At 40.1% G+C, this 131,989-nt stretch overlaps 3 protein-coding genes across 8 annotated transcripts; all 3 read left to right on the top strand.

Annotated features, from left to right (window-relative positions):
• Nucleotides 1–11,425: 11,425 nt before the first annotated feature.
• Nucleotides 11,426–66,339, top strand: nab (NGFI-A-binding protein homolog). Of its 3 annotated transcripts, XM_089728870.1 has the most exons (8): nt 11,429–11,782; nt 49,805–49,906; nt 52,434–53,182; nt 54,070–54,197; nt 56,051–56,120; nt 58,397–58,452; nt 60,158–60,233; nt 61,251–66,339. In XM_089728870.1, the coding sequence occupies exons 1-8, from the start codon at nt 11,647–11,649 to the stop codon at nt 61,389–61,391; spliced, it is 1,458 nt and encodes a 485-aa protein (XP_089584996.1). In that variant the 5' UTR covers nt 11,429–11,646; the 3' UTR covers nt 61,392–66,339. The 3 variants fall into 3 exon arrangements, with proteins under 3 accessions (XP_089584997.1, XP_089584998.1, XP_089584996.1); XM_089728871.1 differs by lacking the exon at nt 60,158–60,233 and having other exon boundaries at nt 11,426–11,782; XM_089728872.1 differs by lacking the exon at nt 61,251–66,339 and having other exon boundaries at nt 11,427–11,782; nt 60,132–60,225.
• Nucleotides 66,340–82,756: 16,417 nt separating this feature from the next.
• CLIP4 (clip domain serine protease 4) lies at nt 82,757–108,050 on the top strand. Of its 3 annotated transcripts, none has more exons than XM_089728848.1 (9): nt 82,783–83,019; nt 89,963–90,580; nt 92,744–92,901; nt 93,636–93,855; nt 94,949–95,087; nt 103,107–103,270; nt 103,911–104,012; nt 104,476–104,660; nt 105,117–108,050. In XM_089728848.1, the coding sequence occupies exons 1-9, from the start codon at nt 82,956–82,958 to the stop codon at nt 105,264–105,266; spliced, it is 1,800 nt and encodes a 599-aa protein (XP_089584974.1). In that variant the 5' UTR covers nt 82,783–82,955; the 3' UTR covers nt 105,267–108,050. The 3 variants fall into 3 exon arrangements, with proteins under 3 accessions (XP_089584977.1, XP_089584974.1, XP_089584975.1); XM_089728849.1 differs by having other exon boundaries at nt 82,822–83,019; nt 89,963–90,376; nt 105,117–105,412; XM_089728851.1 differs by lacking the exon at nt 89,963–90,580 and having other exon boundaries at nt 82,757–83,019; nt 105,117–105,960.
• A 2,866-nt stretch (nt 108,051–110,916) lies between these two features.
• Nucleotides 110,917–130,168, top strand: LOC149502730 (solute carrier organic anion transporter family member 2A1). Of its 2 annotated transcripts, XM_089728846.1 has the most exons (12): nt 110,920–111,077; nt 116,874–117,038; nt 118,700–118,870; nt 119,338–119,517; nt 122,157–122,348; nt 122,453–122,574; nt 123,388–123,483; nt 124,077–124,267; nt 124,954–125,067; nt 125,527–125,648; nt 128,515–128,655; nt 129,432–130,168. In XM_089728846.1, exons 1-12 carry the CDS (start codon nt 111,056–111,058, stop codon nt 129,584–129,586), a joined length of 1,671 nt encoding a protein of 556 aa, XP_089584972.1. In that variant the 5' UTR covers nt 110,920–111,055; the 3' UTR covers nt 129,587–130,168. The 2 variants fall into 2 exon arrangements, with proteins under 2 accessions (XP_089584973.1, XP_089584972.1); XM_089728847.1 differs by lacking the exon at nt 118,700–118,870 and having other exon boundaries at nt 110,917–111,077.
• The last annotated feature ends 1,821 nt before the right edge of the window (nt 130,169–131,989 follow it).

Below are 131,989 nucleotides of genomic sequence, written 5' to 3'. Positions count from 1 at the left end.
AACTACTGATATGATCTTGCTTCACTTTTTTAAAAATAGCATCCATTTTATTCGTAATAGGGCGACCAGAGCGACGTGCATCTTTGACATCAAAATTTCCGGATTGAAAACGCTTAAACCATATTTGTGCTACTCTCACAGACACTGTACTAGGTCCATAAACATCGCAAATTGTTTTCGCGGCTTGCGTTGTATTTTTACCTTTTTTGTAGTAAAATTTTAAAATGTATCGAATTTCTTCATTAGATTCACTCATTTTGACAGTACGAAAAATAAATCACACATTTTCCTAATTTGAATTTGGAATTATCTTCTTTAAAATTTAAACTTTTAATTATACCAAAACCAGCTAGATACAAATACCTAGTATAGCCAAAGAGATTTTATTACAAATTCATACATACTATAATGCGAAAAGACTTTTTCCCCAACCTATTACAAAATGAGCTTTCTCCAATTAGGTACTTTAAGCCGTTCTATCGCTAAACTGGTTTACGGTCAAGAACGAATAAAGGTTTACTTTAACAATGCCTATTAGGAAGGTCGTAAAATTGCATCTATGCTTAGATTTCAAAGAGGGATTAGATACCTACTTAGATTTCATCCAGACTGGCCGTAAGCTTTCGAGACACTTGTCTCAATGATTCTTCTTGGCTCTAAAAAGATACTGGCGTTCCTAATTACTTTTTTATTTACTTTAAGCTTTTAATAACATAAATTCTCTAAACGAATTAATTTTTAACTCGGAGTCAGTCGGTCAGTTATAGTCATCCATTAGAACCGTTAAATCAAAATATAGAACATTTTTTGTAATATAGATAATTTCTGTACTTTTCTGTTGCAATTCAGTTAGCTCATCACACTTGTTGACTGCTTCAAAAAACAATTATGAGAAAAATAATTATTGAACATCAATAAAACGCAAATGTATGTACATTGGTTTTCGAATGTATATTTTTTTTACAGAATCCAATAAGTACAAGAAAAGCGGCCTGCATAAACGGGCGATGCGATTATACGAGACGGTTTTTACGTTCACCGACGCTCATTACGTACACCATTTCCTCCCGCGCTTTCTTCAAGAAAATTAAAGACTCGCCGCATTAATTCTATCCGTGTGTCCCGATGTTTTTGTGACGGTGGCGTTATGGCCGCCCGCGATCGGTTTTTGCAACCGCCGCCAGCCGCTTCCCAGACTCCGTCCGCCAGACAAAAACCAGACAAGCGACAAAGCGGGAATCTACACAAAAACACTAAGCCGCGCTCAATAACTGCTGATGTCCATGAAATACTACGAGTTCTTTCTTTTTACCTATCGTCGGCTTTTTCCTTGTGTAATTTGCATTAGACGGCGGCTATTTTGCAGTTTTTCGCGCGCTCTCGCACGATTTCGTTTCAAAATTATGATAAGCATTCTTGAAATTGTGTGTGTGTTGTAAAAAGTTGAAATGCATTCTCCTTAGTATTTGGAGATTATATTAGTATTTTATTTGTTTTTAGGTCTGTTTTGTCCGATTTATATACAGAGCAAGCAGTTATCAAGAAATCCTTTTGTTTTGTACTATTTTAAGTAATACATAATTAAAAACAGATTCAACCCACGAAAAGCATGTTTTCACTTTATTAATTTTTTTTCTATTCCGTTTTAATGAATAAAGCTGAGTAGTGGAATAATTAACGATTGATAACACGTATGGATTAGACCGGTGGCTTGTGGAAGCTAAGTCCGCCGTGAGAACATGGGTGCCCGAGAGAGTTAACTGAATATGTCGGGCTCCGAAATCAGAGGGTTTCTGCGTAAGAACTGAAATATAACATTTAAAGTTTTTCCTACTTCATGGTATTCGTCCATAAATTAGAGATAAGCAACGGTTGACTTTGAAGATTAGTTTAATGAAAGTCAACGCTTAGTGAGTGCTATCGGAATTATTGTGGATTTTGAAGTCATTATTTTCTGATATCATTGTTATTATGGTATCAATATACTCTCTCTGTTACAATTAACAGAGCGATCACTTTTGTCAGGATAGACTCTGAGTTTTACACATTATAATTTAGTTCGTAAATACAAAAATTTCCGAGGTTTTCGAAAAAAAAATTGAAGCTTTTAACAAAATACTAAAATATGTCTTTTGTTTGAAAAAAAAAAGGTTAAATATGTTACTACAGCAAATAACATCTAATATGCTAAATATGAAATGCTTTGAGAGCTATGAGAAAACACATACCTACCTACCATTTATCATGACCACTCAGAAGTAATTAAATCCACTGCCAATATTAACACTTTGTCTTTATCAGGCAAGGTTCAAGGATATGTCATTGTGATCTGCCTCAGAGTAAGACAAGCTATTTCGTATTGTGGGTATCATATAAGACGATTTATAAATCCATTATGGAAATAACAGTGGTGCTCTCTGAGTATTAAACTAGTATACTCATTCCGATAGAGGCACCCGTCACGTGCGGACGTGCTCATCGTCCACTCGATCGCCCGGTCCTTGTTTGCCCGGCTTTTGTTAGCCCGGCCATTGTTCGCGCGGCCTGTGTTCGTGATACATCTGCCGACCAAGTGTGTTTCCTGGAAGCTTTTATTTGTTTTGTTTTAGTTATTTTTGTGTTCGTGGAACATTTGCCGACAAAGTGTTTTCCTGCAAGTATTTATTTGTTTTGCTTCTTTTTGTAATTTCTGTTTTGTTGTGCTTTTTCTTTGTCCTGTAGTAATCGCGCCGCATTGCCACCTGTGTTCAATAGAACCGCTCAGGTCCGAGAAGTTGGGGCCTCGCCGCAAGGCGAGTGTTTTCATGACCCGGGGCCGCCCCACCTGGGTACTCAGCGATCATGGACGCTGTATTCGTGGAATTCCTCCGACTTCGTCACCCACAGCTCGCCTCAGAGTTTCTGGCTTTCAAGGCCAATCACACTGCGAGCTCTCTCGAAGACTCCGCCGTGCTCGCTGCTCCTGCGTCGCCTGTACCTGCGTGCAAAGCGTCTACATCGAGCACCGCAGCCTCCGTCGTGCCTGCCGTTCCCGCGTCGCCTATACTGGCGAGTAAAACTACTACGTCGTCCGCCGTGGCCACCGTTCCAGCAGCGCGATCATCCGCGGCCTCCGTCGCGCCCTCCAAAACTCCTGCTTGTAGGTCACCTGCGCCCGCCTCCTCGTCCTCCGACTCTGACTCGGAGATGGAGGTCGACCTCGCCCCCGCCTCATCGACGGATGGATTCACCCTGGTACAAAAGGGTAAGAAGCGTGCCGCGGAGTCTCGAGCTCTCGGGGCCGCTAAAATTAGCAAAGCCGCGAACGCGTCGCGCCCCCGCCCTCAGACTCCCGTTGCGCCTCCAGCCCGTGCCACTCCGTCGCCGCGACCGGTGGCGCAATCTAAAACTCAGACCCCTCCCCCGGTTATCCTTCAAGAGAAGGCAGCTTGGGACCGAGTTTCCCTAGCCCTTAAGGCCAAAAATATTAATTTTGCCAGCGCCCGTAATCTCGCCAACGGGATTCAAATAAAAGTAACGACACCCGACGACCATAGGGCCCTCTCAAGTTACCTCCGAAAGGAGCGTATAAGTTTCCACACTTATACGTTCCAGGAGGAGCGCGAACTCCGCGTTGTCATACGTGGAATCCCGAAGGAGCTAGATGCCGATCTCGTCAAGGCAGATCTGATAGAACAAGGCCTACCAGTAAATTCCGTGCACCGCATGCACACCGGCCGCGGTAGGGAGCCATACAAAATGGTTTTAGTCGCCCTCCAGCCTACCCCCGAGGGTAAGCAAATTTTTAACATTCGGACCGTCTGTAGGCTCTCCGGTATTGCCGTCGAAGTCCCCCATAAAAAAGGCACTCCTAGTCAGTGCCATAACTGCCAACTGTACGGGCACTCTTCCCGTAACTGTCACGCGCGCCCCCGATGTGTTAAGTGTTTGGGCGATCACGCCACGGCCCTCTGCGCTCGCGACCAAAAAACCGCGACGGAACCGCCTAGCTGTGTCCTGTGCCGAACACAAGGTCACCCCGCGAACTACCGTGGATGCCCCCGAGCTCCAAAAATAAATCGCCGCGTCGCCCGTCAAAACCGCCTCCGAGCTTCCGGCCCAGAAATCAAAGCCACGGTACCCTCTGTGCCGAAGGCTAAGCCTGCTTTCGTGCCGGCGTCGGTGCCCAGCGTCTCGGCTTGGGCTAAACCGTTGCCGTACACGAACACGGCTACAACTCTCTCCCCCGCGACTCGTCCCACCCCCGCGATACGTCCCTCCCCCACGACCTGCCCTCCGACCGCGTCCGAAAATCTCGCTCTAGCGATCGACTTTTTTCAGTCGATCAACTTTGAGCGTGTTAACGCTTTGGGTGACGCCATTCGCGCCGCCTCCACTGCACAACATTTCATCGCCGTTGTGCAAGAATACGCTGACGTATACGCGTCGTTAAATACGTACGTCCTCCCCTCACTCCGCCGGTAATCAATGGCGTACATTAGTAGAATAAAACCCTTATCCGTAACAATAGGATTTTTTAACGCTTACGGTCTCGCAAATCAACGTGATCAGGTTTGTGATTTTTTGCGTGACCATCAAATTGACATTTTCTTAGTGCAGGAGACCCTACTTAAGCCCGCGCGCCGTGACCCTAAAATCGCGAACTATAACATGGTCAGGAACGACAGGCTCTCTGCCCGTGGTGGTGGTACCGTTATTTACTATAGAAGAGCCCTGCATTGCGTCCCGCTCGATCCTCCCGTGCTCGCTAATATCGAAGCATCAGTGTGCCGAATCTCACTGACGGGACACGCGCCGATCGTTATCGCGTCCGTTTATCTTCCACCGGATAAGATCGTTCTAAGCAGTGATATTGAGGCGCTGCTCGGTATGGGGAGCTCTGTCATTCTGGCGGGCGACCTAAATTGTAAACACATCAGGTGGAACTCACACACCACAACCCCGAATGGCAGGCGGCTTGACGCGTTAGTCGATGTTCTCGCCTTCGATATCGTCGCTCCGTTAACCCCGACTCACTACCCGCTAAATATCGCGCATCGCCCGGATATACTCGACATAGCGTTATTAAAAAACGTAACTCTGCGCTTACACTCGATCGAAGTAGTTTCAGAGTTAGATTCAGACCACCGTCCCGTCGTCATGAAGCTCGGTCGCGCTCCCGATTCCGTTCCCGTCACGAGGACTGTGGTGGATTGGCACACGCTGGGCATCAGCCTGGCTGAATCTGATCCACCATCGCTCCCGTTTAACCCGGACTCTACCCCGTCTCCTCAGGATACCGCTGAAGCCATAGACATCTTAACATCACACATCACCTCGACATTAGATAGGTCATCGAAACAAGTTGTAGCGGAGGACTTCCTTTACCGCTTCAAATTGTCCGACGATATTAGGGAACTCCTTAGAGCTAAGAACGCCTCGATACGCGCCTACGACAGGTATCCTACCGCGGAAAATCGTATTCGAATGCGTGCCCTACAACGCGACGTAAAGTCTCGCATCGCCGAAGTCCGAGATGCCAGATGGTCTGATTTCTTAGAAGGACTCGCGCCCTCCCAAAGGTCTTACTACCGCTTAGCTCGTACTCTCAAATCGGATACGGTAGTAACTATGCCCCCCCTCGTAGGCCCCTCAGGCCGACTCGCGGCCTTTGATGATGACGAAAAAGCAGAGCTGCTGGCCGATACATTGCAAACCCAGTGCACGCCCAGCACTCAATCCGTGGACCCTGTTCATGTAGAATTAGTAGACAGTGAGGTAGAACGCAGAGCCTCCTTGCCACCCTCGGATGCGTTACCACCCGTCACCCCGATGGAAGTTAAAGAATTGATCAAAGACCTACGTCCTCGCAAGGCTCCCGGTTCCGACGGTATATCTAACCGCGTTATTAAACTTCTACCCGTCCAACTCATCGTGATGTTGGCATCTATTTTCAATGCCGCTATGGCGAACTGTATCTTTCCCGCGGTGTGGAAAGAAGCGGACGTTATCGGCATACATAAACCCGGTAAACCAAAAAATCATCCGACGAGCTACCGCCCGATTAGCCTCCTCATGTCTCTAGGCAAACTGTATGAGCGTCTGCTCTACAAGCGCCTCAGAGATTTCGTCTCATCCAAGGGCATTCTCATCGATGAACAATTCGGATTCCGTACAAATCACTCGTGCGTTCAACAGGTGCACCGCCTCACGGAGCACATTCTTGTGGGGCTTAATCGACCAAAACCGTTATACACGGGAGCTCTCTTCTTCGACGTCGCAAAAGCGTTCGACAAAGTCTGGCACAATGGTTTGATTTTCAAACTATTCAACATGGGCGTGCCGGATAGTCTCGTGCTCATCATACGGGACTTCTTGTCGAACCGCTCTTTTCGATATCGAGTCGAGGGAACCCGCTCCTCCCCACGACCTCTCACAGCTGGAGTCCCGCAAGGCTCTGTCCTCTCACCCCTCCTATTTAGCTTATTCGTCAACGATATTCCCCGGTCGCCGCCGACCCATTTAGCTTTATTCGCCGACGACACGACTGTTTACTATTCTAGTAGAAATAAGTCCCTAATCGCGAAGAAGCTTCAGAGCGCAGCCCTAGCCCTAGGACAGTGGTTCCGAAAATGGCGCATAGACATCAACCCAGCGAAAAGTACTGCGGTGCTATTTCAGAGGGGAAGCTCCACACGGATTTCCTCCCGGATTAGGAGGAGGAATCTCACACCCCCGATTACTCTCTTTAGACAACCCATACCCTGGGCCAGGAAGGTCAAGTACCTGGGCGTTACCCTGGATGCATCGATGACATTCCGCCCGCATATAAAATCAGTCCGTGACCGTGCCGCGTTTATTCTCGGTAGACTCTACCCCATGATCTGTAAGCGGAGTAAAATGTCCCTTCGGAACAAGGTGACACTTTACAAAACTTGCATAAGGCCCGTCATGACTTACGCGAGTGTGGTGTTCGCTCACGCGGCCCGCACACACATAGACACCCTCCAATCCCTACATTCCCGCTTTTGCAGGTTAGCTGTCGGCGCTCCGTGGTTCGTGAGGAACGTTGACCTACACGACGACCTGGGCCTCGAATCAATTCGGAAATACATGAAGTCAGCGTCGGAACGATACTTCGATAAGGCTATGCGTCATGATAATCGCCTTATCGTTGCCGCCGCTGACTACTCTCCGAATCCTGATCATGCAGGAGCCAGTCACCGTCGACGCCCTAGACACGTCCTTACGGATCCATCAGATCCAATAACCTTTGCATTAGATGCCTTCAGCTCTAATACTAGGGGCAGGCTTAGGGACCCCGGTAACCGTACTCGTCGAACTCGACAAAGAGGTCGACGTGCAACCTAACCCATGCATCAGCCCGCTGAGTTTCTCGCCGGATCTTCTCAGCGGGTCGCGATTCCGATCCGGTAGTAGATTCATTCGCGAAACAATTGCTCTTGAGTTGTTAGGTCTCCTTCGGAGGCGCTCGGGCAGTTGTTAGCAAATCCCACCCCTCTTGGCTGAGCCTTTGCTCGCCCACCTGTCCTGGTGAAACTGGAAAGGCCTTCGGGCCACCAGTAAACTTTCAACCATAAAAAAAAAAAAAAAAAACTAGTATACAACAACAAATATTATATTCAATTGTATGTCATATGAGAGAGACGTATATAGTTAAAGTAAAATAAAATTAGTGAAAAAAACTAACAAAATACGCTTTTATCGAAAATTCACCTAAAAAATAGAAAATACATTTTAATAAATTTGAATTAAAATTAGTGTAAGAAAAAATCATTTTATTGTAAATAAGCGTGGGGTAACATAACCATTCTACTCATATCTGTTCATAAAATATTTATATTTTTTTTAATATTGAATTATCATCGGTCCTTAATAAGTATACCAAATTTCGAGTTAATCCGACGTTTTGAAGGGGGTCAAAATCATGTTCAAAGATTCCGTTACATACTAACATACATACCTACGTCTGAAGCTAATAAAAGCGTATTAAAAAGGTACCGTTATAGCTCGCTCGCTTATTTAGCGGCCCGATTTTTTCTGTAAATAATATAGAAGCGACACTTATGGCAGTGTGGGTTTTTCTTTAGGTGAGTGAAAGCTCTACCTGGTAACATGGAGTTATGATGGAGTGGCTCCGCGGCGTGGGAACACGGCGTTTTTCTGCGCTGTGCAAAAACACACGGCTGGACAAATTCGGTGTGCTCAGAAGACAGTTTTATTTATTTAAATAATATATATGTAGGAGGGAGGGAAGTCGTCGTGGGCTAAAGGGTAAAACGTCAGGTGCATTAGCATGTAGCGATGCGACGGTGTTCGAATCCCGCTGGCAATTACATACCAATTTTTCTAATGAAATACGTACTTAATCAATATTCAGGATTGACTTCTGCGTTGAAGGAATAACATCGTGTAATAAAAATCCAACTCGCTAAATTATAATTTGCGTAATTACTGGTGGTAGGATCCCTTATGAGTCCGCACGGGTAGGTCACCACCCTGCCTATTCCTGTCGTGAAGCAGTAATGCGTTTCGGTTTGAAGGGTTGCGCACCCGTTGTACTGTAAAACTGAGACCCTAGAACTCATATCTCAAGTTAGGTGGCGGCATTTACGTTGTAGATGTCTATGGGCTCCGATAACCACTTAACACCAGGTGGGCCGTGAGCTCTTCCACCAACATATGGAATAAAATAAAATAAAAAAAGATGTGAGAAGAATTTTCTCAAGCACAATAAGGTTTGAGGGGAACTTTACTGTGTGTCTAAATAAAAAAATATGCTGGTTGAAAGGTACTGTTATATATGTACATGCCCCTCGATACCAACACACTATACATTGCAGACTAAGCAGTTTTTGAAGCAATGCGAATTATCATTTTAATTCGTTTAAAACTTTTTTTTATTGCCCTTGTAGGCAGACGAGCATACGGCCCACTTGATGGTGAGTGGTTACCGTCTCCCATGGACTTCAGTAATGCCAGGGGCAGAGCGAAGCTGCTGCCTACTGCAATTTTAGGTAGAACCTTTTAGGACGATCCGAGGGAAATTAGAGAAATTGCTTGAGGATTCGATTCACCACTCACTTAAAATGAATAAAATATGTATGATAAGGTATAGCTATGATATTATTAGGTGTTTGAAATCGTAATTATTTCTTCTCCTTCTTTTTTTCAGTACAACAAGTTGCCAAGGTCGAGTTTTCTTCTCAAAATCTTCATTCAATAAATACAGCTATGGAATGAGCTCCCCTCCACGGTGTTTCCCGAGCGCTGTGACATGTCCTTCTTTAAAAGAGGCTTGTGGAGATTATTAAGCGGTAGGCAGCGGCTTGGATCTGCCCCAGGCATTGCTGAAGTCCATGGGCGACGGTAACCACTCACCATCAGGTGGGCCGTATGCTCGTCTGTCTACAAGGGCAATAAAAAAAAACATAAAATGTAAATATACCTATTCTGTTATATGAAAGCTGAAGTTGATTTATTTGACACTGTAATCAAACGGTAGGAAGTGAAGGTTCAGTAGGTAAAATGGTGATTATTTACTGAGACTTCATTGGATGCTTTGAAAGGACCCAACAAGCCACGTCCAGCTAATTTGTTTCATTTCCCCACACTTGTGCACTTTCACAGACCCCTCCTGGCTGAACCCTTGCTCGCCCACATGCCCTGGTACAACTGGAAAGTCCTCCGGGACACGAGTAATCTATCAAATATTAAAGTTAAAATTTAAAATTAAAATATTAGTCTCTTGGAGCAGGAGAAGATGTTACCGTGGAACTTGGAATAGTAAGGTAAATAGCTTTTTGCATGAAACTAGATGTAACGATGAATTAATCTGCCAATACATTTATGAGAAATAAAAAACCTATTTATCTACAATCCTATCTAACCTATCTATAATGAAAATGCCGCCGCCCACCTTGAGATATAAGTTCTAAAGTCTCAGTATAGTTACAACGGCTGTCCCACCCTTCAAACCGAAACGCATTACTGCTTCACGGCAGAAATAGGCAGGGCGGTGGTACCTACCCGTGCGGACTCACAAGACGTATTACCACCAATAAAAATTTTCGTTTTGCTCACGGACGACTCAGTTGTTTTTCGTTAGCATGTTGGATATTGTGCTAACCTTAGAAACGACAGCAGAGAGCAATCAGGAGATGAAACCGTAAAACTACTTTTAATGAAATTTTCATTCATACGGTCAGCTTTTCTTATTGCCTTTGTAGGCAGACGAGCATGCGGCCCACCTGATGGTAAGTGGTCACCGTCGCTCATGGACGTCAGCAATGCCAGGGGCAGAGCCAAGCCACTGCCTACTATGAAGTACTCTCCGCAAGCCTCGTTTGAAGGAGGACATTTTAGGCAGCGGCTTGGCTCTGCCCTTGGCATTGCTGAAGTCCATGGGCGACGGTAACCACTCACCATCAGGTGGGCCGTATGCTCGTCTGCCTAAAAAGGTAAAAAAAAAAAAAACATGTCATAGCGCTCGGGAAACACCGTGGAGGGGAGCTCATTCTAAGGCCGGGTGGTATGTGGGAAAAATGATATCTGGAAACGCACTATCGATGAACGCAGCGGTTCCAGATAATATGGGTGAACTCTGCTCCGATGACGGGAGGGTCTAGAATATCACCACCGGATACCTTTTGCAAAGGTATCGTAAAAGGCTGTTAAGTGGGCCAAGAAGGATGAACAGTAGTATTCACTGAGTGATTACCAGTATACATCTTTTAGTAGTAATAAGGCGAACCCTGAAACTGCTCAGGTAGGGTATCTATCTCTTATCTCTTTCCGACTATTTTTACCTCGAAACCCTCATGACTTCTTCATTTAAATTAGCTGAATGATCCTATTCGATGCCTCCAATGAACACTACTCTAACTCAAAAATTTGAAATTTTCGATTTTCACGCAAATCGCTTCACAATTTTAAAAGTATTACAAATTCATTATTAATGGGGTTCGAAGCAAGAGTAAATCAGCTAGTTAAACAAGAAAAAACCATAAAATCTTTATTATTGCAGATATATTTATCAACTTTTTTCGTTTAAACTCTACTCCTGTAAACCTACGAATTTGGAGTTAGGGTAGTGTTCATTGGAGGCATCGCTATGAGTTAAAAATATGAACAAGATTAAACAGTTTAAAGCTATAAATGACGATTGCCCTTTTAAAAACAATAATAATTCATACTCGTAAGATTTTTGACCCAAAATAATTCTCGCCATGACCGACTGCGTAAATGGAATGATCGATAAGAACAAGACCGAATTAAAGTTAAATAAAAAACTATCGGCCCTCGGACCCTTTCAGACGCACACAAACACCAAATGGTTTTTATATACAGCGAGGGCAAGGAAAGTGCCGTGGGGCCACGTGGAGGGGTCGCGTGGGGTGCTGGGCGGGGCGTGCAGCTGCAATAGGGCTCCGCTGACGGATCGCAGTCGTGGCCCGAGCCTCAACAAGCGCACGTCACGGCTACCACGAAATTTAATGACCAAATTTTTACCGCCAAAATCGATTTGACATTAGAACTATTCTGGACTCAAATCTTAATTTTATGCAGCCAAAAATAATGATTCGGTGAATTTTAGATTTCGTTAGGTTTGGGTACTTTAGTGTCGTATTTTGAATTGGCGGGTTAATGTGTGTGAGCGAGAGGGGCGCCATGGAGAGTCCGGGCGAGGAAGCGGGACGGAGCGCTGCCCCTGCGTCCCACACCCCCGCCTTGCAACCCAACGGGTCCAATAAAATCATCGGACGCAATGTGAATGGAACCAGTAAGTTACAAGAAACTTTTTTCGTATTTATAACTTTTAATTATTCCCACAATACGCTATTGAAAAGTAAAGTGTGCACACACCATGCCGTATGCTCGTATGCTCGTCTGCCTACAAAGGCAATAAAAAAAAAAATAAAAAAAAAAAAACACCAACCATATTTATATTGATTTATTTATGAAAATTAATCGTCCATGACCACGAAAAATGTAAAGTATCAGAAACGTCGAAAACGTCAAAATAAAATTAAAATAACAGACACGTGATTAATCCGTAAAAGTAAAATAATTTTAACTGTCGGAAATCAGTTGAACTATAAAAACAAATAAATTGTTTTTTTTTTTTGTTTGTCTGAACGTTGAGATGACATAGATAATATATAATACCAATCTTAGAATAAAACTGGCGCATCTTACTTTACGTGTATTACGAAATCACATTTAGAAGATTTAACATTTCCATCACGTATTATAGTGAGATAGACTGACTGATAACTTATTTTCTTTTTGCATAGCCTTGAGAGGCTATATCAGCGTTACCATAGCGTGTAGGTGAGCTCTCGGGGCTCAAACCGGAGTGTTGCTAATACTGGCCCTAGCAAGAGCAGTGCTTCGCAGAATCTACCCCCGGATCGGAAACGTGACCCACTGAGAAGATCCGGCGAGAAACTCACTGGGCTGTGTCTATGGGTTAATTTACTCGCCGAGCCCTTCGTCATAAGCGCCGGGTTCGGCGAGGATGGTGACCGGGAACTTCTAGGATGTTAAGGATTGCAGTCAGCACGTGTAGGTTCAATACGCTCGGGTCATATAATTAAGCTCTTCGTATGTTAAGAAATGAACCCATATTTCGGCCCATGTTTTTTAGCTTTCACTTAAATAGCACAACTCGATTGTGCTTTGAGCATAAAATATACGATTATATTAAATTTTGCTTGTAAATACAGTGTGGGATTTTAATAAAAAATAAAAATCCATTTATTTCAATTGGAATGTCATATTAAGCTTATTAGAAGTCGAAATAGGCGTTAGCAACGGCTGCAAGAGTCATAGTTCTAAGAAAACTGGTGAGCTATACCCGACGCTTCCACTTTGAGACATGAGGTCAAAGACTGTTGCTCTTATTGAGGCAGACGATGGACGTGTCAACAAAATTAATAAAATCTGGCGAAAGCCTGAATCGCGCTAACTTCATTTCCAAGAAGATGTTGCATGTACACGAACACAGAAAAACAACTTATTCTATTTGAATCATTTGCTATACCTATTATCAGTTAAAGAGATCATAGGTATCAAGAATAGGAAGTTGTGTTATAATAGGTAGCGAGTGTACTAGGTCCTACTGGTCAAATCGAAGTGCTACCTAATTATTCCTTCGCGGCAGAAAATAAGAAAAACGGTGATCGTAAAGTTAATAATTCAATTAAGGTATGAAATTTATTAGTGATAAAACGTATTGTTAGTCCGCAAAAGAAGTAGGTACTTAAGTAAACATTACAGTTAAGGCTTTGACTTACGACCTAAAGACAGCATTTATTGTGATATCGATCAGCTCTGGTAAGCTCTTAACGTTAGGTTGGCTGTTTGCTCAACTTCTCACTTAGAAAAAAAAGGCATTTTTTTTTTTGTATTGCTTAGATGGGTGGACGAGCTCACAGCCCACCTGGTGTTAAGTGGTTACTGGAGCCCATAGACACCTACAACGTAAATGCGCCACCCACCTTGACATATAAGTTCGAAGGTCTCAAGTATAGTTACAACGGCTTACCTTTCAGACCGAAACGCATTACTGCTTCACGGCAGAAATAAGCAGGGCGGTGGTACCTACCCGCGCGTACTCACAAGAGGTCCTACCACCAGTAATTACCTTTCCAAATATACAAAGTATTATGTAAATATCATAAAAGTTTCTGCCTACCTTGAACAGCACAATTAAAGCGTAAACATACAGGGCACAATAAAAATAAAAAAAGACGTGATCAAACATGTCTGCCGGGCCCGGCTCCATAATTAAATTGAAAACGAACAAAAAATATTAAGTTCAAAGAAAAATCATGCATTCGCTGGGAATCGAACCCGCTAGCGAGCGGTACGCAATTTGCGTTTTTCTGCACCCCCTCGCTTTGTCTCAGGCCAGTGTTTTTGTATGCCCTGGATCTTGATGTGTATAGCGCGACTCAAATATTTTGATACTTCAGTTCAGTCAGATCAACATTAAAATATAATGAATATTCTTCGTTATATTTCTTTTACTTTGTTCTTTAATAACTGTAAATATGTTTAAAAATGAATTGAACACTACTGCATCAATTCAAATTGATTTTTTTTTTTCAAATTAAGTACCATTAAAACATACCTACCGGATGAATAATAAACAAAGTTTAATTAAAGTAAAATCGAAATAGTTATAATTTATGTATTCATTTTTTTTTATTGCTTAGATGGGTGGACGAGCTCACAGCCCACCTGGTGTTAAGTGGTTACTGGAGTCCATAGACATTTACAACGTAAATACGCCACCCTTGAGATATAAGTTCTAAGATCTCAATATAGTTACAACGGCTGCCCTACCCTTCAAACCGAAACGCATTACTGCTTCACGGCAGAAATAGGCAGGGCGGTTATATAACTGATTGGTCTTCTCGATACGTAGTCACAATTAAAGCTAATTTTACGATTTCATTTCGCATTTGTTATAAGCAATCTAGTTGTTTTTAATTAACATTACCCATTTTGTTGTCTTCACCTGACCTCGTAAAGCCGTATGTAAAATTTGTATGTAATTATTTTTTTAATGTTTATTTTTTAAATGGTCATGATTATTCATATTCCTAAACTATTTTGCATGGGATGCCTTTTTCCAAATTGAACTGAAACGTCCAGACCCGCGCAGCCAAATTACCTTAAAAGTCCCTATTTCTAGTGTTTTCCAATTGATATAAAAAAACTAGGTAACAGTTATCGTGTCTCTAAGTAGTCACTGTCGACTCCTTCGGGAATCTCTGATCTACATTGTAAAGCTTTTGCGGGTTCCTATCGCAATTATTAGTTTTAATAAGTTAGTTTTTAAACGGAAAATCATTAACTCACTAAATGCTATATTAGGAACCCGTCAAAGGAAATAGTTCATTACAAACGTATTTAATTTTTGGGATCGTTAACGACGAAGGGAAGATTCTCCACCGGGCGGGAGTTATTGCTCGGTAGACCGGCGACGCGACGGTCCGAATGTTGTTGTTTTTTTCCTACCTATGCTTATAGCCTTGAGAGGCTATACCAGCGTTACCTTGGCGTGTAGGTGAGCTCACGGGGGTCAAACTGGGTATGCTGCTAACACTGGCCCTAGCAAGAGCAGTGCTTCGCAGAATCTACCACCGGATCGGAAACGCGACCCACTGAGAAGATCCGGCGAGAAACTCAGTGGGCTGTGTCTGTGGGTTAATTTACTCGTCGAGCCCTTCGTCGTCCGACATTCCGTCGTTTGATGAGGCTCAAATCGGGAGTGTTGCTAACACTGGCCCTAGCAAGAGCAGTGCTTCGCAGAATCTACCACCGGATCGGAAACGCGACCTACTGAGAAGATCCGGCGAGAAACTCAGTAGGTTAAGAATATTGTTGTTCGGAACTGGTTTATAATTATGCAAGTTTTTCATGAAAATGTAAGCGAGATTCGAGCTGCCGCTACAAATAATAAACGAACTCTACTTAATAACAATCAAACTATACAAACTCAAGGATCAGATTAGAACAATTTAAATTTTGCATTTAAAATATTAATTAAATCAAGTATCAAACTGCATTGGTTTCGCGAACGAAACGGGACGTAACAAAAACTATTCTTTACGTGAGACGTGGAAAAACCGTGGAAATCGCTGAAAAAGCACACTCGCATTGTGCCAACATAAAAACTAGCTCAATTCTATTTTACCTAGCACATATACTATTATAGTTACCTTGTGTTGCACATAACTGTACCGCTCTGTAAACTTATTACATATTGAAATCTTGTATTTATAATTAAAATTATTTGTGAACCGACTTCAAAAAAAAGAAAGGAGAACTATATGAATTAGACTGTGTGCTTAATGCGTGTTACCTCCAAACGCCTTTTTTGGATAACGATTTCGATAATTCTTTATTTTAGGAAAATATTTAGTTTCGATTTTTACGCGTCGCGGACATAATTAGAACTCCTTTTACTGTTTACTACCGAGCTGGCGCTATGACCCCGAAGTGGGTCTTGGCCTCCGACAATAAACTTTGCCATTCATCCCGGCGCTGCGCAACACCTTGCCAGTCCGACACTTGGAGCTCCCGTAAATTTCCTTCCACAGCGTCACACCAGCGGTAGTTGGGCCTCCCTACGGGGCGGCGTCCCTCCGGTACACCCGTGTACACCCGTTTCACAGCCCGCTCCTGCTCCGTACGTACTACATGCCCGAGCCATCCGAGCCTCCGTGCCTTCATCTCCCCCAGAATATGTTTTACTGTTTAATCTGGCATTTTTTTTATGGGAAAATAGAAATTAAATTTGTATATATTCTTTCAAATGTCGAATAATATCTAAATCGTCCGTAACACGACATCAGTAAATTATTCGAAACATCCTAATTAATATAACAACAACAACTAGTGCCAGTGATATAATATAGTACGGTAAAAGTAATGTTAATTATTGTTCACGCTCGGGACAAAAAATAAGTCAATATATGGAAGTGATGTTATATATATTTTAGACCGCCAATAGATAAATATACTTTGATAAAAAAAATTTTTTTTTATGAAGATGGCGCCAAAGTCGTGAGTGAGTTAAAAATGCATAGATAATATAAAAAAATAGCATAAAAAGAGATCCGTTTCACGATGTGTAGGTATTTAGATCTTGAACGATTGTAATTACTTTTTTACTTGAAAGTTGGTACTACTTAAGTAATATTATTTAAATTTTATAAACTTCTGACCAGTACATTGTAGTTCTCGATTTATCCTTAACAAGCGGCCCGCTCCGGTTCCGCCCGGGTCTTTAACAAAAATTTCAAAGATATTTGACCTTGTTTTATTTTTTAAAATAAAAGAACACTTATTGCGTCATAACTATAATAGTCAGACATACGCTGTCGCGACACTCTTTGTAAATAATAATGTGTTCTACAAAGTCGTAGTACCTACATCATTTTATTCTATCATCAATAGTTTTCGCAGGGCACGCGATGTATAGGATATTTTAGGTAATTTTTTTACACCTTGAGTTACATTATTGAAGTTTTAGTAGGGATCCCTAATTTTTTTCAAAAAAGATTATATATAGCCTATGTCATTCGGGAATAGTGTGGCTTCCAAACAGTGAAAGATTTTTTTAAATCCGTACAGTAGTTTCGGAGCCTATTCAATACAAACAAACAAACAAATCTTTTCTCTTTATAATATCAGTATAAAGTATAATATTAGTATAGATAAATCATATTTGTCTTCGACTACATAGATGATGATTTGAATTTCTGGAAGTCGTATGTCGTATGTGCAATTGACAAGTGGCTCGTCAGGGTAGGTTTTTGTTATCGCGAAATCATAGGAAGACGACACATGAGTAGGTAATAGAAGTTTCACGAATAGTCCGCGAATCTTGTATAACCTAGCTATTTCTGCCGCGATTCTATGCTTGTTCTATGCGATGTTCTAGCTTAGAAATTGCGACTTTGATCTGAATCTCCAGGTGGACAGCAGCGTTTACGCGGTGATGTCCATGGGCCCTGACTCATATGACAAGAGATAAGTCCCGAGTCGTACAGGCAAAACTTTTATTTTATTTTTTATTGCTTAGATGGGTGGACGAGCTCACAGCCCACCTGGTGTTAAGTGATTACTGGAGCCCATACACATCTACAACGTAAATGCGCCACCCACCTTGAGATATAAGTTCTAAAATCTCAGTATAGTTACAACGGCTACCCCACCCTTGAAACCGAAACGCATTACTGCTTCACGGCAGAAATAGGCAGGGCGGTGGTACCTACCCGTGCGGACTCACAAGAGGTCCTACCGCCAGTAATTACGCAAATTATAATTTTGCGGGTTTGATTTTTATTACACGATATTATTCCTTCACCGTGGAAGTCAATCGTGAACATTCAATCAATTAACGTAGTATCTCCAAATCCTCGTCACACGCGAAAAAGTTAACTCAATTGCTTGAAAAAATGAAACATGTAGTTAATCCGTAATCGAAATAGGCACTAGGATAAGAATACCTTTGAATTTTGAAAAATAAACTAATAAAGAACTTTTAACTATGTACATACAAAATAATTCATATCAAAAAGTTCGCGTGACGAACAAGCTTTGTTATGATAATTTTGAAAGCTGCAGTGCCCCGTAAAAGTGTATTTTGAGTACATAAAAACTTTATTTAAACGCATAGCAAGACTGTTTTTTATTTTAGTACAGTAGTAAAATTATTAGCGTTGAATTTAATTAAAAATTAAATAGCCCGACTGTGAAGACGTTTAAAAAAGAGGAAGTTTTTTTTTTATTTTTTTATTGCCTTTGTAGGCAGACGGGCATACGGCCCACCTGATGGTGAGTGGTTACCGTCGCCCATGGACTTCAGCAATGCCAGGGGCAGAGCCAAGCCGCTGCCTACCAAGATGAAATGTATACGTGTCGTTTTTTTTATTAAATATTTGGATAACTATTTTTTTTAATTATTTTTGTTTTTTTATTACTATAGGAGCAAGACCTCACGGCCCACTTAGTATTAAGCGGTTACTGGAACCCATAGAATCACAAAGTTAATGCCGTTATCCACCTTAAGAAATTATATTCAAGTCACAAATCTATTGTGTCCTTTTAAACCTGGACACGTGATTGGTTCACGGTGAAATAGGAAGAATAATGGTACTTTGGCATACGATCTATAAAAACCACCAGGTTCTATGTGCTTAGTGAGAGTTTTTTTAACTTCTCGATCAAGTAAAAGTAAACTCAAATTTGTATGGAGTTGGAATAGCTTCCCGTCGTTTGCCGCTAGGGGCGCTGTTCCAACTCCATACAAAATTTGAGTTAACTTTTACGCGATCGAGACGTTAAAAAACTCGCGCTGAGCACACTGGTGCGAAGGATATTTAATATGCATGTCATGCGTCTTCTGACATCTTGCCTCACAATAATACGGCTTTTGAGCTGAAGACGCCGGTCTCTTGAAGCTTTCTTCTATGTCTTCCTAGTTATCAGTAACTTCTTTAATTTTTCTAACGATCCTTCCCCTCCACTCTCGTCTCAAAGATAGAGCTAAGTCCCTGCCATTATTACTATATCTGTTATTTCTGCCAAGCACTGGTGGTAGGACCTCTTGTGAGTCCGCACGGGTAGGTACCACCACCCCGCCTATTTCTGCCGTGAAGCAGTAATGCGTTTCGGTTTGAAGGGTGGGGCAGCCGTTGTAACTATACTGAAACCTTAGAACTTATATCTCAAGGTGGGTGGCGCATTTACGTCGTAGATGTCTATGGGCGCTAGTAAGCACTTAACACCAGGTGGGCTGTGAGCTCGTCCACCCATCTAAGAAAAAAAAAAGCAATACGAGCTGGTGAGGTTCCGAGGTGGGTTTTGAAATATTTATTTATTTATTTATTGTTTTGATGAGTGGACGAGCTCACAGCTCACCCGGTGTTAAGTGGTTATTGGAGCCCATAGACATCTACGACGTAAATGCGCCACCCACCTTAAGATATAAGTGATTTAGTGTCTATGGACTCCAGAATATATAAGTCCCACGTGAGCTTGTCAACCTAAGTCAATAAAAAGCACAGGCAGTAATATCTCACTTTCATGTGGTATTGCATTAACTTAAACTACACGTGTAATATTATGTCGGTAAAAAGTTTTTGTTTCAAGCTGCCATGTTCGTTGTCACGTAAAAATATCTAATTTATTCTCTCCGTCGGACTCGCGATGATGTATGAACTTAAAGCTTCCCTTTTGAGAAGTTCCTCAAGCTTTTTTGAACTTTGCGTGTGCATTTTTATGCATACAAACAAATGTATTATTCCTCAGTGTTTCCGCTGCGCAATGCCCTTCCATAAACAACTTTTAACTTTAGTATTATGGCGCATTACTATTGCCAATATTCATGGAGGATTGTAACCACTTAGATATTATAAAATAGGATTTGTAGTTAATGTGTCGCCATCTTGCCCATTTTTGGCGCCAAGTTTTGCCTACACAATGATTGCGTTTAAAGGGCTTCCTCAGACATGCTAATTGATAAAATAGCAATTCTAAAAAATATGTTGTATATCAATTATTCAAAAATTAGTTCTAGTCGTTTTTCTAGTCATTACTCTGATTTCGATGGCGTTCGATTTGCAATTTAGAAAAAAAAAAAGAACCACGTAGCGTTGTCCCATTATAGGAATAGGTCGTGTCATCTCCTAGTAAATTACCAGTCAATATGTTGATCCTTTGGTACGTAATATTCGAACCAATGAACAAACTTTCTTATTACAGCAGATTGACCTGGCGTTACCCGATTATGTCATTTACCACAATAAAAAAACCTGTTGTTCCTAAATACAATATCCGAATTTTTATCAATGCGGGCATTTTTCTGCGATCGAGTATCAAACATACAAAATTTCACATTGACAATATTAGTATGAGTTCAAATCACATATGATTTCGAATGAAATTGTAGTTTGAAGGATAATTTTTATTTTAAATAAAAATATGTTAATTTTCGTTAAGTATTTATGGTAAATTTTTTTATTGCCCTTGTAGGCAGACGAGCATACGGCCCACCTGATGGTGAGTGGTTACCGTCGCCCTTGGGCTTCAGCAATGCCAGGGGTAGAGCCAAGCCGCTGCCTACCGCTGAAAAAATGCTATGTGATTACTAATTATTCAACATCAAAACTCCACTAACAGAGTCGCGAAACTAGTTTTGTGGTTCCCAACTATTCTATTGTTCAGATACTGCTCGCGACCCACCTGGTAATAAGCGATAGTCCATAGACATTATGATTTGAATGCTGCCACCTACTACACCTACTACCCTCGGAGCAAGATTATTTGCTGCAATTTGTGGCTGTTAGTGCTAGATTCATCATCATCATCTAAGCAATAAAAAAAACAGTTTTTTTTTAATTCAACTGTTTGAAACCGGACAAAGGCACATCATACTTTGAATACGCTCCACCCTCACAATTTAAAAGCAAAACGAAAATGATTTACGCTGCGATGCGTTTGAAAAACGGCAAAACAATGAATTAAAAAGCAAAAAAAAACAAACCAAACATTTAACTACCATTTCTTTGAGTGTATGCAAATATTGTTTTTTTTTTAAATTCTTTTCTCGTACGAAGACAGTCTGTAGACGGTATTGCGCATCTGTCACTTATTACGCGGGAAACGGACAATGAAACTTTTTTTTTTAAAGTGTTGTAAAGGAGGCCTGATGATTATGCCGCTTTTTTACGATCATTTTACAATGTTCGGAAGTTAAATGAAATAAGTCGACTTTAAAATTATACGTGACTTGAACAGTCTTAACGAATGTTTAGTGATGGTGTTCTTGTAAGTGTACAGCAGACATTATTATTCATAATAAAATATAATTTTGGTTTTCCGTCAATATTCTTCTTCTTCTTAGTCGAATACTTCATTGCTGAAGGTCGTGTCCTTGAAAGCCCTTCGTGGCTCTTTGTACCCTCAGCTTCCATTTGCTTCGGTTTTCGGCTTCTCTCAGGGCGTTCGCAACAGAGAGTCCAGTGAGCGCAGTTATCTGATCCGACCAACGGTTTTTTATTAAAACTTAAAAAATATGGTATGCTAAATGCAAATATGCTTCGAAGCATGCGTTCTAGATAGCGTAAAAGTAACTAAAGTTTGTATGGAGTTGGAACGTTTGCCTACGTTTGCCGCTAGGGGCGGTGTTGAACTGCATATAAATTTGAGTTAACTTTTACGCTATCGAGAACGTTAAAAAACTCGCACTAAGTACACTGATCTATCAGATCAAAGGTGCTTTGCAGTTTGAAAGGTGGCATAGCCATAGATAAGTTGATAATTTTAACTCACGTCTCAAGGTGGACAGTGATATTCCCATTAAGATATCTCTGTGACTCCGGTAGACAGTCAACATCAGCCGGCTGATTAGCCCATTTAGCCATCGATGTCAAAAAATATAGGATTGAAAAAGGCTTATTTATAGCCGGTATTATCTAATAGATAGAGAAAACTGGTTAAACAGTCTAAGAGTTACATAGATGACGGTCTTTTAACACATTCGCCACAATTAAAAAATGTATTAATTACCATTCAATAATGTATCCAATAAATTCTGTTCTAAATCTTTGAAAATTGAAATAAATACCTAAGAATCGTGATATAGTTTTTATCCTAACTAATGTAACGTGAAATTGAATTTTCATGAGTGAAATCATTATGTTACTAAGATGCTGTGCCGAGTGAGGTGTAAAAAATAATCTCAAATATATTGAAGTTTGGATGTGGTTAGCCGAGAATGAGCAATTGAGTTAATTGTTGAGTTTTTATGTTTTATGATTTGGTTTATTGTTGGATAAAGTCGAATTAGCTCACTCATCTGGTGATTAGTGATACATTAAACTCATATGTATGTTATTAACATTAATTCGGTATAATCTAGGTATGGTTCCTTTGTGGTTAAAGCAAAGGGAACTTGTTACAATATTTCCTTATTTTTAACTAGATATTTTGTGAAGCCTATACTGATATACTAACTAATTACTGATTTCAATCATGCTCAAGAACGAAACCAATGTGCGTTTATCGTTTATGAGCTGTGAACTGTGAGCACTCTTGAACGTAGCTTCATGGTCGACAAATTACGCATATTAAACGACTTTTTGAATTTGACAGTCTGTCTAGGGTCTTGAAAGTCTGCAGGCCATCAGCGGATTCAATTAATGTTTTGTATTACTTTGCTGAAAGCGAGATGAGAACTGCCTGCGTGACCTGGAGTGATGTCAAGGAGCAAGGATTAAGTGGAGACAACTTGTGAAGGCCCTATATTATTATAAAATATATATCGATATTTATATTCGATGTCGAACATCGGATTCAAGCATCGATTTTTATCGATATATCTAGACTAGAAAATATCGATTTTTTTTACTATCGAATACTTTCACTAAAGTTTAATATTACCTCTTTCAAGGGAAAGGCAACGTTTGGTGGTCCTTGATTTTGTATGTGTGAATGCAGAATCAGAGGCTAGAGTAACATAGCTAAACTAGTAGGGTATATAGGGCCTATATACCAGCGGGGTACCCTAGGACAACAACAACCACAACAATGTTGTACTGTGTAGTCACTAGTTCATAGATTTACAAATGTCGTGTCTATGAAGTCTTTGCAGTGGCCATACTGACCGGCGTGTCCAGTATTGTTTTGAAATACGTTAAAATTTTAAACGTAAAAGGTGTTTTTCTCCCGTTAATTCCGCAGATAATGGTAGAGTCAAATGACGGGCCGCAAGAAATGGAATTTAAGAGATGGCCGCTCGGTCTTTTGAGTTTTTTCTCCCGGACTGGTTCCACTGATGGAGGTTCGCGTAATTTTTTGCAGAGCGAAAACCCATAATGGCTTTTATCTTGCATATAGTAGGAGTCGGAATCATTAATTATTTATAATAAGCGTGTAGCCGCTGCGAAATTTCGGGTGATCATTTTTTTTGCATTGGTGGTTTTTGGTGTTCGTGAGTCTGCCATATTTGTTGTTTGTTTGTTTGTTTGTTAGATTTTGTATTAGCGGTCAAGCGGTCGTCAATACAGGGTGCTGTTTTTGGCAGTATTTTTTGGAAATTTAAAGTATTGGCAACATTTTTTTTTATGTTTGAGAAGTTACTGTTGGCCCGAAGGCCTTTCTAGTTTTACCAGGGCAGATGGGCGAGCAAGGACTCAGCCAGGAGGGGTAAGATTTGCTAACAGCTATCCGAGCGCCTCCAAAGGAGACCTAACGACTCAAGAGTAGCTGTTTTGCGAATGGATCTACTACCGGATCGGAATCGCGACCCGCGGAGAAGATCTGGTGAGAAACTCAGCGGGCTGATGTATGAGTTAGGTTGCACGAGTACGCTTACCGGGGTCCCTGCTCCTAGTGTTAGAGCTAAAGGACTCTAATGCAAGGGTTATTGGATCTGATGGATCCGTAACGTGTCTAGGGCGTCGACGGTGACTGGGTCCTGCATGATCAGGATTCGGGGAGTAGTCAGCGGCGGCAACGATAAGGCGATTATCATGACGCATAGCCTAATCGAATACAGATTTATCTCCCAATTGGGTCTTCTACGTTCTTAACGCTAACTTTAATTTTATTATTTTCATTTTAAAAAGCTTAATCGCAAGCAAAACCGTCGATCAGGTCTAGTGAGTTATACGTCTAAAGTTTCAATACCGGCTTCGAAGTTGGAGTCCTTTTTTGTGCCTATAAGCCCTGTTGCAAGTTTAGTTTTTGCCTTTCGAAAGTGGGTTATGAGTCGTGTTCGTTATTATAAGCTCGCATTGTAACGTCACGACCGCTCTGTGCTCGCGGGGTGGACAGAAGCCTGAACGTGACGAATCATTCTCTTAATATCATTCATCTATATATTAATACGTGAAGCCAAAACTTTGTGCCCCTTTTTAAGAAAATGGCGCGGATGGAGGAGTGTGAAATTTTTCACACTGATAGAGAATATAGAGAAAGAGTACAGAAACTTAATTTTTTTTTTATTATACATAACAATAGTACAATGTGCACCAAGGGAGAAAAGTAGGACATCTCATCCCGCGTGTTTCTATTCTATGTGTTAATCTATTCTCAATTTGAGCACAGACTTTAAACAATAACAAATGTTTGACAAAAACAATCGAGTTTATATGCGTTTTGTGGGTCAAGTACATGGTAGTGTGTGTAATATTTTTTTTTATTGATTTAACGTATTTTTCTCCTGCCTACGCCGAAAGTTCGGTTTTCCTCCCGCTGTACAGGGAAGAAAGTGTAACTTTTTCTCCCTGGGTACTGACAAGTGTGAATGCGCGTTAGTGTCTACGTCTACTCGGTAATTTGCAATATTGTGTTTAGTGTAAAAGTGAAATAAGCAAAAGGCAATAAAATTTAATAGTGAAGTATTAAACAAAGATGAGTTCATCAGACAGTTCTTATTCAATTAGTAGTAGTTTATTTAAGAATAAAAACACAGTTAAATTGTTTTTTTTATGAGTATGGGGGGCCTCCGACCCCCCCACCTCCCGCCAGGGCTTAGCCCCTGGACCCCACCGGGGCTTCGCCCCTGGACCCCACCGGGGCTTCACCCCTGGACCCCGGCTCGGTACTCCACGCGAACTTTCAGCCTGGTAGGAGAAAAAATAGTATCTGCACCGCGGAAAAAAGGAGGAGATCTCATCCCGCGTGTTTGCCATTTTACACGCGGGAGGAAATGTCCAACTTTTCTCCCTTGGTACACAATGTACTATTCTACCCATTTTGGCTCAGAGCTCGCCCTATACATATCCCTTAAAATTATTTCACAGCCATCAGTCATACGTCACGTAAAGCATCCAGATCAAAGGTACCCAGAGACAAACAAACCGACAGAATTAATAAATTCATTTAATATCATATTTTTATTTTCCATTTTAATATTTAAAGTACACTTTAATATTTTCCCGTTGGTAATCTCGGAACGATCTGAGATGTACGACATTTCATTTCAAACAATTAAAAAAAAGTAAATCAAAGACGTCATTATTCTGTCTTAGATCAGTAGATAAAGGGTTAACCCTACAGTCATAGACGATTTGCCGGCTGACCGGCCAGCGACGGTCTGTGGACAGCTGCCGACAGATGTCTGTGTAATGTAACAGAGACGTAGTCAGGAAACGAGCGAGTATGACCCCCCACTTAGACCCACCGGAGGGGATTATAATATTATAAGATTGTAAGGATTTTTAGTACCGCAGGTGTAAGACTGTAGAGATTATTTTAACTTAGAGTAAGAATATAATCAATTAAACCGAAACTTGAGCTTATTATAACGATTTTTAGCACTGCTTGTTACAACCGTAGGAATGATATTAACTTAAATTAATATAATATCATGGATTAAACCGAATGCTTAGTTTTAATTATGCCTACAATTATGAGAACGTATTCTTTTAAATATCTTGTTTCTGAAGTTTATTTTAGTTTAATTTTATTCCTGCCTAAGCCTATGGGTCTATTCCAACTACGCGCGGACCGATAGTTGAGCTCACGGGCTCAATCTGAGAGAATTACTAACACTGACCCTAGCAAGAGCAGTGCTGCACCTATCACCAGATCAGAATCGCAAATTACAGGTAGTATGCTGACCTCATACGAGAAGGAGCTACTATCATAATATTTATTTCGACCACGAAGCTTAGTGTTACTATTGATACACAAAATATTTATTAGAGAAGAAGAGAAGAGCATCTTTATAAGAGAAACAAGTGGTTTGAAGGGTGGGACAGCCGTTGTAACTATACTTGAGACCTTAGAACTTATATCTCAAGGTGGGTGGCGCATTTACGTTGTGGATATCTATGGGCTCCAGTAACCACTTAACACCAGGTGGGCTGTGAGCTCGTCCACCCATCTAAGCAACAAAAAAAAACACGGAGTTTCTATTACTATGGGCTGATGACGGGGATCGAGGAGGCTGCTGTAAGATCCAAGTTATCTGCTTAACCGTTGAATCGGCTAGTTCCGGCGACACGGGGAGGATAAGCCTTTGACTATTTTTCTCTTTTATAGATATTTGCGTGCGTTAATAGCAAACGTCACTGACGTTTATGCAAGAATGACGTCATAAAATTAATATTTTAAGTATGATAAGGCTTAGCAACTACATACATAGTCTTCTTAATGATTTAGTTGTTAGTAACTCGGTGACCACATCCGATTTCCGGACAGAGTCCTTTAATCAGATATCTCCAGAGGTGCATCCAGAGCTCCCAGAGCAGATGATAATGATGATCAGAACTTCAAGTGTCGATTCTGTACGAAGACTTTCTTTTCGTTTTCAATTCACGACAAAGTATTAGAAAACAATCGTAATATATAAAATAAATAATATTCAATCAACTAATTCGACCCTGTATAAGGATGCGAGATACAAATGAATATCTTAAACAAAGTGAACTCAAACATTAGGCAATAGAGCTCTTTATTACACGATTGTATTTGTCAAGAGGTCAATGACACGATTTTGAATGTTTGACGTTTAAAAATTTAAATATGGCGACAGGTGATAGACCTGGATGTAAATAGCATTGTTAGATTTCGTTATCAAAGTATGAAAGTATGTAAAATTTAATTACAGGATTAAGTTGTCGAGGCGGGAGGAGTTCTAAGGAAAGAATAAACTCTATTTTAAACTTACGTCGTTCGTATAAGTACCGTAACTAATATTTATAGTTTATAAATGCTAAATTCACTTATCTACCGCTTTCTTAACCACTAATTTTGGAGAGAGATTTGTTGACAAAACAAACCGTATAGACAGGCTAACGATTCCGTTGTTTTTTTTACCTATTCTAGTAGCCTCGAGGGGTTATTCTGGATTCGCCTAATTAGTAGGTGAACTTACGGGCCTCAAACCTGATGACGTTGCTAACACGAACCCTAGCAAGAGCCGTGCTTCGCAGAATCTACCACCGGATCGAGAACGCGACCCACTGAGAAGATCCGGCGAGAAACTCAGTGGGCTGTCTGTGGGTTAGTTTACTCGCCGAGTCCTTCGTCGCAAGCGACGGGTTCGACGAGAACGATGACCGGTGCTTGAGATACCTAAAAGCACCGTTAATGGATCGGGAGGACCCGTTGTGATAATGCCATTACCGGAACCCATAGACATTATATCGCGAGTGTAGACATCTAAGGCCGAATTGTCAATTGTATAACTGTTGTACCAACAACCTTTTGTACCGCCATAATTATATCAGCGATGAGCGTGCTCAGATTCAAATGGTTGCATATTAAACAATGAATAAAATCATCGTCAAATAAAAACCAAACCCGCGAAAAGATTACTATACAATTGAGACATTATTGTATAGTAATATTTTAATTACCTCAGACTACGTCGGAAATACATGCTTCAATCTCTACGTACCAGGCCAAAGATCCCGCGGTAGGCCCAAGCAACCCGGGCTGGATGTGGTAAACGCGGATATGGAAGTGAATATCCCCACCCAGAAGGATGCCGAAGACCGGGCAAAGCTTACTTAGGAAAGCGGACCTTGACAATAGACCATAAAAACGCTAGGAAGAAAAAGAAGAATAATTTAACCACCTCAAGGTGTGTGGCGGGATTCGCGGTGTGATGTCTGTAAGCTCTAGTAACCACTTTGCACCAGTTAAGCCGTTAGTTCATTCTCTCGTCTACGTTATAAACAATATTGCATATGATATTAAGTTTTAATTATAATAAAACAAACAAGTCCACTATGAATCACGATCTACTTACGTTACATTTCAACTAACACCATTACGAAACATTCATACTTTTCAAGTAAAGTCAAACTTAATTCCATAGAAATAATGGTAAGAATATCGTAATGCGGCAGAAATAGGCGGGGAGATATACTGACGCCTAAGCAATCCGAAGTATCGAATCCTCTCGTATCTAAAAAAGATATTGCGTTAGATAAAACACACGTAGTAATCTAATTATAAAGTATATAGATAATTATATAGTAATGACTAAGCGCATGAAAGGATAACTGCTTGGATTTGGGTCACTCGCCAGTTGGCGCTGTTTTTATTTAATTTTGTAATTGATTCGACCTTTAGGCCGGCATTTGTGGGTTATTTTATATAGTTTACGAAACACGAGTCGTTTGATAGTACTGTACGTTTTTAATAATCTTCCACTAATTCTACAAGTGGTAGATAAAATTTGAGACTACATCTTCTTAAATTGAGATCACTTTCGCTTTTATACTTTCCCCCTTTGCGAAGAGACAAGTCGTAACCATAATTTTCTACCGCATATTTCATCTCTTATACAATTAAGTTTGCTTTGGGACACGAGACAAATCTCATCACTCATCAATTCTTTCCGTATTTGTAGCGTCCAGGTATATATTTTTCATTTTTTGAAAGTTTAAAGCAGCACTGCGTTTTATGGACATAACGCCATCTTTAAAACTTATTTTGACATTAGAATAATGTCATCGGTGTTTTTGGCGGGAGCCCGACGATTGAAGTTAATTTGTAAATTATTTTGTTTTGTAAGAGTGTAATTTTTTTATTGCCTAGTGAACAAACTCGCGGCGTCTTTATACATAGAGGAAAGTCATGGCTTGGTGTGTTGATATAAGCTTGCAATGGTAGTTCGAGTAAATAAACATTAACTGTGAAAATGAAAATCAGGCCCCAAAACAAAGTCAATTAATTTGGCTAATTCGGAAATTCTAAGCAATTAATAAATTATCATTCTTACAAATTGAAACCTGCAGAAAGACTAATTTGACAAAATAAAACAATTAATTCACACAACTTCGCTGCTCCGCTTCCCGCCAAAAAGCCACAGAAGCGCTCATCCACAAAAATGTAGGTATTAGTGGATGCACAGATAAAGTAAACTTAATTTATGTGAATGTAAAGTGAAAACTGACAGCCGTGGAAACTAAAATAGACTACAAAATGTATAACCCTTCGTCCGTTTCTTAACTATAAAAGCAAAGGGTTACTTTCAATTTCTCAATATAATTAATTAACGCTGGTAGCACATGCTCCAAAATGTCTTTCACGCTTTCACCGCGTACATTGAAATAAATTAGTAAAAACATCTTTAAACAGGCCGCGCCACCTGTTCTTCCCGAGGGACAGTTGTTATAAAGATTTGTTTTATATCATTTTAATTGTTTGATTCTGTCGGCCATTTTTTGGTTAGGTTCACGAAGGGTTAACTGATTTCGTTCCACAATCGGAAGTGACATGTGTCGATGCGTTCATTTATTTTTATTTTTACTGTGGACGCGTTTTGATTGCTTTTTAATTTATTTAATAACAGAACTGCTTGGTTGGACTTCCTGTCTAACAATGTTTACTTTTAGCGTCGTATTTTATTTCGGAGATATTAAATTCTTCCAAGCGACGAATCGTTTTGAAAGTATGTATGCGCTTGTTCAGCGTCAACATTTGCACTGTTTAAAATATACAAGTTTAATATAATACTTCAAATAAATCGAAAAATAAATTGTAAGTTCCTACGAGTATATGTATAATGTCAAGGTGCTTGTTTGGTGTGTCCTTATTATTCTGTTTGTACGATGAGGAAGACTTATTTTCGCACGTTTTGTAAATTTACATTTCAGTCATTGAATTATAAATGTAGGTGATGGAGAATTGGATCGAGTGACACTTAGTAGCTAGGCGGTTGGTTGGTTGCATTGTTTTGGATTAATCAATATTAATCCAGTCTCAATAGATTAGTAGGTACTTTGTTAATTTGTGGTTATTGTTTGTTACTGTTGTGATGTGTGTGATGTGTTGTGACACTGTACTGTGACAATTGTCACTATGTAAGACAAATGACCATTTTATTTAAATAAAATAATCTACTAATTAATAACACAGTTTTATTTAAATTACAATCTTATCGTAAAAAGGTAATTTTATTGTATCCTATGTTCAAATCAAAAAGCAATAACTCTTTTGATAAACACGACAACTGTCCACTCGCCCTCTTAATTTTTTTGGATGTTTGAAGTTCTCACGGAAGGAGTCTGAATGGACTTGTGTCTAAGGTCGAATAAAAAACCACGGAAGGGTTGCCAGTATTAAAAATTATTAGTTTGTTTTAGGATGGCCCGTAAGGTGCCCTCTGGGAATGAATGACCCCTTCATTTTGGGTTTTTTAACTTCCGGGAAGATGTGTTGGCTTAATGAGAATGTTTTGTTCAATAGAAAAAGTAATGTACGATGGACCACGAGTGTCGGGTTACTATTATTTAATGTGTATTTAAATTTGAAGGGGTGATATTATGAAGATCATCTTTAAATTTTTTCTAAAGTTCACACAAGAGAATGCGGTACTTACAGCTTTGCAAGAACAGGACGACGAATTGGTTTCAACGAGAAATACCTCTATTAGTCATATTAAATGACCTTTAAACTATTTATTGACCTCGGTAATTTCCGATTTGCCCGAAATTTAATATCTCAACTACCATTGACCCTCATATTGGACGATGTTAGATTAACTCCTTTTTGGCAGTAGACGAAGATAACTTCTATGTCGAGGTATCTTCTGTTCACATGGTTGCATGGTAAACTGCCCTAATGCTCCCAAACCACCTATTCAATCAGCTTAACGGGCTGACTATCCACCAGCTACGGAACGCATCACATGTCATCGTCAACTTTACTTCCACTAGGTGCTGAAACGATGGATGTTAATAGCACGACAGACTAGACACTTCTATGGCTATCTGAACCTTGCCTAGACGATGTCATTATTTCCGGGGACACCTTATTTCGGGGGACCTTAGAACTTATATCTTAAGGTGGGTGGCGCATTTACGTCGTAGATGTCTATGGGCTTCAGTAACCACTTAACACCAGGTGGGCTGTGAGCGCGTCCACCAATCTAAGCAATAAAAATAAAAAATCCTGGGACGTCCTAATGAGTCAATACGAGCGTGAGTCGCATCTATCAACCCGCTGCTTCTTCGGAAGACGCGTGTGGGGTGGCTTATAGGTGATAATCCTATCCTGGCTTTGGTGGTGATAGTGGGTGCGTAGGTAAAGGAGCGCTCATCGTCACCCTATACCGTCTTCTCCTGCGACATGGTAGACTCGCAGATGCTGTGCGTCATCAATGCTGAGGGTCCTATTAATACCAATCCGACGTCGAGGACACGTCTCTCCCGGCCGTATCCCGAGCTTGCCACTGTACTTAGCACCAATAATTACACAAATTCATATTTTGCTGATTCTTTATTCCTTCATCGGGGAAATAGCTTGAATTCGTGTGAAGTCTAATGATAACATTTTGAGATAGTTTAACAATTTGAAGTTTCTAATATTTAGGTATCTATTATGTTTCTTATTATTATTTAGAAGTAAAAGGTAAGAAGGTATTATCATCTCGTGACTTTTTTTCCATTATTGGGTGAAGGAGCTCACGGCCCATCTGTTCTTAAGCAGTTACCGGCAATAGATATCACAACTTAAATGCCTCAACCGACTTGAGGTATATATCTCAAAATCTGTGTATGTAAATCATTATATTATCTATGAGCGTCGGTAACTACTTAAGAAAAAGAGGTGCGAAAGCACTACCACATAGCTATAAATAGTTTTTTTTTTTATATCGATATAATTACTCAATTAATCTTAACTATAAACATCATAGCTTCGGGATAGTGAACCCCGATATACACCGCGTTCAATATTATTATTACATATATTATGATTTCGATAAAATTTGTTTCTCACGTCCGATCCAAGTTTTTTGGGCCCTCACACACCTCTCCCTCAATAATACAGGTGTCTTAACAAAAAAAACTCTGAACAAACTGACTTTGACTGAGTAATGCAGTATGAAGGTTCCCGCGTTTTTCTGACAGTTTTTTTTTTTCGTTAATACAAAGATTATTGTTCTTGCGGCTTTATGTATAGACTAGCGACCCGCCCTCGCTTCGCTTCGGAAACATTAAAACACACATGAATCCAAAAAAAAAAAATAAAAAAAATAAAAAAAAAGTAGCCTATGTTCATCAGGGACAATGTCGGCTTCTAATGGTAAAATATTTTTTCAAATCGGTCCAGTAGTTTCGGAGCCTATTCGAAACAAACAAACAAACAAATCTTTCCTCTTTATAATATTAGTATAGATATAGAAAATAAACCTTAAGCCAAGGAAACTCAATTCCAATACTATCTATCTTTGATATATCTTGGAAGGAACGAAACGCCTTTATAATATTTAAAATAATAAAAGAGTAATATTTAATAGTAAAAGTAATATTTAATAGTTAAAGTAATATTTAAAATAATAAAATAATAAGAGAATAAAAGAATTGTTCACGAGTGTATCTTAAAATCAAAATACCTGTAATTCAGTTGAAAAATGCATGGAAATTTCATTCTAAATTTTCAAAAACTTACCAATATTCACTGGTACGTCAAATGTAAGATTGTGTAGCCGTTTTGTGAGCCCAAAGGGTTATGTACAGCCATACTGCCTATTTTGACCGCGAAAGAGTCTTGACAGTTTGACAGTGGGTTTAAACTTTTATATTTACTGGCCTCGATATCCGCTTAACACGCTTATGCGGGCTTTGAATTCATCCGCTCATTTCGAGTAACAAAATAATAATACAATTTATATACATAATAAAAACATAACAAAAAACGTATTTAAAATATAGATTGTATACAAAATAAGCGTATTATAGAATACCAATAATTGTATTTTTGGAGATTGAGACGGTATCCTGTATCGCATTGCTATGTCACGAGTCGTATTGTGCTGCGTATTGCTATCGGAAACTTATCGTCTCATTGTACAAACCCCCACAGACACAGCCCACTGAGTTTCTCGTCGGATCTTCTCAGTGAGTCGCGTTTCCGATCCGGTGGTAGATTCTGCGAAGCACTGCTCTTGCTAGGGTCAGCGTTAGCATCACTCCGGCTTGAGCCCCGTGAGCTCACCTACTAGCTAAGGTTACGCTGAAATAGCCTCTAAGACTATTAGCTTAGGTAGGAAAAGAAAAACGTATGCTTTAGCACAACTTAAATATTGTTTTGAACTTTTCTAAGTTAATACATGCACCATTAAGTAACAGCGCTAACCCTTTGGATCGAACTGACAGATGGGTGCCCTAAAGCGATATGCGGTCCGGGTAATTAGGGTTGCCACAATCGCCCACTGAGTTTCTCGCCGGATCTTCTCAGTGGGTCGCGTTTCAAATCCAGTGGTAGATTCTGTGAAGCACTGCTCTTGCTAGGGCCAGTGTTAGCGACGACGTCAGGTCTGAGCCCCGTGAGCTCACATATTAGTTAAGGCTACGCTGAAATGGTCTCTAAAGATCATCAGTTTAGGTAGAAAAAAAACGGTTGCCCGTACTTTATGATATAAACTTTTAAGGTTTATTTAGGGATTGACTTCTTCTTTGTTTCAAACATTTCATAGCTTTTCGCTCGTCGCAACGAAAATTGTAAAATTACGTTCTACATAAACGTTATAAATCATAAAATCAATGAAACGAAAGCCTACATACCTACGAAAAAGAAGTCTACATACCGACGCTTGAAAGGCAAACGTGACTAAGCGACAATGCGTGAACTTTACAGGAGACCAATTTAAAGTTGAAATTCCTGAAAAAAAAAATATTTTAACGAATCTAGCTGTAGGATTGAAATGATTTTAATAGACCTAGAATATTTTTTTGTGCTCCGAATATGGTTGTTGCCTATCATTTATGTACAAAGCAGTTATTGTCGCTTAGTCACGTTTGCCTTTCAAGCGTCGATATATAATATATAGTTTTGTATTTTCCATCGTGAAAGATTTTTTACCACGTCTCGATTCAGTCCAAAGAGCATTTTAGTTTATAAAAGTGACGAATCAACATCGCATTTCTTCACAGTACTGCATTCATAAATTTTTTCTAAAATCGACAACCCTAATATTTCAATTTTGTAACCCGTCGCGACCGACAAAAATTATCGGTTTAAATTTTTTTTTTTTAAAGTTGTAAAATTGAAAAAAAGTGTTGCGTAGGTGAAGTGTTAACTAACCCTTCGGGGATCGAACGTGAGTACCAATTAGACGTTGGGCTGATAATAAGACATGTGGTGCGGGTTAAATGGCGCTTCGGGCTCTAGCGTGTGGCATTTCCAATTATATTTATACTCATTTAGGACTTACACGGTTTTGTCTGTGTAACGTTTTTTTATTTTTCAAATAGGTTGGCGAGCTCACGGCCCACCTGGTGTTAAGTGGTTACCGGAGCCCATAGATATCTACAATGTACATGCCGCCACCCACCTCGAGACATGAGTTCTTGACACCGGGTGGACCATGAGCTCGCCTTAAGAAATAAAAAATAAAATCCCTCAAAATGCTAATGTAATTGAATGAATATTTATGGAATTGTTTGTAGTGATTGATGTCAACGTATAAGTCATTGCTCACTTGGTGGTGCTAGTTAGCACACTTTAGATACTTGTGGACACAATATCGTGAGGCTTTCACCGATTTGATATGAGGTCGATGTCACAACCAAACCTATTGTGAGATCGATATTCACATTCTTCAACCCGGACCCATAACTCCTGCGCCCCCTAAACTGAGAGGATGGTGGTCCCCGTCATTGCGTGCTGACACTACCCTTACTAGTAACAGAATTAGGTAATAAATTCTGCGGAATTAATTATGATGGCAAAATGTTATTCTATCTTCATTCAAATTACTCGTGAACACGTGATCCCGTAAAAATCGGCACTAATTTGTAGGTTAGCCGTGAATTAAGTTGTTTTTTTTAATCATCTAGCATCATCGTCCTTATTCGCGTTTTCACTATTCGCGGTGTGGTACCAACTATGGTTTTGTTGCAGTAAAATGATACCACTAATTACAATTTTATATTTAATTAAATAGCGATCAAATAATACAAATGTTAATAGCGAAGCACCAGCGTATGTTTTGTCTCGAACTCAACCGAATGACCACCTTTTGCGAGTACCGACGAATATTATATAAAGTGCGATGCTCCAGCGCAGGGCCGTACTCAGCGCAGGGCCGCACTCAGACTCGCTACAGCACTCCCCTCCGAGATCGCTACGGCGATCGAAGCTCTGCTCTAGCTAACCCTGGTAGTAGTCCGGGAATCGCACTCGTCTTCCACTTCTTGTCTTCTTCTCGGACTCTGGTGCAGGTAACAAAGTGGCTGCTGGAGATGGAGTAGGAGGTGTATCTGCAACATTTATAGCTTCTCGAGTTATAAAAGCTGGCTTCAGCCGATCTAATGAAATATTGACCTTTCTACCGTGGACTTCTATCTTAAAAAAATTTTCGTGACGTTTCCACACTTTGTGTGGACCAGAATAGGGCGCTTCAAGGGGTCTGCGAACATGGTCCTGTCTCACGAAGACATGGGTACAAGTTTGCAGATCTCTTGGTACGTAAAATGGTCCTTTTCTATGCCATGCTGCTGGTGTAGGTGTAAGGCTAGACATCTGTTTAGCTAGGCGTACCGCGAAGGAAGTAACATCACTGGTAGTGTGATCTTCGTATGGAAATAGAAATTGCCCAGGTAAGCGTAAAGGTTCTCCATACACCAGCTCGGCAGCAGAAGATTGAATGTCTTCCTTCCAAGAAGTACGGATACCGAGCAGCACCAGTGGTAAAGCTTCGGTCCATTGGCTAGTACTGTGGCACATTATTGCTGCCTTCAGCTGGCGATGGAGTCTCTCAATCATCCCGTTAGAGCTTGGATGGTAAGATGTCGTACGGAAATGCCTAGCTCCCACCATGGACGTGATGGACTTGAAGAGAGCTGATTCGAACTGTCGACCCTGGTCGGTGGTAACTTGAGTGGGACAGCCGAACCTTGATATCCATCCTGATACGAGAGCAGTTGCGCAAGCTTCAGCAGTGATCTCCATCATCGGTATTGCCTCAGGCCATCGCGTAAAGCGGTCGATGACGGTAAGGCAATATCTGTAATTAGAAGAAGGGGTTAGTGGTCCTACAATGTCGAGATGGATACAGGAGAATCTCGACGTGGTCAAAGGAAAACGGGAAAGTGGGGCTGTTGTGTGACGGGTAACTTTGCATCGCTGGCAGTGCAAGCAATTCCTTGACCAATCTCTGCAGTCACGACGTATTCCAGGCCATACAAATCGTTCGGTCACAAGTCGGACTGTAGCAGCACCACCTGGATGGCTAAGACAGTGCAGTGAGTCGAAAACTTGCTTCCGAAAATCAGGTGTGACGTAGGGTCTTGGCGGTTGCACTGACATGTCACAGTACAGTTCCGTGTGTGATCCAGCTGGAGCTATCTTCCGTAGCTTTAGTGACGATCCCTTGCTGAGTAGGTTTTGTAGTTCGGGATCTGATTCCTGTGAGAGGGCTAACTGATGGAAGTCAATGGCTTGTACCTCCTCTATACGTGACAACGTGTCTGCCACAATATTCTGCGTACCAGGTATGTACCTTATATCAGTGGTGAACTGTGCGATAAAATCAAAATACCTGTACTGTCTTGGAGAACAATTATCTTTTGACCTAGAGAAAGCGTAAACGAGTGGTCGGTGGTCGGTGTATATACTAAAGTTTCTAGTTTTTTTTTTTTTTTTGTTTTTTTTATTGCTTAGATGGGTGGACGAGCTCACAGCCCACCTGGTGTTAAGTGGTTACTGGAGCCCATAGACATCTACAACGTAAATGCGCCACCCACCATGAGATATAAGTTCTAAGGTCTCAGTATAGTTACAACGGCTACCCCACCCTTCGAACCGAAACGCATTACTGCTTCACGGCGGAAATAAGCGGGGTGGTGGTACCTACCCGTGCGGACTCCCAAGAGGTCCTACCACCAGTGATTACGCAAATTATAATTTTGCGGGTTTGATTTTTATTACACGATGTTATTCCTTCACCGTGGAAGTCAATCGTGAACATTTCTTGAGTACGTATTTCATTAGAAAAATTGGTACCCGCCTGCGGGATTCGAACACCGGTGCATGTTCAGCTTCTACCATATGCCTAAAATATTTAATTGCTTCGTATATCGCTAGTAACTCCCTGTCATATGGACTGTACTTCCTCTGACTCTTTTACCTTCTCTCCTGCCAACATACTGTGTAGAGGTGCTTCAATAGTCGCTGCATCAGGAATGAACCTTCTATAGAAATTCAACATACCGAGAAACCTTCGGAGCTCCTTCACTGTTCGTGGTACAGGAAATTCCTGGATAACCTGGACTTTCTCTTGAAGAGGACGTGTACCTTCAGCAGAAACATGATATCCGAGGAAACTGACTTCATTTCTACCCCAAGAACATTTGGCTGGGTTGATTAGGACGCCATACTCTTTTAGTCTGGCAAGTACCTGTCGCACATGGGTCATGTGAAGATCACGTGACTCGGAAAAAATTAACAAATCGTCCATGAACCCATAGCAGAAGTCATTTAAGCCTGTGAGCACTTCATCAATAAACCGCTGAAAAGTTTGAGCTGCGTTTCTTAGACCAAATGTCATGTACGGGAACTCAAACATGCCAAAGGGTGTGGTGATCGCTGTCTTGGGTATGTCAGAGGGATTTACGGGAATCTGATTATAAGCTTTAATAAGATCAATTTTTGAAAAGATAGTACATCCAGAAAGCTGCTGACTAAAGTCCTGAATGTGGCGTACAGGATATTGATCGGGCACGGTACGAGCATTTAGTGCACGGTAATCACCACAGGGTCTCCAGCCATCATCCTTCTTTCTGACCAAGTGCAGCGGTGAGGACCATGGGCTTGACGAACGCCTTGCCGTGCCACATGCTAGCATGTCGTCAAATTCTTTCTTGGCGTGTCGCAAGCGTTCGGGATCCAACCGTCTAGGTCTACTCGTAACTGGTGATCCAGACGTAGTTTTAATAAAGTGCATAGTGTTATGCTTAGGTGTACTTACAGTACCCGCAGGTCGTGTAACTTCTGGGAACTCACGTAGAAGCTGGTGAAATACTGAATCACCGGAAATTGTCTTGACCGATGCCACGCTATCCGGAACTTTTTGATGAGATGCTGGCACAGCTAGTGAAGTAGTCCCATCTATAATTCTGTGATTACGGCAGTCAATTAGCAGGTTGTAAAAATTTAAAAAATCAATACCAATAATTGGCTTTGCAATGTCTGCAATGGTAAATTTCCAAGAGAAAGCACGGCGCAGTCCCAAATCTAATGTTATCTGTATCTGTCCATAGGTATGTATTACTGAACCATTTGCGGCAGTTAAGCTATACTTGGCTTGCGTACAGGGTGTTCTCATAGCTGATCTAGGATACACACTCCACTCTCGGATCGTTTGGAGCCTCTGGGTCTGCGGAGGGACTTCGGTTCCCTCTGTATTTTGTACCGTATGTTCCATGGGGAGTGCTCTGAGGAATTGTTCGAGATGATACCAGCATCTCGTTTTTACCATCGCACCGCCCGCCACCGGAGTAGAGTTCATCCATACTACCTGGAGCCACTGCGATCATCCACAGTGCGTTTCCAGAGATCTTTTTTGCCACGTACCATCCGGCTATGGAATGAGCTCCCCTCCACGGTGTTTCCCGAGCGCTATGACATGTCCTTCTTCAAACGAGGCTTGTGGAGAGTATTAAGCGGTAGGCAGCGGCTTGGCTCTGCCCCTGGCATTGCTGAAGTCCATGGGCGACGGTAACCACTCACCATCAGGTGGGCCGTATGCCCGTCTGCCTACAAAGGCAATAAAAAAAAAAAAAAAAAAAAAACACACACAGGTCCGACCCTGTATCAACCAAAAATTGTATTTTAGAATGTCGGTCAGATATGAAAAGTCGGCCTGAATTAGTTGGACAGTCATAGGCCGCTACTTCCGGCTGTCCATGGAGTTTTCCGACTGCCATTGACATGGTTTCCGACATTTTGTTGCTCGACCAGAGAAATTAAAATGGTACCAACAATGAGGGTGGTTTTCAGGTGGCTGACGTAATCGTGACCGTGACCTAGACCTGTCCCTTTTCTGCCTACTCCGTGACCGTTGGCGTGCCTGATGATAACCACGGTTCATGTTTGTAGTGAGCAATGCTACCTGCTTTGTTAATTCACTAATCTGGTTGGCCATAGTCTCAATAATTGTTGTGGGCATACCTTGAGCTGAAGTCGGCGCGGAGTGGGCTGTACTCGCTACCTGGTATGGTGCAGAGGGTGCAAGTTCGTGTATTTTATCCGCCAGGTCAGCTAACTTATCGAGTGGAAGATCCGACTGGGAAGCTACAATAGTCTGTATATTACTCGGCAATCGACTCGACCACAACGTTTTCACGAAATCGTCCGGCACTGAAGGTCCTGCCAGGTTACTCAAATGTCTCAAAAACTGAGACGGTTTGCGGTCCCCTAACTCTTCATGCATTAATAATTGTTTTACCTTCCGTTCTTGAGATGCAGATAACCGTTTAATTAATTCCGTTTTCAGTTTGTTATATTTTTCTTCGGTCGGGGGGTTGGTTATAATATCTTTTACCTCCGATATGTGTCTGTGCTCCAAAACGGCGATGACGGAATAAAACTTTGTGGAGTCCGTTTTGATATTCGCCAACACGAATTGGCCCTCCACCTGCGCGAACCATAGCTCTGGTTCCTCTGGCCAAAACGGGGGTGGACGGAAACCGATTCTCGACGTTTCTAGCGAGGCAGCATATGAGGTACCCTCCGTGTCCAAAAATTCGTCCGGCGTCGCTGCTGGCTGCTTTCTTTGTTGTGGCTCCATGTTCCGTGTTCGTATTCGGCGTCACCAATTGTGGTACCAACTATGGTTTTGTTGCAGTGAAATGATACCACTAATTACAATTTTATATTTAATTAAATAGCGATCAAATAATACAAATGTTAATAGCGAAGCACCAGCGTATGTTTTGTCTCGAACTCAACCGAATGACCACCTTTTGCGAGTACCGACGAATATTATATAAAGTGCGATGCTCCAGCGCAGGGCCGTACTCAGCGCAGGGCCGCACTCAGACTCGCTACAGCGGGTAAAAAAAATTCGAACCAATTCCTATATTCGCAGCTAAAGAATTCTTTATTCGCAAATCTAATCGATATATCGGTACAAACACGTTGATAAAAACTATTCCAATATCTACACGTATCCAACCGAATATCCTTCGTGAACGCATCGTCTAATGGACTTATTAAAAAGCGAACTAAATCTTATTACATCTATGCCTAAAGTACTTTTTTTATTATTTTTGTCACCTAGGAACGTCTCCCCTATAATCTCATTTAGTAAATTTAGATTTAGATTAGCTTAGACTATTATTATTATTATTTTATTGCTTAGATGGGTGGACGAGCTCACGGCCCACCTGGTGTTAAGTGGTTACTGGAGCCCATAGACACCTACAACGTAAATGCGCCACCCACCTTAAGATATAAGTTCTAAGGTCTCAGTATAGTTACAACGGCCGCCATTCCCTTCAAATCGAAACGCATTACTGCTTCACGGCAGAAATAGGCAGGGCGGTGGTACCTACCCGTGCATACTCACAAGAGGTCCTTCGCATCAGAATCGTGACCCACTGAGAAAATCCGGCGAGAAACTTAGTGGGCTTAGCGCTGCCTAAAAAGTCCCTAACACACCCAGTACCTACTAATAACGTTCAATATTCGATAGTAAGACCGAAGGCAGGTGATTTCGCTTCGACCACATTTTTTCTCTAACAATTAATCAGTGTAGCATCTGTTGTATAATTACCAGCCATTTTGAAGGGTTAATCAAATATAATAAAGAAATTAGAATACACCGGCGGACATGTGCATTCGTTTTTATCGGTTAATTACAATGGTTTTTTTTTTTTTGTGACCTAACCTAAATTCCTTTAGACTACACGGAAACGAAATAACTTTTCTTAATGCGCTACATAGATGGACGAGCCCATGGACCACATGTTGATAAGCAGGTACCGTAGCTAATACACATAAATTAAAACACCCGGGAACCCATGATTGTTTCACGAAAATAGGCAAAAAATTACATGTTGACTTGAAGCATACCCTGCCACAATTATCACCATGCTTAAGCGTAGAATGGAGTATCTGGATAGATCTAAAGGTTGTAAATACCAGGTCATAAAATCTCAAAAAAAAAGGAGTATCTGGTATTCGGTATCTCATATTCGGAAGTGGAAGATGGAAAGAAATTCACCGCACCTCTAAGTTCATCCCTAGTCACAGAACGTGTTACACCTACCCTTCAAGAACTATATATATATTTTTTAATATTCACACTACATCTTCTTCGTAAAATGTCCACTCATTCTGTTTTTTAGGACAGAAACGCCGCGGAAGTCGGTCGGGAGTAAGTTTTTTTTTTTTTGTTCTGACAACATTTTTTATTACATGTCATTACAATATCGGGCCAGAGACAATGAAAAAGTTTAGATTTTGATTTGATGTGATAGTGGCTGTGATGTTACGAACATCTGTCGGTCGTTTTAATAATCTTTAGTTCGCTCAGCTCTTTTTGTTATGACCACCATAGATTATACACTTAATATTTAAGAGTTATATTGTGGATTTTGGACTCGTTATTTAATTTTAGAAATAGACGAGCTATCGTCCTTTCTAGCGGACTCTAGTACTAAGTGGTAATAGCTAAATTTTTTACAAACGTAAATTGGAACGCTGGCTCACAACGCATCTATTATTAAGTGATTACCTTATTACCACAGTGTGAAAACTTTTACGCTCCTTAAGATGCGGTATTAAATACTCAATGGCATTAGATGAATGGTTCTCCTGCCCTTAAAACCGTATGCTTGATTTTAATATTATATAGGTTCTACTCGTCTATCTGAACTTAACTATTTACATCTAATGGCATTGAAACATAGATTAACAAATAGCAATGTGTAGCCTTTATTAAAGAACTAACAACGGTTACAAAACTTTTTAAACAAAAACTTTTTAGTAAAGAATTCGCACGGTGACATCCGTCTTAATCTTTACACGAAAAAAAAAAAAAAAAATACAACTCATCTCCAACCTGCATTCATATAACGTTAATGTTATTCAAAAGTACAGTATTACGCATATCAATCACGTTGCAAGTGTGGAAAGAAGCTAATCGAATGCGCGCACATCCGTCCGCCATTGTTTAGTCACCGAAGCACTGTCATTAGCGCCTTTTTTCAAAACCCCCAAACATTATTCAAATTAAGAACTGACAATACGAAATGTTTTTGTTTATCTCCTTCGAGAAGGAGAATTATGAAAGACCTTTTTTTGTATGAAGGGATTACGAGAGATATTACGGATACGTTTTTTTTTTGTTTTGTTTTGTTCGTAACGCGCCTAATTACTTTCATATTTGAATTTTGAATATCAGTTTACGTTTTCGCACGGTTGTGAAAAGACGTGTTTGTCCCGTTGCGGTAAGTGAGCGGATAATTACATAGCGTTGGATGCTAGTTATGTTAATTATACGAAGCAGTAGTTAAATTGTTCATATTATACAACTCATTTAGGAGCCGAAAGTCTAAAAAGATCATGTTATGACATTTGAAAATATTTAGAAATTCATAAGACATTATTTATTAGGCTTCGAAGTAGCTCTCAGTTTCTCGCCGGATCTTCTCAGTGGGTCGCTATTCCGATACGATGGTAGATTCTGCGAAGCACTGCTTTTGTTAGGGCTAGTGTAAGCAAATTCTCTCAGACCGAGCACGTCAGCTCACCCTCGCGTCCTGGCGTATGTGGAATAACCTCTTAGGCTACCAGCGATAAAGTAAGGAAGAAAAGATAAGAAGACATGATATGCCAATAGCGCAGTGACATGAAAAAAAAAATGTGTATTTTTTTTTCAAACAAAGACGGAGGTTATGCCTATAAAAATAAATTGTTATGGATATAAGGCGTTCTGATTTTTACGCATTTAAAACTAAAAGAAAGTTAGCATCGTGGTTCATTTACCACCACCTTGCCTGTTTCTGCCATGAAGCAGTAATGCCTTTCGGTTTGAAGGGTGGGGCAACCGTTGTACCTATCTACTTAACTCCAGGTGGGATGTGATCTCGTCCGCTAAGCAATAAAAAAATGGGAGTCATCCGGACATTCGTGGAATATCTATGGTTTATTGCTTAAGTCCACGGGCATCAACAACATAATTGACGCCGCCCGCCTCGAGATATGACATTTAAATCTCACAGCGTCTTCAAATTTAAGATTGGATATTGAAAGTCGTTGATTCGTATTCAACAGATATCAGAATTAGATCTCTAAGAAACTAGGCAGTTACAGGTTTTTTAAGCAATTACGCCTTTGACACGTGCTAAATTGCCATCTTGAAGACGAGACGCTGAGGAATTTCAAAATCTCTTTCAAATTTCGAAGTCGTCGTGGCCTAAAGGATAAGACGTCCGGTGCATTCGTGTTGAATGATGCACCGGTGTTCGAATCTCAGGCGGGGTACCAATTTTTCTAATGAAATACGAACTCAACAAATGTTCTCGATTGACTTCCGCGGTGAAGGAATAGCATCGTGTAATAAAAATCAAACCAGCAAATTTTAATTTGCGTAATTACTGGTGGTAGGACCTCTTGTGAGTCCGCGCGGTCAGGTACCATCACCGCGCCTATTTCTGCCGTGAAGCAGTAATGCGTTTCGGTTTGAAGGGTGGGACAGCCGTTGTGTTATGTTATGCCCCTCACACTAGTACCTAAGTCATATATCAATTCTCATAAACACATAATGTACTCTAACTCTTAGTTCTTAAGTTCTAAATCATTGTTACTATATAACATACTTATTTCCTCATGTTACTAAATCATATGTATATTGTTTACTTTACATCAGATCTTCATTTGGAATTAGAACATTAGTTAATATTGTATTCCTTTCACATTGGTAAAATTCCGTCATTTACTAATTATGTCCTTACGGATTCTAAATATGTTTACCAATAAGGTTCATAGTCTAAATCGTATAAATAATCGTATCGTATAATAAATAAATCGTATAATAAAATTATTACTAATTGTTTAGTAAATACTATTTATGTATAAATTATCTTTCTCCTTGAAACTGAGGAGTTCGTTATCAATCTTCAAGCTTCTAACATCGTAACTCTGTCCGTGTAACATCAGATTTTTGTAAAGGATAAATAAATTCAGTGTGTAGTATTAATATAACGTTTTTTTTAAAACTACAAAACCGCTCACCGCGTAACAGTTGTAACTATACTTTGAGACCATAGAACTTATATCTTAAGGTGGGTGGCGCATTTACGTCGTAGATGTCTATGGGCTCCAGTAACCACTTAACACCAGATGGGCTGTGAGCTCGTCCACCCATCTAAGCAATAAAAAAAAAACTACCAACGAAATTATAGGAAAGCGATTTTTGCAAAAATTAAATCACAAGTGGATGTTTCCGATATCGCAATTTTCATATCAACACGGCTGTTCATTATGAGCAGCAGGTGTCTGAACGCCCTATAAATATCTCTTTAGCTAAACCTTTTTATGAATAAATTAAAATATTACATATACAAGAGATAATTACTGTGCAGATATCGAAAGAAAAAAATATAGTACTGTATCTCACGAGAAATTTCCCGCGATCACTTTAAATGCAGAAAAAAAAAACAAAAGCCACAGACTAACCTACAAAGGATTAGTTTTTACTAGACCAAAAAAAATCACCTTCAAGACATCGTGAGACACGAATAAAATTAAACACACGCCATAATGTTCGTATGCAAATAAGTTACGTGACCACTTTTTAAAATAAAAAAAAGGTAAAACAAACAAAAAAGCTAGTAAAAACTCGATAAAAAAATCCGCAGTCCACGCGGCCATAACCCTTCCCTCTAAAATTTTTAATTTGCATACGTACTCTGTTTTTTTTATTACTGAAACAGATTATGCAAATTAGTTTTTTGGACATCATAAACGTGTGAGAGAAGATATCATGGATTTTTTTATTTTTGGAAAGAAAAAAAAAACTTGAGAAAGGGTTTAGTTTTTTAATGAGAGTATTCTCACGAGACTTCAGTTTTGCATAAATTAATACGTGAATTGTTTAATACATTCATAATGCTACTTTTATCTATTGGCTATTGGAAACAAAGTTATTAGTCCGCTTACTAGTTTGCTAACCTATTAGAATAAAAAATAAATTACGCTGTTTATTGTATCCAAACATTTCGCTGACATAGCCTCTCTCAAGGCTATCAGCTTAGGCATGAAAAAAAACTAGCATTTTAGTAAATTTACAGAAACCTACACGTATAAAACAGTGGGTCGAACTCCGCAATATCATTTTTATTCCTAATTATGAAATAGACCGCTTTTTTATTTGTCAATTTCGACATAAAATAGTTTTTATTTTGTGACGTCTGTACCTACATCTTTCAAAAAGTGGATCCTTTGATTATGTGTCTACCATACGACTGCTTACTGCTTACTGTTTTTTGTTCTTTCTTCCTTAGTATAGTCCATGTAGAATATTATAACACGAAAAAGTCTATGGATTTCATTCATTTGTAGCTGTTGTATATTCCAGAAACGCAAAGCAATATGAAAAATATCAACTTTTTTTTAAAATATGTATGTTGGGTAGGTACTCCTGAGATATATTTTTTTTTTATTGTGTCCCCTTTTTTTTCTACCTAAGCTTCTCAGCTCAAGGCTCTCGCCTTGAGAGGCTATTTCAGCGTGACCTTAACTAGTAGGTGAGCTCACGAGGCTCTAACCTGACGACGTTGCTAACACGAAGCTTAGCAAGAGCCGTACTTCGCAGAATCTACCACCGGATCGAAAACGTGACCCACTGAGAAGATCCGACGAGAAACTCAGTGGGCTGTGTCTGTGGGTTAATTTACTCGTCGAGCCCTTCGTCGCAAGCGACGGGTTCGACGAGAACGATGACCGGCGTGTCCCCAATAGCTCTACTATGAGGTGTTTCAGGATTATTTATTATTTTTGGGACACCCTGTATACGCGCATATAGGTACCTTATATAAAAATTTGCCCTTAAAACTAATTACACCAACGCTTCAGTATACAGTAGCAACCTTACAACATATAATTACATAAAAAAGAAACGTATTATAGAGTTTAAAAGAAACATTTCAACGCATAGTCTACATTTTATTTACGAAATTATTCAACACGCACTCATTCAAAAATACACAGAGTACATACAAACTACATAGAGTATAACTATCCATAAACAGCAGAGCCAATTCAAAAACTCCCTACATATAGAATATAATAAAAAAATAGACACAACCCATAATTTTTTCTATTATGTTTATTTTTTCTACCTGGGCTCGGGGTGGAGTTTACCACCCCGATATTTTTTTTACCCAATGCACTATTTCAAGGGTGGCAACAGTTTTTTTTTCTCTCCCAAACGGCAACCCCAATAGACGTAACTCGTTTTGAGAACAAAAGCTTTAACCCTTTATGTAAAATGCATTGAATTTATTTTTTTGTTGTAACGGTCGATCTTAACGAAGGGTTAACATCGAAGGGGGGCATAGTTTTTGCGCCCTACACGATGTTTTGGCGGCTAAAATTGTCGGCTGCACGCGAAGAAACGAAATAGTTCCGAGAAATCAGTAATTTGCCTTATTTAATCGGCTTTCGTCCGTAATTCGTATGTTTCGAACGGAAATCTGATCGAGTTTTTGTTACCCTGAATTTTAGTGATTTCGTTTTTATATTTCGACTTGACTATACGTCAAAACTATAGGTATATAATACAGTTGGTAACCAATAAATGTGGAATAATATACTCTTATTGGATTCAGAAAGTCAAGATACGTTTAATTTTATATCCAAATTTTAATAAGCTTTACTGATCTACGCTTTTTTTATTATTATTGCCCTTGTAGACAGACGAGCCTACGGCTCAGCTGATGGTGAGTGGTTACCGTCACCCATGGACTTCAACAATGCCAGGGGCAGAGCCAAGCCGCTGCCTACCGCTAGAAAGCTGCCTACTCTTTACAAAAGAACCACTGAATACTTATTTCCTCAAAGGGACTTTGTAATGCGTATTGGTAAATCGCTAAGCCCACAATCATGAGCTGCTGCAACTTGAAGGTCATCGTTCCTTCATTTACCAGTCAAGTCACTTGGTACCACTTTTCATACAGCAGCCACGTTTTTTGGCCTTTGTTAACATTGTCGTCAAACATCAAAGACACGTCCCTGAGGACGCCCCTCCCACGAGAAGGTCGGCCCTAATTCGATCTTGTCTGGTCATCAAACTCCACAAAGCCCTCCACCAATCCAAGGATCGTAGCTTATGGAGAACAATTGCGAATGAGAGACTGATGCCGCGGGAGAGTTACGACCCTTAGTAATGACGAGAGCGACGCAAGGACGAGGACGACGACACATTTAGCTTTACACCCTTTGTCTGTCTGACAAACAAAAAAAAGTGTGTGTGTCCGCTCCGACGCACGACTGGAGTTTACTCCTCAAGAACGATTATAAAATAAATATTCGTGCTATTCCATGGTCGTCAATATCCAAATAAAATAATGAGAGAAACGCGCGATCAGTACGAGGCTTTGTGGCGGACTGCCGGCGCAGCAGCCCGGCGTCACCTGCGATAACGCGGCCGCGCGTTGGCTCCTGATTGGCGCGCGCACGCATCACGCAATCAGGAGCCAATCAGGCGCATAACGCATTTCGTGTGACATGCTAGTACGATTTTGATTGGCGCGCGCACGCATCACGCAATCAGGAGCCAATCAGGCGCATAACGCATTTCGTGTGACATGCTAGTACGATTTTGATTGGCGCGCGCACGCATCACGCAATCAGGAGCCAATCAGGCGCATAACGCATTTCGTGTGACATGCTAGTACGATTTTGGTCCCCATAATTTTCATACCCCGGGCCTATATATGTAAATCGATTCTAAAGGAGTAAACTCCAATTAACGAGACACAAAACAAACGACTAACAAATATATGAAAATACAATAATGAGAGAAACGCGCGATCAGTACGAGGCTTTGTGGCGGACTGCCGGCGCAGCAGCCCGGCGTCACCTGCGATAACGCGGCCGCGCGTTGGCTCCTGATTGGCGCGCGCACGCATCACGCAATCAGGAGCCAATCAGGCGCATAACGCATTTCGTGTGACATGCTAGTACGATTTTGATTGGCGCGCGCACGCATCACGCAATCAGGAGCCAATCAGGCGCATAACGCATTTCGTGTGACATGCTAGTACGATTTTGATTGGCGCGCGCACGCATCACGCAATCAGGAGCCAATCAGGCGCATAACGCATTTCGTGTGACATGCTAGTACGATTTTGGTCCCCATAATTTTCATACCCCGGGCCTATATATGTAAATCGATTCTAAAGGAGTAAACTCCAAAAAAAGTGTGTGTGTCCGCTCCGACGCACGACTGGAGTTTACTGGATATAAAAAATTAAACGAAACAATACGAGAAATAGTTCTATATTACGACAACACGATACACTACAGATTATTAACAAATTAACGAGACACAAAACAAACGACTAACAAATATATGAAAATACAATAATGAGAGAAACGCGCGATCAGTACGAGGCTTTGTGGCGGACTGCCGGCGCAGCAGCCCGGCGTCACCTGCGATAACGCGGCCGCGCGTTGGCTCCTGATTGGCGCGCGCACGCATCACGCAATCAGGAGCCAATCAGGCGCATAACGCATTTCGTGTGACATGCTAGTACGATTTTGATTGGCGCGCGCACGCATCACGCAATCAGGAGCCAATCAGGCGCATAACGCATTTCGTGTGACATGCTAGTACGATTTTGATTGGCGCGCGCACGCATCACGCAATCAGGAGCCAATCAGGCGCATAACGCATTTCGTGTGACATGCTAGTACGATTTTGGTCCCCATAATTTTCATACCCCGGGCCTATATATGTAAATCGATTCTAAAGGAGTAAACTCCAAAAAAAAACACTATCAAGATTAATTATATTGACTAACTAGCTGTACCCGTCCGCTTCGCTGGACATTTAAAATTAACATTATTATTTCTCACCCCCACAAAGATTCTCATCATTAACGCCCCCGCAGCTGGTGTAGGGAGTCCAACACTCATATAAATATTAGCCTATCCATTAAGCACATGTATTATCGGTTGTACGGTTCAGTAGTTATAACGGAACATCCGTAAAAACCTATATATTAGTATAGATAGACAGTAAATCATCTTGTTCGACATTATAATTAAAAAAAATATGGTATAATTTTTCCGCTTTCAGTGGTTGTGACGTCAGCACCGTCTAATGAAGCAGAGTTGCAACTGTACAGGGTGATGCAGCGAGCCAGCCTCCTGGCGTATTACGACACTCTACTTGAAATGGGTATGTCTGACTTCACTGTCAGTTGATTTTAATGTATCCTAGAGTATTGCAGGCCTTTTGTGTTGATTCAAGACAGCGAAACTCCCAAAAAAGGATCTCGGCTCAGCAAAAATTTTTTAGAATATACTATTGATATCCGGTCACATTTTGATGTGATTTTGGCTAAATACACGACATACTAGGTGTTACACTTAAAAATTTAACTAAATCGGATGGAACAAAGTCGTAATGACAATCATCATCTAACCGTCTTAAGAGTGATCTCGGAACGGCCCTTAATAATCTCCTCACTTCCTTCAAGCACAAAGTCTACTTATAATCTTAAAAACCATAGCAAAATTTACCATACCCAAAAAAACCTAGTTAACCTTCCAGAGCCACATAAATATGCATCAACTTTTAATTGTAAATCTTCATTCACTCATACTCCGAACTATCGACAAAAACGTGTGATTGTAAGAAAAAATATCATCACACTAACTAATCATTAAATTTTCTATGTAAGTATGCAAATTTATGTCGTGGCCATTTCACGAAGGGGGAGAGAGAAAAAAAAAACTTACTAGACTAATATAAGACAGGCGAGACCCTCTTTCGTGAGTGAATAATTTAAAAGGCGAAAGAATCGAAAGAAAAAAAAAAACTACCAAAAGTTCCTAATTTGCATTTTACGTTTTGGTTGTTCGCGCGCTTTTTACTGTCGCCGGCTGCGGAAGCGAAATTGTATATATTTAAGTATGTATTTTTTTAAAGTTACAATTCCATTTAAAAGAAAAGTTAAATTTATTTCAAATTTATATAGTATTCGTTTTAATATTAATGTCAAAGATACGCTCTATTCTACTGGAATAACGTCTTTTCCGAAACTAAATATGATAGATAATTAATAGAAAGACGAGATAAAACTGGCCAATTATAACGGACAGACTATTGTGTCGCAAGATCCAGGGCCTTATAAGGTTCTTAACTAAATCTCGCCGCTAATTCCGACAGTTTTATATCCGAGGTAAAATATATTCTGTCGTGAAGCTATAAGCCACATCAAAGAACAATATGAATACGTATATAACGTATGTAGGGATTGGTAAGAACGGAACGTGTGAAAAGAGTATAAAACGGAGCGTTGTGATGTGAGTGAGAAAAAACGATAAGAACGGTAAAGAGACTGACAGATGGCGAAGACGATTATTAATTTTTTTTTTATTGCTTAGGTTGGTGGTTAAGTTGTTACCAGAGCCCTCCTCCTCGCGTCGTTTCCTCACTGCTGAGGGTCGTGACCATTATAATTCGACATGATTTTACTCCTTGTGATGTCCCGCCAGCGCCTCCGATCATTGGCCGCATGAAGAGCGTCGTGGAATGGGATCTCTAGTGTGGGGCCAGAGCCCATAGACATCCAAAGCGTAAATGCGCCATCCACCTTGAAATATGAGTTCTGAGGTCTAAGTATAGTTACAACGGCTGCCCCGCCCTTCAAACCGAAGCACATTACTGCTTCACGGCAGAAATACGCAGGGCGGTGGTACCTACCCGTGCAGACTCACAAGACGTCCTACCACCAGTACGATTATATGAGCAAGGCATAAAAAGGCCATTCCCGATCCTGCGGAAAGAATGGAAAGCAGTCGACGTCGCCCAAAACATGTCATTTCGGATCCTCCCGATCCACTAACGGTGCTTCTAGGTACTTCAAGCACCGGTCACCGTTCTCGTCGAACCCGTCGCTTGCGACGAAGGGCTCGACGAGTAAATTAACCCTCAGACACAGCCCACTGAGTTTCTCGCCGGATCTTCTCAGTGGGTCGCGTTTCCGATCCTGTGGTAGATTCTGCGAAGCACGGCTCTTGCTAGGGTTCGTGTTAGCAACGTCGTTAGATTTGAGCCCCGTGAGCTCACCTACGAGTAAAGGTTACGCTGGAATAGCCTCTCAAGGCTACCAGCTTAGGTAGGAAAAAAAAAAAAAGCATAAAAAGGGGTCACTTAATTTTTAATTGAAAAACCGTAAGATTTTGGAAGAGAACAATAAAAGTGCAACAATGGGATATTTTTTGCGTCACGATCCCAATTCTACACGTATTTTACGAACCTTATCTAGGGTAAGAAAAATAAATTTTGAAATCCAATTATATCATCAAACAATCGTCCTCGCCGGAAATTTTCAAGCTCAGATTAGAATCGCACTACCTTGCACAACGCTCCTACGATATAATTGTACAAGTTGCTACTTATTTTGTATTTACTTGCATATTTTTAGTATTTATTTGTGATTAATCGTATGTAAGTCTATCTTATATTGTATTTATTTTTCATATGTGTACATAAGTATATATTTTTATGTAAGTTTATTAAGATATAGCACCGTTCAGTTCGCTTATTCCTCTCCCTGCAAGGTTGCCTGGAAGAGATCGCTTTCAGCGGTAAGGCCGCCAATTTATGTCACCGACTGTTATTTGTTTTATATGCTTACTCTGTAGGTACATATGGTGTTAAATAAAGTGTTATATTTTTATTATTATTATTTTTCCAGGAGGCGACGACGTTCAACAACTATGCGACGCTGGCGAAGAGGAATTCTTGGAGATCATGGCCCTAGTGGGAATGGCCTCCAAGCCTCTCCACGTTAGACGCCTTCAGAAGGCCCTGCAGGAATGGGTTAACAATCCCGCACTCTTCCAAATACCGATCGTCCCTAATTTATGTCCAAGCGAAAACCCCTTCATACAGTGTAACCAAAGGCTGATTAATATACTGCCAGCTCACCCTAATGTACTTCCAAGAACCGTTGCTTCACCCGAGAGCAGACCCATGTACAGTCCCTCTCCAGGAGCCCCAGAAAACAGCTGTGGTTCCACAACCTCCCAACCTAACGATAGTCCAACAAACACCTTTACCAAAATAGTCCTACCCCCGTCCCCTGCCCCAACTGCCCCCATAACCACAACCGTATCAAGGTCGTTTTCCCCCCAAAGCGCGTGTCCACCTGCATCAGCGGGCTCTAGTCCAGGCTCCGTGACGTCACCAGTCCAAATAACTCCAGTGCTATTGGACGTTCATGTACAAAAGCTATCGGCGGCCGCGGAAAAGTTGAGTAAGCATTTGCCTCAATTGGAGCCGAAGCCGCAGAACACGAAAAAGAAGATGTGCAAGGATCTAGAGCTAGTCATGTTGATGGCCGAGTCGGATCCTAGGAGGATGGAGGAGATCAGGAAGTACGCTGCGATCTACGGGAGGTTTGACTGCAAGAGGAAACCAGAAAAGCCTCTGACGTTGCACGAGGTAAACATGAACATCTAGTGTTGAAGAAATTATTTTTTTTTTTATTGCATAGAATCTGGTGTCAAGTAGATACTGGAGTCCATAGACATCTGAGAAATTGTTCGAGATGATACCGGCATCTCGTTTTTACCATCACACCGCCCGCCACCGGAGTTGTTGAGTTCATCCATACTACCTGGAGCCACTGCGGTCATCCACAGTGCGTTTTCAGAGGTCTTTTTTGCCACGTACCATCCGGTTATGGAATGAGCTTCCCTCCACGGTGTTTCCCGAGTGCTATGACATGTCCTTCTTCAAACGAGGCTTGTGGAGAGTATTAAGCGGTAAGCAGCGGCTTGGCTCTGCCCCTGGCATTGCTAACAACGTCACCATCAGGTGAACCGTATGCTAGTCTGCCTACAAAGGCAATAAAAAAAAATCTACAACGTAAATGCCGCCACCCATCTTGAGATATGAGTTCTAAGGTTTCAGTATAGCTATAACGGCTGCCCTGCCCTTTAGACCGAAACGCGTTACCGCTTCACGGCAGAAATAGGCAGTGTGGTGGTACCTACCCGTGCGGACTCACAAGAAGTTCCACCAACAATCTACTACCGGATCGGAATCGCGACCCACTTAGAAGATCCGGCGAGTAACCACCACGCAAATTATCATTTTGCTGGTTTGATTTTTATTACACGATGTTATTCCTTCACCGTGGAAGTCAATCGTGAACATTTGTTGAGTACGTATTTTAGTAGAAAAATTGGTACCCGCCTGCGGGATTCGAACACCGGTACATCGCTCAACACGAATGCACCGGACGTCTTATCCTTTAGGCCACGACGACTTCAAATGATATGATGTCAATGAAATCAGTCAATGAAAACTGTTGCACTCGTTTCCAGGTAATGGTGAACGAAGCTGCAGCCCAGATGTGCCGATGTGTCCCTGCGCTGCTCACGAGGCGAGACGAGCTGTTTCCTTTAGCGAGGCAGCTTGTCAGGAGAGCTGGACTCCATTACTCCAAGCACGGGTGAGTTGGAATATTGTAAAACCGAGACTTAGAACTCAGGTTTTTTTTTTGTTATTGCTTAGATGTGTAGATGAGCTCACAGCCCACCTGGTGTTAAATGGTTAGTGGAGCCCATAGACATCTACAACGCAAATGCGCTACCCACCCTGAGATATGAGTTCTGAGGTCTCAGTATAGTTACAACGGCTGCCCCACCCTTCAAACCGAAACGCATTACTGCTTCACGGCAAAAATAGGCAGGGCGGTGGTACCTACCCGCGCGAACTCACAAGAGGTCCTACCACCAAGATGGGTGGCAGCTTTTACGTTGTTAGTGTCTATGGACTCCCATACCTATTTAACACCAGGCGGGCCGTGAGCTTGTACACCCATTTAATCAATAAAAAAAGTTTGCTGATCAAAATTGTTACGCTTTTTTTTCTTCGTAAGCAAAAAACACTCCCAGTATTTGGTCCATCTGATGGAATAGTGGCTACTGTCGCTAATTGTTACGTTCGCTATAGACCAGGTACCTTATCCACTCAAGTCTCTTTTCAAAATCTCCAAGCCTTTTTTGTGGGGCATTTCCTGAAACCTTCCAGAACGAAGGAACATGTAGGAACATAATATGTATGTGTGTATGTTCATTTGAATGTATGTATTGAATATTTGGTAAATAAGATTTCTGTTATTATATTTTCGTTAAAGCAATGTCTTATGAGATTGGTTCAGGAAAATTACAATTCTAACTAGACTACTTTAGATCAAAAAAAACAATAAAATATGTAATTAGCTCATTAAACAGACAAGAGAATAACAAACGCCGATGTCATAATTTTTTATTTAACCGTTTTTGTTCTGAGCTTTTATCACATATTTTGCATGAATTGCTAAAGATTTTTTGACAAAAGTACCGTATAAAAGTTTAACTTAAAAAAACAAATAAAAAAGTCTATACTAAATTCACAGTAAAATAATTTTAAATGGTAATTCGTAAATTACCCATATTAACTTATTAAAAACATTATACATACACGCACGTGCTAAAACACGTCCGTACACCTCGATACCTACCACATACATACATATTATATTCAAACAGCGCAAAAATCGGTATTCCAACGCTCCGCTCTTACACGTATTATTAGAGAATCGATCTATCGACGGTTCGCTCTCTGAAGTTTAAAAAAATATAAAACTCCTTTTACGGTTCGATCTCGCGTTGTATACTGTCTTTAAATTATTACACAGTTTAATACTTACTATTTACTTTATATTATTTTAAAGTCATCGTGTCATAGATAAGTAAGGTCCTATTAATTTGTCGACGCGTAGATATTGTTCCAGCTAGCTAGTAGAATTAATTTTAAATCTAAAAACAACAATTAAATATATAGCATCAAAAATAATCATTTCTAGCCCTCGACACGTCCTTACGGATCCATCAGATCCAACAAGCCTTGCATTAGACACCTTTAGCTCTAACACTAGGAGTAGGGTAGTAAATTCATTCGCGAAGCAGCTACTCTCGAGTTGTTATGTCTCCTTTGAAGGCGCTCGGGTAGCTGTTAGCAAATCCCGCTCCTCCTGGCTGGCACTTAATTCAGCTCTGCCTCTGACTATTTATGTATGTAACAGAATCTTTAAATTTTTACCCACTTCAAGACTTCCGCTTAACTGAATTGTATTTTACTTTTGCTAAACATCCTGACCAGAGGACAATATGATATTCTTGGGATTTCAGTCTAGCTAGTTGATAATGCGTTTTATTTAGTTTTAAAACTTCTTATATCACAATATTTTTTGTTAGTTCAATTTCTTTTTCTTGCCTAAACACGAAAAGTAAGGTGTAATGTTAATTTTACCATTTCCAGGCTCCCCCCAACAGCATCCACTGGAGAAGATCGCGACGAAGAAGAGCCCACCCCGAAGCGGCCTCGTCAGGTCACACACGTAGACCTCACAGACTAGACCTAACATAGAACCTAGTCTAGACACTAACGTGGAATTAACAGATTAACTATCGGGACATTAGGGCTGCTTCACAAATGCTTAATGAAATTTTAACATCACTATTTTATTCATTTGGTTGTCGCTTAGGGAATTTTAGGAAGACCACAAGTCAACGTACGTTTTAGTAAACATTAGAGGTTTTCAATCAAGGTATCAAAGGTAGACGACACGAAGCAGAGTGTTGATGTCAGCGAAAACGATCCAAATTGCCATTTACCTGCAACTGGTCATTTGAGGACTTTTACCAAAGATAAAATAGTACATTTTACGCAATGGAATGTAAAAATAGGGCAGGCGTCGACCCCGCGCAAGCGGAGACGTCCGCTGAGTAGTTTCGAACGTTGCAGAGCATTTTCTATTTAAATGAAGGTAGTTAGTTCTACGACACAATACACGCTTAGCTACCCTCGTTCGTTCGACCCTTTCTTTCCTATTAATCATGATGATTATTTAACAAAATAAACAATATCCAGTCTTTTTCTTCAGCACCTGCCACTAAAAACTTCGCAATGTTACTTCGTACATTTTTTCCATTATCTAAATTTTAGTCGAAGTTACGACCTTAACTTAACTTAACCATTTTTTATATTACGCAATGGACTGGGTACTCCATCGCAGTGACGTCATGATCTTATTAAAACACATCACATGTGTGTAACACGTTGATTAAGACTTGAAAAGAGTTCGTAGCGGTAGAGCAGACTTCATCCCACCACGTTGAGGAGTGTGGACCCGCCGCGTTTATCGGCATTATGTTTCCTGGGTTAGTTCAAGCCACTTCTGGATCGACTTCCCTCCACAGTATTCGTGCTTTAGCTGAGCCTTTGCTCGCCCACCTGGCCTGGTGAAACAGGAAAGGCCTCCGGGCCACCAGTAACCCTTCAATTCTAAAAAAAAAGTATTCGTGCCCTATGTCTTTCTTGAAAGGTTTGCGGAAAGTCCTCAGTGGTGGGCATTGCTGGTGTCTTAGACCGGTGATGAGTAATAACCATCAGTTGGGTCGTATGCTCGCAGCCTTCTAAGGCAAAAAACCAGCGGCTGAACCGTACTAGTATTGGTTATTTCCACCACCAAATGTTGGCTGTACGACTTCCCTGTGTGGACGGGCCCAGACCGCTAGGGCTAGTGTTAGCAAACTCCCTCAGGTTGAGCCCACGACCTCACCTACCGGTCACTAAGAGCGAATAGATAGGAGAAAAGGACGATCCCAAATATTGAGGCACATATAAAACTAATAACCAAAACAAAAGCAGGTAGATAACGTATTAACGGCTTCAGGACATTTAATTAGCGCTTTGTATTTAATTTGAGAACGATAAAGCTTGTATGCGGAACTGGTGAGTAGCGATTCAATTTTATAACTTAGTAAGCATGCTGTAATTTGTACTTAATGATGCTTAATTAAAGTTAAACACTTCACTTATATTTCAGTTGCCGAAATTTAAAACAAAAAACAGCGTTATTTAATAGCGTTATATTTTACAGTAACATATAACTCAGAGACATTTACTGTGGGTATTAATTTTTGGATTGTGTTGAAAATGTCCATTACATTACGTGCCGATGTATAGTTCCAGTAGCAATTCTATTTTTCCAACTGGAAAGGCAATGATACATATCATACAGCCTAATCTCTTACATTCTTTTTTATGAAAAAATATAATATGGGGCGAAATGAAATGAAGTTGATTAATTTTAAACATTAATCAATTGGCATGTAATGAAATGAGATGATATAGGATGAAATATAATCTCAGTAAAATGGTGGTTATTTACTGAGACTTTTTCAGTGGACTTTTTGGAGGATCCCGAGAAGCTACGTCCAGCGGCTTTGTGTTGTTTTCCCACATTTGTACACTTTCACAGATACTAAACAGTTTATAAACCATCGTTATTACACATTTAAACCTAAAGAAACACTAAAATAAAACGATTCACACAAGTTCGCTCCTCGCGTTCCCGCCAAAAAGTCTGTTTATTTCCATATCTGCAGCTGGGCAAAGGATTTCACGGCCCACCTCGTGTCAAGTGGAGACCGCAGTCTTGAGTCGTGACATCGAAGCCTCAAACGTAATGCTTAACGACCTACGCTTGAAATTGGAACGCCTGACTTAGCGGCAGAAATAAATCTAATGGTCTAAGTGATCGGCATTGTTTGTTATAGGTTTCAGATTATTGGGATTTATTATGACGATTTCTGCCAACAGGAAAGCGAAGAGAGGGTGGGCGCCAGTCCGGACGTCACCAGGAACTGTAACCACAGGTAGGCGCGATGACTAGTGACATTGACAGCGTCAATTACTGATCTAGGTACATACGAGTGAACATGACGACGGTTGACGAATTTCATTTTCTGTAAATAACATAACAGCTTATGTGGAAGCTCGCAGCCGCGCGGTTAAGATTTGACGAAGGAAGCTCTTTTTAGTATCTAGTACTAGAGACTTTTCGAAGGAACGCTAGGTGCCAAGTTATACGAATTATTTTATTTAGTTTATTTCCTTTTTTTTTTATTGCTTAGATAGGTGGACAAGCTTACAGCCCACCCGGTGTTAAGTGGTTACTGGAGCCCATAGATATCTATAACGTAAATGCGCCACCCACCTTGAGATATAAGTTCTAAGGTCTCAGTATAGTTACAACGGTTGCCCCACCCCTCAAACCGAAACGCATTACTGTTTCACGGCAGAAATAAGCAGGGCGGTGGTACCTACCCGCGCGGACTCACAAGAGGTCCTACCATCAGTTAAGTTGAAAAGTGTAGTAATAGTGGGTTATTGAGAGGTTCTTCGAAAAAGCGACGCCACAAGATATAACACTTTTATCGTGGTCGAGGCTATTACATTGGCGACTCAGGCCACGAGGTACCACTCAATGGCCGTCGCTCCAAACATGTCTTGTCTGGTCCTTAGCTATTTAAGCCTCCCCGATTCCCCGACTCCCGGAGACCACCGTTCTCGTCGTACTTCGAACACGACGAATAGTTCCGACGTGCAACCCGTGTGCGTAGTGCAAGTTTTTTAACGCTCTCGATCGCGTAAAAGTTAACTCAAATTTGTATTTGGAACAGCGCCCCTAGCGGCAAACGTAAGCAAACGTTCCAACTCCATACAAGTTTGAGTTAACTTTTACTCGATCGAGAAGTTAAAAAACTCACTGACCTGTGAACATCACAGAATCTTCTTAGTGAGTCGCGATTCCGATCCCAACCGAAATCTAAATTGACGGTCCTAGAAATCGAGGGGTGAAAAGCTGTTTGGCTTAAGTGACATTTTTGAAACTTTCCCGGAGAGCTACTAGCTATATAAAGTATAAAATTCGAAAAAAAAAAAAAAAAAAATATTTTTATTGCTAGATGGTTGGACGAACTCGCAGCCCACCTGGTGCTAAGTGGTTACTGGAGCCCATAGACATTTACGACATAAATGCGCCACCCACCTTGAGATATAAGTTCTAAGGTCTCAAGTATAGTTACAACGGCTGCCCCACCCTTCAAACCGAAACGCATTACTGCTTCACGGCAGAAATAGGCAGGGTGGTGGTACCCACCCGCGCGGACTCACAAGAGGTCCTACCACCAGTAATCAGTAAATAAATCAGTAAATCAGTCATCAAACCAGTAAATAAATAATGAAAAAAACATCTTCAGCTATTTGATTGGTGTAAATGTAATTGAAGTTCGATTCAAAACATCACTTCGATGATGCTAATACCAAATGAAATTGATATTTAATTACAAACTGTAACTATATTGAGATCTTAGAACTTATATCTCAAGGTGGCGCATTTACGTTGTGGATGTCTATGGGCTCAAGTAACCACTTAACACCAGGTGGGCTGTGAGCTCGTCCACCAATCTAAGCAATAAATAAATAAATAAAACAAAGATAAATTTTGCGTATTAAGCAAAAATGTCGCCTTTCATGCCTCGAAATGAAATAGAATCTAGGACGCAGTGTCTTCTCTAGTTGGTGGGGCGTTAAAGCAGAAAGCGATGACGCTGACTCCAGGTGCTCGTACTCCAGCACCAGCACTCCTCCTCCTGTGAGTCATTTTATTCTTCTTTTACTAAAAACTGACATATTGTAGGAGAGAGAGAGAAGGACAGAGAACAGGAGAGGAGTTTGTCTCTTATAAGAACTGAAGACCGAGCTCAGTGGATTGGGGCAGGCCTATGTCCAACAGTAGACGACTGTGTGCTGATGATGATGATGATAACATATTGTATAGTCGCCGCTAGCCATGGACATCGTCAATGACAGCTGCCATTGCCTAACTTTGAGCTTCACTAACAGTAACTAGATTTTAGTTTTAGCTTCTGTTTATTTCTTATTGTAATAGGTAGGTGAATGAGATCACGGCCCATCTGGTGCTAAGCGGTTACTAGAACTGATAAGCATAATACGGTCCACTAATCTTAAGATCTTATATCGGAGTCTCAATTGTGTAGTATTACTGTTTCCCTCTCCCCCGCCCCCCAGCTTTCAAACCGGAACGCAATACTGCTTAGCGGAAGAAGTATGCAGGGTGGTGACTATTTATCTATCCGGGCTAACGTGAAAGCCGTTACACTTATTTTTTTTGCAAAATTATCATTATTATTGTTTGGCAAATGGGTTTTGTTCCCCTTCTCTGCTTATAGTGGAACCCGCAATGGTTATATTCTATTATGGTCTAGAAGGAAAACAAGGTTTTGGTCGCGTTTCCGATCCGGTGGTAGATTCTGCGAAGCACGGCTCTTGCTAGGGTTCGTGTTAGCAACGTCGTCAGGTTTGAGCCCCGTGAGCTCACCTACTAGTTCGGTGAATCTAGAGTAACCCTAGAATAACTAGAATAAATCTAGAATAATAATAAAGGTTACTTTTTTATTGCTTAGATGGGTGGACGAGTTCACAGCCTACCTGGTGGTACCGGAGCCCATAGACATCTACAACTGCTTCACGGCAGAAACAGGCAGGGCGGTGGTACCTACCTGCGCGGACTCACAAGAGGTCCTACCACCAGTACATCAACCAGTTAAATTCGTTGAATTAACTTTGATATTAAACTAAACGTATCCAGGAGTTGGAGGAGACGCGGCCGCACGTGGTGGCGGCGCGGGGGGACAGCATCATCGCCGTGGCCAACCCCGCGCTGCTCCCCGCGCACCCCGCCGCGCACCCCCTCCCACGCCCCCACTCGGACGCCAACCACGCCAACTGACACGCCATATGCCTTATAACTACCCGCAACTTTCAATAATTTGACGTTCGAATAAACAAATGACATTTTCTAATCGAACCACTTTAAATGCTAAATACATTAGATTGGGGGGAATAGAGACTAGAGTTAGAATAGGGACAAATCTGGGATGTCACAATACTTTTGTTGAGTTGTTAGATTTGACTTTGTTAAGGATATTAAATAGTTTAATTTGGTCATCAAAGTTTTGTAACTCATTAAAGATATTAAAAAGTTAATTACCTAAACTTAGGTACCTACATATCATCTAAATAGTGCCAGCCCTATCGAAATACTCTATTGTCCCCATACGTAACCTGATTCACCCCAAAGCTAAGGTGAATCGGGTCAAGCTAGTTTTATCAGTTTTCGTGTATATTTTGTAATGAACTATGTATAATAACGCATCGTATATAAAAATTTAAGCCTTCGAAACGATTTTAATCTCAATTTTATTGGTATTAATTACCCTAAGGAAAACCATTAGAAAATTTGTGTTGGATTTGGAAAGGGTCCCGATTCCCCCCAACCTACGGTACATTTTGGAACCGAATTTTTGCCGACCACAATCTTCTTGCGAATCTCTGTCGGTCGACCGTCCGCGGCACGTAGTGATAGAAGACCACGTAATTGGACAAATATCAACGAAATATTTAATTTAAAAAAAAATGGTAGCTGTTTGGAACATGTTCATTTTGAATTAATTCCGCCATTTTCGAAAAAACATTGATTTTTTTCTATTCTATCAGCCCATGGACGTCCACTGCTGGACATAGGCTTCGCCCAAGCCTCGCCACAAAGACCGGTCTTGCGCTGCCTGCATCCAGCGGATCCCCGCGAACCTCAATAGGTCGTCGGCCCACCTTGCGGGAGGCCTACCCACGCTACGTCTCCCAGTACGCGGTCGCCACTCAAGAACCTTTTGGCCCCAACGGCCATCTGTTCCGCGAGCAATGTGTCCTGCCCACTGCCACTTCATTGATTAGATGATAATTAATGAAAGAATCTCAGTATCTAATGAATACGGTTGATATCTAAACGGGTTGGATAGCTTCTCTAATTTTTATTAGTAGCAGATAAATAAATCGAAAGTCGTACGACTCGCAGCGCCGACGAAATGTGAATTAGACTCACCTCACTTAACGAGGGGTGAAAGGGTATTGGGTTTAGGCGTCATTTTTGTAAGTTAACAGGAGAGCCATTTAAATTTTAAAATTTCGAACAAATATCCAAACAGCAAAAAAAACCAGCTATATACTTGAATAGAGTAAACTTAATTGAAGTTAAATTAAAAACATCGAGCTGTTGATGATGCTAATACCAAATAAATTAAAAACCTTTAATTAAATAGATAAATGTCGCGTATTCAGTGAAATGTCGCTTAAACCAAATAGCCTGTCACTCCTTGATTATGATTGTGTAGAAATAGCACATATATCACGCCTGTGTTTATTATACAATAATAAAATGAAGCCCAGTGAAGAGCGGGTAACAACGCGCGGTCATTGGTCCCACCCGCCTCAATCAACTTATAGAACGTCACTTTCATAAAGATGGTTAAACAATGTATCAAATGATCAATGTATTTTTTAATACATTGATGGGTGAACGAGCCGTAGCATGTATCACCTGGTGCGAAGTGGTCGCCGGAGACATCAGACATCAGACCGCGAATGCTATCATAGAATGATCCCTTCACTATTGCTGTGATTGCTCGACGTCCGATCGCGAGTCTCATGAGGGTGCCTAATGAGGGTGGTTTGATTTTTAAAATATGTTTTATGGATACTTCTAAGGGAAATGCGTTATGTATGAGAGAAATTTGAAATCAAACATAAGCCGCGTGTAGAGCCAACCAGAGACCAGTGACAATAGCAGGACAATAAAATAGAATGACGCGTTACATTGCGCGCTCAACTTCGCGGTACACTAACAACAGTGTGCTTAGTGTCAGTTTTTTAACTTCTCGATCGATGATATTCTTTAAAAAAAAACTGTAGATTTTTATTTTGTCACTGAAAATTTGAATTTTCTCTGACGCCCCAGTTGTGTTTACAAGAATTTATTTTTGAAGTGAAACTTCTTTAGGCGCATGGGGGTAAAATTTTTACAGAACGTCACGCAGGTATGCAACGGAAGTGACATCAAACTACTATTGAAATTAAGTACTTGTCAAATGTCAGTAGTAGTAGTTGTTGTATTTTTCCAACTGGAAAGGCAAATGTATCATACCATACAGCCTAATATTTTATAATTTTTTTGTGAAAAATGTTAATAGGAAATGAAATGAAAAGAATTTGGAACATTAATCAAATAGCATGAAATTAAATTAGTCAATTCAATTGGCAAAATATTAGTCATTTACAATTTAGAAATCTAAACATAATGTGACTGTCAACACTGAGGTTTGAGATTGACATTTGACAGACTTTTGGCGGGAACATATCTTCCTTTTCCCTTCCTCTAAGTCTCGGAAATCTAAAGTTTTAGATTTGTATAAATATAAGCAAGACTTATAAATTAGTTCGCCATAAAAGTTTCACTTCTGACATGTGTACTTTGTACGCGCGCACTTTTTTTGTGCATTTTTAGCGTTTGTTGCGCAAAATTAGAGTTGCGTTAGCACATATTGAACATATCTAGTGACTGATACATTATGATTTTGAACATGAACTGTATTTAATTTTTGTATTTTTTGAAATAGCAGAAAGGAAAATAATATTTTTCGTAATCTTTGTCATTCCTTTCCTTCTCTACCTTTTTTTTTTTTTTTTCAATCACCTAATTATCTCGGGCTAAAGAACAATAATGTCTAATACTATATCCCGTTTGTTTAATTCGTAGTTACGCAGCACTTACATTTTAAGCCTGAGCTATATATCTTAATTAAATTTTTACTGGTGGTAGGACCTCTTGTGAGTCCGCGCGGGTAGGTACCACCGCCCTGCCTATTTCTGCCGTGAAGCAGTAATGCGTTTCGGCTTGAAGGGTAGGGCAGCCGTTGTAACTATACTGCGATTTTAGAACTTATATCTCAAGGTGGGTGGCGCATTTACGTTGTAGATGTCCATGGGCTCCAGTAACCACTTAACGACAGGTGGGCTGTGAGCTCGTCCACCCAGGTAAGCAATAAAAATTTTTTTTTTCTTTCAATATAACATTTTTTTTTATACATTTTTGCATGCGTTTTGAATCCACACACTGCCTTGTAGGTTAAATTATTCGATTGCATATAACCAATTAGAAGTTTGAATTATTTTATATGAATTATTTACAGTAGCACACCCGTGACTTATGTCATTAACTCCGCCAATTTATTGACAAATATTCTGCTAATTGAGCTATAAAAGCCAGTAATTTTGATATTACGTAACATAACTGATAATTACTTACTTAAAACACCATGATCATTAATATTCTAACATGTCGGCCGCATATTGTGCGTAATGTATTATATTATTATTAATTTTTGAAGTCGTCGTGGCCTAAAGGATAAGACGTCCGGTGCATTCGTATATAGCGATGCACCGGTGTTCGAATCCCGCAGGCGGGTACCAATTTTTCTAATGAAATACGTACTCAACAAATGTTCACGATTGACTTCCACGGTGAAGGAATAACATCGTGTAATAAAAATCAAAACCGCAAAATTATAATTTGCGTAATTACTGGTGGCAGGACCTCTTGTGAGTCCGCACGGGTAGGTACCACCGCCCCGCTTATTTCTGCCGTGAAGCAGTAATGCGTTTCGGTTTGAAGGGTGGGGCAGCCGTTGTGACTATACTGAGACCTTAGAACTTATATCTCAAGGTGTGTGGCGCATTTACGTAGTAGATGTCTATGGGCTCCAGTAACCACTTAACACCAGGTGGGCTGTGAGCTCGTCCACACGTATAAGCAATAAAAAAAATTAAAAAAAAATACTAGGCCCGTCCAATAGCCGGACACATGAGAAATACTCCGAAGTATGCGGGATCACTGGTGCTAGAGATATTTTGATTTCGCACGGGTAGGTACCAAACGACATACTTAATCTGCCGCAAATCGATTTTGCAAGGATTTTTAAGTAATAAGCATTCGGCAATGACGCTCTTTCATTAGCTGGACTTTTATAATTTGTTTAACATAATATTTCCACGTAATTTTCACTAATTTCAATACGTCAGATTAATTTGGAAATTTGGCCAGCTATCTACCGATAATAACAATATTTTAGAGTAGTACTTTTTTGTGAATGAAAGGTACCCTATGCCCTTTCCTGTACAGTCGGGTTGAATAATGTATTGGCATAATTAAACGATGATCACTAAAGTAGTTAGACGTGAAAGCGTGACAAATAAACCGACTTATGCTTTTGTAACATTAGTATGCATTAGTGAATTCTCACCAAATTAGTCGCAGTGGGCTGCACGTGGTTAGCGTCAGATATGAAGGTTGTGATGTTACAAAAAAAATGGATCCCGTAGTCTCCAACAGTTTTCATGCGGGCTTCATCCGTGGAAAATTTATTCTGGAACTGAGACGATTGCGATGCCATGAAGTTCACTTTTATTATATATTTTTTTTATTTTCTAGTGATTAGTTTTTCGCGCTAAAATTACTAGTCACAGATTATAATATCGGATTACTTATCTGTGTCAGTCTCAAGTTTCATTGAATCCAAAATGTAACTTCCCATGTAATAAATTATTTAAAATAATTAATAGTTTTGGTTATTTGCAAACGACTGTTTTCAGATAGATAATTATTTGGTATGACTTGATGATAGAATCTATTAAGGTACCTTATTGAAAACATATCTTTAATCTATAGTCATAAGATTGTATATTTTATGTATAAAACATATATGTGGAAGCCATATTATATTATTTTAGAAGTAATAAATTTTGTACATACATTTTGTGTTTTAATAAAAGAATAAATACATAAAGTTTTATTTTTTTATTTAGATGTATGATCTCAATGATGTGATGTGATGATGTGAAAGTGATTTTAATCATAGTGTATAATCTGTCCTTCTTCTGTCTTAGCGTGCTAATTTCCTCTTGCCAGTATCAGTAATTTAATAGCATCCGTTAGTGGTAGTAGCATCTTCTGCTTATCAATCTACTACCGTCCATTGTTGAGTGCTGGTATTATACTGCTCGATTCTGCGGAAGCCATATTTCGTTTAAATTTTATAGCAGGTTGTAGGTTTCTGGGCTCGTAGGTTTCAAGACTCGTTGTCGAAATAAATCTAATTTTAATTAGAAAATATATATACGGTAGCGCTCAAATACCTTGGACATGGGTTGGACGATTAACGTCTATAACAGCCTTTCCCAAAGTGGGCGATAACATCCCCTTGTGGGCGCTGCAGGCCTAAAGGGGGTTAAGTGACCCAGAAAAAAGGGGGCGTTGTATAGAGGCTTGGGAGGCGATTTACAATTTCATTTAGAAGCACTCTTAGACACCGACTGAGCTCTCGCTATAGCGGTTTTTAAGTAGGTGAAAAAATGGGGGCGCTAAAAATAATTTATTCTCAAAGTGGGCAGTAGACAAAATAAGTTTGGGAGCCCCTGTTCTATAATATCGCGTAACATTAACATCGCATTAAGTAAACATTTAGAGTAATGCAAAATAAGAGGAAAATTGTTCTTTTTAAAACAATATCCGTTATTTAGGTCACGTATAAAAGTAAGCGTCATACTGACCTCAATGCACTCGAGCAGAATTATAAAACGCACTTGTTAGTACTAAATACATCCTGCATACAGGAATGTGAGCAAATCTTTTAATACTACTGACTCAACGATTGTTTTTTGTCTTCAGTCAAAAACGGGATTACCACCATCATCAGTCTCCTGCCCTTCTCCCAGTCACTAGGGGTCGGCACGACATGTTTTCTCCTTCCATACTCCTCTATCATATACAATTTCTTCGCTCACTCCCCTCTTACACATATCGTCTTTCACGCAATCCATCCATTTCTTCTTGGGTTTATCTCTTCCTCTAAACTGGGTTACCATTATGGGGATAACGACGAAGGGAAGATCTTTAATGTAGCGGGTGATATGCTCGGTAGACCGACGGTCCCAATGTTTTTTTTTTTTAATAATTGAAGTATTAGGTACGGTGGCTTGGAGGCCTTTTCAGTTTCACCAGGACATGTGGGCGAGCAAAGATTCAGTCAGGAGGTCCGAATGTTGTTGTTCGGAACTTGTATATATGCAAGCTTATCATTAAAATATTGTAAACGAGATTCAGGCCTCAGTCAAATATCTTGTATTCTATAATGGCTACCGCCACACCATGCACGAATTACGGGTACAGTAGGGTACTTATTGAACGAAACCACAACATAGCCTCACTCTCAAAGTTATAGTCGATTATGGTACTAGGACATGAGTGGGTTCTCGATCGCAATACATGCCTTATTCGCTATCAGTCGGCATTAGTAACATTAAGTAGGCAGTAGCTCCATTCTTCCTCATGCTTCGTGTATCCTCAGCATTCAGGGTTGCGACCTCTGCGAAGTGTCTTCCGATAAGCTATGTCACGCCAAGAAGATCATTAACCCTGGCATTGGAATATTTTTTATTTCTATTTTATATAAATCGGTTTTCTAATAATAATTTAATAATCAATTTACATTAATTAAAAAATTAAGTTATTGTTTTTTTTTTGGCTTTCTGTTTTAAATAGATTCGGTGTTCTAATAATAATTGAATAATCAATTTATATTAGTTTAATAATTAATTTAAATTACACATCGAATAATGTATTCTAAAAATATTATTATGTAACACTCAAATAGCATGCAATTCATAATTATTTTCACCTGGTGTTCCTAATCAGGAGTATACCTGAGCCAAATTAATAAAAACTAGAGGTTCCGCAGTAGTCGAAATTCGACTATAATTAATTGGAATTGTAAGTTTGTACACTATTATTGTTATTTATTGTTATGTTATGTTATATTATTATGTTATGTATTGATTGTATTTTATACTTCTATAATCACAAATTTTGCCACGGCTACACTATAAAAAAATATTAATAATGACAAACAATATTTAATCTATTCTCAATTTGACCACAGACATCAAGAACAAAAGTTTGACAATAAATAGTATGCATGCGTGTGTGCGTCAAATACATGGTATGTAGTGTGTGTAATGTTTTCTTTATTGATTTAATGTATCTTTTATGCATTATTTAAAAAAAATATTAGCATTGTGCACTTCTTCTCTATATTCTCTATAAGTGTGCAAAATTTCATACTCCTCCGTCCGCGCAATTTTCGTAAAAAGGGATACAAAGTTTTTGCTTCACGTATTAATATATTGTAAAATATTGTATTGTCATCGGCCGTGACACGTTTGCAAATTTTCAATTAAAAAAAAAATGATTAGCTGGGTGGACGAGCTCACTGCCCCCTGGTGTTTACCGGAGTCCATAGACATCTACAACGTAAATGCTGCCATCTACCTTGAGAAGTGAGTTCTAAGGTTTCAGTATAGCTACAACGACTGCCCCACCCTTCAAACCGAAACTTCAGGGCAGAAATAGGCAGGGCGGTGGTACCTACCCGTGCAGACTCACAAGACGTCCTACCACCAGTAAAAGTCAATCGGACGTTTTGAATTTGGTGAAAATTACGTTGAAACATTCCATATCATTGATATACAGATTAAGTTAATAAAAGCTAACCTTCTTATCATGATCGGAGCTAACTAAATATCCGACACAAGCGATGGGGCAAAGCAAAGCCACCGTCGCCCGTAACAAGTCTTCTCGGATCTTGCGGATCAACTCTCGGTGCTTTTAAGCTCTCCAAGCACTGTACTAGTCGAACTCGTTGAAAAATTCGACGTGCCAACTATCCCATAGTCACAGGCCACTGAGTTTCTCGCCGGATCTTCTCAATGGGTCGCGATTCCAAGCCGGTGGTAGACTCTTCGGAGCACTGCTCTTGCTAGGGCAAGCGTTAGCGATCTTTCTTCGGTGTCGGTGTTCGTGAGTCCGTGAACTTACCTATAAGTCTTTGAATAGCTAAAATAGCCCCTCAGGCTACCAGCGACTAGGTTAAAAAAACCGTCCTATATAGAGATAATGTTCATTGTTTTTTTGACTGCATTTACAAATGAGTGACTCAGAGAGTGTTGCTTCATTTCCGAAGAACAATTCAGTTAAATCTTCTCTAGGCCAAGCCAAATATTATTTCTAGGAAGTCAAATGAATTTACCGATAGTGAAATCGATAGTGTCTTATCTGACGAGTGTCGATGCGCTGAGCTAACTCGTAAACATTATTAAAACTACTTTTACGATTTAAAATATTCTTAAAATACTACAGTAAAAAGTAATTTAAAATCTTCATTGAAACGTAAAAGAAATTTTAATTAATACTCAATTTGTCAATGTCACCGCATACAAGCCAACTATCATCATTTCTCTGAAGTCATTGGATTTTATTAAGAATGAGCAAGCAAGGCTAGTCAAAGGTTGAATCAGTTTCCAACTACATATTGCTTCCGTTTTGACATGTTTCAACTAATTACACATCGCTCGCTGAATACACAGTAGCGATATGTAATGTAATTTATGTAATTTTTGTCCTTAAGGTGCTACGTAATGAATTAGTAATAATGCAGCGCAAAAAATTTTTTTTTTTTTTATTGCCACCACCTTGATATATAAGTTCTAAGATCCCAGTATAGTTAAAACGGCTGCCCTACCCTTCAGACCGAAACGCATTACTGCTTCACGGTAGAAATAGGCAGGGCGATGGTACCTACCCGTGCGGACTCCCAGAGGTCCTACCACCAGTGTTTACGCAAATTTTAATTTTGCGGGTTTGATTTTTATTACACGATGTTATTCCTTCACCGTGGAAGTCAATCGTGAACATATTTTGTTGAGTACGTATTTCAACAGAAAAATTGGTACCCGCCTGAGATTCGAACACCGGTGCATCACTGCATACGAATGCACCGGACGTCTTATCCTTTAGGCCACGACGACTTAAAGCGCTTATCCGAAAGCATATTAAAATTTAGTCGATACGTTCTAACTGCAAGTCCATAAGTTTACTTATACAAATGTGTTTGCCCGGGTTTTTTTGTTTGAATTGTGATGACTTAATTGCTTAATAAGTCGCGTTGTGACGAGATAAGTTCGGGCATTCAATTTAGTATCGATTATAAGAGATACATGACTCATAATAACAAAACACAATAATCCATTCCCTCTGAGCGATCAATTTACAATATTTACTCCGTTTTTCGCGAGTGAAAGACATAATTAAAATCAATTTTACAATTGACTTGAAAGCCGAGAACTTTTTTATATATACTAGAGGTCCCGCAGTAGTCGAAATTCGACTATAATTAATTGGAATTGCAAGTTTGTACACTATTATGATTGTATTCTATACTTCTATAATCACAAATTTCGCCAAGACTACACTATAAAAAATATTAACAAAGACAAACAATATTTAATCTCATTTTGACAACAGACGTCAAGAACAAAAGTTTGACATTAAATAGTATGCATGCGTGTGTGCGTCAAATACATGGTATGTAGTGTGTGTAATGTTTTCTTTATTGATTTAATGTATCTTTTATGCATTATTTTTAAAAAATATTAGCATTGTGCACTTCTTCTCTGTATTCTCTATAAGTGTGGAAAAATTCATACTCCTCCGTCCGCGCAATTTTCGTAAAAAGGGATACAAAGTTTTTGCTTCACGTATTAATATATAGATAGACCTTAGTCGTCAAGTTCATTGTCAACGAACAAGTCTTAGTTATACGTAGCCACAAAAAAGTAAAGCATTCTAAACATCTGAAATAATATAATGAAAATAGGAAACACGAGAATAACTGTAAAAGTGTTTTTAATTTATAATTATTATCTCTTCATTCGCTACTGAGGTACGCGGCCAGCTAGTTATACCTAAAATATTTTCTAGATTGTACACATTAACGTCAAGGTGAATGAACTTAAACTAAGCAAGGCGGTGAAGGATATCCCTTCATATCAAATGACTAATTCATTTGTATTCGTAATAACATAAAGGGCAGAGCGACCTAAACGTATCAAGGTTTCCTCGTTCAATCAGACACGTTACATCGTCGTGATAAGTGTTTGTTTTTGGGAGTCCTAACGCATTTTTGAGGTTATCATACCGCACGTTGAGAATTGAAATGGCTAAAATCCTAAATTCTTATTTTTTGATAAACGCGAAAAAATGTAATTTTTCCGTTTTGATTTTAATACTTTAAGACTTTAAGCCTTAAAACCTTAAAGCTATGCGTAAAGGTAAACCCTTGATTTAAAAGAAATGGAAAGTTTACTTTGTCCTTTTCTACCTAAAATTTAAATTTCATCATTTTTTTTTTTTTTTAATAGTTTTATAAATAGATAGAACACATGTTTATAAGTCGTTCAAAGTATAAAATTCATTTTAAATTTTTTTAGCTAAGCCACTTCTATTCTAAAGGTAACGATCATTCTGTGGTTACGATATTGTACTTTTCAATCAATGGATGTGTTCAGAAATAAATGCAGCACGTCCTTACGGATTCACTAGATCCGATAACCTTTGCATTAGACGCCTTCAGCTCTAACACTAGGAGCAGACTTAGGGATCCCCGTAACTGTACTCGTCGAACTCGACAAAGAGTTCGACGTGCAACCTAACCCATGCATCAGCCCGATGAGCTTCTCGCCGGATGATCTCAGCGGGTCGCGATTCCGATCCGGTAGTAAACCATCCGCGAAGTAGCTACTCTCGAGTCATTAGGTCTCTTTCGGAGGCGCTCGGGCAGCTGTTAGCTAATCCCACCCCTCCTGGCTGAGCCTTTGCTCACCCACCTGTCCTGGTGGAACTGGAACGGCCTCCGGGCCACCACTTATTAAAGGAAACTAAATGCATACCAAGTAATGATGATTTCTCCAATATCAGAGCCATTAGAAAAGAACTTAATTGCCAGTCGGTATATTATTAAGAATTCTATCATAATTAGTATCTATTATTATTAATGTATTATCAACAATTTTTATAATTTTCGTAATGTCACTTTTTTTAAAATGCAAGAAATAAAAGGCTTTTTATTTTTATTTATTTATTATATTATTTGTTTTTACAGTTAACATGATATTAACAGTCCAAGTTACCTTAGTTGGTATTAAGAGTTCACTGAGCTGTCAACATTCTTGGTTTCCGGCAGAATCAAACCGGACAGTTTTAGCTGCTCGCGCTGACTCGCAATAAATCCGGAATTACGTCCAGTCGTTATAAAATTCTTTATTACGCGCTTAACCTTGCGAATCGAGATGCCTAAGCACGTATATTTCGAATAAAAACTAAATTCATTGTTGATTTTATTCGTTGTATCTTAGAAACTAAAGCGGATCTCGGAAATGTGGCGCATGCAACAAATATGCGGCGTATTTACCTTAAATAGGATTATTCGTGGCAACACTAAGTCGCGTTTGATCAAAAGCGTTATCGCGTGATCCAGAATAGTGTAGCGGGAATAGATTTTGTACGACTATAAAAAAGTTTAGACTCTAAAATGTATACATACATATACATATTGTGTCGTGAGACATGAAGCCTCAGATTTGCAACGCACGGCAGTGATATCAGAGAAAAAACATTATAGGCAAAAATGAAAGTTCGAAAAAAGTTCGCAAAGTTCTCCGCTACATCGCAAATATTTTAACCCGTTTTTTTTTAGTTTGACCCATATGAAATAGAACGTAATACAATAATTTTAAGACATTTGCCTATTAATTTGATTAAAATAAAAAAAATTGGCAAATAGAAAAGGTTATTGCGTTTTTTTTATGTTCCTATTTACATTTTAATTATTTTAGTGACCGGTAAATTTTTATTTATTGGTACTAGTATAGCTAGCATTAATTTAAATTTGGTCCTTTCTTACGCCAAAGGCCCCCACTATCTTTCTCCATGACCCCGAGCCTGAACCCATCGTCATTTCCGTCCGCTAACTCAAAAAAGATTAACGTTTTAGATTGACGTCACGTTATTTAGTACAAGTTCACATTAACTTAATATGAGATAGCTTATAGTCAACTATACTTGAGACTTTGGAACTTATACCTCAAAGTGGGTGGCGCATTCACGTTGTAGATGTCTATGGTCTCCAGTAACCACTTAACACCAGGTGGGCTGTGAGCTCGTCCACAAATCTAAGCAATAAAAAAAAAACTTCATACGAACACTATGAAGCTTAAAGGCACTGAAATACAATTTTAAAATGAATATTCTAGAACTTTCGCTGTCAATACATTTTGTTATAATGCGTTGTTACGTTGTTGTAATGTAATAAATGCATTGTTGTAATAAAAAATCAAACCCGCAAATTATAATTTGCATAATTACTGGTGGTAGGACCTCTTGTGAGTCCGCGAGGGTAGGTAGCACCACCCCGCCTATTTCTGCCGTGAAGCAGTTATGCGTTTCGGTTTGAAGGGTGGGGCAGCCGTGGTAACTATACTTGAGACTTTGGAACTTATACCTCAAAGTGGGTGGCGCATTTACGTTGTAGATGTCTATGGTCTCCAGTAACCACTTAACACCAGGTGGGCTGTGAGCTCGTCCACAAATCTAAGCAATAAAATAAAACTTCATACGAACACTATGAAGCTTAAAGGCACTGAAATAAAATTTTAAAATGAATATTCTAGAACTTTCGCTGTCAATACATTTTGTTATAATGCGTTGTTACTTATAAGCCATTCTCGATCCAAATCCACTTGCTGTTTGAACAGCACACAGTTCGTATGGTCATCGATAATGCCAAGGACGTGACTATTGCGTTAACACGACTCCACAAATTACGTAAAATTTTAATATAAACGATTTTCTTTTATGATTCATGCGTGGTGTTTATTGAACGCTAATGTCAAGTTCGTCACCACGAAAACCTTAAAGTATTCATAACTTTGGAAATACTATAAGGACAATAAACACGGCAATAGACACGTGATTAATTTAAACCGTAAAAATAGTTTTAATAACGTTAATTCTACTAGAGGTCCCGCAGTAGTCGAAATTCAACTACAATTAATTGGAATTGTAAGTTTGTACACTATTATGATTGTATTTTATACTTTTATAATCACAAATTTCGCCAAGACTATACTATAAAAATATTAACAAAGGCAAACAATATTTAATCTATTCTCAATTTGACAACATACGCCAAGAACAAAAGTTTGACAATAAATAGTATGCATGCGTGTGTGTGTCAAATACATGGTATGTAGTGTGTGTAATGTTTTCTTTATTGATTTAATGTATTTTTTATGCATTATTTAAAAAAAAAATTAGCATTGTGCACTTCTTCTCTATATCTATACTCTATACTAATATTATAAAGAGGAAATATTTGTTTGTTTGTTTGTTTCGAATAGGCTCCGAAACTACCGGACCGATTTGAAAAATTCTTTTTCCATTAGAAGCCGACATTGTCCCTGATGAACATAAGCTACTTTTTTTAATTTTTTTTTTTTGTTTCATTTGTATTTTAATGTTTCCGAAGCGAAGCGAGGGCGGGTCGCTAGTTCTCTATAAGTGTGGAAAATTTCATACTCCTCCGTTCGCGCAATTTTCGTAAAAAGGGATACAAAGTTTTTGCTTCACGTATTAATATATAGATTTTATTTTTAATATCAAAATCAAGCGATTTTTTTTTATTGCTTAGTTGGGTGGACGAGCTTACAGCCCACCTGGTGTTAAGTGGTTACTGGAGCCCATAGACATTTACAACGTAAATGCGCCACCCACCTTGAGATATAAGTTGTAAGGTCTCTGTATAGTTACAACGGCTGCTCCACCCTTCAAGCCGAAACGCATTACTGCTTCACGGCAGGAATAGGCGCGGTGGTGGTACCTACCCGTGCGGACTCACATGAGGTCCTACCACCAGTAAAAATTAGCATTCAATGATAAAGCTGAAGGTCGATTTGAAAGCAAACAAGGACAATAACTAAATAAATAAACACAAGACAATAAGTAAGTAGGCATCTGAAAATTAAATTAAAATTAATGTAGCAAAATCAAAAATTAGGTCAATGCCAGGCACGTCACAGATACAGCGAAAGGCGCATTCTTATTAAATTACTCGAAAAAAGTTTTTATATCAAAAAAATATTTTGGTACGTAACCTTGCCATTTGTTTCATGCACTTGTCAAATATGTATTGGTTGTCATCTCTAGAGAATGCGGCCGAGATACGTTTCGTATTTTGAGAGATTAATCCAACATCCTGTTATCGCATTCCGGTTTTACGGGAAAACCGTTGTTCCGGTCTTGAAGGCAGACCTTTACACGTGCGCAGTGAGGTGCATATAATTAGTTGTCGCTCAGTATTTTGTACTAGCTTATTATTATGAAAGCAAATCACAGCGTATACTAATTTTATCTATTCACTTTTTTATTTTTTTATTGCTTAGATGGGTGGACGAGCTCACAGCCCACCTGGTGTTAAGTGGTTACTGGAGCCCATAGACATCTACAACGTAAATGCGTCACCCACCTTGAGATATAAGTTCTAAGATCTCAGTATAGTTACAATGGCTGCCCTACCCTTCAGACCGAAACGCATTATTGCTTCACGGCAGAAATAGGTAAGGCGGTGGTACCTACCCGCGCGGACTCACAAGAGGTCCTACCACCAATTTATTAAAGAAATACATTTAAAAAAAATATAATATAAAAGCCACCAAAAGAAAACCGCGAAGAATAAACAAATGCTATTTTATTTAAATCTAATTAGGGAAAGACCAAAAAGTTCTGTGCCGTTTTCTTGACTTATTGTCCACAGATTATATTATAATTTTTTTTTTTTTTTCATTTAGTGACTGTTGAATAGTTTTAATACAATAGAAAACTTTGGGAAACCGATTTAACTCTATCCATACAGCAATATTAATAACTAAACAAAACAGGATATTATTTTAAACCTTGAATCTACTATAACTATGGAAGAGTTTCAATCGTTGACCGAACTAAAAGAATTACTGTTTTATGATTCAAAGAATTACATTCTCAAATGATCGTCGAGTTTTAGTCAAACCTATTTCTGGTAAAACAGGATGTATGCATTATTAATAACGACGAAAATTTGGGTTAATCCAACAACGTATTGCGTTACAATCCAATTATTTTTATTACAAAATCGCACTTCCACAGAAAATCCAAAAAAAAAAAAAACATTGCTCAACCCAACATAATTTCGCGTGATCTATCAAAAGAATAAATAATTACCGATTTTATAGATAACCTGATTTTACTAAAACGATTACACTTTCACATTTGGATTTAGTTTCAATTGGTTTTCGGAACGTTGCTACCGTTGGCCGGACCATTGGATTCTGGTAGAAATGACGATTCAGGAGAGCACCATATGCGGTTTGATACAAAGCTTCCCTGTATTAGTAATACTAGCGCAGAACAACAACAAATGTCTTAAGACCCCTTTTCTCTACAAGCCTCCGAGTCCTACACAGCCGCCGGAGTATTATGAGGCGCTGGACGCTCTTTTCCAGAGTTTATTCGGGCACGAACAGCACGGATACAGCCAGCCAGCCCACAGCCATGGCTACAACACCGGCTACGCTCACCACCACGGCTATGAGCAGAGCTATTCGCCGTGCGCGTATTACGGCAAGAAGTGGCACGACCACGGGGTTTCTTCTAGGCCTTGCTATCAGTACGTGTACCCAGGAGGCTCGCATCACAGCCATTACCTGAATTACAAAAGCGGGAGTATCCACAACGTAAGCGGAGTCCAAATTTACGGTCAGAACTATGCACCGGATCAAGTATATGAAACGACGAATAATAAACACAGAGTGGTTGTGAAGACGACGCGGATTGGAGGGAAAAGGAAGTCAGAGAAGAAAAAAGGTAAGTAGGTTACTTAGTTATATTAGTGTAACTCTGATTGCTCCCAAGATCAATGAAAGCGTCTTAATTTATTAATTTTCGCTGAAGTTCCAATCTATGATTTCAATTTTAAATTTTAAATACTTCACCACAAATTACCGTCTTTGATATTGTATCACGGCACTTCTCCGACCCGTTGTAAAATTATTGTGTGTCGACAGGCAATTAAGTTTACTTTTTCTCTATATATATTTCCCTCCAACTCCGCCACGAATAGACTTTCACGGCTGAGAGCTCTGACGTGTCTTTTCTCAAACGAGGTTTTAAGAATCCTCAACGGCACACATCAGTTTGATTGCGCTCCAGTATTGCCCATTCACTGTTAGATACTCTTTTCTACCTTCGACAACTCTATTTAAAAATGCCCATAAAGCCCCTTCCACCGGTGACACGTTTAAGCTCTCTTTGACAAACTCATCAGATCTGGTGATTCTAGGTACATCGCATTCATAGCACCGATATGTTATTTGCGTTCGTTATAAACGTTAGACGCTAAAAAACCGCAAATCCACTTCAAGAAGTTCACGGACGCGCACGTAACACATTACAAAAGATGTTATTTTGACTGGTTAAACTGGTTTCGCTACCTCTCGGCGTTTTGTGCGATAAATAATTTAGCTACAGCAGTATTTCCCCTCGTTTTTTTATTTATACGCTTACGCAATTGAAAAGTTTTGATGTTAGTTAAATTTTCTTTATGGGTCTCTAAGGAGGGACTTTGATTCTCTTTTATTTTATTTATTGTGTAGGTGAGTGGACGAACTCTCAGCCCACCTGGTGTTAATTGGTTACTGGAGCCCATAGATATCTACGATGTAAATGCGCCACACACCTTGAGATATAAGTCTCAAGCATAGTTACAACGGCTGCCCCACCTTTCAAACCGAAACGCATTACTGCTTCACGGCAGAAATAGGCAGAGTGGTGGTACCTACCCGCGCGAACTCACAAGAGGTTCTGGCACCAGTAAGGTGGTAGGACCACTTGGAATAATCCATAGACACAGCCCACTGTGTTTCTCGCCGGATCCGGAGTTGGTCACGATTCCGATCTGGCGGTAGATTCTGCGAAGCACTGCTCTTGCTAGGGCCAGCGTTAGCAAATTCTCTCAGGTTGAGCCCGTAAGCTCACCCACCCGTCCGCGCGTAGCTGAAATAGCCCCTTTAGAGCGAATATGTAGGGTAAAAGAAAAACCACTTGGAAATGCGTTTTGTATGGTTTTTCTATACTAATATTATAAAGAGGAAAGATTTGTTTGTTTGTTTGTTTGTATTGAATGGGCTCCGAAACTACTTAACCGATTTGAAAAATTCTTTCACTGTTTGGAAGCTACACTATTCCCGAGTGACATAGGCTATAAAAAAATTTGAAAAAAATTAGGGATCCTTACTAAAACTCCAATAATGTAACCCAAGGTGTAAAAAAATTACCTAAAATATTCTTTACATCGCATGCGCTGCGAAAACTATTGATTATAGAGTAAAATAATGTACTACGACTTTGTAGAACATATTATTATTTACAAAAAGCGACGTGACAGCATATGTCTAAAAAAAAATGATGTGGTGTCGTGGGACACCAGGTAGGAACGAAGTTCCTTCGGCTAATGTAGAATCGACACAATTTGCAAAAAAAAATCGTGCTCAATTTTATGTAGGTTTTCTTGATTTTTCTCTTAAATTTTGCTGATTAGTTTTTATTTAAGTATAGGAAAGTATTTAGGAAATTCAGTATTTTAGGAAATAATAAATTACGTAAAATAGAAAGAGAATGGATGAGAGAACGAAAAGAAAGAGGGAGAAAGAGAAAGGTATTATACACTACTCTCTTGTGTATGCGACTGTCGCGCCTGCACACGTCTCATTTAACGGTTTTATTCCACGCACTTTTTTCCACGGATTTTTTCCACGGATTTTTTCTTACGGTTTTACCATCACATTTTTTTCAGTTCGGTCGCGCAGCAAAATCCCTATCCCCTCCAAGCCTGCCGTAAGGAATTTCGTTCCAATATTATTATAGCTATGCCGCAATAAGTGTTCTTTTATTTTAAAAAAACAACGGCAAATATCGTTGAAGTTTTTGTTAAAGACCCGAGCGAAGCGAGCCGCTAATGGATATATTTATGTATCGGCAAATCATGATAGAAACTATTAGATGAGTTAACTCCGGAAATAAACTAGACTCGCGGTGAAGAACCGACGGATTCTGCAGATTACGAATCGATTATTATAAACTATTTTTTTTTTTTTTTATTGCTTAGATGGGTGGACGAGCTCACAGCCCACCTGGTGTTAAGTGGTTACTGGAGCCCATAGACATCCACAACGTAAATGCGCCACCCACCTTGAGATACAAGTTCTAAGGTCTCAAGTATAGTTACGACGGCTGCCCCACCCTTCAAACCGAAACGCATTACTGCTTCACGGCAGAAATAGGCAGGGTGGTGGTACCCACCCGCGCGGACTCACAAGAGGTCCTACCACCAGTAAGTTATAAGTAAACGAAAATTCCATTCGTTATGTATGATAACATAAAAAACTAGCTGTACTCGTCCGCTTCGCTGGCCATTTAAAATTAATATTATTATTTCTCACCCCCACAAAGATTCTCATCATTAACGCCCCCGCAACTGGTGTAGGGAGTCCAACACCCATTTAAATATTAGCCTATCAATTAAGTACATGTTTTTTCTTCATGGATACCAAGTTTCAAGTCATGCATCGTTCAGTAGATATAACGGAACATCCGTAAAAACCACTAGATTTATACATATATTAGTATAGATGTGATAGGGCACTTTTTGTCAAAAATTTTCCTACCTATTATAGTGCGGTCCGTGCTCGAGTCGTGGTCGAGGCGATTGGCCAACCCCACGTGGGGGCTACGGACCGTCGAGGCGGTTTACCCGGTCTTTGATGACTGGGTGAATCGTGGCGAAGGACGTCTCACCTTTCGTCTGGTGCAGGTGCTGACCGGGCACGGATGCTTCGGGAAGTACCTGCGCCGGATAGGGGCTGAGCCGACGACGAGGTGTCACCATTGTGGACACGACCTGGACACGGCGGAGCATACGCTCGCTGTCTGCCCCGCGTGGGAGGTGCAGCGCCGTGTCCTGGTCGCAAAGATAGGACCTGACTTGTCGCTGCCTGGCGTCGTGGCGTCGATGCTTGGCAGCGATGAGTCATGGAAGGCTATGCTCGACTTCTGCGAGTGCACCATCTCGCAGAAGGAGGCGGCGGGGCGAGTGAGGGAAAGCTCTCCTCACTACGCAGAAACCCGCCGCCGCCGAGCAGGGGGTCGGGACCGGGGTCGTATCCGTGACCTGGCCCCCTAAGAGCTAGGGGTCCCACCCGTTTTGTGCGGGGAGAGACCCAGACGTGGGGTGGCGTGCTTGGCACGCTCACCCGCGATAGGAAGCCGGGTGATGGTAGACCGCGTTCCCCCGACCGCTCTGGGGGAAGGTGTAACGCGGCGCCATCAAAGCGGGCTCTCGGCCCGCTGAACGAGGGAACCGGTGGTCGTGTCGCTGGCGGCCACCGGTCCGGCGTCCGTGGGACGGTGGGATGGATGTAATGTGCTCTGCGTCAACCCTGTCCCGCCGTTTCAATAGCCCCGACTGGGCTCCGGCCCGGTCCGAGGTAGGGCGCCGGTTGTGAGCGGCAGGAGTTTTTAGTGGGTTCAACTCCCACATACCCCACCTGCCGCGCGGGTGGGGATCCGGCGATTTTCTCCTGAGGAAAAAAAAAAAAAAAAAACAAACCTATTATAGTGACCTCGAGGGGTCATGCTGGATTCACCGTACGAGTAGGTGAGCTCACGGGACTCTAACCTGGGACGTTACTAACACTGACCCTAGCAAAACTTGTGCTTCGCAGAATCTACCAACGGACCGGAAACACGACTCACTGAGAAGATCCGGCGAGAAACTCAGTGGGCTGTGTTTGAGGGATTTTTGTGACGGTGACGCGAGCAATTATGGGTATATCCATTATAATAAACACGATACTTGGTTTATTCGTCATTCTAGCGACATTCTACCGACAAATTTTTCAAGTCAATTGGTAGTCATCTCCTCTATTAAGTCAGTTCAGGTATATGTCAAATATCTGGTGCTATTTATTGCGCGCTGACACAGCCATCCTAAGATCCATCTATACTAATATATAAATCTATAGTGTTTTTTACGGATGTTCCGTTATAACTACTGAACCATGCATCCAATAGACTTGAAACTTGGTATCCATGTAGAAAATACATGTACTTAATATTTATATGAGTGTTGGACTCCCTAATAATAATGACAATAAATAATAATGTTAATTTTAAATGCCCAGCGAAACGGGCGAGTACGGCTAGTTAGTTTATAATTTTAGTTTTAATTATTTCATTCCTTTAAATGCGATTCCACATCGAAGAACTTGTTAAACAAAACAAACTAAGCGCCTGTTAAAAGAAAGAAACGACGATTTAAAATCTTATTTTATTGTGAACTAGCTGACCCGGCAGACTTTGTAGTGCCTCAATCGATAAATAAAAGACCTGTGCTTTTGTATAAAATAAACATCAAACAAACAAAAGGAATTCGTTCGACGGGGGACATATTATCAAAGGAAAAACAAAATTTGTTATTTTTATGTATTTCCGAGCATTTTCATATTTATCTACTTTTTAAACCTTCTCTGGACTTCCGCAAATAATGCAAGACCAAAATTAGCCAAATCGGTCCAGCCGTTTTAGCGACTCGAGTTTTAGCGAGACTAACGAACAGCAATTCATTTATATATATATAGATTAATTCCTCAATTCTAAACAGAAATCAATTTCTCGGAACCGTTTACTTTATTCATATCCGTAACAGCTGCCTTCCTAACATTTCACATTAAACTTAAACTCCGTTTCCAAGGGCGCGATCGCGCCAAAATTCGCGCGCAATGAAATTACACTTTCTTTACATGTATATGATATTTATTTATCAATTTCGATTTGTTTTTTTGTACTGCTTAGAATAATAAGTTGTGTTATTTTCGATTTTCTCTAAATGTGTTGGATAAATATTAATTTCAATGAATGTTTATTCTTGATAACCTTCGTTATATATTGCCGATCAATTTCGTGATTCTTTCCATATCTGAATACCACGTGGATTATAGATGGCTGATCGCTAGTAATATATTACATAACCTTACGAAATACAGACAAAAAAAATCCGATCGCAAAATATAATTACATCACAATTCCCGTTTGAATAACCACGTACAGTGATTCATTTGCAAGACCCTACTCTCAACGGGTCTTATTATCGGGTTTTAATAAAACACTGTTTGTAGGTACATTATACATACAGCAATGACGTACGCGTTCACCTCGACGGCCAACTTATATCAATGGGCGGTCAAGATTGACCGACACAAGAGCTCGGGATCACCGCGTCTACAGATTGATAGAAAAAAAAAAAAAAAAAAACGAAACTACAAAAAAGGCAATAGGTTCTTTTTTCTCGATTCAGTTGAAAACGAAATCTTGAGTGTGGTGCATGTTTTAGTTTTAAATAAAAATAAATAAATAAAAAAAGTGAATATGCGTATACTCTGTGCTTTATTGTGCTTCATTTTGTGTACGGAATTAGTTTTTTGTCAATTCGGTAAGTCATCGCGAACGTAATTAAATATCTCTAGAATTTAAGTATTTGATTACAATAAAATATATATGCGTTCTACATTATTATTTTACACATTATTCGTTCGGTCCCGATACTTTGACTTTACCGAAAAATACCTTAATTTTTTTAACTTTACCGAAACAGAAAATAGATAGGTTATAATTAATTATAGCAGACAAGCGGGCCAATCCGGCTCTCTCGGGTTTTTAACGAAAATTTCAACGATATTTGACGATTTTTAATTTTTTTAAATTTAAGAACACATATTGCGGCATTACTATAATAGTTACAAATATGTATATAATAATGTGTTCTACAAAGTCGTAGTACATTATTTTATTCTATCATCAATAGTTTTCGCAGGGCACGCGATGAAAAGAATATTTTAGATAATTTTTTTACACCTTGGTTTACATTAATGGAGTTAAAGTAAGGATCCCTGATTTTTTTCAAAAAAGATAATAGCCTAGGTAACTCGGGAATAGTGTAGCTTCCAAACAGCGAAAGAATTTTTCAAATCGGTTCAGTAGTTTCGGAGCCCATTCAATACAAACAAACAAATCTTTCCTCTTTATAATATTAAGTATAGAAGTATAGATTAGTTCTTGTTATTTCAATTACACGAATTAAAATGCGATTCTAAAAGTTTGTACCAAATTAATTTAGATTCATATATCTGTTTAGCTAAATAAATATTTAGAGCAGACTGACCGTTTGTCTTTGCTATTCAATCTTCGTAATTTTCTTAAAAAATTTGATTATTCGAACGTTTTGATGACATAATCAAATCTATTGAAATCGCTTCATATATCTCCAAATAAGAAGCTAAGAGCGAATTTACATTACCTATATCTATTTTTATACCTGCACGTGTGTAGTTTTTGTATCATTTACATAAATAATTCGACTTGATGTATCAACGCGCGATTTACAATACGTCGCACCGCCTCCGATCCGGTGGTAGATTCAGCGAAGCACTGCTCTTGCTAGGACTAGTGTCAGCAAATTCTCTCAAATTGAGCCCGTGAGCTCTCCTACCCGTGCGGGCGTAATTGGAATAGCCTCTTAGAGTACCAACGAATAGGTAGGGAAAAAACTGCTCTTGCTAGGGCTAGCAACGTCACCAGATTAGATCCCCGTGAGCTCATCTACTCTTTCGGTAAATCTAGTATGACACCTCAAGGTCAACAGAATATTTTATTTATTTTATTTTATTTATACTTTATTTCAGTTTTTTTTTTAAAACCATAACATTTTGTTAGTCAGAAATACTTATAATCTATGTTAGTAACTTAAAAAATCTAACACTTAAATATCTAAATCTAGCACATACATTTTATATCATTACGTTTGTTTTTTCCTTTCCAAGTGCCTACTGCAAAGGATTAATCAGCAGTTCCTCTTGCTCGATATGATTTTTAGATAGAAAAAAAAAACGGTGACTTAGTAACAAGTGGGCTTTAAGCTTCTCCACTCATTTAGTGTAGTAACAATCTTATGATCATGTCTAGTAGCAGTGAACGAATTATATAAATTAATATAATCGGAAACAAAACAATCTGACACCGAACTAGGATTACTTGTTTAATTTATACATAGATATATAAAGAGCAAACCAACTTTTTTCCGATGTGGGAATCGAACTCAGGACCCTCGGATGAGCAGTTAGCGTAAATTACTGAGCCACCGGGTCGGTCAAACTTTAATATCAAACGCACTGCTGGTTAAGTAGCGACTAATAAGTCATTCAATAACAAGGTCGCCATTTGAGGCCGAACACGTAACAATATTGTGGCTTCGGTTTCATCAACACAAATATTTATAAACTAGTTTTTACTGGCGACTCCATCCGCGCGGAACATTTGCTTTGGCATAACGCTAAACTTTACCCCCCACTTCATTTACGTAGAAAGTGAAAATATTTTCAAATTATAGAATGTTAAGAAGCTATTTAAACCCCTATTTTGAAACATTCTTTATTGGTGCTCCACTTGTATTGGTCTTATCGTGATGCTATATATTCCTCAATAAATGGGCTATCTAACACTGAAAGAATTTTTCAAATCGGCCCAGTAGTTCCTCAGATTAGCGCGTTCAAACAAACAAACTCTTCAGCTTTATAATATTACTTAAGTATAGATGTCCATTGTTGACCTGATTTGCCTACATGAAATATCGCGCATAAGCTTATATAGGTATATAGCCCTTTACGGTAGGCAGCGGCTTGGCTCTGTCCCTGGCATTGGTGAAGTCCATGGGCGACAGTAACCATTCACCATCAGGTGGGTCGTATGCTCGTTTGCCTACAAGGGCAATAAAAAAGCCTCGATAAACAAACAACTCATGCGATATTTTTTATGTACATGAACGCCAAAATAACAGTGTTTTTATCCCTATTTATTTGCTAGTAGCTTACGTGGCTATTCCAGCAAAACAACAGTGTTAGATACAGATAGTTGATTCGCAGCTCATTATCCCGGGAAAATAAGGCGCTTCTTAATTTAAAAAAAAAAAATGCCACCGAAACCGCGGTATATGTGTAGTTAGTAATATCTAGTGGTCCCGCAGTAGGTAGTCGAAATTCGACTATAATTAATTGAAATTGTAAGTTTGTACACTATTTTGATTCTATTTTCAAAGACTATTATATATTATACTTATATTATATTATACTTCGATAATCACAAATTTCGCCAAGACTACACTATAGAAAAATATTGTTAAAGACAAATAATAATTAAACCATTCTCAATTTGACCACAGACGTCAAGAACAAAAGTTTGACAATAATAAATTGTATGCATGCGTGTGTGCGTCAAATACATGGTAGTGTGTGTAATTCTAAATTGATTTAATGTATCTTTTAAGCATTATTTAAAAAAAATATTAGCATTGTGCACTTCTTCTCTATATTCTCTATAAGTGTGGAAAATTTCATACTCCTCCGTCCGCGCAATTTTCGTAAAAAAGGATACAAAGTTTTTGCTTCACTTATTAATATATAGATTCCGAAGTATTAACGCTTTGAGAATATTACATATAGCTATATATATTGGTGATGTGCCGACACACCTATTCGTCACAATCTTAATTAGAATCAATCACGCTTCGTATAACATAATTTGATAAATTTGGAAAATTAATAAAATTGAATATGCGATTGACCTTCAATCAATCAATCTTTACCTCCAAAACATAAAAATTAATATGCATATTTTTGAACCGTTTCATAAAAACTTCATTTATGTATGCTTCGACTAAGCAAACCTGTAGTATTATATTTTCTAAAAGTTTAAGTAGCACTTATCCTGCAGACCTTCGCACTTTAGTCTGCTTGTGGGAGGGGTCAGACTCGCGTGGTGGGAGATGTACTCTTGACATTGAAAAACAATATTAATCTAATAACGTTTCATAAATTTCATTATCTTAGCATCCTGGTATATACGCTGTATTATCGGCCTGTCAAACTGTTTGATGCTCCCATTATTGTCATATATACCTGAGCCGATCTTCGAAGCCCATAGACATTTCGAAGTTATAATTCTACAGGATTGTCCGTCCTTCAGGCTAAAGGGCGGAAGTACTACTGGTGGTAGGACCTCTTGTGAGTCCGCACGGGTAGGTAGCACCGCCCTGCCTATTTCTGCCGTGAAGCAGTAATGCGTTTCGGTTTGAAGGGTGAGGCAGCCGTTGTAACTATGTTGAGACCTTAGAACTCATATCTCAAGGTGGGTAGCGGGATTTACGTTGTGAATGTCTAAGGGATCCGGTAACCACTTAGGACCAGGTGTGCTGTGAGCTCGTCCACCGACCAATGCAATAAAAAAATTAAAAAAGTACATTGACGGTACATCACAGGATAGGCCGGATGATAATGGTCTGTGGATTGCGATTCCGATCCGGTGGTAGATTCTGTAAAACAACTGCTCTTGTTAGGGCTAGCAAATGATGTCAGGCTGGACCCGTGAGCTCATCCTCCAGTCAATGCGAAGCCAAAATAGCCCTTTGAGGCTACTAGCACATAGGTAGAAAACGGTCACGTCAAATTCACAACTTGTAATCATATCCTAAAAATCATATCTCACGAAGTGGATGGCGGCAGCCCTATTGGGTTCAGTAATCATTTTAGGGGCAGCGACCTAAAAATGTATTTTGCGTCCGCTTAACAAAAACCTACAACTATTTCATTCGGTGTTGCCATCACGCAAATTCGAATATCGCATAGTTGAAAATACGCCAACGGTGAATGAGTAAATTGACATTTTGAATTTGTTATTCTGAATAAAAATTTTAAGCATTTTGATTATGTTAATTTTGGTTACCATATACGTAATAACATTCGGTTAGTATATTTTTCTTCTTACAATATTTTCTGAACGTACCTTCTAGTGTAATGTACACAATTTAAAATATTAACATTTGTCGTATAACCATTTCGCACTAATCGCCGACTGGATTTGTCAAACCCGGAAATAACATTTCCTATAACGTGCCAGTGACATTGTCAATTTAATTTTAACATTTATATTTTTTTAGAAGGAAGGGGGCAGGCGTTAGGAAACCGGGACTTCGGGCTTCTTTTTTTTATTTTTATTGCTTAGATGGTTGGACGAGCTCACAGCCCACCTGGTGTAAAGTGGTTACTGGAGCCCATAGACATCTACAACGTAAATGCGCCACCCATCTTGAGATCTAAGTTCTAAGATCTCAGTATAGTTACAACGGCTGCCCCACCCTTCAAACCGAAACGCATTACTACTTCACGACAGAAATAGGCAGGGTGGTGGTACCTACCCGCGCGGACTCACAAGAGGTCCTAGCACCAGTGAAAGTGGTCTGCCTCAAGTTGGTTGTGACGTGGACATCTGTGATCCATCGAGCCCTAAGTTCTACTTCTCATCTATTTCAATAAAACGAAGCCAGCATCGATTCAAAACAACCTTTACAAAAAAAAAAACCAAAAACTACGCGCTTCAAACCGCTCGGTACCAAAACCATTACGCGGAAACCGACTGTTAAATAAACAATCTAAATGACACGTCGGTCAATATAACAAGTATTTTTAGTGTTTGAAACGTGCAAAACAAGATCCGGTTCCGTTCTTTTTGTTTAATTTGCCCATAATATGATTGTGTCGAAATGATGACAAAATGGCGTTTAGGACAAAAAGTCAATTTAAAGCAATTTGTTTTTGAACAGTTTGATAAAAACTCAGTCCATCCAATTTTATGAAAACGACAGAGATTGATTATATTGATCTTGTCCCATTAGTAACCTCCCAACCCTGGTGTATTCTTAACAAGTGATGCCACTATTTCGGTCCTCAAATCAATGACAGATAGCATTTTTATTTGAAAACTTTCTTAGTGTCAATCATTATAATCATCTAAATAACTTAGCCTGGGTGAGAATCAGATAGAAAACTTCTAAAGGTCTCCCTTTCTATAACATGTCAACTTGATCAATGCCTCTAATAAATATGGGTATTACGAATGACCTTCTGAAGTGAAGGAAAAACGTCACGTCTAAATCACACTCGCAATAAATAAAAAACAATTACTCGAGATACCTAAATATAGAAAAAATTGCCTCTACCAACATCATAGAATGTTTAAAGGACTCCAAATTATCATGAGTATTATTATTTATCATTTTCGAGCATGCCATAGCTTAGAATTAAAACTACAAGATATAATCAAGCCTAACAAAATTGGGACTCGGCGGTCTAGTCAGATGATTGAATTGAGAACTATACAGTCATTAAAAAACCGCACTAAAGTAGTAGCTCATAGATATCAAAACGCAAAGCCGCCCATTTGAGACGCTAGGTTGAAGAACCAGTTTTATTCTATATGTCCTTCTTCAAACGAGGCTTGTAATTATGGCTTGTATTAAGCGGTAGCTAGCGGCTTGGCTCTGCCCCTAGCATTGATGAAGGCCATGGGCGACGGTAACCACTCACTATCAGGTGAGCCGTATGCTCGTCTGCCTACAAGGGCAATAGAAAAAAAAAACAACTGTCTCAGTTCTTCTCAGGCTTCACTTCAAAATTAGCAAATACAGTACCTATCTATAAAGACTTAGAGTAACTTTATATGTTCCATGGGGAGTGCTCTGAGGAATTGTTCGAGATGATACCGGCATCTCGTTTTTACCATCGCACCGCCCGCCACCGGAGTAGAGTTCATCCGTACTACCTGGAGCCACTGCGGTCATCCACAGTGCGTTTCCAGAGGTCTTTTTTGCCACGTACCATCCGGCTATGGAATGAGCTCCCCTCCACGGTGTTTCCCGAGCGCTATGACATGTCCTTCTTCAAACGAGGCTTGTGGAGAGTATTAAGCGGTAGGCAGCGGCTTGGCTCTGCCCCTGGCATTGCTGAAATCCATGGGCAACGGTAACCACTCACCATCAGGTGGGCCGTATGCTCGTCTGCCTACAAGGGCAATAAAAAAAAAAAGTTCATAAATTTTGCGGATATAATTTTTTTATTATATATTGGATACCTTTATTGTGGAAGTCCGTCGTGTCAGATACGTATTTACTTCGAGAAAATGGCGCGCTACTCACATTTCTCATCACAAGTACCTAACGTCTTATCATTTATTTAACAGAATATCAAATTAATTAGTTCCTAAGTTATCTTTTGTTGTAAACAAATGTATTTAAAGAAAATTTAATTGGTAAATTGCTCTTTTGAATTAACGTAAACTAATTATTGTGTGAGAATTTAATGTCCAAAAATTTATACATAAAGTTGTGTTTAAGCTAAATTTCAAGAAAAGTTACACAAGATACTTCAGACCAATTATGTTTTTGTGAATCTGTAAATAATTCTCAGCCAGTTTAAGGAAACTGTAAACTGTAAACTGTGAATATACGAAAATGAATTACAGTTCTTTAATTAAAATTAACAATTCCATAGGTTTCTTCCAGCAAAGAGATGAGAGGAGATTCTCGCCGTTCCAGTTCGCTCAGAATCTCCTACCCAACCCGAATCGGTTCCGAGAAGGCATCAATAACTTCTTCAACATTGGCCCAAGGCCTATAGCCAACGAGAACCCAAACCGGTACACACCAAACCAACTAGACCAAAATTATGACAGCGGAAGCCAGTCTCCCCCGAACCAGGACCAGTTCACCGAAAACAAGCCATTAGTGTTTCCCACCCCACCTCCCGAACCTGGGATACCAAGCGACCAAAACGGCTACGGCTATCAGCCCGATCAGAACGAGGAGCCACAAAACAAACCGGTCCTGTTCCCGACTGAAGAGTCCAGAGCTGATGAAACTAATCAAGAACAGCCGAATGAAAACCAAGACAACGTCCAGAATCCTGGTAACCAAAACGAAGGGAATACGGAGAATGCTGCACAAGATTTCAGCACTCTAGCACCAGTTCAACCCCAGTCGGAGGGGTACAGTGATGTCCACACTGGCACTAACTCGTTTGAGCACACCACCCTACTACAGCCCCTAACTCCACTCGCACTCCCTAATATAGAATCCCGAAACGTGAATTTTGGACCATCAGGAATATTCAGTAATTGTTTTTTTTTGTTATTAACTATTTTGTTATTAACAATGCATGCTGTTTGTTCGACACCCCGTGATCTGTGGTTAAGGTATAACATTGTGTTTAGCGCTTAACCGCTATTGTTCTAAAAGTTTACGAGCTTAAAAATAAGAAACACAGCCTTTGAGGAATTATTAATTATCAGAGATTTATTGTTATACTTGAAACTTTGTGCGGCTGTTGGCATTTCAGGGAAGATTCTAGAATCAAATAAATGGCGCATTTTTCATTTCAATACTCCTACTAAAATGGCTTCAGGCAGCTAAGTTGCGTAAATGTCCTCTGTTAGAAGTTTTTTTCTCAAACTTGAAAGGAGTGCGATAGATAAAGAACGGAGACGAAAATCTTACGTTTTCTCGTAAAGTTTTTCCCTTTCCTCATTGGAAGATGGAATATTCAAAGATTATTACAAAGTACAGTGAAATTTTATTCCATAAAATAAAAATACCATGAAAGAGTAAAAATACTATGAAAGAGCGAGAGTTCATTCTAATGGTCGATGGTGCGCAGAGAAGAAAGTATCTGAGTACGTACTGTAGATATGAGCGTAGTGGTTTTATCTCCAATAATTCCTCAGAGCACTCTCCATTGAAGGTCCGATACAAAATACAGAGAGAACCGAACTCCCTTAGAACTATCCGTGAGAATGGGCTTATCCACGCTCTAAGTAATCCTCTTACATGCGCTGAGTCAAATGTAAATAGTTGATACTTCATATCTTTAAACTCTTTCTTCCCCCGTCGGGACCCAGAGCGGATACGATGGAAACAGAGTAAATACCAAATAATATACCAAATTATTCTGGACGTATTCCAAGCAAATAGTTCCTACAAACTTTTCTAGTCGTAATTAATCTAAAGCTTGACTAAAATCCCGCACTAATTTCGCTATTATGTGTGACTAATATTACAATTGTATGTGTGTAATTACACGAGAGCTAATATGATAACAAAACACGGATCGAGCTATTAGTATCAGATAATACAAACTAATTCTACATAATAATATAATAATATTAACTAGAGATAAAACCCTTATATTAGTAGAACTGATGTGTGGTTCTCAATTACGGGCAAGACTTAATCCACCATTTTAGAATTGCGTACGTTTTAGGCGATAAAAATCAGATTGAAAGAAAACTAGCAAAAATTTACGTGTTTAAAACTAATTTAGACTTACAAATACATAACACAACCGATTAAAAATTTTAAGCAAAATGGCGGACCAGTATGCCTTCAGTCATGAACACGCTAATGCTATACGATAAATAAATAAAAACATTAAATTACTGTAAGGCTTCAGTGCAAAACTTAGTCCTGCAGTAAACTGATATGAGCTCACGATATCAATCATTGTAATGTAATCATCAAAACACAAAAGGCAATTTAGAAAATCTAAATTAAATCCTTCGCTACACAAACATTTTCGCTATAAAAAATGAAGCGAACCCAAAAAAAAGTCATACGTCATACATCATTTTTTTTGTGTACCATTATCAAACGATTTGGGCTGATACCCAAATCGCACAGATTGGTTCCACGCTGTAAATGCCTCGCTAATGATAGGGCTATTATATTCGCACGTTCAAGGACAATTCTTCACTGGTATTCATTTTAAAATCAATAATTACCGAAAACCGAACCAAAGAACTGATTCGTGATTAATATAATTGGTGAAACTAGAAGATTCTAATGGCTTTGAATACGCGCGAGTCTTATTTTGATGAGTGAACAGAATGACCGTTAATACGTTCAGTCGCCAATATATTAAACTGTGTGCTTAGTGCGAGTTTTTAACGTTCTCGATATCGTAAAAGTTAACTCAGATTTGTATGGAGTTGGAATGTTTGCCTACGTTTGCCGCTAGGGGCGCTGTTCCAACTGCATACAAATTTGCGAATTTGTAACAAAACTCACACTAAGCACACTGGATCTAATGTTTCAAGGTAGGTTTTCGCGAGATGGTATCCTCTGAAGTACCTACAATAGCTGCGCCATGCATGTTATACAAACACACAGACGTTTTTACTAATCTGTTTAGTCATGGTTGATACCCCTCCTAAGTGGATGCATTATGATCAGCGGTGGTCATCTCTTGTGGTCGGTATAACATTAACAATGATGTTTCCAGATGAACCATGCCAAACTGTGGAAAACGAGGTCGGGAGCTGTCTGAACTTGCTCCAGTGCAAGCCTTACCTGAAGATCGTTAAGGAGTTCAAGACGAACCCCGCCGCTGCTGTACTGCTCAGGAAGGCTCATTGCGGCTTCGAAGGGTCTAATCCTAAGGTGCTTACTGATTTTGGAAACGAAGCCAATATCAAATAAGCAAATGTCAGAAACCTTTCAGTGTCATCGCAACCTCCCCTAAATATATTATTATTTGCAACACACGGACAGACAAGCCCACGGTGCAATAGCTATTAACGGCAAGAGCTCATAGACATCAGAACGTGGATGTCGCTCATCACGGGCTGTAGTGCTGAATTAAGTTTTAACTCAAGAGTGAAGAACGGTAGGTAACAGCTTGGCTCTGCCCCTGGCATTGCTGTAGGCCATGGGCGACTGTAAACACCATCAGGTAGGCCGTGCGCTTGTCTCCATACAACGACAATAAAAAAAACGAAGGAGCATCATCATAATGTATTAAACAAGGTCCACTGAAAAGGAGCCAATTAAGGTGCCGCCATAGTAGCAAGGTGAAAGATTTTAAAAGCAACAGCATAAACTACCACGCTTCACTTTAGCCCAGTACACCTCACTCAGCTTAAATCTGATATATTCCTATCATTTCCAGTTCCTACACTAGCTCTATTTCACTGAGTCTTCGAACAATAACTTGCTTTTTACCTTAACTCCACCCTCCATGATTTTTACTTTCCAATCGCCCTGACCGATTTTCAGCATGGGTGACCGTAGTCATGTTCTGACATGTCTATGAGCTCAACACCAAAGTAATAAGGCTGACTCGCTGAACAAAATCCAAGCCAATCACTAAACATATTTATGCCCTAATTGCGCAGGTCTGCTGTCCCCTCCCTGGCTTTCCAACGGTACCACCAGATACTACCACCACTACCACCACTACGACCACGACCACCACGACCACGCAAGCGCCGGCTCCGACGCAGTCAGCGAAGTCAGCGATAGAGGACTTGGTACCAGCGTTCCCTGAGCCCCCGTACTGCGGCGTCAGCAATGCTTCCTTCAGCAGGGTCGTCGGGGGAGTCAGCGCTAAACTTGGTACGTCATGTCAGCGTACAAACAGCCAAACACATAACCGTTTTTGATTCGATTCCCTATTTAGTTATTAGTTTAGTAAGCGCTGACAATTTTTTTTTGCGTACCTAAGCCTTGAGAGGCTATTTCAGCGTAACCTTAACTAGTAGGTGAGCTCACGGGGCTCAAACCTAATGACGTTGCTAACACGAACCCTAGCAAGAGCAGTGCTTCGCAGAATCTACCACCGGATCGGAAACGTGACCCACGGAGAAGACCCGGCGAGAAACTCAGTGGGCTGTGTCTGAGGGTTAATTTACTCGTCGAGCCCTTCGTCGCAAGCAACGGGTTCGACGAGGACGATGACCGGAGCGCTGACAAACTCCAGTGTCACTAAAAGAATGGAAAACAGTTTATCTTTCCAAATCAATTAAAAAGCAAAACGGGAAATATTAATACGTACCACAAAATTTTAATTAAAAAAATAATAATTATTTCGAAAAATGAGAATTACAGTAGGTAATGTACTCAAAGTTAATTATTGCTTCATCGGAAGTTTTTATTTATTTATTTTTTATTGCATCGATGTGTGGACGAGCTCACAGCCCACCCGGTGTTAAGTGGTTACCGGAGCCTATAGACATCTATAACGAAAATGCCGCCACCCACCTTGAGATATGATGGATAGAGATAGAGGATAGGTATGAGTTCTAAGGTCTCAGTATAGTTACAACGGCTGTCCTACCCTTCGAGCCGAAACGCATTGTTGTTTCACAGCAGAAATAGGCAAGGTGGTAGGTAACACCACCTTGCCTATTTCTGGTGGTACCTACCCATGCGGACTCACAAGAGGTCCTGCCACCAGTAATTACGCAAATTATAATTATGTGTGTTTGATTTTTATTACACGATGCTGTTCCTTCAATTGGTACCCGCCTGAGATTCGAAGACCGTTGCATCGCTGAACACGAATGCACCGGACGTCTTATCCTTTAGACCACGACGACTTAAAATTTTTGGAAGTTTTTGGAATAAGTTCTTCTAACTGATTATTCGTACTGGTACTACTTTAGAAGACATTCCAACTTAACAGAATCTAAATAGCGTGTTCCTGCAGGCGATTTCCCTTGGATGGTGAACCTCGGTTACAAGCCGCGCAGAGGCGGCGGAGTGCGCTGGCTGTGCGGAGGCTCCCTCATCACCAGCAGGCACGTGCTCACGGCGGCGCACTGCATGCACAACCACGACGATGACCTGTAAGTCCTTATTTTTTATTGCTTAGATGGACGGACGAGCTCACAGCCCACCTGGTGTTAAGTGGTTACTGGAGCCCATAGACATCTACAACGTAAACGCGCCACCCACCTTGAGATATAAGTTCTAAGGTCTCAAATATACTTACAACGGTTGCCCCACTCTTCAAACCAAAACGCATTACTGCTTTACGGCAGAAGTAGGCAGGGTGTTGGTACCTACCTGCGCGGACTCACAAGAGGTCCTACCACCAGTAAAGGTACCACCTTATAACCGATATGGTTACAGAGAGTCCGGCGATTCCACACGGGCCGGATTTCACCTAAACCTTGCCAGTTTCTGACACGAAATTTCACTTATTTCCTATAGGAGGGACCGATATTCCTTCATAACTGTATCAGTACAATATTTATTTATTTATTTCATTTACTACAGATTTTGCATCCATATTACATTCATATAGTATACCAGAATTAAACAAAAACAATAACTACAATCTCCTACAATATAACATAAAATCAAATAACAATAACAAAACAAAAACTCAAAATTAACGTCAACACTACCTTAACCTAAAGGCTGGTTTGGATCCAGAGCGCTCAACATGCACACGTGTCCAGTGTTGCATTATTGGGCAGTCCAGATTAATTTCGCCCACTGAGTTTCTCGCCGGATCTTTTCAGTGGGTCGCGTTTCCGATCCGGTGGTAGATTCTCCGAAGCACTGCTCTTGCTAGGTTCAGGGTTAGCAACACTCCGCCTTGAGTCCCGTGAGCTCACCTACTAGTTAAGGTTACGCTGAAATAGCTTCTCAAGGCTATCAGCTTAGGTAGGAAAAAAATCAGATACAGTATACAGACTTCGACTGTTGGAGATAGGCTGAGTTATTTTATTAAGCTGATGAGTGCAACGTCAAGTTACCAGACACCTTAACCAGACGTGAAATCGAATTCCCAATGCTAATATATGATAGCCACCCTGTCTTTTAAATTGGAAAACGGTAAATTATTATTCGATATTATCGTCGATAAATAAAATGATCTTAAATATGAATATTTCCAAAGGAAGCGAAAATCTTTCGTTTTTTTCCGCTAACTCGGTATGGGGTTGGTATATTGTGGCTATTCCAGCTACGGCCTGATGGGTAGGTGAGCTCAGGAGCTCAACCCGTGAGAATTTGCTAACACTAGCCCTAGCAAGAGCAGAATCTACCACCGGATCAGAATCGCGACCCACTGAGAAGATCCGTCGGGAAACTCAGTAGGCTGTGTCTATGGGTTAGTTCCCTTATTAAGTGACCAGTGCTTGAAAGGTCTAGAACCGCCGACAATGTATCCGGGAGATCCGACATGACATGTTTTAGGCGACGGCGGCTTACCTTTGGGTCCTTACGGTACGGATATGGCCTGAGACTAAAACAATACATTAAAACAAATTAGTATAGATTTGCCATTACGAAGCTCATACGTTAAGTGATAAATTAAAATGTACAAAACAATTACATAATACAAGGTTTTATAATTGCGTTCATTTATCTTAAATATAAAATGCATATATTTACATATATAGAAATCAATATTAAAATAACATCGTCTGAAGGCAGTCAGGTCTTCATTCAAACAATAATAATGATGTTTATGTTGATAATATTCATAAACGTTATGTTAATTTGGAACTAGTTGGTTGGTTTGTCCTTTGTAGGTTTTTGTTTACCTATCTGCCTGTAACTTAGAGATGCTCTTCTGTTAATTAACACTTGACTTGATTGATTGATACTGCAGTAGTAACTGGCCCTGACTCTTGTGCCAAGGGTCGTGGGTTCGATTCCCACGTCGGGCAAACATTGTGTATGAACAGATTTGTTTATCCTTTGTCTAGGTATTTATTATCTCTCTAGTACCCATAACACAGAATCCTAAATTGGGGTCGGATGACCATGCGTGATTTTGTTTCCAGTTATTTATTTAAGTTATTTATTGGCATGACCGGTGGATGAACTCACGGGGCTCAGCCTGAGTGTATTTGTATACACGTCATCATTTGTGTCCGGTCACGACGTAGCGCGAATGACCCCTTAGGCTACCAGAGAATAGGCAGAAGAAAAAATGATGAGGAAAAATTCTGAGCTCACGCGCCCCTTGTAACCACACGCCCCTAGGCACGTGCCTAGTTTGCATTACGGATAATCCGCCTCTGCCGGAATCCAACATTCACATACAGGAAATCTCGCTATCTAACCTAACGATTTTGTATAAATTATCCAGTTCTTTTTTAGCACAGTCCTAGCGTAGGCGCAATTAATAGTTCCGCGATACGTTAATTAGTAATACGTTTCATTATTATGTATAGTTCCGTAATTACCTTCGTTCTTGAATCCTGATTAATTTAATGTGATTTCTAAGTTTACCGATGTCTTAATTTGTTTCAAGCGCGTATGTGTAGTGTGCACTTACATACATATTTGTGTCCTGAGTCGGAGAGTTTGGCAGCTCTAATTGTTTTTGGTTCTATGATGAAAGTTCGTTAATTTCAATGCGCTATTTTACCGAGCTTTGCTTTGGTAAAATTAGTTTGTTATTTTGTGAAATGACTAGGAGCTGACGCTTAATTGGGTAAAAGAACTCGTGACTTAGGTGTAGAACGAAACATTTGCCAATACCAACACCGATCCAAAGATATGAGGCCGAAGAACCTTTTTTTTTTATTGCTAGATGGGTGGACGAGCTCACAACCCACCTGGTGTTAAGTGGTTACTGGAGCCCATAGACATTTACGACGTAAATGCGCCACCCACCTTGAGATATAAGTTCTAAGGTCTCTAGTATGGTTACAACGGCTGCCCCATCCTTCAAACCGAAACGCATTACTGCTTCACGGCAGAAATAGGCAGGGCGGTGGTACCCACCCGCGCGGACTCACAAGAGGTCCTACCACCAGTAAGGCAGCTGCTTTGTTAAACAATTGGGACAAGCCTGTATCTCGGAGTATATTGACATTCCGACGTATTAAGCGGTAGGCAGCGGCTTGGCTCTGCCCCTGGCATTGCTGTAGCCCATGGGCGACGGTAACCACTCACCATCAGGTGGGCCGTATGCTCGTCTGACTACAAGGGCAAAAAAAAACAAAAAAAGTCCATAGACTCCGATAGTCACTCAATATCAGCGGACCTTAAAATTGTCTATGCATCTAATATATTAATCAGCGGTGGATTTACACTAGGGGCAGTCGGGGCAAGTGCCCAGGGCGGCAAATTTTATAGGACGCCAAAATTTTGAAACTGAAAAAAATTTATAATTGTTAGAAAAAAAACAACTATTTATTTATCTTTTTGGAATATATAATCTATACTAATATATAAATCTACAGTGGTTTTTACGGATGTTCCGTTATAACTACTGAACAATGCATCCGATTGACTTGAAACTTGGTATCCGTGTAGAAAATACATGCACTTAATGCATAGGCTACTATTTATATGAGTTTTGGACTCCCTAATAATAATGACAATAAATAATAATGTTAATTTTAAATGCGCAGCGAAGCGGGCGAGTACGGCTAGTCGTGTAATAAAGTTTCTGCAATAAATTACTTATTTTAATAATGAAAAATAAAATATATAAACTATAAGTTTAAGTAATATTCCAGTGTTGGGGCGGCTTTTTTTCCGGTGCCCAGGAGCGGCATTAAGTTTAAATCCGGCCCTGAGCATAATGATTATGACCACATACATACAAGCGGATCACTGCTATGTCTTGCAATAAAGTAATTGAACATAATTATTTTACATTATAACTAATCCGGTCTCTCGTATATCATAAGATAAATGACTTGGGTATCAATCATAAATTAAACAGAGACAAATGATTACATGTAGGCGGCTGTAATTATCACGCGTCAACCTTATTTATTGTGCTCAATGGGTGGGCGGGCTCACGACCCATTTGTTGTTAAGGGGACATCACACCCTGAATGCTACCTTGAGTTCTAAAGTCTCAGTATAGTTACAACGGCTGCCCCAACCTTCAAACCAAAACGCATTACGGCTTCACGACAGAAATAGGCAAGATGGTGGTACCTACCCGTGCGGACTCACAAGAAGTCCTACCACTAGTAATTACGTAAATTATAATTATGCGGATTTGATTTTTATTACACTATGTTATTCCTTCATCGTGAAAACAATCGTAAACATTTTTTAAGTACATAATTCGTTAGAAAAATTGGTACCCGTCTGCGGGATTCGAACACCGTTGCATCGCTAGATACGAATGCACCGGACGTCTTATCCTTTAGGCCACGACGACTGTCTTGTCGATACTTTTACAGTCCAATCTCGCGTTTACAGACTGATTGTCACCCGTCACCGCGAATACTGTTAAAGCCTTCAAAATTACGGAAATATCCTCGTAGAACTCGACGAGCGAACTAACTCATAGACATAGCCCGCTGATTAACCCAAAGACACAGCCCACTGAGTTTCTCGCCGGATCTTCTCAGTGGGTCGCGTTTCCGTTCCGGTGGTAGACTCTGTGAAGCACGGCTCTTGCTAGGGTTCGTGTTAGCAACGTCGCCAGGTTTGAGCCCCGTGAGCTCACCTACTAGTTAAGGTTACGCTGAAATAGCCTCTCAAGGCTATCAGCTTAGGTAGGAAGAAAAAAAAGCCCGCCGAGTTACTCGCCGGATCTTCTCAGTGGGTCGCGATTCCGATCCGGCAGTAGATTCAGCCAAGCACTGCTCTTGCTAAGGCTAATGTTAGCCAATTCTCTCAGGCTGAGCCCGTGAGCTCACTTACAAGTAAGGGCGTTGCTGAATATAGAGCCCTTTACGCTACCAGCGAATAGGTACGAAAAAAAAAGACTGAAATAATCTATATATATAAAAATGAAACCCGTTTTCCGTTGTCACGACATAACATGAAAACGGCTTGACCGATTTGGCTAATTTTGGTCTTGAATTATTTGAAGTCCAGAGAAGGTTTAAAAGGTATAAAAATATGAAAATTCTCGGAATTAAATAAAAATAACAATTTTGTTTTCCCTTTGACGTGTCCCCCGTCGGACGGATTTCTTTTGTTTGTTTTAAGTTTATTCTATATAAAAGTTTAGGTCTTTTATTTATCGATTGAGGCACTACGAAGTCTGCCGGGTCAGCTAGTCAATAATAAAAATATCACTGATAGCGAAATTAAGCCGCAAAAATAGTCTTATTTGTGTTTACGACACGGGGGAATTGAGGCAAATATAATATAAATGATACACGTTTTCCTATCTTAACTTAGAGAGTCTGATGAGTCGCACACGCATCATGCGTTTGAAATATCAGTTGTGCATTGCCAAAATAAATTTAGACGAAGTACTAAATTTGGTTATTTCAAATGAAACTGCTTAAGACAATAACTACGAGTTTTTAGATAACATTGACCTCTGAGGTTAGTGGATCACAGACAACGGTTGACATTGACAGATTTTTGCTTCTTATTTGCTGAATGTATTTAAACAGATAAACCGCACGTATAGGTACACGTAGGTGAAGCAGCAATGCGTTTCGGTTCGAAGGGCGGGGCAGCCGTTGTACTGTTTAAAATGAGACGTTACAACTCATGTGTCAAGGTGAGTGGCGGCATTTACGTTGTAGATGTCTATGGACTCCGGTAACCACTTAACACCAAGTGGGTCGTGAGCTCGTCCATCCATCTAAGCAATACAAAAATCAGACATAAACATTTAAACCTTAACCTTAACCTTATTAAAACTTTACAGTAATACAAAATTAATACGTTATAAATAATTTCACGAATTTAATTTGGGGACCCGATTTTCTAGTCGTCAAAATTTACAATTTTAATTTCGACTAATGAATGACCATAATCTAAAATAATCAATCGCACGTGTACTCGCTTCGAGTGATGCGATAAAACCCGCAATAATTAAAATTTGCGTAGGTAATTACTATACATTTGAGACAAGGACCTTCACTCTAAAAGTCATCTTTGTCTAAAGCCGAGTGCATTCGTATCAAGGGATGCGATTGTTGAGGTTCCTCGAAAGAACAAAAGCATCTAACAAAGACCAAACAGGTTATAAATATAATTTGCGTTACATAAACCACAACTCAAATGGACCTCGGTTGACTGAGGACATTCCTGTTGTGAGGTCTACGGGCTCTGGTTATCCAACACCAGGGGGACCGCCTGCCTCCTCCTCCTCCATAGACCCTGTTTATCGCGCCGCCTTTAATGTTAGAACAAATTTCATTATTTTCGACCCAACTTTTTTAAATTTAAAATAACTTTATATTATATAATATTTTTTTTTTAAATTAATCTAAACTCTTTTTCAACGGCGACTTACTCTTTACTTTTTTTCGTCTTTGAAATTTTTACATTTCAAAAATGTTGGCCTCTCCTCAAATTATGCCGCTCTAAGCCCGGAGCTCACGGACCTAGGACGTAAATCTATCACTGGGGACCGCGAACTCGTCACCAGCCCACGCAATAAACATGTACATAAAACTAAAACATCGTCTTTGAGCAGCACGCGAAGTCATAAAACAAAATTGCGAATAAAAACTGTTACGAAACGCCTCTAACAGGATAATATCATACAAATAACATAGGCACTTGTAAATTGCTTCGTAAACAAATAGATTCCGAGCGTCTTCAATGTCATTTATAATTACGATGTTGGAACTAAACCGGTTCCCGTGCAATTGAGGACTGTGTGAATTCACACGTTTTTCATGTTCATGGGTGAAGGAATTCACGGTCCAATGTCGAATGCTCACCGGAGTACTTGAACGTCGCCAAGTGAACATCATTTTACTGGTAGTAGGACCTCTTGTGAGTCCGCACGGGTAGGTACCACCACCCTGTCTTTTTCTGCCGTGAAGCAGTAATGCGTTTCGGTTTCAAGGGTAGGGCAGCCGTTGTAACTATACTGAGACCTCAGAACTTATATCTGATGATGGTTGGCGCATTCACGTTGTAGATGTCTATGGGCTCCACTAACCACTTAACACCAGGTGGACTGTGAGCTTGTCCACCCATCTAAGCAAAAAAAAAATTGGCCTTGGTGGCGTCATTTATAAAACAGTTGGTGCTACTCGCTAGCCGCTGGGCGATTCCGGCCGTAGATCCAGCGAAGCACTGCTCCTGCAGATGATAGCAAAGTCTCGCAAATAGCCCCGTGAGCACTACACACCCGCTGAAGCCAGAATAGCCCTTCGACGCTACTAGCAGTTTTCTTTTCCTTTGTCGTATCACTATTGTCAGAGCGGTCGTGCTCGTCATGCAGTATCATTGCTGTGGGCAGATGTTATGCGCCTCACGAGCAATCGCCACTCCTCCCAGTTTGTGGTGAGCCTGGTACACTCATGCAGCCGCCAACTGCCGACTTCACCTGGTCGGTCCATCGCATGGGCAACCTTCCACGTGGTTTGGTGTCTTCTACTTTGCCCTGAACGACAAGGCGCTCTATGGAGTCATTTCCATACTGGCAGCAGATAAGCAAAAAAAATAAGCTATCCACTCTCCATTTTTTTCCCCACCTATGCTACCTATGCTGAAATAGTCTTGAGCCTTGGCTATTTCAGCTTCACCCTAACGTGTAGGCGAGCTCACGGGGCTCAAACCGAAGTGGTGCAGAATCTACCACCGGATCGGAAACGCGACCACTGAGAAGATCCGGCGAGAAACTCAGTGAGCTGTGTCTATGGGTTAATTCGCTCGTGGAGCCCTTCGTCGCAAGCGACGGGTTCGATGAGGACGGTGACCGGTTCTTGTGGTACCTAAAAGCACCGTTAATGGATCGGGAGAATCCGTAATGACAGTCTCAACAGGTCCTACTACAAGTAACTAAGCTAATTTATGAAGTTATTGTACTTTAATATTGATTACATGATGTTTTCCTTTATAATGAACGTGTTGAATACGTATTTCATTCGAAATAGTACTCGTATTTGCCTCGGCTACACCAAATTTCACGAAGACTACCGAATAAATGATCGCGAATCCATAATTTCCAGGTACTTAGTGCGAGTGGGAGAGCTGGATCTTGCCAGAGACGATGAAGGTGCTACTCCTGTGGACGTTCTCATTAAGACGAAGATCAAGCACGAACAATACGATGCCGCCTCTTATACCAACGACATCGGCATCCTGGTGCTGGAGAAGGACGTACCTATTACAGGTAAGAAGAGAAATTAGTAAAACTTGGAAACGCTACTTTTAATCTACCCTAGTGATGGTGGGTCGAGAAAGACGTACCACGCACTAATGGAAATATTGTTGGGGACGCATTTCAGCCCGTCGCCACACCAGGTGAAGGTTTATGATTTTACTTGCCACAGTCAAGGTGTGAAGCTAAAATAATAAGATTATTGTGTCGCCATCGGCTCTTTACGCGTGTGTAAATAATCAAGTTTATGGAACGTCTTTAAGTCGGTGTAAATTTATCTATACACTAGCTGACCCGGTAGACTTCGTAGTGCCTCAATCGATAAATAAAAACCTAAACTTTTGTATAAAATAAACTTAAAAAAAACATAAGGAATCCGTCCCGCGGGGGACAGACACATCAAAGGGAAAACAAAATTGTTATTTTGATTTAATTCCGAGCATTTTCATGTTCATCTACCTTTTAAACCTTCTTTGGACTTCTACAAATAATCCAAGACCAAAATTAGCCAAATTCATTCAGCCGTTCTCGAGTTTTAGCGAGACTAACGAACAGCAATTCATTTTTATATATAAAGAAGAAGATAGATTGAGAGGTTCCGTGACACAGATTCGGCCAAGATGGAAGCGCAATAATAACTGTTGAATTTCAGACTTGATCAAGCCTATCTGCATCCCCAAGGACACAGAGCTTCGCTCCCGCAGCTTCGAGGACTACAACCCCATCATAGCCGGCTGGGGGGACACAGAGTTCCGTGAGTTATCCCCAGATATATCTCACCGGGTGCTCTATTTAGTTACCGAAATATTCTATCTATACGCTATATCCATACTATTTTTCTATTGCTTAGTTGTGTGGACGAACTTACGGTCCACCTAGTGTTAAGCGGTTACCGGAGCCCATAGACATCTACAATCACCAGTAATTACGAAAATTATAATTTTTACTGGTGGAAGGACCTCTTGTGAGTCCGCGCGGGTGGGTACCTACACCCTGCCTATTTCTACCGTGAAGCAGTAATGCGTTTCAGTTTGAAGGGTGGGGTAGCCGTTGTAACTATACTGAGATCTTAGAACTTATATCTCGAGGTGGGTGGCGCATTTACGTTGTAGATGTCTATGGGCTCCGCTAAAAATTTTGGGGGTTTCATTTTTTACAACACGATACATACACCGTCCTCAGTATATTAGCAAGAATGTTAATTGTATCCACAACAGGCGGTCCATCCGCAACGCACCTCCAAGTCCTGCAGCTGCCCGTGGTCAGCAACGACTTTTGTGCTCAAGCGTACTCGCCATATAAGAATCAGAAGATCGATGAGAGGGTGCTCTGCGCTGGGTACAAGAAGGGGGGCAAGGACGCCTGTCAGGGGGACAGCGGGGGCCCTCTGATGCAGCCCATTGTGAGTATAAGAGGCCATCAATGTCTTCTTCTAAAACAAATCCAAAATGGTATTAAACTATTTAGATAAAATGCGGGTAGCGAGAAATTATGTATTTTTGATTTCATTAGATTTCATATTACATTGTGCATTTGTATCTACATTTACAAATATATATAACTAGTCAGGTCATAAGTATTGTCACACAGTAAAAACTTTTCTTTTAGAATGCTGGCCACAAAAAAGTTTATTGAATTCGAATTTCGAATTGTTCATAATTCTCTCTCTCTCTCTCTCGCTCTCTCGCTCTCTCGCTCTCTCTCGCTCTTTCTTTTCCATATATCGTTATGCGTGTTACACAATATTTTGTCTGAGGAGTGAGGAGTCTTTTCCTTTCAAATCATCCTAGACCTCCTGCATGTACAAACTCACATTATGCCCTCCACCAATAAAGACTAACCATGAACACTCTTCCAGTGGAACTCGCAGACCTACAAGACCTACTTCTACCAGATCGGAGTGGTCTCCTTCGGCAAGAAATGCGCTGAGGCTGGCTTCCCCGGCGTCTACTCGAGGGTCACGCACTTCGTTCCCTGGATCCAAGAGAAGGTTGTGGGTCATGCGTGATGACCCACTGGGAACCTCAGAGAAACGTAGATTTAATGTGTGATACTAACTAAGTTGATATTTCGGACTATCAGTAAGTAATAAGATCTGTAATAGAGTTTTTAAATGAATTTACAAATTGTTTTTTGTGCTAATAAAATTAAATTGACTATTATTGATATTCAACAGTGAAGATTATAATAATATTTAATAGTGATTTTTATAAGTTTTGAGAAGTTTAATAAATATTAATCTGGACGTCGTTCGGAAGCCCCAATAATGTAAACATTACGTGTATTAAGTACGGAATAAACGAGGTATTATTATCTTGAAATAATTGTATTAAATACAAACAAATCAGATGATCGAAACGCTTCTTATATCTGTCAATAGATGTCGCTACACGACGCTCGGAGACAGTTTTAGTCACAGAGTATCTTTATATTTCGTTCAACATAAAATATATTTAATAATGTATTTAATTATCTATTTTCCGAATTAACTTAAATAAAATAGCTTACTAATATAGCAACTGTATTCATTAAAGTTTGCTTTTTTATGGCAGGGTACACAAACTTAATTAATTTATTGTTTTTCATGACGTAGCGTAGTGTTTATAAATTTGTCTCTTGCATCAGCGCTCAACTTCCAATTTGTTGGAAAGAGACAAAACATGAATTATTAACAAACCATGCCATTGATACCCTGATGACACTTAAAGGACAAACCCGAAATCCATACAAACTTGGGCCTGGCGTTACACTGCTAGAATTTGGGCATAAGTTACAATACCTAAGAAGGTTTCATGAGCCCAATTTTCAGGTCTCCCAGCAATGGCCAAATTGGTAAAATCAGACAATGTTTACATTTTAGGTTATGTTTATTGTTCGAGATATTTTAATAAAAACGATATTTTTGAGGCTGTTTCCTACTAAAGATGAGTAATTTTTTACGAAACCTGTTGCAGCAACAGGTTGCTTTAAAATAAAAATGGAACCTGTTACGAGAAATCGCGTGTTAGGTTGTTTACGAAAACGAACGAAAGTAAAAAATTAAAAACAACGTAATGCGATACGCGCTGCGCAGTACTGCGCACTGAGCAAGTAATCACTGGTACTGCGCACGAAATGATTTTTTAAGGGAATTTATGACCTGGTAACTAAGACCTTTAGGTCAGTCTTATTTTAATTTTAATGAAAACTTTTTTATATGAAAAACTATATTTATATGATAACTTTTTTATATAAAATATAAATCATTACGTGCTCCCATATTATCTCATTACATTTCATTTCATTTTATTTTATGCCTTTTTTATTTTTATTTTTTATTGCTTAGATACCCATCGACGAGCTCACAGCCCACCTGAAGTTAAGTGGTTACTGGAGCCCATAGACATCTACGACGTAAATGCGCCACCCACCTTGAGATATAAGTTCTAAGGTCTCAGTATAATTACAACGGCTGCCCCGCCCTTCAAACCGAAACGCGTTACTGCTTTACGGAAAAAATGGGCAGGCGGGAGGTGCGGACTCACAAGAGATCCTACCACCAGTAAAATTATTAATATAACTACACCATAGAAAAACTCAAAGTACCAAATCGACTTTTTCATGCTATATTTAAGATTGCCAGTTGAAAATATTTTGAATTGCCGCAGTTGCCGACATGATTTCGTGTCATAACTAAATGGCACAGTTATTTATTTCTTTTAATGATTTTTGTTAGTAGATTTTGGTGCTTTACGTTACGTTATTCAATGAGATTAAGTTTACAGTCTGGCCAGCGAATCATGGCACAACTAAATAGCGGCAATCCAAAATATCTTCAGTTGGCAATATTAAAGATAACATAACACGATTTGATTGACATTTGTATTTTTCTATGGCATAGTCACATTAATATAAAAATGCAAAACTACCCTTTCATGCTATATTTAATGTTGTCAGTTGTAGATATTTTGAATTGCCGCCATTGTAAGTAGTTGTGTCACGATTTGATGGCCATACTCTATTTCATTGATTAAAATACCTGTAAAAACAGTCATTTATCCTAAAGCAAAAGAGTATTAATTATTTTTTACACTCGATTTCCACTAAATCGATCCTATTTTATGGATGCTCTAATTCTAATCCGCACGTTTGTGGAGCTAGTTACGTATATTGAAATAAGTGTTGCAGATGTTTACAAAGATTGTTTAAAATAAAAAATTGAAATCAACTTATTTTCTACACTTGGCCATTGTCAATGAAGCTAAGATTTCAATAGGCTAATCAAGCAAAATAGACGAATTTTTTGGTACATATCCCATTCGTGTAACGCTTAGGCCCAAAACGGGGTTTCTCCTTTAAAATAAATATTTAATGTTTATAGTTAAGTAATCACATAAAAAATATTGAGACAGGTATATAGTGATTAATTGTCCATAAAGTACAGTATTTTTTTACATTAAATAATTACTTCAAGATATTGTGTTAATATTGAAATAAATATGTATTTATCTTGACAGCAAAAGATAATAGATTGAATAATAATAGTTACTTTTGTGTTAAAAGTGTTTGTTGATTATTTATATTCATTTTACAAACATTGAAATTTACGTTAAAACATTTAAAAATGTTCATACTTTTTCAGAATTTAGTTTATAAAGTAAATAAATAAAATGAAGATTATATCGATGTTATTACTCAAGTTGTGTATGTTTATAATATAATGTTCGTCACAAAATGCCAACCTCAAAGAAAACTGACACGATTTTAGCGTTGCGTTTTCTTTTTTTTTACGGAATAAATTATTTTTTCACTAGTATGTGTTTGTTTTTAACATTAGCTTTATCTATTTTAGCAGGTAATAGAGAGTCGTGTACTGTACGGTCCCTGTACACTTGCAATCATTTGCATTTTGACTTGCATATTGACGACTCGGATACGTAAAAAAAATTACTCTTTGGGGGTTCTTGGGCCCTCAGTGAAAGCATAGGGCGACCTGAGGGGGTTGAGACTGCACGGCGGGCTACCAGCACTCTAACGCGCTTTTGAGGAGTTCACTCACACTATCATCATTGTGAAAAAGAGCAACCGGGTGTGTCGCGTCCTGACCCGGCAGGCTGGTTCAGGTCCAGCGGTGTATACCGGGACATCAGCGGCGCCGTCTGGATGCACTGACGAGCTGCCGTACTGAGACGGCCGACATAGCGGAGTCGTTGATTCGCCTCGAAGGCTTCGTCGGCCGGGTCTCCTTGGGGTGAGCTGCGTCGTCTGGTTGCAGTGTTGGACGCGGTAACCTTGCACGGGTTTTGACCTTGGGGAGATCGGACGCTTGGGCGAGAGTGCAGGGATGTCATTTAGTGGGTAGGGCCCAAAATTCTATCCTTTGAACCCGCGGTCCACTCCCAACATCTGCGGACCAGTCGTACCTACATACCCTGCGCATCCTCAGGCGCGGGGACCTCGTTGGAAGTTCGGTCCCCGGCCCAAAAAAAGACAGAGGTTCGTGTGCACCTTTACAAACCGTTCTCACAATGAAAGAATCACGGCGTGTAACCAAAATCAAAGGCCGCAAGGCGCAAAAGTTACAAATTAGCATAATTACTGAGCGCGCATTGATATGTACCTACTAAGATCCTACCTAATTTAGACTCCCAGCGTGCGTTTAGATTTTCAGTTGTTATTATAAAATATAATTATGATTTCGACTGCATGTCTCAAGGCAGATGGTGGCGTATACCTATGTCTATGGATTCCGGTATCCACTTGACACTAGGTGGGATTTAACTGATTTAAGTTTCTTTATTCATCCAGTGCCACTTTAAAACAAAAACACTAGATCGTTGATGATGTGAGCTTGCAGCAAAGGTTGCAGTTTGAAGTCGTCGTGGCCTAAAGGATAAGACGTCCGGTGCATTCGTGTTGAAGCGATGCACCGGTGTTCGAATCCCGCAGGCGGGTACCAATTTTTCTAATGAAATATGTACTCAACAAATGTTCACGATTGACTTCCACGGTGAAGGAATAACATCGTGTAATAAAAATCAAACCCGCAAAATTATAATTTGCGTAATTACTGGTGGTAGGACCTCTTGTGAGTCCGCGCGGATAGGTACCACCGCCCTGCTTATTTCTGCCGTGAAGCAGTAATGCGTTTCGGTTTGAAGGGTGGGGTAGCCGTTGTAACTATACTGAGATTTTAGAACTTGTATCTCAAGGTGGGTGGCGCGTCTACGTTGTAGATGTCTATGGGCTCCAGTAACCACTTAACATCAGGTGGGCTGTGAGCTCGTCCACCCATCTACGCAATAAAAAAAAAAATAAAAAAAAAAAAAAAGGTTCTTTTTATTTTTTTCGGAGATTAGCTTCTTACAATGCCAATGTTGCCAGTGTAGAAATGTGTTACAAAAATCTTCAATCATAAAATGTACATATTCTGTTATTATGAAAGTTGATTTATTTGACACTGTGATCAAACGGGATGAAATTAAATAAAACGAGATGAGATGGAATGAAATGAACCTTCAATAAAATGGTGATTATATCCTATGACTGTATTGGAAGTTTTGAAAGAACCCGACAACGACCACCTCAAGCTATTTTGTTTCATTTCCTCACACTCGTGCACTTTTACAAATGTTAAACAGTTAATCTTTTTCTTCTTCTTTGTCGCTTCCTCATTACCGAGGGTCGTGACCACCTTGGTCCAGTTTTTGCACCAGCTTCCTCCAATGCTGCCTGCATACGGTCTGCTTAATGGCGCCCGGGACGCTGGTGTTTGTGGCCTCCTTGACAATGTCCGTCCACCTGGTTGGCAATCTTTCTCGACTTCTCTTTCCTTCCACGTGTTTCCTTCAACAGTTAATAACCTATTGTTATTACACATTTAGACTGGAAAAAGTACCTACTAAATTAACAAAATGAAGCAGCTCACACGACTTCGCCCGTCGCGTTCCCGCCAAAAAGTCATGGAGCGAAGTCATTACGTGCTCCCGTTTGAGGATTCGATTTGTTCAGAATCAACACTAATTTCATGGTACACAAAACGACAGCAATCATACGTGTGCTAGAGGCTCCCACTGTATAGTTGTTAGAGGTGGCACAATTTCAAGATCATGATTCTTTTGATAGCCGTTCTAGAATACTGTAAAGAACTACTTAAGTATATACTTAAATCTGTCTTATCATATTCTTTGCCAAGCGCACAAGCGACATAGGATCGTTATTAACAAAAAATCACATGGGGAGCACAGTTTTTTTCTCGGTTAGCCATTACTTACTAGGAAATCCGAAATAATGAAGATATGCAGTTATTTAGTTATATGTCTTTTATTTTGTAAATGTTAATGGTCCCCAAACATAACAAATGCGATCACAACTTTTTTTACACTATTTTAACTGAGTCAAACAATAAATACCTATCTTTTAAACTAAACAAGTAATGCGGCACCAAAGTTAAGCAACTAATTATTTAAAAAAAAAATTCCGTTCAGATAAAAAAGTGACTTGATTGAAAAAATTATGTTAGTATTTTTACAAGTTATAAAAGTTGCGGGAAGTAAAAATAAAAATTTGTAAACTAGTATTAGTATCGGTGTCACAAACAACATCCGTATTCATACAACCGCTTCGAACAATACACACCTATATTAAGCTTATAAAACGGCTAATTACAGATCGCAATTGATAAGAACTATCCGTTGATAAGAGCCACGGCAATCAGTAGGTTCGTATGGGTTCAATCAATAAACATCACTTGTATTTGTAATGTAATGTGAATGTGTGATAGTTTTACGTGAATATTTTGTCGTGAAATGAGCTAAGATGATGCTACAAGGGAGAACAGGTATGTCAAGAGAAGTTATTTGCGTAGGATTTTAATAAGGGACTGCTTCTAATTTTGACAAAAATTACTGTTCTGTTTTCATTGAATATACATCGCGAAAAGACAGCATAGGCTTGTCAGAATTTTTTTATCGATTTTATTTTTATATCTCTGTCAAATTCCTACAACATGTCCTCATCATAAATAAATTATAATTTGTCACATACAAGTTTTAAGCGACATTGTTGACACAGTGATATTTTTAAGGCTTTATAATCTTCTAAGTTTTTTTTCCAACATAACTTGACCATTACTCTTTGACTTAGCCCTTGAACTTACACGCTGCCTGTCAAGAGACAAATATTTAACTTCGACTGAAGTTGCAAATATTAACTGTTGACACAACATTCATTAGTTTGAGAATTCGTTTTTTTTGAATTTATAATTGAATATTAAAAAAATTGAGTTTAATTTTATTCTCTCTAGAGAGACCTTTAGGGCATATATGTGACCACTCACCGTGACATAGACTGTATAGTTGTGTTGACGGTGACAATAAAATAAAACGACTGTCCTATCCGTCAAAGTGGTACACTTCATTTTGGCCCGCAGAACTAGGCAAAATGGTGGTATCCACGCGTGTGAACTCACAATCTAACCTATCACCAATAAATACCAGTTGGCGATCATAGTGTGCTCTCTAATCTGAGAATGATTTGGCTCGTATAATTCTAAAAAGAAAGGTTTTGTATATACTTTGTGAATCAGTCAATCGATTAGTCGCCTTTTACGACAAACACAAGTGTCTACCCACGCCCTAAAAAAAAAGCGGCATTATCTTTGGGTAATTACTGGTCGTAATCTTGAAAAACTACTTATCACCGGCATAGTGGAAGGAAAGAGGCCTAGGGGTCGTAGTCTCATGCGCTAATCTGATCAAATTAAGAGACATTGGACACCGGCATCAATGTCGCTATCCACTGCGTAGAGGATACATCCATAGACACAGCCCACTGAGTTTCTCGCCGGATCTTCTCAGTGGGTCGCGTTTCCGATCCGGTGGTAGATTCTGCGAAGCACTGCTCTTACTAGAGTCAGTGTTAATAACACTTCGGTTTGAGCCCCGTGAGCTCCCCTACATACGTTAGGGCGAAGCTGAAATAGCCTCTCAAGGCTATAAGCATAAGAAGGAAAAAAAAATAAGATAGAAAAAAATGGAGGAACATAGTCCAAGCAAAAGTGCTCTGTAAAAGTCACGACCCTCAGCACTGAGGAATACGACGCAAAAAGGAGAAGGATTGGTCGTCGAGAGCTTCTCGCCGGATAATCTCATTGGGCCGCGATTCCGATCCGGTGATAGATTCAGCGAAGCACTGCTCTTGCTAGGGCAGAGGTTAGCAAGCTCTCACAGGTCGATTCCCTTGAGCTCGCCCGTCACTCCGTTGAAACCAGAACAGCCCCTCGAGGCTATTGGTAGTTATATAGGCAAAAAAATTGTAAGGCTTATTGAGATCAAAGAAGAAAAAAAGAAGTCATGTGTTTCGGTGCGTACGGTAAGAGAGCCCTTATACACTAGACCACTTCGATAAAGCGGCACGACACGAGAACCCTCTCATCGTGGCCGCCGGTAACTACATTCCCGATCCTGCGGACAGAATGGAAAGCAGTCGACGTCGCCCCAAACACGTCATCTCGGATCCTCCCGATCCACTAACGGTGCTTCTAGGTACTTCAAGCACCGGTCACCGTTCTCGTAGAACCCGTCGCTTGCGACGAAGGGCTCGACGAGTAAATTAACTCTCAGAGCCCACTGAGTTTCTCGCCGGATCTTCTCAGTGGGTCGCGTTTCCGATCCGGTGGTAGATTCTGCGAAGCACGACTCTTGCTAGGGTTCGTGTTAGCATCGTCGTCAGGTTTGAGCCCCGTGAGCTCACCTACTAGTTATGGTTACGCTGGAATAGCCTCTCTAGGCTACCAGCTTAGGTAGGAAAATAAAAAATAAATAAAAAAAAACACTAGAAGTGAGTCTTAGATCATGAAGCTGTTTAAATTTGCGCCGCCACAGCAACGAACCCTTTGAACAGAAAACACAAGTTTTATTTATTTATGAAATTCACAGCCCACCTGGTGTTAAGTGCTTACTGGAGCCCATAGACATCTACAACGTAAATGCCGCCACTCATCTTTAGATATAAGTTCTAAGGTCTCAGTATAGTTACAACGGCTGCCCCACCCTTCAAACCGAAACGCATTACTGCTTCACGGCAGAAATAGGCGGGGTGTTTGGTACCTACCCGTGCGGACTCCCGAGAGGTCCTACCACCAGTAAAATGCTCTTTCTAAGTCTAAGAAAAACTAGTTGATTCAAAATAATGATTTAATCCATATTTTCTTAATCGATTTGAGTGTTCATTCATTTTCAAATGAAGAAATGATCTTTGATCGGTCCAGTCTGAGCACGTGAAATATAAACTCTAATCTCTACCTCAATATTTTAATTAATAATCACACTAATCTTGTGAATGCGAATTGTTGATAAATACAAAATACTATTTTTCAGTTTTCCTCTTTCTGAATTACGGTCTATTTTAACCGATTTCAAAAAGGAGAGAATCTCAATTCGGTTCGACCATTTTTTTTGTGTTAGCTCAATTTTTTTAATGTAGGTAAACCGATTTGATGATCCTTTTTTATTTGAAAGCCGATATTTCTCATGTGGTTGGTTCCATTTGGATTTTATCAAGATATTTTTACTGGTGGTAGGACCTCTTGTGAGTCCGCACGGGTAGGTAGGTACCACCGCCCTGCCTATTTCTGCCGTAAAGTAGTAATGCGTTTCGGTTTGTAGGGTGGGGCAGCCGTCGTCACTATACTGAGACCTTAGAACTTATATCTCAGGGTGGGTGGCGAGATTTACGTTGTGAATGTCTATGGACTCCAGTAACCACGTGGGCTGTGAGTTCATCCACGCAACTAAGCTATAAAAAATAAAAATAAAATTGACATTACCCATCGCGCAAAACATTGCTTATCGGAAATGGCATTTAATAGGACACATTCTACGCTGCAGCGGAGTCACCGCAGAATCGATCGTTTTAAAGTAACAACCGCATGGCAGAAGACCTGTGTGCTTAGTTTGAGTTTCTTAACGTTCTCGATAGCGTAAAAGTTAACCCAATTTTGTATGCAGTTGGAACAGCGCCCCTAGCGACCGCAGCTACCACCATGGGACAGTGGTTCCGGAAGTGGCGCATCGACATCAACCCCACGAAAAGCACAGCGGTGCTCTTCAAAAGGGGTCGCCCTCCGAACACCACGCTGAGCATCCCCCTCCCGACTAGGCGCGTCAATACCCTCGCCCCCGCCGTTCGCCCGATCACGATGTTCGACCAGCCCATACCGTGGGCCCCGAAGGTCAAATACTTAGGCGTCACCCTCGACAGTAGGATGACATTCCGCCCCCACATTAAGACGGTACGCGACCGTGCCGCCTTCATTCTAGGACGTCTCTACCCGATGATATGTAGGCGAAGTAAAATGTCCCTTAGAAATAAGGTGACACTCTACAAAACTTGCATACGCCCCGTCATGACCTATGCAAGTGTAGTGTTCGCTCACGCGGCCCGCATACACTTAAAATCATTTCAAATCATTCAATCCCGTTTTTGCAGGATAGCCGTCGGAGCCCCGTGGTTCGTCAGGAACGTCGACCTCCATGACGACCTGGACTTAGAGTCCATCAGTAAGTATCTGCAGTCGGCGTCCATGCGCCACTTCGATAAAGCGGCACGACACGAGAACCCTCTCATCGTGGCCGCCGGTAACTACATTCCCGATCCTGCGGACAGAATGGAAAGCAGTCGACGTCGCCCAAAACACGTCATCTCGGATCCTCCCGATCCACTAACGGTGCTTTTAGGTACTTCAAGCACCGGTCACCGTTCTCGTCGAACCCGTCGCTTGCGACGAAGGGCTAGACGAGTAAATTAACTCTCAGACACAGCCCACTGAGTTTCTCGCCGGATCTTCTCAGTGGGTCGCGTTTCCGATCCGGTGGTAGATTCTGCGAAGCACGGCTCTTGCTAGGGTTCGTGTTAGCAACATCGTCAGGTTTGAGCCCCGTGAGCTCACCTACTAAAGTTAGGGTTACGCTGACATAGCCTCTCAAGGCTATCAGCTTAGGTAGGTAAAAAAAAAAAAAAACGCCCCTAGCGGCAAACGTACGCAAACGATCCCATTCCATACAAATATGAGCTAACTTTTACGCTATCGAGAACGTTACACTCTGTACACACTTGGCGACGCATCACGGAGATCGAAATGAGGACTGCTAGCTGGATATTCAGGAGCTAGTGTAAGACAGGGTGAAGCGGAGACAGCTTGTGCGGGCCCTACGGACCAGCGGGGTTCCTTAGGACTACTACAATTGACTTTGATAACATTGATGATATTCTCATTTTATTTTGTTAATAGCGGCTTTTTGTTTTATAAATATCTTTGGGTTGCTATGAATACTGGTTATTAGGTCAATGGATTTTACGTGAAAATATGGCTGTTCTATATTATCGTCAGCAGACATCTATGTAGTCCGCTATAACTTGGAATCGCTAATGTTTATCATCGGTGGCGGTGGACCCTGTGTGAAACCTATTCGAATAAAACCTTATTTATGTTCCATCTCTTTACAGCTTACACAATTTTAAATACAAATCCGTCACAGGTACAATTTTGTCCTGAAAAAATAGCGTTCAAAGATATCCTCTTACGGTCCGTCCCCCAAGTGCAACAAAGACACGACGAGGAATAAGTGTATATATAAAACTTTACGGCTTGCAGAATCTATGTAGCCTTCCTACCCACCACAGCCCTCCAGTCCTGGAGAGCCTGGAAAGGACTTCGGCCCACAGGTTATCCTACCTACCTTACAACAAAAACACATAAAAGTGATTTTCCTACCTACCACTCAGTAAATAAACATAAAATAATTTAGACTACATATGTTAAAAATATTTAGTGATTAAAGAGTTAATAATTAAATGATAAACGCGATAAAGGGGGTCTTATTAACGTATTATTTAATGTGTTACTACGTAATCATTTAACACTGACCTTTCGATTTTAAAGATTACACTTATCATATGGAAATCTGTCCTTAACTTATTTTATTATAATAAATAAATAAAAACAAAGTAGAAAAACGGTTTTCAATTAAATTATATATCAATTTAGTCGAATTCAATATTTTTTTAGAAAGGAAGATCGCGCATGTTTTGTAAAAAAATATTGATTTTTTACAAATCTCGCGCGATTTTCCGGCCCCAATTTATGATTCTCTCTGTTATGGTTACCAGAGACTGACATAATGTATATACGTTTAAATATATACATATATAGATAGCAAACACCCAGAGAATGAGCAAATAAATCTGTTCATCACACAATGTTTGCGTAATCACATGGCTCGATCCACCATGCTTTTTACGCAATCTAACTGTACGGTTTCTGGTGCGATGTAAATACTGTACGGTTGGTGATGTAATATAAAGGGTGTTAACTGCCCTTTATTAATAAAACAAGTTAGTTCCAATTTTACTCCGTATATTGTCACAAGTGTCTGACGTGTCGGGTGGGCTATGTACGACTGGCTAATGCAAGCGATGTACAAAACCGCATACGCTACTAAACTGTGTCCCTACACTTACCTTGGAAACTTCAAACGGATGTCCTATAAATACAATACAACTTAAATCTTTATGTCAGCAAATGAAGAAAATGAATATTGTTTTCTCTCAAATAATAATAGCACGTTCTTTTCAGTCTTTCACAAGTTATGGTACTTCCTCCAGACGTATATCGTGACGCTGAAGAGGTTCGACCTGTTCCTCCAGGGTACCCTGCTTATCGTCATCCTGCTGGAGAGCAACGTGTACTTGCTGCTGAGGAGGGACGCGGACCAGGGTTACAGTACACCTCTTATTGAAAGTAAGGTTAAAAAGAAGCAAAGTTTTATTTGTTTATTGCTTAATGGGAGAGTGAGCTCTCGGTCCCCTTGATATAGTGGTTTGAAGAGATAGTTTAAGGGCTCTAAAGGTACTCTGTACAAAAAAGATTCCATCTATCTTTCAGTCCTGAGATGTCCATTGTGGGACAAATTGGAGGAGTCAAACCTCACTAGAACGCCCTCGAAAAAGTTCCACATATTTTTTTAGTAAATGTCTTCCTGGCCTAACTGGTACCTAGGCGGCACTGAAAATTTCGGGAATTAACGAAGTGACACAACATTACTAGATAAAAATGTATTTATTGTTTTTCGAAGTATTCTCCGCGAAATTTGACACATTTTTCCATACGATGGAACCAATCATTGAAGCAACCATTCCATTCGGAAGTTGGGGTCTCCAAAATGGCCGTTTTGTAGGCGCCACAGCTTCTTCAGGTGATGAAAATCTCTGTCCACGCAATTTATTCTTTATTTTAGGGAAAGTATAGAAATCATTAGGGCTTAGGTCGGGGCTGTACGGCGGATGGTCTAATAATTCTATGTTCTCTTGCTCTAAAAACTCTTTTGTTCTGTGCGCGGTGTGAGAACTCGCATTGTCGTGATGGAGGATGATGCGGCGGTTGCAATTCTCTTTACGGAGTTCAGAAACGACCTGTGGCAAACAAATGCTAGCATACCATTCTGCATTAACCGTTCTTTGTCCCTCAAGAGGAATAGTCGTAACATGACCGGTTTTGGAGACAAACGTGGCCACCATTTTTTTTGCAACACTCCGTGAACGAACAATTTTTGTTGGCTTTAATTCATTTTCGAACACCCAAACTCGTGACTGGTTTTTTGTTTCGGGTTCGTACGCGTATATCCAGGATTCGTCACCTGATACAATGTGGTCCACCTGCGTGGAATCTTTCGAGAGTTCTGACGCACCAAGTAACGCGAGCCGCTTTTTGCTCTTCACAGAGCGAATGCGGTATCCATCGGGAAAACAACTTTTTGACACCTAATTGTTCATGCAAGATTATTTGTATTTGACTCATGCCAATGTCTAAAGTTGCCTGAATTTCGCGGTATATCAGATGTCGATCTTTCTCAATCAGCTTACGCACAGTATCAACGTTTTCTTGGGTGACTGCAGTTTTTGGACGACCTTGACGGGGATCATCACTGAGCTTGACACGTCCACGTTGAAACTCAGCAAACCAGCGATAAATTGTGGTTTTGGATGGGGCTTCATCACCAAATGCAGAAATCATCCGGTCAACACACTGTTTTTGTGTTAAACCACTTCGAAAGTCATAATAAATCATGGCTCTTGAATTTTCTCGAGTCAATTCCATTTTCTCAACGTCTAAACAAGTTTGACAAAACCTCGTGACAAGACCGAGAATCTTTTTTAAAATAAATAAATGGTATTCGATTTTTAAAATCAAGGATTTTTCAATTAAAAAGATTTTAATATGACAGGAACAGTGGAAATATTCCATTCCCGATACTTTTAGTGCAGCCCTCGTAAGATGCCCGGTGTAGTCGTATCGGGCGATGCGACTGTGCTGTGGCTTATTTGCCGCAGGCATTTGCCCATTTATCGTAATTGAAAGACATAACAAAATAATTGGCTTTATCTTCTAAATTAAAATTTCAGGCTGGGTACAAATCGCAGCAGGTGTCATAGAATGCGTATTGGGAGTTGTTCTGGCGTGGTGGGGGTCTGGTCGACGGCAGTTCGCGCTGACGGGATGGCTAGGAGCCTCCGCTACAGCTGGATTACTGGTCTTAGCATTTCCTTTCGCGTATTCTAATCCTGCGAATGTGGGTAGGTCTTGAAATCTAATCATTATATCTTCGTATTCGATCCGTTTCGCGCATTACCATGTACACAAATTTTTAAGAGCATAGATAAACCCCCAAATACATACTAATGAAGTTTAAAAACTGAAAAAACATGCTTAGTGGTTTAATTGCAAACCGAACTAGCACTACATGTACTTTGATATGATAACGTCTTTAAAATCGATGAACACCGGCTGCACGCGAATTGAAGCCGATAAGGTTACAAGATTCAGTTATTACAAATGAACAAACAAACATACCAAGCTAACGTAAGAAAGCGTCTAAGAAAAGTACTAGTATAGTTTATTTGTAAAGCTTAAATTCACTAATTTATCAAAATAAAATTTACCAATCCAGTTTTGCCACTTCTTTAATGGCCAGATATACGAACACGCTTTTGAGCCATAATAAGAAAGAGCAAATCAGACTTTAAGCATCAATCACTTACAGAACTATGCGGCGGTGAACCGGCCTTTCGGTCCCTAAGCCCTAGAGACGAAAACGTGACACCACGCACCGGGATTCTGGTACTGACGGCGCTGCTATGCGCCCTCACGAAGGTCAGCATCTGGGCGCACGGATTAACCTACTTAGACGACCATGACCCGACCAACGGCCCTTACTTCTATGGTGGGTTTACCAGACAATTTAGAAAAGTAAATGGAATTGTTCGAATCATCATCATAGTCGGTTACTCTTGGCAGAGCAGTCGTGGCCATGTAGAATTCTTGTTTATTAAAGCCTTGACAGATGTTCTCCACAGCTTACGAACTGAAGGTTGGCGCACGCACTCGTTAAGTGGGCTTTAATAAAGTCTTTCACCTGATCAGTCAAGCGCATGCGGCTTCGTCCACGAGATTTTTTACCATTGACCCTACCCTAAACAACAAGTTTCTCGTTAGACTCTGCTGGCCGTCGCGATACGTATCCAAATGATTCGAATATGCCAACTTAAATTAAGAATTTTAAATAAAACTTTAATAGCATTTGTGTCATAAATTGTCATAAATTGTCATAAATAATGTGCTAAGTCAACTCTTCTGCAAAAAAGTATATTGTGTATGCATTGATGTATTTTTATATATCAATGTGTGTATGGCACCGAAAATATATAATAAGCTACCTGATGCTTTAAAAAATTTATATATAAATATATATACCTAGTCAGGTCATAAATTCTGGCACATGTTTAATGTAAAATAATTGAAACAAGTTTATTCATTATGTAACCATTCATATACCAAAATGAACTTAACAAAACATAGATTCTTATGACACTAAAGTTTATTCAAAATGACCTCCGTGATTTTAAATACAGGCCTTCAATTTGCGCGGCCAGTCGTCTATCGCAGCACGAACGAGGTCCATGTCAATATCGGCGGCTGCCTTAATCAAGGATGTCTTGAGTGACTCCAAATTAGGATGAGGCTTTGAGCACGCCTTTTCCTTCAAGTGTTGCCATATCTTGTAATTTAACGGATTCAAATCTGGACTGGAGGAGGGCCAGTCTTCGTGCCGGATGAAGTCGATTTCACGCGCCGCCAGCCAGTCTTGTGTGCTCTTCGCTCTATGAGCTGGCGCCGAATCTTGTTGGAATACCCAGCGCCTGTTATTGAACATGGTATGAGAAACAGGTTCCACAAGGTTCGTCAGGACTGTATTTTGATACACAACTGCATTCGTTTTTACACCTTTCTCACAAAAATGTACCTCTGTTAAGCCCCAATAAGAAACTCCCAACCATACCATGAGCGAGGATGAAAAATGACCTCGTTGGACACGCGGAATACGGTTGCTCGCTTCTTCACTACTGTGTGCGTACACCTTATCATTTTGTTTGTTGTAGCTCTCTTCTACGGTAAAAATTTTTTCATCCGAAAAAATAATTTCCCGATATTTTTTTCAACAAAGCGCAGCATCTCTTCAGTCTCAGGTCCATTAGACGAGCATTCAAACAATGTCCTGTTTTTCTTCGATATGCCCGAAGCCCTAAGTCTTCATTTAACACCCTTTTCACCGTGGTTCTGCTTAACCCCATCTGAAGGGCCAACAGTTTCTGCTTACGTTTGGGATTTCTTTGAATTCGCGCCTTCACAGCTTTTATCACTGCTGGAGTCCTAACAGACCGAGGGCGACCACTTCTTGACCTGTCATCTACACTAGAGTCTTCATTGTATCGTTTGATGGTACGATAAACGAATCTTTTGGTTATATTCAAATTTTTCAGTATGTTAAAAATTTGCAATTCAAATATTCAATAAATTTATAAATTATTATAATAAATTTGCAATATTAAAATTTTTCAGTATGTTAAAAATTTGAATTGGCGCGTAACCGCAACAATGCAACGCAATAACTGCAACACGGTCTTCTTTAAGCGTCCACTCCATATTTAAAAATGAGTAAAATTCTAAAAGTATACATTTTTATTTTCATGAACAATTCGAAATTCGAATTCAATAAACTTTTTTGTGGCCAGCATTCTAAAAGAAAAGTTTTTACTGTGTGACAATACTTATGACCTGGACTAGTTATAAGTTCTTTTTAAATATAATAATATTTAAAAAGAACTTGTAAAAATTTTTCACCTTAAGACGTTATTATTATTATTATTATTTTTTTTTTATTGCCCTTGTAGGCAGACGAGCATACGGCCCACCTGATGGTGAGTGGTTACCGTCGCCCATGGACTTCAGCAATGTCAGGGGCAGAGCCAAGCCGCTGCCTACCGCTTAATACTCTCCACAAGCCTCGTTTATTTATTATACAGTTAGCGATTTTTTAAATGATAAATCATTATGTTAATTTTAAATTCGCTTCTTTCTGTTCTTTGTTTTCGTTTTCTATACTAATATTATAAAGAGGAAAGATTTGTTTGTTTGTTTGTTTCGAATAGGCTCCGAAACTACTGGACCGATTTGAAATATTCTTTTTCCATTAGAAGCCGACATTGTCCCTGATGAACATATGCTACTTTTTTTTTTTTTTTGTTTCATGTGTATTTTAATGTTTCCGAAGCGAAGCGAGGGCGGGTCGCTAGTATGACATAAATGACTAATTCTTATTCAATTAATTTATTTTGTTGTTTGATATTTTAATTAATTAATATATTTACTGACTGCATTTAATGTAAATCATTTTGAATAATATTTTCTCGCCGACCTGGTAGAAACACGCTGTTCTATAAAATAACTATCAACAATTTTGTAAGCCGTGTTTTAGCTAATAAAGTTTGATTTTATTTGATTTGATCTGCGTCTTTTCTTCAGGTATTCTCATATCGATTCGTTTGTCTCTCGGGTTGAGCGGCACCAACTGGTTCCGCCCGAGCTCAGTACGAGACGACTGGTGGGAGGGCCAGCTCTCCGCGTCGATGCTGACGATGATGTTCGCCATACTCTTCACGTTCTTCCCGACCAAGATGCCACAGTGGCAGGAGGAGGAAGTAACAGTGGATACAGGTAGATCGGGTACCCTTAACTAAGGCAATAAAAATATCAATCGGTATACCGTTTACTGGATCTGAAAAGGTTAAAGATCTGACAGAACTCTGTTTCCTTCCTAGATTTCCTGCCGTCCCTGTACCGAGTGATCAACAATAGAATAGTGGTGATCCAGTCTGTGGCTCTCTCTCTACTCACTACTGCAATATTCTGCTACGTCGAATACGACCATGCTTACGTTCAGGTACGTGCCTTCAGTCGGATTTGATACAAACTCATATATATTTAGATTGCGAATGCTCTGAGGTACTACAAGATCAGATTCTGGATTATCAAGAACTAGAACGATAATTCACAGTATGTTTCAAGATATCTTCTTTCAGCACTGCCAATGACTGACCACTCAGTGATTTTGAAGAGCAACATTATTTTTCAAAGGAGGTTTGAAGAGTGCTTATAAGGCTTTTACTGGTGGTAGGACCTCTTGTGAGTCCGCACAGGTAGGTACCACCACCCTGCCTATTTCTGCCGTGAAGCAGTAATGCGTTTCGGTTTGGGACAGCCGTCGTAACTATACCTTAGACCTTAGAACTTATATCTCAAGGTGGGTGGCGCATTTACGTTGTAGATGTCTATGGGCTCCAGTAACCACTTAACATCAAGTGAGCTGTGAGCTCGTCCAGCCATCTGAGCAATAAAAAAAAATTTAGATTGTACTACTAATAACGCCGGAACAGAGTTCCTGTGGATTTCCAAAAACCAGAACGATCATCCACAGTATGTTTCAAGATATCTTCTTTCAGCATTGCCAATGAGTGACCACTCAGTGATTTCGAAGAGCTACATTTTTTTTCAAACGAGGTTTGAAGAGTGCTTAAAGGCTTGGTGGCTTGGTCATACCTCTGCCCCTGCCAATATTCTACAGTAAAGCTTGTCATTTCTACAAAAAAAACCTCTCCCTTTGAATGAATGAACCTAAAACGTCATAATAAATGTGTTTTTCTGCAAAACTTGAATCATTTCGAGTAATATTTATTATTCGCTTTCACGTTTCCAGGCTCGTTTCCACGTCGAGGCTCTCAGACAGGATCTCAGGACCTCACGATTTTTGAGCGACTTCTTCAGATCCCTGGTCGTCATTTTCTTCATTATGGTAAATGAATACAAAATATAGACACAGCTAGGAGAAGTCGGCACGGGTTGGGTCATTCTGTATACACGTGATCTGCAGTCTGCTTAAAATCTTGTCATTTTCACTTCTGTGTGCTTACTGTAGTTTTTTAACGTCCTCGATAGCGTAAAAGTTAAGCCAATTTTGTATGCAGTTGGAACAGCGCCCCTAGCGGCAAAAGTACGCAAACGATCCCATTCCATACAAATATGAGCTAACTTTTACGCTATCGAGAACGTTAAAAAACTCGCACTAAGCACAATGAAGTAGTCGTGATGCAAAGGACAATAGGGCTGGTCTACTCGTATCGTTACTACTCGTTAGGTATCGAGCAACATAATATATCGATGTTCGAATCCCGCAGGCAGATACCAATTTTTCTAATGAAATACAATTGACAAGATGTTCACGTCAAGATGAGTGGCGTTATTCACGTCTATGGGCTTTTGTGGCTACTTAGCGCCGAGTGAGCCGTGAGCTCTTTTATCCGATTACGCAATGAACAAAACTTGCGATTTAAGATTACCTTTATTCCTGAAAGAGACAGCTATAGGTACAAACTCTCGAACCCCCAGATATTCAGGGTGAGATTCTCGGCGCGTCGTCCTGACGGCGTGAAGGCCAACACGGCGGCTCGAGTGGGCGGCGTGGTGGCTGTCTTCGTGGCCATATTCTTCGTGGTCCTGGCTTCTCTGGGCTGCGACACGGGCACGCTCGCGGGCCTGGACGAGGAGTACGTGCAGCCAGAATGCAGTCAGCAGTGCGGGTAATTGTCGGGCCATTGACTCATTGGACCAAGAGCCAGTCGTATTGACTACAACACGATCTAACGGGTGACGCGGCTCGGTTAATGTTATTTTATTTTGGCTTAGATGAATGCACTAGTTCATCGAGTGCAGGAATACCCAAAGTTATTTTGTCTGCTGCCCACTTTGAGAATAAATTCTTTTTTAGCGTCCCCATTTTGTCACCTACTGAAAAACCACTGTAGCGAGAGCTCCGTCGATGTCTAAGAGTCCTCCTAGATGAAATTACAAATCGTCTCCCAAGCCTCTACACAACGCCCCCATTTTTTTCTGGGTTTCTTACCGCCCCTTAGGCCTGCAGCGCCCACAAGGGGGCGTTATCGCCTACTTTGGGAAACGCTGCTCTAGTGTTAAGTGGTTATGAGGCCCATAGACATCACTAAGTGCATAACGCCACTCATCTTGAAAGAAGGCACTTGATTTTAATTCCACGATGTTATTTAATCACCGTGGAAGTCATACGTGAATATATTATTAAGTATGTATTTCATTAAAAAACTGATATCCGCCTGAGGCACACGAATACCGACACATTGCACTGCTCGATACGAATGCACCGGGCGGCTCATCCCACAGCCCAAGATAATTCAAACTGTCCTTACTTTCACTAAAACATCTATGAAGCCGAGACCCGTTTGTGTTCCAGATGCAACTCGGCCAGATACGGGTTCAGCCCGGTCTGTGGGCTGGACACGCTCACGACGTACTTCTCTCCCTGCCACGCAGGCTGCCGGGCCGTGGAAGACCTTAACGGGTTCTCGTGAGTTGGATATTTGGGAGGATCCCTTCTATCTATTTCTTTAAATGATACTCTAATGTTTTTTTCTTCTTTTTCTTTTCCTTCCTATGCTGATAGCCTTGAGAGGCTATTTCAGCTTTACTCTAGCATGTAAGTGAGCTCTCGGGGCTCAAACAGGAGGTGTTGCTAACACTTTTCCTAGCAAGAGCTGTGCTTCGCAGAATCTACCACCGGATCGGAAACGCGACCCACTGAGAAGATCCGCGAGAAATTCAATGGGCTATACTCTAGTGCTGACACTTCGTCTATATGGAAGTGATGTATCGCCTTAAGAAAAATAAAAAACAATACTTGTTCTAGAAACTTAACCTTAAGATTTTGTCTTCTTCTAACGTGCGCGTTAGAGAGAGACGGATAGACCGTGTCCGCGGCGCGCGACACACGCGCTCTTCAGTCACTCGTCCGCCTCGCCTCGCGCAGGTTGTACGCGGACTGCACGTGCGGGGCGCAACGCGCGGCGCTCGGGGCCTGCGCCCTTAGCGCGTGCTCCGTGCCCTTCAGTATCTACCAGATATTCTACACTATTATACCTGCAGTCTCAGGTAAGATTCCAATATGTGTTTATATGGCTAACATTTTAGGTTGATTTATTTTAAACTTTAGTACCTACCCACATTACAGACATTATTATTTAACGGGTTCTCACAACGATCTTCAGATTACACGAGTTCCCGATATTGCAAGCGCCATCATCATCATCCTAACGTTTTATCCACATATACACAATAGTGTGGGTAAAACGTTAGGAGCAGACATATCTGTCTACACTCTTTCTGGTCCTTGTTTGGATACTACCACTACGACAAGGTGACACACCCCGACTATATACACTCGCGGTATCGATAGTTTTTTCACTTAGAACGGATTTACAACATCAATTATGATTGGATTATTTTTCGATGAACCTCTGTAAGCTAGCTAAGGTGCAATCTATCTATATACCTAGTCAGGTCATAAATTCTGTCACATGTTTAATGTAAAATAATTGAAACAAGTTTATTCATTATGTAACCATTCATATACCAAAATGAACTTAACAAAACATAGATTCTTATGACACTAAAGTTTATTCAAAATGACCTCCGTGATTTTGAATACAGGCCTTCAATCTGCGCGGCCAGTCGTCTATCGCAGCACGAACGAGGTCCATGTCAATATCGGCGGCTGCCTTAATCAAGGATGTCTTGAGTGACTCCAAATTGGGATGAGGCTTTGGGCACGCCTTTTCCTCCAAGTGTTGCCATATCTTGTAATCTAACGGATTCAAATCTGGACTGGAGGAGGGCCAGTCTTCGTGCCGTATGAAGTCGATTTCACGCGCCGCCAGCCAGTCTTGTGTGCTCTTCGCTCTATGAGCTGGCGCCGAATCTTGTTGGAATACCCAGTGCCTGTTATTGAACATGGTATGAGAAACAGGTTCCACAAGGTTCGTCAGGACTGTATTTTGATACACAACTGCATTCGTTTTTACGCCTTTCTCACAAAAATGTACCTCTGTTAAGCCCCAATAAGAAACTCCCAACCATACCATGAGCGAGGATGGAATATGACCTCGTTGGACACGCGGAATACGGTTGCTCGCTTCTTCACTACTGTGTGCGTACACCTTATCATTTTGTTTGTTGTAGCTCTCTTCTACGGTAAAAATTTTTTCATCCGAAAAAAGAATTTCCCGATATTTTTTTCCCGCGTACCGCTTCAACAAAGCGCGGCATCTCTTCAGTCTTAGTTCCATTAGACGAGCATTCAAACGATGCCCTGTTTTTCTTCGATATGCCTGAAGCCCTAAGTCTTCATTTAACACCCTTTTCACCGTGGTTCTGATTAACCCCATCTGAAGGGCCAAGAGTTTCTGCTTACGTTTGTGATTTCTTTGAATTCGCGCCTTCACAGCTTTTATCACTGCTGGAGTCCTAACAGACCGAGGGCCACCACTTCTTGACCTGTCATCTACACTAGAGTCTTCATTGTATCGTTTGATGGTACGATAAACGAATCTTTTGGTTATATTCAAAATTTTCAGTATGTTAAAAATTTGAATTGGCGCGTAACCGCAACGATGCAACGCAATAACTGCAACATTGTCTTCTTTAAGCGTCCACTCCATATTTAAAAATGAGTAAATTTTCTAAAAGTATACATTTTTATTTTCATGAACAATTCGAAATTCGAATTCAATAAACTTTTTTGTGACCAGCATTCTAAAAGAAAAGTTTTTACTGTGTGACAATACTTATGACCTGACTAGTTATAGTGTAGTATTATAGTCAAGCCCGGTCCCTTCTACCGGCCTAGTTTGACAAGCTGCTTGATTTGTCTCATATCCAACCGATACCAAGCTTCTTAAGGTCACTCCACCCCACTTGCTGTAGTAAACCGAAGATTTCAACTAAAACAAGATTTTACATTTTTTATGTTAGCAAGACGTATTGTGATCTATGTGCTTAGTGTGAGTTTTTTAACGTTCTCGATAGCATAACAGTTAGCTCATATTTGTATGGAATGGGATCGTTTGCGTACGTTTGCCGCTAGGGGCGCTGTTCCAACTGCATACAAAATTTACATTTAAACTTTTACGCTATCGAGAACGTTAAGAAACTCGCACTAAGCATACTGAACCAAGTCAATACTATCAACCTGCTCATATCTGCTGCGAAGCAGTCCCTATTGCTTTTTCAAGCTGGGACAGCCATTACACGACACAATTGAAACTTCGGCCTCATGTGTCAAGGTGACGGCATGTTGTGATCAGCTCGTCCACACATCTACTCAGTATAATAGTGTAGGCAGTTTAAAAAACAAAAAAAAAACACGCTTAAACAACAAATCGCATCAAAAACTAATTTCATCTTCTTTTCGTATCTTGAATTTGGTGTACCAATTGGTGTCTGCAGACAAAATATAAAGCGAAGATATTAGTTTATTGTATCGTCATCGGTCGTTGAAGCGTGTGCAAATGGTCAAGTCGATCGAAGGTATTGAAGTGGGTGAAAAAAATGCTCTAAGAATCCGCCACGTGCAGACATACTGCTACGCTCTCAGTGTGCTTCCCTACATTTGCCGCTAGGGGCGCTGTTCCAACTCCACACAAATTCGAGTTATCTTTTACGTGATCGAAAAGTTAAAAAATTCGCACTGAGCACACAAGTTAACAAACCTCTCACCGAAATACAAATTAAAAGTCAATTAAATTATTACGAGGCTTGAAGTGGAATTCACTTATGTTTCGCTTTCTTGAATACATAAGTTATTATTTCCCTTCTAATAGAACGCTTTTATGACCGACACGACTATATGTACAATTTTCCAGAACATTCCCTATGGTACTAGTTGTTTTTGCGCTATACGACGTCAGATGACGTCACTCATACCAGCATAACAATACTGAGTTAGGCTTTTGCTTTTCAGGAGCATCGTTCCTGATGCAAGGCATGGTGCTAGTGAGGGCGGTCCGCAGGGTCGATAAACCGATCGCGATTGGATTCTCTTTCGCGCTGGTGGCGCTCCTGTCCTTTGTCGTCGGAAGACTACTGTACATGCTCATCAGTTGTAAGTTAAGGGTTTCCACATTCGACTCTAGGTTTGAAGAAGACATCGCCCTACCCTTGAACGACCACATAGCCCGAACGTTAACTGCCCATTCTTTAAAAAGAGCGTTTTATGTACTTCCGTAAAGGAATTACATCTATACTAATATATAAATCTAGTGGTTTTTACGGATGTTCCATTATATCTACTGAACGATGCTTGCGATTGACTTGAAACTTGGTATCCATTTAGAAAATACATGTACTTAATGGATAGGCTAATATTTATATGAGTTTTGGACTCCCAACATCAGTTGCGGGGGCCTTCATGATGAGAATCTTTGTGGGGGTGAGAAATAATAATGTTAATTTTAAATATCCAGCGAAGCGGACGGGTACAGTTAGTCGTGTAATAAAAATCAAGCCCGCAAAATTATAATTTGTGTAATTACTGGCGGTGGTGGGATTTCTTGTGAGCCCGCACGGATAGGTACCACCACCCTGCCTATTTCTGTCGTGAAGCAGTAATGCGTTTCGGTTTGAAGTCTGGAGCAGCCGTTATAACTATACTGGGACCTTAGAACTCATATCTCAAGATGGGCGGCGGTATTTACGTTATAGATGTCTATGGGCTCCGGTAACCACTTAACACCAGGTGTGCTATCTAGCTATCTGTGCAATAAAGAAAAACTTCTTTAGATGACAATGTGCCATTCCCGGTCTCCTAATTTACAAGAATCTTGACCACAAATGCTTGCGTCCATTGTTTTTCCTGGCGGTGAACTTGTTTCATTCCAGACCTGACGTGCGCGTATTCCTCTGGAGGTGTGTGCGTCCTGCACCGGCCCACGCTGTGGGCGATGTGCGCCACCAGTAGTGCCATGGCTCTGGGATCCGCTGTTGTCAGTTTGATAGCCAGCAAGACTCCGCTAGAGCCGACCACAGAGTTGTGATAACGTAGATTAAAATTATGAATAATCGATTTTTTGTCAAATTCCGATTGAGAATCGATAACCCTTTCACAGAATTTTACTGGTGGTAGGATCTCTTGTGAGTCCACACGGGTAGGTACCACCCTGTCTATTTCTGCCGTGAAGCAGCAATGCCTTTCAGTTTGAAGGGCGGGGCAGCCGTTGTAATTATACTGAGAATTTAAAGCTCATATCTCAAGGTGGGTGGCGGCATTTACGTTGTAGTTGTCTGTGGGCTCCGGTAACCACTTAAAACCAGGTGGGCTGTGCGCTCGTCCACCCATCTATGCAATAAAATAAAAAAGAATATTTTATTAAATAAGGTCACGTTTCAAAAGATATAATAACTTAAAGTCAAATTTTTAAACGTTTAAGTAATAACTTAAAGTCAAATTTTACGAATTTGCAAATCACGATTAATGTGCAGTGATAAAATGAACAACGTGTTGTCAATGTGGAGATAATTTGTAGTACTGAAACTCAACTGAATTAGACTAAGCAACTTAGGTTACGTACCTATAATTTGTATTTTAATGAAATAAAGTTTAGTACATTTTTAAAGGATCCCGAAAAGCTATGTCAAGCGGCTTTGTTTCATTTTCACACATTTGTACACTTTCACAGATACTAAACAGTTGATAAACCACTGTTATTACACATTTAAACCCGAAGAAACACTGAATAGACAAAATAAAACAATTCACACAACTTCGCTCCTCGCGTTCCCGCCAAAAATCCTCATAATGTACAGATAAAATAAAATATTAAATTTAATTTGTTTTTTTTTTCACTGACAAATACCGGTAGAGCCTATACAGACCTCCAGACCCAATAAAATCAGACATCACGTTCGGAAAGTTATATTTGTCAATTTTCCTACACAGACTGCAGTGCAATGGATATAATATTTCACGTACTTATAAATTTAACTAATTTTTATGTCTAATGTTTTATTGATAGGTTTCTGCATATTTATTTTCATGTTACTAGACAACTTTAATAAATAGCTCTGCTCAATTGTATTATACATCCTCCTGGCTGAGCCTTTGTTCGCTCTGACCGGATGAAACTGAAAAGGCCATCAGGCCACCAGTGCTCCTTCCTTCGTAAAAAAAAACGGTTGTCTGTAAAGTCGGTTTACTGGCGATAGTTAAACGTGAACACGTCATAAGAAAATACGCTTCAGAGCGAGGTAACGCCGCATGAGTCATGTTTTTTCGTGCGTGCAGCCGGCTCCATCGAATTATAAGACGTTGTCACGTCAAAAAATCATATGTTCTGCAGTATTTGTGTAGTCGCAGTAAGTTTTACCTTATCTACCATCTATTTTATCTCATCCCATCTAGTTTCATTTAATTTCATCCATTAAATCAATTTGATTAAAATCTCGTATAAATCAACTTCACCTCAGTCCGATCCGTATCATTTTTCGTATAACAGTATATTTATGTAGAATAGGGATCGCAGCGCATAAAATAAAACTTCCACTGTTCCAAAATCTTCTGTTTTATGTAATAATAATTTAAAATTAATTAACACTTTTATCATGTACGCCTTGCTCATTTTTTAACCGTCTTCGCCATCTTCCTTTTTTCTGTCATTCTGTCTGTCAATCTCTTCTCCCTTTCTTTCCGTTTTCTCTCTCACTCACAGTTTAACGCTTTTTATACTTTCCTTTCTTACCAATCCTACATTTATGTATATTAATTTAATAATGAGTAAGTCGATGGTGCAGTAATTCGCGTCCCTGACTGTTGCGCCGAGGTTCGTGGGTTCGATTCCCACATCGGGCAACATTCACCTGATAAACAGGTTTGTGTCCTGTTTGTCTGGATGTTTATAATCATCATAAAATACATAGGTAATCGTTTTTTAGAGCTCGACACTGGCAACAACCCGATTGCCAGATTAAAAAAGAAAAAGACAGCGTTAGGTTTTTAATAGGTACGATTAAGATTTAATTTTTCCTCCCACCATAAAAAAACGGCATTCTTGTCTAAAAGAAATAAAACGAATTAATTATAACCAAAATGGCACATAATTTATTTTAAATATTTTAACTAAATTAAAATTTCACCTACAACTATGGAATCCATCACTATTCTACGTATGTAAATGTAGCAGAATTATAAAAAAATATTTAAATAAAATCTAATAAATAAAATATATAAAAAAACGCGTATAATATGTTTTTCCTCTTAGATGTTGTCTGTCCGTCTCATAAATGGTCACTGCAAATAGAATGATTTTATTGCCAACTCAAACAAGATTCTCTATTGATACAAACAACACGAATAACACCACAAATGCTCTTTTTCTGTGGCTGTTTGTTTATATTACACCTTTGCCTTATATATTAGTTTAAAAAAACAAATACTTTGCTAT

Source organism: Bombyx mandarina, chromosome 07 (genome assembly GCF_030267445.1).
Source record: "Bombyx mandarina strain Sakado chromosome 07, ASM3026744v2".
NCBI classification, from domain to species: domain Eukaryota; kingdom Metazoa; phylum Arthropoda; class Insecta; order Lepidoptera; family Bombycidae; genus Bombyx; species Bombyx mandarina.
Note: the sequence above shows the minus strand (reverse complement) of the source record. Positions and strands in the feature narration are given on the sequence as shown.

Bases quoted from the DNA above. Each gene is read 5' to 3' on its own strand.
- nab (XM_089728870.1), top strand. From the start codon at position 11,647: ATGTGTGTGAGCGAGAGGGGCGCCATGGAGAGTCCGGGCGAGGAAGCG. The intron at 53,183-54,069 runs GTAAACATGAAC...ACTCGTTTCCAG, and splicing joins AGCCTCTGACGTTGCACGAG to GTAATGGTGAACGAAGCTGC. The intron at 58,453-60,157 runs GTAGGCGCGATG...TGTCTTCTCTAG, and splicing joins ACCAGGAACTGTAACCACAG to TTGGTGGGGCGTTAAAGCAG.
- CLIP4 (XM_089728848.1), top strand. From the start codon at position 82,956: ATGCGTATACTCTGTGCTTTATTGTGCTTCATTTTGTGTACGGAATTA. The intron at 92,902-93,635 runs GTGCTTACTGAT...CTAATTGCGCAG, and splicing joins TCGAAGGGTCTAATCCTAAG to GTCTGCTGTCCCCTCCCTGG. The intron at 103,271-103,910 runs GTAAGAAGAGAA...GTTGAATTTCAG, and splicing joins GAAGGACGTACCTATTACAG to ACTTGATCAAGCCTATCTGC.
- LOC149502730 (XM_089728846.1), top strand. From the start codon at position 111,056: ATGATGCTACAAGGGAGAACAG. The intron at 118,871-119,337 runs GTAGGTCTTGAA...AATCACTTACAG, and splicing joins TTCTAATCCTGCGAATGTGG to AACTATGCGGCGGTGAACCG. The intron at 123,484-124,076 runs GTAAATGAATAC...TCGAACCCCCAG, and splicing joins TCGTCATTTTCTTCATTATG to ATATTCAGGGTGAGATTCTC.